Consider the following 144,179-nt stretch of genomic DNA (forward strand, 5'->3'; position numbering starts at 1 on the left):
GAAATTTCATAATTTTTTTATTTTTTTACTATTTTTTTAAGATGGGTAGAAAATCATTGTTTTTTTAACGGTCCAAAAATAATGATTTTGTACCAATTTTAAAAAATAGTAAAAAATTTGCAAAAATTCTAAAATTTCATCTCCAAGCATATTTTAGTATAAATATGATATTGAGTGCTTCGGATCAACAATTTAGCATTTGAAAACGAAGATATAAAATATGAGGTATAATGTGGTATGAAAAATATGAGGTATTGGAATCGTCCTCATGAATTTTATCTATTAATATATGAACAAATCATTTGTCGTAAGACATTTAAAAAGAAATAGATCCGTAAATAGCCGAATTCTTAATTTATAAAGAAAAACAAAAATTATGCGTAGACATTTTATTAATTAATTCACACACTAATAAAGCTTGAAATTTTCAAATTTTGCTTCGAAATTGAAAGGTTGAAAAGATTTCTAAGTTAAAGTATATTTTGCTGCTTAACTAGAAAGCAAAGTAATTAATACTAGTACAAAAGATATAATCATTGTCAGCACATTTTTTTTTTTTTTTTACACTATTGGTAGAAGCTACCAAACCGAAAAATCGAAAAAAATAATAAAAATTACATCTATTGCCTCTCCTTACAACCTCTCACATCTATCTCAATTTGCTCTTGCAAAATTTCATCCACAACATTCCCTCTTCATGAATTTGATCAAATAAATTCATTTAAGGCAACACCTTATCTCTAAAGACTTTCTCATTCCTTTGCTTCCACACAAACCACATGGTTATGCTAAACCATACAATCCAGACTCTTTCATTTTGAATTCCAGCTGCCATAGCTGAACACTTAGACCTGGACCAAGTCTGCTCAATAGAATCTCCTAACACCATTAGTCTATATCCCAAGAGATTAGACAATCGGTTCCAAACAGACCGTGCATAAGCACACTCAAAAAGTAAGTGGTTAGCTGTTTCACATTAGTACCAGTTATTGTAAAGAACATACACTGATAATCATGATGGCAAACAGGTAATTTATTGTGGACATATCAGTGTTGGTTCTTTAATAAGAAACCAACAGTCCGACACTAATAATTTAGCGATTTTTTAGTGTCGGCTATAGATAACATCATAACAATCTGATAACAATTCGAGTCCCAACCCTCCTGCGTTCCCAATATGAGATTCAGGTAGTATCAATTATCATTGGTCAGAGCTTGTTTGAAGGATTCATCTTGGCAGATATAAGGAAGAATAATAAATTTGGATACGTCTCACATTTTATTTGCTGACTATTAACATTCCTCAACTATTAATAGTAAAAAGAGAACTGAGCCCATTTCCAAGGTTCTGATAAAAACACATAAGAGTCATAGGAAAGAAATACAATAAACCAAGGCTGACAAGTGTTCCGAATTCTGAATTTTTTAAAAACTCAAGAACACATCAAAATGTTTGAATATAAATTAAGGAAACATAGACGCCGCGTAGGAATTTTCAAAGCCGCGATATGAACAGAATTAAATTATTTTTTTGCTTGGCAGATGTTTGTTGGTGTAAGTAGGACGTATGTCAATACCCGCAACGATGAGCCCTCCATTTAGGTTGTCGAGCTGGTTGGTGCATTCCTTGAGTCCTACCACAACCTCACCAGGACCATCGCAGTAAAACTGCCCCATCTCCAGCTCCATCCATCCATCTGACCTCTTTATGGGCAATCCAATGTGTTCATTGTGGAACTCGGAATACATATCTGGATCTGTGCATAAAACCTTAATCCACTGCAAGCGCATTAGATGATATTCCAAAGAAACTGATGCTTCCAGGAGATTGAATGTCGAGTCAGGCCCTATTAATTTGAAGATGAGAACTGCAGCGTAGTTTGTGTCATGTGAAAGTCTGAGCACTTGTTGGGCTCCAGCACCAGTGCGTCCCGGAAACTTATTATTCATAAACAAAAATGATTGTTTATTTAATTTGATACACGACTATGTTAGATAACTATAGGTCCCTGTGGAGTAACTAGTAACAATAATCAAGACTCAAAATTATAATGGTAGTAGTTACCGTGGGCATTCTTTAAACAGCAACTTGTTAGTATTATCGGATAGCTTTATCTCTAAATCTCCTGCCAATAGCATATGGCCTCTCTTCGGGTGTCCTCTGTTCGATTTAAAACTCTGTTCCCCCTTAAACGATAAAATAGCAAAAGAAAATATTAAATCAGAATAATTCAACCTTATCAGTTTGGGTAACTTGGAGCACTACAATTTTTTTTTTTTTTGGATGTAGTCTTCATAACTTCATATGTGATGATAACTGCCATTTTGAAAGAAAATTCGTACCCACAAATGATTGATTAGCCAGGATATTATTCGGGAAGACATTTCACCAGCAAATGCAGAAAGGAAGAGACCAGCCAGGGCAGCGGGGAGGCCAAAAATCCAACGGAGTATGTTTGACATGGCTCCTGATATATGATTTGTAAGTGCTAACAGAAAAAAGAGGAAGGAGATATATATGGATAGATTGGAACTTGATTTGTAAATGCTAACAGAAATAGGAGATGGAGATGTATATGAATAGATTGGAACTTAATTTGTAAATACTAACAGAAAGAAAAGAGGAGATATGTATAGACATAGGAACTTGGTAAGAAGAAGACTCAGCATTGAGGTCAACCGAACTCGGTCCAAGACTGAACCTGTCTGGAAGCAACTTGCTCTGTATTTTAACATTTATATTTGTTTCTTTTTTTATATAATTAATAGTATTGAAGTCAATATTAAATTATCAAAAAATTTAAGCGTCACGTTTATAAGGAGGGATGTAGACATCGGACTCAGGAGTGCGGATCCTCTAAAGTAAATCAAATGTTGAGTTTAGATCCGAACCGTCTAATCAGAATACATCAATATGGTCAAATTGGAATCTCTTTAATATTCGTGTGAAAACATATCTAACGGTCTGAATCTAAACTAAAAATTGGAATTACTTTAGGTAATATGAATCATGACTCAGGATGAGGCACTTGCCTACTCTTAGCTTAAAACATTTTGTAAAATAGGCTTCTTTTGTCTATTTTATTTAAATTAAAAAAATATGTCTGTGTTTAAAAGAATTATATAAATATTTTTACCTTGAAAATTGTGTCCCCTGTATCTTATATTCTGACTTCGCCCTGTATTTTTTTTTGTTGCCAGCAGCAAAGGAAACAATGAAAAATAGTGTTAATTAGCTGCAAAACTTATTTGAATGGAAAAACTCTTTCCTTATCTAATAATTAGGATCCTTTTTTTTTGGAAGCAGCTAACAGTCCCCCAACTCCAGTCCCCCAAAAATCCCCCAACTAATTCTGTAAATATCAATACTAAATCCTGTAAACATCAATACTAAATCCTGTAAACTAATTCAACAAATCCTGTCAACATAAAACTTTCAATTCTGTGTGGTCCCCAATAACTTTCACTTTAACTACCACTTTAACCACCACTTTAACCACTTTAACTACTTTAATTAGGACCACTTTTAAACCTTTAACCAGGACCACATCTAGAAGATCTCTAACAGCTTTTCAAAACTAAAAACTAACCATAACTACATTAAAACTTTGTAAACAAAAATATGTAAAAAATATTCAAGTTTTTTTTTCAAATTTATTTTCAAATTTTTGTTTTCAAATTTTTTTTTCAAAACTTTATATTCAAACTTTTTATTCGGAATTTTTATTTTCCAAAATTTATTTTCAAAATTTTTATTCGGAATTTTTTTCAAAAAAAATTTTCAAAATTTTTTTTCAAAACTTTTTTCAAAATTTTTTTTTGAATTTTTTCTTCGAAATTTTTTTGCCTCCTTCTAGATACTACTTTTAATTATTTTGAATTATGTAAACCTTACTACATAACTCTGTAAATAGTTTCGTTTAATCCTATAAATCGGTAAAAAAAAATTCAATTTTTAATTTTTTTTCAATATTTTATTTTATTTTTCAAATTTAATTTTTTTTAAATGTAAAAAAAAGAATTCGAGTTTTTTTTTTCAAATTTTTTTTTCCAAATTTTTTTTTTCAATTTTTTTTTCAAATCTCATTCTAGTTACACATAGTATCCTGTGAACATACACATATATTATCCTGTAAACATACACATAATATCCTATTAACATACACATATTATCCTGTAAACATACACATAGTATCCTGTGAACATACACATATTATCTTGTAAACATACACATATTATCCTGTAAACATACACATATTATCCTGTGAACATACATATTGTACTTGGAATTATGGCAGTAGAAAGCGCGTCAGAACTAAGCTAAAAAGAGAAGGCTTTTATACACGGGGATTTTCGGAGGACTGTAGCCCGGGGAACGTTACCTTTCAAAGATCCCCCAACTCCAGTCCTCCAAAAATCCCCCAGATATTTTCAAAGATCCTGTAAACTAATGGAGCAAATTCGGTAAACTTCAATACTAAATCCTGTAAACTAATAAGAATGTCATGGAATTAATGCAATATTAGAAATAGGGGTTGAACTTGTCACAATAAAAGTAAAACTTGTACCTAAAATAACAGTTAAACGAATTCTATAGACATAAGTTAGAATCCTATAAATATAATTAAAGAATCCTGTAGATATAATTCACCTTCATAAATAATATTTACTAACTTACTATGTACAAATCAAAACAAACATGAAAAAAAATCTAACATAACACTACTTATAAAAGTATAACATAATAACCAGGCCCAGTACATTTGACAACTCTGCATTGCCAAATAAGGCAGTAATTAAGGATACAATGAAGGATGATCATGTCAGGTCCTTGAACAAAAAAGTTTACATAAAGAAAAAAACAAAAGAAAGAGCAAAGGTTACTCAAAGTGTCGCCTCTCCCCTGCCTGGTTAGCACCTGACTCTCTAATCACCTGCCAAAAAATAGTAAAAAAATTTCAAAAAATATAAAATTGGGTCTCTAAGCACATTTTAATATGTAGAACAAGATGAACGGTTCGGATCAACTGTTTAAACTTTGTAAACGGAGATAGAGATGTGGGGTATGGTTGGAATACAAAACTAATAGTGCATTTTAACCCTACTCTTGATTAATATAACATATTAATAATGAAAAGAAATCTTATATAAAATCTATACGAACATGGTCACTAGTTATAAGCCAAGATTACCATTACACTTTGCACTCTTTTAGCATCTTCGCAATTGACAATTGTGACTGCTAAATGGACAAGTTAAATGAAGTGTAAGAGTTGATACCAACAGGTCCATAAACCAGGAATAATTTAATACCAGTAAGTATATGCTTGAATTGAGTACCCAACAACTATGGTATCCCATCTTGGCATGGTAGTTCACTAATCCTTGATTTGAAATTGAGCACCGAAAGAAAGTGAGAAGATGTGTTAAACAAGCAAATTGATTGAGTTGATTGGGTGTGCAATTAGTCTACAATCTACATACTTCACAGGAATATTTAGTGGCATAGAATTTCAAATTCTGAAATTCAAATGCAGTAACTTCAGCCAAAGAAAAAAGAAAACTGCAATGGAATACCCTTGAAATGCTGTCTCAGTAGCAAGCAAAGCTGCCCTAAGTCTCGAAGCAACATCAGCAACACTTTCACTGCCTTCCGGTGGCATAAAATGATTTTTTTCATAAAGGGCCCACACCTCTGCATACTGTTAAATTGAAACTAATTTTAGCTACGTGTACAAAAAGTTAAAACCAAAAAAATTATCGATAAGATACCACCAGTACACCTTGTCAATAAATCTGTTTTGATTCACGTTTAAAAGAGAGTTTCATGTCTTCTGAACTTCTCAATGTGAACAAATCATTTGCAAACTTCGTTTTTCAAAGAGAACAATCGCTCATTCAAGAAAGGCTGCTGCTGCTACTACTACACGGTGCACTATATATTGAAAGCCAACTCAATGACTCACCTTATCATGTGAAAGGAGCTCAAGTGTCCGAAAATATCATTCACGCAATTCTACAATTTCTTACAAAACATTAACCCAAATCATTACCAACTGACCTCAATTTTGTGCCATAAAAACATATAAAAAGTGAACTCCATAGTGAAATATTTTGAAAACGCATTCAGTCTACACAAATAAAACTCACTTTACAACTGGAGCTATCAATTGAAATTCCCAAAACTCTAGCAACTTCTCTAGCAGTTTCTGTCGTTCTTGAAAATGGGGAATAACAAATCCGGACTCTGTCAATTGTGAAGTTCTTTTCCTCTAACTCCTATGAACTGGGATGAAGTTGGTGCTCAATTAGCAAACAACACAGTATGGTTAAGTCTAACTGACAAACCTGATTCTTCTAGGGGCATATAATTTCTTACTTTAGATACATGAAACCTAATATGAACATACCGAGATAGGTCAGCCGATTTGCATGTGCCTGAAATTTGTACCTAAACCCCTTATACAGAGAAGGTCAGGACTTGGGAAATTAGCAGGATCTCGTGCTGCCTCGAGCAACTGTATGTGTGTCAATGCATCTTCAGGTCTCTCCACAGTAAAATCCATTGCATAACTACAGGCATTTCAACAAACAAGTTATAAGCATGATTTTTCTTCTTCTTTAATTTCACATTCTCTTTGACATTTATATAGCGAGAAGGTAATGAAACTCTAATTTAAATTTTACTGTCAAATTCAAAGGGATTGAACTAAAAAATACGAAATATCTGCGAAACATAAAAAAATCTGATGCCTCAAACATGTGAAGCAGGATTTGCCGTGGCAGAAGCAGCTGCAGCATTAAGGAAGGAGAGCAATCCACTAGCGTTGAGGAAGGATTTGCCATGGCAGAAGTCCGGGGATTTTCGGGGGATTAGTAGACGGGGGACAATACCTTTTCTCATAATTTATAAGCAGGCATTGCAGAATACGATAAGAAAATCCCGGCACGTCTGGAGTTTGCATCTGCTGCCATATTACCCAATGAAATGAAATTAGCAGCGTATAGAGCTGCATTGTGTCAGTGACCCAATAACAACTGATGCCCTTGGATTTTATGGCAGCAGTATTGATGGAGCTATGCAAACCAGCCTCTGTCATAGAAGACCTGCCACTAACAGACTACCTAGTGGTGAATTGAATCCAAAACCATGCTATATACACTCTAGCGATGAATCCTGTAAATCTAATGTAAGAATCATGTAATGAACCAGTAAAAACAGACTAAATGCATCAGATTAGAAGAGGATGATCACAAAGTCAGAAGTTAACTTCCTTTTTTGAAGTCAACAAATATCTTTCATCTATTCTCATTTTGACAGGTGATCTAGAATACAACATGCTAAATACCACTGTACAAAATTTTCCATTTATAGGGACTTTGGTGATTTTAAACTGATTTTTTAATATCAAACTGACAAAAACAAAAAAGGTGTAAAATATTGTTCGCTGGCCTATGAACTGCCCCTCACAAATCCATAGGTTTCATAGAGTTCCTAGTCTTCATAAATTTTTGATATTTTTTTAGCATACAATACATTAATTGACCATCATTTTCAGATAAAGAACTAAAAATATGGTGTAGCCAATTGCTCACAATAATTTTCTAAAGTTTAGATGTTTATAATGGGCAAAACAGTCAACATAATATACTCTATGCCAAAATTAATGAAATAAATATATAAAAATCATGAAAAAATCACAAATGTGTATGCAAAGACATCAGGGACATAACTCTAGACTCTACAGTTCATGTGTACAAAAAAAATCTGAGAACTGAACTGAAATATGAAAGATAACCCTTCAATCCCTCGTGCATGCCTCACCTTAAACATTTTTTTATTTCAATTTCAATTAGTGTACTATATGTGTGGTATGGAGTTAACTATGCTATACATGTATGTTAAGAGAATAAATGAAAATAACTTACCAGATGCAAGATTTTACAACGATGCAGAGGGTACATACCAGTGCTGGCTGTGCCTTCCATATTGTGAACAAAATAATATTTGATACCAATTGCAGTCTCCTAGTTATTGTGATACTTAAGATATATTTCATATATTTGTTGTTATAAATTTGATGCTAACTGTTGCACGTGTATGGCTTGATTCAATTAGTTTTGGAATATGATGCCATTATGGGGAAGGGGGGTCAATGATACAACCATAACAATGAATAATGAGCATAAAAGGGTAAGAAGAACACTTGCTATTCAAAGTCAAAGTTTGCCAGTAATAAGAAAGCAAGTCAAATCAAAATTGGATTAGGCTCTATCTCATTTACTTTGGAAATAAATAGAAGCTTAAACACTCTGATATTAAGAAAATTCTGGTGGAATAATTGTTACAATAAAACCAATTCTGATTGAAATAACTACCCTGATTTCTTTGTGAGACCTATATAGGATGATAAAGATGAAGTGCAAAATCAACATAGTGTTGATACTAACACATTATCAACAATCAAATGAGACCTATATAGTATGGAAATTCAGAACTGCAAGCTGTCGTATAAAAATTGTTCAACTTGAGTGATGAATCTACCTTCTGCAATTAAGCATCTCTTTGTAATTCAAAATTGAATTCAACCTCTAAACCTTGAGTTGCTCCTTGAACCGATTGATGAAATTATTGTCTCTGGCATCAACCTCTTCTTCAACCACCTCATGAAATCAGAAAATAGTACATATTAGATAAGTATATTTAAAATGTCATTTACACAAACACCTCATGTGCTCTAGTCTAAAATTGGAAATTTAGAGAGTAAATTACCGTCAACTGTAGATACCTCTTTAGCAATCTGAGCTCAGGTGACGATCTGTTGTCCACTGATCTAAGTGATCTGAGCTCATTGACACTGACAATAATTTCGGCAAGGTACCTGCAATGGAGAAGAGGCTAGGCAGCTAACACAACCTCTGCCTCCTCGGCGCACAACGCCGACACGACACTGTATATCCCACAACTACGCGTCACTTCCTGATCGACTTGGCGCTGCTGGGACCTTGCTTGAACAGGATCGGTGCCATCTGTAGAGAGATAAAGGGAGTAGCGAGACAGAGAGAGAGAGAGAGAGAGCTCCGATCAGTGGTGCCTGGTCTGATCGGTGGTGCCGCGCCCGATTGAGATCAGCGGAGTGGAGAGATTCGAAATGAAAATTTGTACGGGAGAGATCTGGAAAGAAAAGAAAAAGAGGATGGGGATCGGAGATTTTAAAAACCATTAAATCGCCTTAATGAATGAAGAAGGGAGGTTTATCCAGTCGGACCGTTAAAATCAGTTAGGGAGGTTTATCCAGCCGGACCGTTAAAATCCGTTAGAAGTACGTTGAAAGCGCGTCAGGGATTTTCCGGGGACTGATGGCCGGGGGATTATACCTTTTCTCTTTTTTTTTTCCCTTTCCTAGCTTTCTTTTTTACAATTTAAATAAATTAAAATAATTAAGGTTCTTGAATTTTCAATTAAAATATTATGAATTAAAACCATAGGGTCTACCTGATATAATTTATTAATTAATAATTATTATGTAATTATATAAGTGATTAAAACCCAGAGAAAAATCAACGACGATCGAGGAACGACAGGGGCGTACGGCAACAATTGTTCTATCAATTTTTTTATTTTGGTATTTCCTTGCTTTTGCAACCGATTAGTCGAAGGAAATTTGTCTCTAATCAAGTACGTAATCAAGAATGGGAGGAGTATTCGCGATCAATACTGTCGGTATACCATCGTGAATATTACCGTCACTAATAGAAAAAAAAAACATTTTTATGACGGTATACCCTTGCAGATAGTCACTTTTATCGTCGCTAATACTCTCCCATTCTTGTTGTATACTGAATCATGATTTTATCGTTGAATAATATAATAAAAAGTTCTTATAAATTATTCATAATTAAAGCAAATGATTCAAGGAAAATCTTATTAAGAGATATGTAAAAATAAAATCAAAATGAAATTATATACTGCTGTTATAAAATAACAGAATTAATTAACTTTAAGCATTTTTATTTTGAAAATTAATAAGAAATTACGACATTGAATTAGAAGTTATAATTGAAAGTCCAATGTAAAATTAACAATCAACGAATAAGAATTCATAATTTTTTTTTAACATTAGAATTAGAAAGGGATTTATTTTAAAGAAAGCTTGTTAATGATAAAATTCAATAGAGGAAAAAAAAAACTGCAACGTCGACGAATTAGAAATCAGAATAGCAAGTCCAATATAAAGGATGTAATATTTTAAAAGAATTACAAAAAATAATTGGATAATCTGGAAATCTCAGTTCATTGAAGTTAAAAAAATTACCAAAATTATGGTGTCATGAACTAAGATTGGGAGACACTTTAAGTTAATATTATGAGACTAGGATGATATTTTACAATTCTACATTAGTTAATATATAAAATAAGGCAATGAAATATGATTTTCAATTTTAGAAGCTTTATACGTTTTCCTTTTTGAAGGAAACTAAAGTTTAATCTGCAGTTTTATAACCAATATATATCATTAATTGAGCTATTAAAGATAAACACGTATATTAATTAGTAATCTAATAATTGGAAACACAACAAACACAAAGGTGTAAATGCATGTTAATCAAACAAAGGTGTACTGCTATTTAGCATTGTTGCAATTGACTTAGATAAACACATTTATACAATAAACTCTCTTACAAACAACGGGAGTCCTGAGTTTAGGTCCACTTTTATCAATTACATAGAGAAAATAATATTTTGATACATAGGAAGATGATGGATTTATCTATTAATATATAAACAATTCATTTCGCGGAAGACATTTAGAAATAAATAGATCCGCAAATGATGGAATTCTTAATTCATAAAGAAATAATACTAATTGCCGCAATGACCTTGCCTACTCTGGGAAAGCACCTTCACTTGCCTCTTTTCAGAAGTTTTTAAGCAGCATAGAAAATGAAACGAGTGTAGCTGCCACAGTGTCGATCAAAACAGCGGATACTGGGGTGGGGGGCGGGCGGGGGTGGAAGTCAACTTAATGAAGCAGGAATATGCTGCCACACGGATGGGCCTGGACTGCCAACTGGGAAGCAGGGGTAGGTTTTGCTTTTTTTGAAGGCGAAATTCTTTTGGCTTATAAAGCGCAACATGCCACTGCTTACTCACCCTTGCATGCAGAGGCAATCGCCATGCTACAAGCCATCAGATATTGCATTGAGAAAAGGTGGGAGTGTTGTGTTTTTGCCTCTGACTGTAGCAACCTAGTCAGGTTGGTGACGCAGCCAATGCCACCAGAGGCTGATTGGACAGCAAGTAGGGAGGTCGGGGAAAGATGGGAGATACTGAGAAGGAATGACAACTTGCGTTGTGTGCACATAAGCCGTAGTCACAATGAGTTGGCTGATAGCTTGGCAAACAAAGCCCGCAGGTGGAAAACAGACTGTTTAGGTTACACTTTCCCAATGTTATCTGATTGAATGTAATAGGATATAGGCAGAATAGAAGTTAAGGAATCTTATGTAAACTCTGATGGTCATGTAATGAAGCCTATGGGCAATTGAGCGGAAAAAAATAAATAATACTAATTATGGGTAGACGTTTTGATAATTAATTGACACACTAAAAAAGCTTGAAATTTTGAAATGTTTTTTTCGAAATTGTAAGTTTCAAAAGATCTCAATAGAAAATAGATATTGGAGAGGCTTTTTATAAAGGATAGACTTTTATTTTTCTATATAAAACTTTGACAATCAGGCATCATATGTGTCATAAGAACAATCTATCACATTGTTCATGTTTCTGTCTACCTTCATATGTGTTCAGTAGTATGTTTATTTTAACAGATATGTTTGTTTACATAAATACATCGTAATTAGCCATTAATAATAAGTTAGTTCCATTTTAATATATATTTATTTAAAATATGTGTCTGACAGTATGTTTTAACATTAAGAATATCTTTGAAGAAATTTTGAAGTCCACTGATATTAAACAGACTCCCTCTATACTTTTCTGTGTTTTTCTCCAATATTCCATCCTACGATGTTTTGTGGCCTTTAATCAATCATTGAATATTGTTTGTTCCATTGAATTTCATCACTACAGTTTTATATATATAATGACAGAGGACATTGACTCATGGCTCCAGTCTAGTGTCAAACCTCATGGAAACAATTAATAAAAATTTACAATTTACAATACATAATTCTTTTACGCAACATATGGACTAATACAAAAACGCAAAGAATAGACGGCATATTATACAAGTTTTCTTAAAATTCTCATTATATATGTGTCCAAAGCAAGAAAACACTTCCAAAAATTTGCTTCAAAAATTTATGCACATTATATATATACGGTTTTACTATTTACAGCCGTGTATAAATGTGTTTCAACATTCATACATGGTTCTTTATTAAAAACCGTGTATTTATGTTGGAGTGCATTTTAGGACGGGCGTATATGAATGCTCCAACAATTTTAAATAATTTTAATGTTTGATCCAAGTGTGATGAAAGTAATGCAAACTTTTCCATGTCATCGATATGTGCCTTATTGTTATAATGTAATGCATCTCTATCTATGTTTTTTTAAGTCATTTCTCTCATTTCTAAAGTATCTCTTCTTTTTACATGTGTTTTTCTGAGACATCTCTTGTAAACAAGCAAGGCTAGGGTGAGAGATAAGGTAACTGAGAAGGCGATTTCTGACAAATAAACTTCAAACAGACATATCTCAATGCTCGAGGGTCCAATAAAGGCATATGACCACTTTTCGAAAAGATCGCGAAGAGATCTACAAGAATTATCAATAAGTGATAATTGCATTTTTCATCCCTAAAAACACAAAGTAAAGAGCATCAAAATTTGAGTTGAAATTTCAGATTAAGATTTTTTCTTTCTAATTTTCTATTTTCTTGTTCCTTACCATACTTATTTTTCTTAGTCAATATTCATGTAAATGTACGAAGTCTCAGATTTAGGGTTTTTTTGGCCTAGTCTTCATTTTTTTTAGTTAGAATGTTATTAATATAACTAATAATATGTATTGAAATTAGTGTTTATATTGGTAAGCGTACTGTTTTTTGTATGACATGTGTTTGTTTTTGGCATTCAGATCTAGAGTTTCACTTATTTTTTTTTAAATATGAATTACACACGGTACGTTATAATAAAAAATCGTGAATAAAAAACCGTGTAGGATTAATGTTTTTATACATGGTTTTACTTTTGAAATAGTGCTTGATGTGTTTTAGAAAAAAAAAATAATGAATTATATGTGGTTTTTAATAAAAAAAATTGAGTAGGATTAGTGTTATTATACACAGTTCTAGAACTATGTACAATTTACCGACCTTATTGTACATGGTTGCAAAACCATGTATAAGCCCATTTTTCAGTCGTGTATGAAAGTGTTTTCTATAGTACGTAGTGACATTAGATTAATGAGTCAATATCGATAATTTTGAATTTTTGAAAACCCACTAGTACAGAAAACGGGACACGGTCCGAAAAGACAATGTTACACTGTTATACGACTGTGTTAGCGAGCATCGTGTATGAATAAGGGGGTACATTGTACACAGTTTCTAAACCATGTCATACTAACATATACAGTTAATAAAATCCAACCGTGTCAAGTCTTAAAAAAAAAGGCGCCGATAATGGTGATTTCTACAAGGTCGAAGTGACTGTGTACATTAACAAGGGCATATTATGTCTTGCATTTATAACTTGAATTTCTGTTGTGATTTTATATTTCCAATGTCATTGCATACATAGTTCCGTCTTATAGATTGCTAATGTATTCTACATGCCATCGATAAGACAATCATTGATCTCATGTGAGGAGATTCTTGTAAGAATTGTTGAGATCTGGGCTCAAGAATCTTAGCAACGGTTCAAAGCCTAGAGTTCAAACCCAAGGTGCTCCCTTGACAGGATTGTATGAATTGAACTTCGGTTAGGATTAATTGCCCCCTCTTTGCTAGGTTAAACAAATTTAAGTAATTAGACTAAGTAGTTAATCGCCCCCCATGTTAGATTAGGCCTTAGGATTACTTCAACCACAGAGTAGTATAGGGAACTACGTAGTTCAATACCTAAAATACTCTGAGTCTTGGTGATTCTACGGCTGATCTTTAGATCAGAAAACCCTCAAATCGCAAGTCATCAATACCTGTATACCACATGCGGATGGTGACATAGTGTTGAGAAATAAAGGCCTCAGACCCGTGAGAGTATTTTCGTCATAGGCACTTTTTAGGAAAAATAAAGAGCTCACATTTAAGGAGCTTCAATTTATTTATTCCTTTTTAGGGACTGTACCGTTAGGATTTTTTTACCGTTAAACTCTGGCTATATAAGCCGTGTACAAAGAGAAAGCAAGATAAGATATACAATATTTTCATCATAAAAAAAGGCTCTCTGATCTCAACTGTTAAAATCAACATGGTATCAGAGCACGTTTCTGATCCAAACTAAGGCTTCTGCAAAATCTCTTCAAGATACCTCAACCAAGTAAAATTCAAAAAAGGGCACTGTCAAAATGGCAGAAATTCTTCCAGATCCAAGGGAAACCACCACAATAATCAGGCATCAAGCCGATTTCAATTCATCTCAGAAATTAACCAATATCCCTTTGAATGAAAAAAACTATATACAATGGGCCAAAGCAGCCAGAGTTACTCTCAAAGCAAAAAGATTGCTCGGGTATGTCAATGGCAGCAAAATAAGACCCACACAGGGGGAGGATGATCAAGAAGAATGGGATGTGATAGATAGTCAAGCAATGACATTAATCACCAATTCAATTGATCCACAACTAACCACTTCCTTCTGGGCTTGCGAGACAGCAGCAGAGCTATGGCAAGCCATAGAGAAGCAGTTTAGTGATCCAACAAATCTTTCTCAAATCTACCAACTAAAAACCAAAATCATCAAAATTACTCAAGAATCAAGAGACATACCAGAATTAATCGGACTTGTAACAGCCAAATACGAAGAGCTCAAACTGTACAGACCACCAACCACTGACCTTAATGTGCTCCGAGAACGAGAAGAGATGGATAAAATTTACACATTTCTGGCAGCCCTTGATTCGAGCTACGAAGCCGTTAGAGCTCAGATCCTCCTCTCCAAAGAGAAATTGACATATGACGATGTGACAGCCCGTATCCGGCAAGAGGCAACAAGGCGAGTTGCAATGAAGACCTCCGACTTGAACCCGAAGCCGGAGGCTCATGCCTTCTCAGCCCAACACCTCTATGCCAAAGGAAGGGGAAAGGGGGAGATAGAGAGGTGCTCGCACTGTAAGAGGGACGGCCATACTCAAGAGAAGTGCTGGGTACTTCATCCCCACCTCCGACCTAAGAGGAACGATCGGAATCAAGAGGCGGCGAAGAAGAAAAACTTCTTCAAAAACCTAGATCCGAAAGAGGCGGAGAAGAAGGGGCTGATCTCTGCGAAAGGGGACCCGAATGGAGAAGAAGTCGTGCATTCTTCACGGGTTGAGCCAGGCTGTAGCGAAACCACAAGACTGGACAGACTAGAGTCCATGTTGTCTACATTACTGGGCCAAAAAATGGGCCAAGGTCCATTCTTATCTCAATTAAACATTAAAACCAAAACCAGCCCAGAATATTATAAAATCTGCTCCGAAAATTTGGTAGAAGGCATAAAAAAAACCAGAGCCAGTGAACACCTTCTAAATATAGATCATGAACTTAGGTGTTTAACTATAGGACTTACAACCAAAAATGCACCGCAAAATTGTACCAAATGGGTCCTTGATTCCGGTGCTACCGACCATATGACCGGGAATCAAAACTTGTTAAAAAATTATCGTCCAATTAATAATGAACAATTTTTTACTGTTGCAAATAATGAAAAAATTAGAATTAAAGGATGGGGCATGATTAGTATTTTCCCTAAAAAATTTCTTCAAGATGTCTTTTATGTTGAAAATTGCTCCGTAAATTTATTATCTATTAGTAAGCTTGCTAAAGAATTGAATTGTGAAATTGTTTTTAAAGAAAAAAATGTTATTTTTCAGGATCTTTTCACCAAGGAGAAGATTGGTGAAGGTTTCTTAGAAAATGGATTGTATTTTTTGAATAGCAACAAGATTATTTTCAACACTAGGAAAAATGAGGATTTAAGTGAACTTTGGCACAAGCAGGTGGGACATCCTTCCGACAAGATACTTAAACATATGTTTAATTTTACTAATATTGATTGTAGCAAGTGTGAAGTTTGTAAGCTTGCCAAGCATACAAAACTTCCTTTTTGTAACTCAAATTCTAAGAGTAATGAAACTTTTGAGCTAGTTCACTCCGATGTGTGGGGACCCGCTCCCGTAAATTCTTACAATGATTTTAGATATTATGTTATATTTATTGATGATTTTTCAAGAACAACTTGGATATACTTGATGAAAAATAAAAGTGAAGTTTTCTCTCATTTTCAAACATTTGTAAATTTTGTAGAAACTCAATTTAATAAAAAAATCAAAACTCTTAGAACCGACAATGGAACGGAATTTGTAAATCAAAATTTCTCAAATTTTTTAAAACAAAAAGGTATTATTCATCAAACTTCTTGCGTTTATACCCCCCAACAAAATGGTATTTCCGAGAGAAAAAACCGTCATCTACTTGAGATGACAAGAACGCTTTTATTTCAAAATAATGTTCCAAAGATTTTTTGGTCGGAAGCCGTCCTCACCGCAACCTATTTGATAAATAGGTTACCTAGTGCCATCCTAGATTTTAAATGTCCTATTGAAATACTTTATAATAAAAAACCGAATATTGATCATTTGAAAGTTTTTGGTTGCACTTGCTTTGTTCATAAAAATAAAATGGATAAATTGGATTTCACCTCAATAAAAACCTTTTTCGTTGGTTACTCTCTTGAAAAAAAGGGGTTTAAATGCTATGATCCTAAAACAAGAAAACTCTACATCTCAAGAGATGTAATTTTTTTTGAGAATGAATCATTTTATAATAAAAATGAAGAAAATCACTCTAATGAATTATTGTCAAATGAGTTTGTTGTACCTTGTGTTACTAATCTAGAAAGAAGAGAAATTTTTCTTGAAAATGTTGAGATAGGTAATCAAGAATCCGAAGAAGACGAGCAATTATCGGAAGAAACCGAAGAAAATGAGAATTATGAAGAAGTCCAAGTGGAAGAAATACCATTGAGAAGATCTAGTCGACAAATTCAACCTTCAACAAGATTGAGGGATTTCGTCACATATTCGGTACAATACCCCATACAAGATTATATTTCCTACAATAATATTTCTCATGAACATTATGCATTCTTAAACTCTTTGTCAAAAATAGAAGAACCAACTAATTATGAGATGGCAAAATTGGATCCAAATTGGTATAAAGCAATGGAAGAAGAACTACATGCCTTAATAAAAAATCAAACTTGGGAATTGTGTGAATTACCAAAAAATAAGAAACCGGTCGGGTGTAAATGGGTGTACAAAATTAAATACAATTGTGATGGGACTATTGAACGTTACAAGGCTAGACTAGTAGCCAAAGGTTATACCCAAACATACGGTATCGATTATCATGAAACTTTTGCACCCGTAGCTAAAATGAATACGGTGAGAATTCTTTTTTCCATTGCGGTTAATAAAAATTGGAATTTACACCAAATAGATGTAAAAAATGCATTTCTCCAAGGAACTCTCGAGGAAGAAGTTTATATGTCCTTACCTCCCGGTCACAAAAAAGAAGGAATTTCTAACCTTGTTTGTAGGTTAAAAAAATCAATCTACGGATTAAAACAATCTCCAAGGGCATGGTATGGTAAACTCAATCATTTCTTATTATCTTGTAATTTCAAAATGAGTCTAGCCGATTCATCCTTATTTACAAAGGATAATTCTAATGGTACCATCGTGGTTTTGGTTTATGTTGATGACATAATTATAACCGGAGATAACCAAAAAGAAATTGAAGGTATTAAAAGAAACTTAAAACAAAAATTTGAAATAAAGGATTTGGGCAAATTAAAATATTTTCTTGGGATAGAAATTGCTCATTCTACAAAAGGTCTATTTTTATCACAAAGAAAATATGTTCTTGATTTGCTCAAAGAAACTGGAAAAATAGGGTGTAAACCAGCTATCACACCAATTGACACCAATATAAAGCTCAATACCGAAGATGGTGAACCATTGAGTGATATCAACCAATTTCAAAGACTTGTAGGAAAATTAATTTATTTAACCGTAACTAGACCGGACCTTGCTTTTGCCGTGAGTCAAATTAGCAAGTTTATGCATGCACCAAGAACACCTCACTTAGATGCCATTGATAGAATATTAAGGTATCTAAAAGGTTCTCCCGGAAAGGGAATTTGGATGAGGAAAAATGGTACTAATGTAATATGTGGCTATTCCGATGCAGATTGGGCCGGTAGCTTCGATAGAAAATCGACCACCGGTTTTTGCACATTTGTAGGCGGAAATTTAGTCACATGGAAAAGCAAGAAGCAAAATGTCGTGGCGCGATCAAGTGCAGAAGCAGAATATCGAGCCATGGCATCAACCGCAAGTGAATTGACATGGATTAAGCAAGTGTTAACCGACTTGAATGTGAAGGCTAATGAACCAATGCAAATGTTCTGTGACAATCAAGCGGCAAGACACATTGCGGCAAATCCAATCTTTCACGAGCGTACCAAACACATTGAAGTGGACTGCCACTATATCCGAGAAAAAATTCAAACTCAAGAAATCGAAACTCCATTTGTCAAGAGTGAAGATCAATTAGCGGATATATTTACGAAAGGATCACTACAGCAGAAATACCCTTCTGCGACCGGCCAAATGGGTCGCAGATGGGTGAAGCGCCGGTCCCAGAAGGTGGGCGCCGGTCCCAGATGACCAAAATGGGTCGCAGATGACCCGGTCGCAGTTGCTCCGTCACTGATGACAGCCCTGCTGACGTCATCGGTCTCTGAAAGGTATAGCGCCGGTCACAGATGACCTCTTCAGCGACCGACTAAATCCGTCACGAATGCGACACGCTGACGTGGCTAGAAATCTATCAGAGACCGATTGGACGGTCACAGAAGGGTTCAAAATCGGTCGCAGAAGGTTATTTTATTTTATTTTTTTGGCATATTTTATTATTTTTCTTTTTTCCAATTGATACGAAATGTACCAAACAAATATAAATATTAAACCCATTATGGTCATGTATTTTTCTCGAGCCCCAATTTTGCTGTCAAATATAATTTTCCCAAGCAACAGAAGATGAAAAAAAAAAAAAGAACATGCATTCGCTCTTGCAACAAAGAACATGCATTCATACAGGAATAGCAAGGATTATCTAAACAAATACAATAAAAACAAAGAACATGCATTCATACAACAAAGAACAAGCATTCATGCAACAAGAAAGTTATGTTCTAATTTGCAAATACAATAAAAACTCTGCTCCTATTTGAAAAAACCCTAAACAATCCATTTGTACAGTTATAAAGGTAATACTAATATATGTACAATTTGACTCTCATTACACTTGCAACAAAGAACAGGCATTCATACAACAATAACAAGGAATAAGCAGCTCATACTAGAAACTCAATTTGCTATGCTATCAGGTATCATAATGATGATCAAACCTATATTAATGTACTATGTGAGAAGGCTTCAATGCCTAATTCCCAGAATAATCTATAGTGTATTGGAAAATGACAAAACAAAAACTTTCTTTTGTACTGACCTTCTGTTTTTTATGATTCAAGCTTAGATTGTCCTTTGGGTAGCATCAGAGACATATCCTGCCAAATGATATATTTTGATTCCATTAGAGATGTATGAAACAAACTCAATATATTTACATGTATTAATATAGCCTTTTGCTATTACTTAAAAATAAAGAATGGAAATTACTAAAACCTGTTCTAGTGCTTCTTGGAACATCTCCTTCATGGTCTTATTTTCTCTCTTCAACACCTACAGATTTATGAACTAAACTAGTTGTATTTACAAAAAAATTAAATAGATGAGAGAAAATTACAGGGGGATTCCAATTTACATCTTCAAATTCATAATTTGATTTAGTGGCATCCACATACATGCTACAAGTGACAAAGGGTGAAGTGAATTAAGATAAAGCATAATAAAATTGTACATGAAAATATAAAGGAAAAGATTGGAACTTACTATTCATAAGTGCCATATAGACGAACTAGAAGCTCATTCTTGGATTTCTTTCTCAGTTTAGCACTCACACTTCCATCATCTAAAATCTTTCGAAAGAAAAAAAAAACTCACGGTTGCCGTTTATTTGAGCGGTGGTACTACTTACAAGCATTGTGATATTTTTTTCGTGGTACAAACTATGGGGCTGGTACTGACCAGCTTTCAAATATACAAACATTTTATTATATTTGGTCAAATAGCTTTCTATCAGTAGACAGAATTAGAACCTAGCAATTAAATCTTTTCCTGTTTTTAGCTTAAACTGGATCATAGGAAAATGACGTATATAAACCAGGCAAAATAGTCAAACATTTAACAAAAAATAAGTTTTCCATTATAATAATTTAAAGGTTGTTTTAACATTTGGTAAATTAGTGGATGCTATATCTAGGGTTATTTGCAAAAATACAAAACAATCTCCATCAGATTCTGTTAACTTTCAAAACTGGGGCAATTTTACAGCATGAAAATCAACATAACAGTTGGTGACAGTATGATAAATGTAGAAAATTAGCTATCTTATTGTTACAATCATTTCCCTTGATATCCAGAAAGAATAGCCTTTTTTCAAGTGCCTAGCATTGATTAGAAATAAATAATAGTAGCTAATGATACAAATTTACATAAGTAAAAATGTAATACTACATTTATTTTCTTAACTTTGAAGAAAATATATGAGCCCCTTAGATCAGATTTTTGAGAAACAATGTAGAAACATAAAATACCTCCTTGTGCTTTACTGCTTTGGCTGCATAGGGTGCCTTCTCCTGAATTTTCCATAGAAAAAATATATTATTAAATACAACAGATCTGAAAGTTAAAATATTTCAGATAAATATTTCAAATTTCACTAAATCTTCAAGCAGCCAAACGAATGAGATGAAAACACTCACAGATTCTAACAGACTCTTCCATTTAGCTCCTCCAGCTTTGCTAATCTATATTTATTTAAGATAGAAAAAACATAAGTGCATCAATTGACCAGTAGATCAGTACAAATGTGAAGACTTACATGAAAACAAAGAAGGCAGAGGGAGGTCTCTTAGGCTTGTTTGGATCCTTTTTGACTTTCTTGGAAATTTTCTTAGGTGCAGGGCCCTTTCTCTTTTCAGCCGCCCTTCAATTAATAAACGGGAAACCATTAGAAACTCGCCTAGCCCCAAATTTCAAACCTAGCAACGAAAATACACGAGTGATAGAGGTTAACTTACGTTGATTCGGCCTTCTTAGGTCTTCCCATGGTGACAACCGCAAAATCACAGAGCGAATCAGAGAAAAATATCCAAAATTGAGGAAAATTGAAGAAAAATCAAGCTCTTATCAAATCTAATTGAAGAAAAGTTGGGGTAGAGATAAAGAGAGACACTGCTGGCGGGGTCAGAGAGAGAAGGATCGTCGACCAAATCCATGATCGGGGTTAGAGAGAGAGGCACTGCTGGCGGCGGGGATGTTTTTATTTTTTAGCTAACCCTAAATTGAGGCAGAGAGAAATGCGTGAGACAGAGAGAAAGGAGGGATTTATCAATGGGACCCTTCTGGGACCGGGCCAAATGGGTCCCAGAAGGGTGTGGGCGCCGGTCCCAGAAGGCATTGGGTCAAATCCGTCCCCGGTGCTTTTTTTATTTTTTATTTTTTTATTTTTCAGGGATCTTCTGCGTCCCTGGTCCCAAAACTCGGTCCCAAACGAGTCATTTTGCTGTAGTGGATTAAGCTCTAAGGTTTTCGAGAATATTTCATGCAAGCTAGAATTATATGATCTCTATAATCCTAGCTTGAGAGGGAGTGTTGAGAAATAAAGGCCTCAGACCCGTGAGGGTATTTTCGTCATAGGCACTTTTTAGGAAAAATAAAGAGCTCACATTTAAGGAGCTTCAATTTATTTATTCCTTTTTAGGGACTGTACCGTTAGGATTTTTTTACCGTTAAACTCTGGCTATATAAGCCGTGTACAAAGAGAAAGCAAGATCAGATATACAATATTTTCATCATAAAAAAAGGCTCTTTGATCTCAACTGTTAAAATCAACACATAGCATAGCGTCATCCGAGCTTTTGGTTGGATTTCTAAAAGGTGAAAGCACGTACCACTAAGTGAAATTTCAAGTGAAGAAACAAAATGAGAGGAATGTGGGCCTCAAATCTATTGGGCTTCTAACCCATTTTGTGTTACAATTTCCAACCGTAGGAGTGCCGGTTAGATTTCTATATATATATATATATTTTTTTTTTGTTCCTATTGGGCTTCTAATCCATTTTTTGTTCCTATTTATTATCACTTGGAATGGTCGTATAAATACACCAATTAAATTTATAGGTTATTTGATAAAAAAAATGAGTAAATTTGAATTTTACTTATATTACAATATTGACAAACAAATACAAAGACTATATAAGCATCTAAAACCCCTATAACAAAGCTTTACTAACAAAACTACAACAAATTATGTTCTTGAAAATCAACGTGGCAAGCTCAGTGATCTGAAGCGGTACTGCTACCGGTACGTAGTGATAGACATTGAGATGTATGGTGACATTTGTGGGAATGGGTCTGTAGGATCTCTAATCTCCTGCTCTCCTTCCAACATTCGCACTACATCACTCATGGTCGGCCGCCCATCAGGTCGATGTTGCACACACCACAACGCAACATTACACATCCTCTTTGCTTTCTCTCTATACATCTCCTCTATACCTGCTACGGCGAATACGGTATCTATCTGACCTGTTTCAAACTTTTGCCAGACAAATCTTGGGTACCATTGATCTTGGCTTTGGAGCTCTAGTTCGAAGTTCCGCCTCCTACCCATGATTTCAAAAAGAAGCATCCCAAAACTATAGACATCACATTTGTATGTTACCGGGAGGGCCATCCAGAGCTCCGGTGCTGCGTAGCCGGGAGTGCCTCTAGCTCCAGTGATGGTAAAATGTGTTAGTTTTCTCTGTCACATAATTTGGCCAGTCCAAAATCGGATACCTTTGGCAAAAAACCGGCAGTTAATAGCACATTGCCCGGCTTTATGTCATAGTGTACTATCCTTTGTTGGCACTCTTCATGCAAATATCTTATCCCCTTGGCCGTACCAATAGCTATCTCGTACAGCTTATCAAACCCAATTTTTTTCTCAGTGCTAAACAAATGTTGTTCAAGGGATCCGTTTTCCATGTACTCATACACAAGAGCTTTTACCTTCGGTTCGAAACAAAACCCGTAAAGTCTAACCAAGTGTAATGGAACGTTCTACCTATTGTACCAATTTCTGCCATGAATTGCTCTTTGGCTCTCTTATCCAAATTACTATTGAGGACTTTTACCGCAACCGGTACGCCATTTGGTAATTGTCCTTTGTACACCACACCAAAACCACCCGATCCAATCTTTTCAGAATAGTTCATAGTGAAACCCTTTAGATGAAAGGAAGTAAATTGTATTGGCCTCTCATTTAATATTTCGCCTAAAAACCGATCCATGCTCTGTAGCTCAACTTGGGAGAAACTAATTGCCGCACCGGCGGAGGTATCAGGATTTGCTACGCCTTCATCCATGCTGGTAGTTGTGTTCGATTGCAATTGCCATTCTCTCTTTTGCGGTCCGAATTTCTTGGCACATTTATATATGAGATATGCTGTATAGAGTGCAACTATGCCAATAACAACAATCGCTACTGCAAAAAATATTGAAATTTAACATAGGAAAATGAGAATTAATAAGAAAAATCAAGAACTCATGTTGGGTTTTATTAGTAAGGGAACCTTAAAATTTTTACTTATATGATTTCAATAAAGAAAGAGCAAGACACTCCATTGGTGATTTGAAAATTGTAGACTGATTCCATCTGAGATATCTTGTATTTAGGAAAAACAAATATGAAAATAAAAGAAAGTTATGAAATTTTAGGGGGAAGAAAAGAGAGTACCGATGGCTATAGCAGTGTAGGGGCTGATGCTCGCCATTTCCTTCGAAAGGAAGAACAATAGAGCGCGCGCGAGAGAGAAGAAGAAGAAATTCAGACCTTAGTCAATCTAAGACAATGAAATTTTAGTTCTCCTTTTCTTCTTCTAATTATTAATTAATCTGTGAAGTTAACATTGTGCACGCTTTGAATCGGGTATTTGATCTGCTGGTCTCATTATAACAATAAAGTAGGCACTTTTCGCGAGAGAAAAAACGCATTTATGATGGTACTCCCTCGCGAAAAATACCGTCGCAAATAGAAAAAACATGTTTATGACGGTATTCCGTTGCAAAAAGTCACTTTTTACCCTCGCAAAAAGTACCAGTCTTTTGTGCATCTCATGTCTTGATATTGAACTAGAAAGCTTAATTAGATCCTTGTCATTAATCCTTTACATATTTCGTCACAAAGTGTCAGTCTTAGGGGATCTTTTAAAAAGGAAAAGTCTATACAAATAACACGTGGGTGGGTTGGGGGTTGGGCCCACTCCTCACAATTAGACTTGGACTAATTACTAGGGAATTCAGAGAGTTGGTTTAGTTAAAATCAAATTAAAATTTTATTTAGTTTCTAAAAATATAACTGAACAAATCAATGGAATTAAATTTGTCAACTGAATAATACTGAACCAAACAAAATCAAAAAATTCAATTTATTTTATAGAACCAAAATAAAAAAATGTTCAAAACTCAATACATACATAAACACATTTAATAATCATAGAGACAAGTATCAAAATATATGCCAGTCAAATCAAAATAAGAAAGATTAAACGAATCAAATATTAAAAACTACAGCAATTCAAGTAAATATTGGTTTATTTAATTAGTTGAACCAAATAAAAGAGATAAGTACTTTCAAAATTTGGTTAAAATTATCGAATGACTTAAATGAAAATTTGTTGGTACCCTTTGAAAACCAAATAAACCACATCCAACGAAAACCTTTAGGGTGTGTTCGGATGTCACAGGATTACAGAATGTAAATGAAAATGAAAATAGGAATTCATTTTTGAAAAAGTGGAAACTCACGGGTACGGAATGCACGGGATTAATTATGGGAATATAAGAAAATGAGTGTTCGTTTGTATCATGGAATTAATTGTGGGAAATCTTTATTTATTTTAAAATATGTATATTTATTTAATTGTTTTAGTTTAGTTTAATTTAGTTTAGTTATAAATGATTTTTTATTTCATTATTGTTTTTGAATAGTATAATGTTCTGTTCTGTATTGATTTTAACCAATTAAGTTAAAGTTAGCTTAATATAAAAAAGTAATTAAATATAAAAGTAGAAAATATATAATTAGAAAAATTAGAAAACAAACAAACATTAAAAATATGTAATTAAAAACATTTACAAAAAAAAAAATTTATAAACATTTACAAAAAAATAAATTATAAACAAACAAACATTTAAAAATATGTAATTACAAAAATTAGAAAACAAATAAATATGTAAAATATGTATTAAAAAATTATTACTAAAATGGATACAAATAAAATAAAAAAATGTTTATAAATAAAAATAATAAACATTAAACACAAGTGGTAAGTGACATTGAAAATATATTTTAGAAAATTTTGTGTCAATATAACAACTTAACATATGCAGCAAATCTGCGGAATTAAAAATATGTGATTAAAAAGAAAAATTAAAAAGTTTGTCCGGATTGAACCATTGTATTAATCCCAGTGAAAACGACATATGAAGAATTGTTCTTATATATATCATAATGTGTGCAAGTTAGAATATAAAGAGAGAAAGGGAAAGAAACACTCTCATGTGGGTGAGAGAGAAAATATTCTCTCTGAAAAAGATGAAGTGTGGGCCCAGTCAAGAGAGAAAAATGGAAGAAAAAAAATTCAATCCCAGTTCCGGATTTTGAACCTTACAATTTACACTATTTTGAGAATTGTTTGGGAACAGAAACAAGTAAGCGCAGGAAAAATACGGAACATTCAAACAGGTCTAGAAAAAAAAAGTGGGAACTAATCCAAAATCGCATTAGTTCCTTCCAAAACCTTTACGCCTGAACAGGCCGGCCCAATCGATCATTACTACAACAAAGTAGACAATTTTTGCGAGGGAAAAAACGCTTTTATGACGGTCGTCTGTCGCAAAAAGTACCGTCGCAAAAAAAAAAAAGCTAAACAATGAGAGTAGTCCATCACAAAAAATCACTTTTTTATTCTCGCGAAAAGTGTCTCATTCTTATTGTGTGCATCATCATCATCTAATATAGATTAATTTGTTAGCCCATAGAAAGTGAAAAACACCAACAAATAATGGCGTGCACAGACCACAATTAGAAATTGACTTCAACAATTTCTTAACCTATATATATGTCTTTGTCAGTAGATAGTTCATTGTCAAGTAATTGAATTATTTGTTTATCTTATCCTTGTATTTTAGTATTGAAGTGAAGTTGTTCTTTAAAAAATTAACCTATATATATGTCTTTGTCAGTGGATGGTTTATTGTCAAGCAATTGAATTATTTCTTTATCTTATCCTTGTATTTTTTTTTTATTGAAGTGAAGTTGTTCTTTAAAAAAATAAGTATTGTGTGTGATAGGGTCATATTCGTTAAAAAAATATTAAAAAAATAAATAAATAAATAAAATAAGAGAGTTACACGGACATTTAGCCAATTATCCGTGTAGAAAGGTATTTAAACATTAAAAAATATTAAAAAAATTAATAAATAAAAAATAAGAGAGCTACACGGACATTTAGCTAATTATCCGTGTAAAAAGGTATTTAAAAATTAAAAAAATATTAATAAATAATTAATAAATAAAAAAATAAGAGAGCTACACGGACATTTAGCTAAATATCCGTGTAGAAAGGTATTTAAACATTAAAAAATATTTAAAAAAATTAATAAATAAAAAAATAAGAGAGCTATACGGACATTTAGCTAATTATCCGTATAGAAAGGTATTTAAAAATTAAAAAATATTAAAAAAATAATTAATAAAAAAAAACTAAGAGAGCTACACGAACATTTAACTAAATATCTGTGTAGAAAGGTATTTAAACATTAAAAAAATATTAAGAAAAATTAATAAATAATAAAAAATAAGAGAGCTACACGGACATTTAGGTAAATATCCGTGTAGAAAGAGTAATCGTACATGGACATTTAGCTAAATGTCCGTGTAAAATAGTAATCGTACACGGCTTTTTATGTAATAATCCGTGTAGCTCGTTATGGAGAGCACCACTGTCAAGGAATTGTACATGGCTGTTTATGTAATAATCCGTGTAGCTCTCAATAATCCCACACAGGTAAATATTCGTGTGTAAATATTCAAGGATTTGTACACCTTCGAATTCCACACGGCAGAAAATCCGTATAGCTCCCCTGTTTATGTCCATGTGCAATCACTTATTCTGTAGTAGTATTCCCATATATATTAGCATTCTTTTTTTATGTAAAGACTATAATATATAATATTTCCATAAAATAATTAATATTCTTTTCTCTATCCCCTTTAAGTTATTTAACAATTAATATAGTTATTACAAATATGCCCATTCATTTTATATGTGTTCATTTTAACAGATATGTTGTTCACATAAATACATCGTTAAATCGCCTTTAAAATAAATTTGTTCCACTTTAGTATATATATTTTAGTGAAAAATATAAGTCTGAGCTTTTAATTTGGGCTTATATATATCATGCTTTGAATCTAAATCGACAAAATCATCGAACCCGCTTTTTTTATTTTCTTTGGGCTTATTGGACTTGGATGGTCTTATTAGAAGGCCTTCTGAATACAATATGCTTTCTATAAGTTATTATTTGATTTATTAAATAAATTTAATGCCTACCAGCTGGCTTTTCACAAATGAAATGTATTTCTATCAAGATGGAAATGTATATTTATAGTTTGTTGCGTAAATATTCACAAATATGAAAACACAAACCGGTTTCTCAGACAAAACAAGTGTGAAAACACAAAATAAATAAAAAAATAAAAAATTACATCAGTTTTGTTATTAAAAAAACCAGTGCTAATCGATCGTATAATCAGCAACGATCTGCTCAGCAACGGTAGTAAAACCGATTTTGAATATAAAAAAAAGAAACAGTGCTGATAAGAAATTATGTAGTTAATTATAGTTCTGAGAAAGACACTGAGAAGAGCTTATTGGGAAAAAAGGTGGCCCTGTTAAATGGCTGTTCTATGTAGCAGAAGAGCTTCAAAAGCAATTTTATGATTGCCAGATTTTCGGAGCCTGGGTGATTTAAATAGGACGCATTTCAATACCCGCAACGATGAGCCCGCTGTTCCTGTTCCTGGCATCGGTTTCTTCGAAACTTACCTCACCTCACCCATACCACCATCGCAATAAAACTGTCCTAGCTCCAGCTCCATCCATCCATCTGTCAACCTATTTACGGGATATACGTTACATCTTCTTAGTGGCCTCAACACCGTAGGATTTACACATACATCCCTCGTCCACTCGCATTCGTCCATGTAAACCAATGCATTCTGCATAAGGTCTAAACCTTCTGAGTCTGGTGTTGTTTTGAAGATGAGATATACAGCATAGTTCGTCTCAGGCAAAAGTTCTTGAAAATATATTGTGGCCTTTACTTCCAACTGCCGGACGGCCAACAGCAGCGCTACCTCGCTGAATCTTATTATTAATAAAGAAAAAAAATACTGTTTATTTAATTTGGTACAAGGCGTATATATTTATGTATATAATTCCATTTCTATAAATGACTGAATTCAGACAAGGCCTACAATGTATGTGGAATTGTGGATATAAGAGTCCCTATGACTAATCCACAACCAGCAATTTTCATTGCTGGAATGAGATATTTCGTATTTCCAAATCTTTTGCAACAATAATAACCATATTTGTATGAGGTTGAAAACACAACCAACAGTTCTCATTGTAGTAGGTATGCTCAACTTCTATAGCACTTGCTGTAAAATTCTGTTCCGCGCAAAAAGGTCAAAAATAGCCAATTGAAACTTGGCTCTTCCCTAATTAATGACCAACCCACAAAGAACAAAATAATTAAAACTGGTCAGTAGAACTTGGTCCAAAACTGAACATGTCATAAGCAGTTTCCTATGAAATTGAATAGCGGATTAAAACTGTTTACCTGCTGAATTTTTTATAATTAATAGTATTTATTTCAAAATTAAATTGTCAAACATTGTAGAGTCATATTTACTTAAGGAGGGGTGGAGCTAGTAATGCTAAGAAAAAGCACTTCCCTATAGGAGTGTTCATCGGTTAATTTGGTTAAATCCGAAATAAAATAAGTAAATCAAAATTTTATTCGGTTTCAAAAATACAATCGAACTAAAAAAATCAATCTAAATTTCCTGTTCGGTTGACCCGAACAAGAAGATTAATCATAAAAAAAATATTATTTTTTGGTTTATTTTTTGAAGTTTTTAAGATGGATTTAAATCTTTTTGTTTGGTTCAGTCTAACTGTTTTTATACCAACCAAGCAATATACATTATGTTGTAATTTTTAAATGTTTGGTATGAATAAGAAACGGGTTTAAAAATTCCTGTTAGTTCCGTCTAAACGGTTTCGAAAAATTCTAAATCAAACCGAACCAAATAATTGAGCCGATTTCTAAAAATGAGAACTGATCCATTTAATTGAAAATACCGAACCGTTTAATCTGAATCTCTCTTTGTGTTTAAAATAATTATACAAATGTGTCATATCTTGAAATTTTTGTCTCACCATATCTTATTTTTTAAATTCACCTCCACCTATTTAATTTTGCATCAATAACATACATAAAAATGAGGCAATGGAATTTTATTTCCAATTATATAAGCTTTATACATTTTTCTTTTTGAAGAAAATTTAAGTTTAATATGTTTGACAACCAATCTATATCGTGGAGCTATTAGAGACAAACAAGTATATTACTAATCTAATTTGAAATAACAAAATACAAATTAGGTAAAGGTATATTAATTGCTATAATTGAGTTAGGTAAACACATTAATTAAACCATAAACTCTCTTAGGGTGTAGGTTCACTTTCATATATATATATATATATATATATGAGGTGGGCTACGGTGAGTTGCAAAGTAAAACGCGTTTCTACTTTACGTCGTATTTTTATTTTGAAATTCCAAATGATCGATCCGAACCATTAGATGTTTAATCCATATTGAAATGTGCTTGGAGACCAAATTTTACATTTTTTGGAATTTTTTTACTATTTATTAAGCATTTTTGAAAATTGTTGTTTTGCTGTGAACAGCAAAAAACAGTAAAATTTTCTGGACCATCAGATCAGCGACTTTCAAAATTGCTTATTAAATAGTAAAAAAATTCCAAAAAATGTAAAATTTGGTCTCCAAGTACATTTCAATATGGAGAACAAGGTGAACGGTTTGGATCGATGTTTTGAACTTTAAAATTACAAAATATGAGCGTGAAGTAAAATAGTCGCTTTACTTCGCAACTTACCGTAGCCCACCTCTATATATATATATATATAGAGAGAGAGAGAGAGAGAGAGAGAGAGAGAGAGAGAGAGAGAGTAAGGCTTGGGTGCTATGGATAGCATAGAGGGCTACGGTGTTACGGCTCAATATTCAAGTTTTCAAAATTCTAACCGTCGATCCGAACCGTTCATCTTGTTCTCCATATTAATATGTGTTTGGAGACCAAATTTTATATTTTTTGGAAATTTTTTACTATTTTTTTAGATAGAAAATCAAATATCTGAATGGTGCAGAATTTTTTAGATCAAGTGATTTTCTACCTAGCTAAAAAATTAGTAAAAAGTTTCCAAAAAATGTAAAATTTGGTCTTCAAACACATATTAATATGGAGAACAAGATGAACGGTTCGGATCGACCGTTAAAATTTTGAAAACTCGAATATTGAGCCGTAGCACCGTAACCCTCTATGCTATCCATAGCACCCAAGTCTTACTCTATATATATATATATATATTACATAATAAAATTTTCTATTCTCTAATTAATCTTATAATAATCGTAGAACTAGTACATATGAAATAAATTAGAGAATAGAAATATATGTACTCATTTATATGTGTATATGTTTATATGTTTATACGTGTATATGTGTATATGTTTATATGTGTATATGTGTATATGTATATGTATATGTATATGTGTATATGTATATGTATATGTGTATATGTATATGTATATGTGTATATTATACATATATTATAAAAACCAGAATAAAGGTCAAGTCCTTAATTAGTGTTATATTTAGACTTATGATATCCAACTAACAAATAAAATCAAAGTTCACCAAAAAAATAAAAATAAAAAAAATAAAAGTTATAAAGATTTACGACATCACTTCATAAATATATCAAATATTTTATTTTTTTGGCATACACTCTAAATAAGAAAACTTTTTTTCACAAAATTATTCAAATTAAAATACTAAGATCTCTAAAATAAAAAAATAAAAAAAATAAAAAAAGTGAACAGTGACCCGCCCGTGCCATAGGCGCCCCGCTAGTTGAAGTGACCTGCCCATGGGACGGGCGGTCCGCTTTTGTTTTGGGCCACCCGTGGGCCTAGCGGTTGGGGCATTTTTAAAAAGAAATTAAATGTAGGAGTATTTTTTTAATTAAATTTTTTTAAGGATATTAATAAAAATGGCCGCTTGATTTTGTCTTTTAATTAATATATATGGACAACTCATTTTATGGAAAACGAACAACATAATTCTTAACTCATAAATTTATAATCCTAATTATTTCTAGACATCTAATTATTTTATTTCTCACACTATAAAACTTAATTTGACAACCGTATATACAATATCAAAGGTGCATGTTGGTGTCGGTGTCAGTGCCAGTGTCAGTGTCAGGTTTAATAGAGGTATCACGGTCACGGATGATTTTTATTTATAGAAATTATAATAAAATAATGAGTAAAAGTTAGTGTATATTATATATGTTTATTAAGAGAGTTTGGTAAGTACAATTTCAAAATTTATTTGATTGAATTCAAGTAATGAATTCAAACAATTAATTGAAACTAATATATTTTATAAGTGATCTGTGTACATTTAAAATTTTGAAGTTTTAAATTTGTTTAGTGTAAACTCAAGAGCTCAAAGAAATGAAGAATTATATATATAAGTCGAAACAGACCTCTTGGGTTATGATTTGAGATTTATAAAGGTGATGTTATCATTGGATTTTTTTTAATTATTTTTTCCTATGTTATGGACTAAAATTTCAGTAGATTTGGTGCATTTTTCTCCTATTTTTACGTTGATCTCTGTGTGTTGAACTTGTACCAAAATGTTAATGGCCCATTTTTTAATGACATAATTAATATTAAATATAGTAAATAGTCAATGTCCCATTTTTTATATAAAAATTATATAAAGTAAATACATCATGAGGATGACTCAAATGTCTCATTATTTCATTCTTGAATCGTACCTCAACAGCTTTATTTTTTATTTCAACAAACAAAATATCTGAACCGCTCAACATGATATCCACGTTGAAATGTGGTTAGATATCAAATTTTTTATTTTTTTGAAAGTTTTACTTTTTTTCAAAATAGGTATAAAATTATTGTTTTTCTGAAAATTGTAGACCATCTAAAAACAATGATTTTGTACATATCTTAAAAAAAGAGTAAAACTTTCAAAAAAAATATAAAATTTGATCTCTATGCATATTTCAATGTGAAAATCATGCTGAGCGGTTTAGATTTTTTATTTGAACTTTAAAATAAAAAATAAAGATATTAAAATACGATTGGAGCACAAAACAATGAGGCATTTGAGACACCTCATGTATCATACATGAGATAGCAAATGCTTGACTTGTAGAAATAGCATGAATACTGATGGTATCAATGTCAATGCTGAAAATATATACGCTTCAATACTTAAAATCAATATTATTAGAACCGAACCGAATAACGAACTGGTAAAGTTTCGGGTTAATAGTTTGTTGGTCGGGTTAATAATTCAACTGGTTCAATTATTGATTTATTTAAATAGTCACATATGTATGAAAATATATAATAATTATTATAAAATAATAACATTTTCATATATAGTATTCATGAATTTTAACACATACATATTCAATTATATAATATAAATATATAATATAAGATTAAATTTATAGATATATTTCAAATTTAACATCTATCTAAAATCAAAATACTAATTTTATTAAAAAGCTGGGCTGAATGTTTTTGAAGAAGGTGGAAGAATATATCTAGTATTTATCAAGAAATTACTTCGTGATATCAATAAATTATGTATGTAATAAACGATAGAGTTCTTCAACAATAAATAACCACAAATAATAATAAATGTTATTTTGAAAAGAAATAAAAATTCACAAAAGATATAGTTGTTATACTGTACACAATTAGATCGTTTAGAATATCTTAAAACTTGAGGTCTCCTATGTAAATTTCATAAATAAAATTAATCATAGCTTAGCTTAGCAGCACTTTGTGGCTTCACAAGTTCACGTGTTGTATAAAACCCAAAAGTTGGATTACTTCACTAAATCTGAATTCGATTTTTCGTGTGTTCGGCACGTGCTTTAATTTGAGCTTATCTCATGCTATCAAATCTATCTAAATCGACAAAATCATTGAACCCGCTTTTAATTTTGTTTGGGCTTTTTGGGCTTGGATAGTCTTACCTTAAGGCCTTGTTTCAATTAATTAGTATTATTTTATTCCAAATAATTTCACTACTGTAAAATTAAAATAATAACGGAACAGGACATTGACTCATAGTCATCTGCCCGGTTTAGTGTCTATCCATGCTAAGTCTTTACGCTTTACTAAAAAAAATTGTATAACTATAAACAACCTCATAAAAATAGAGGAAATTTCATGTATACCCCTCACAGATTCTAAAATTATGTTTAGACCATCTGAAATTCTTATCATTATATTTATCTTTTGAAATTTTAAAAACTCGCAAATTTATCCAATTTATTAACTTTTATATTAAAAAAACATTTTATATTAATAAAGTACTCATTTTACCTTGCCTAAAAATATGATACTATCATTTTTTTGTCTAAAATTAATAAATGAATAAAGTACCCAATTTATTTGTCTAAATATGATATTTAGAATAAAATAACGTACCCAATTTATTTGTCTAAATATGATATTTAGATAAAAATAACGTACCCAATTTATCTGTTTAAATATGAAATTATGGATTTTAGAGGAGAAAATAGTAATTTCAAGTTTTATATCTCTACAAACCGACTCCAAATCGTCTGAGGTAACAGAATAATTCGTTTTATATCTGACCATCAGGACCTCTTTAATAGTCGTTCGTATCTGATCGGACAGTCCTGATCAAAACAGAAATATTCTATTACCTTATAAACTCCTTCTCGCCCTCCTCCACTCTCTTTACTTGTTTTCTTTTCGCTTGTGAAGAAAACAAACTTTTCTCCTCCTCTTTTTCTCATGGAAGAATTATCGACACCACCTGTTCCATCAGAAGCTCCTCCAATGGCGAAATTGAAGGTCGCTGGTGCATGGTCGGGGGTGCTGGAGGTTGCGCTAGACACGTGGACGGTCCAGATGCTCCGGGCAGAGGTGGCGCGCCGTTCCAACGGCTGCGATCCGACTCGGATCAACCTCATCTCTGGAGGGAAGGTGTTGAAGGATGGGGATTCTACGCTCGTGCAATTGGGACTGAAGAACAATGGTAAGGTGCTTGCTACTCTTACAGCGGATTCTGGTAAAACCAAGGAGATAGAAGAAGAGGCGATGAAGGCTAAGGATGAAGAAGAACATGCCAAGAAACTCACTAGAATTTGGTATTTTTTTGTTATTAATAGTTTTTCTAAGTAGTAAATACAGGCAATTACTGTACTTCTTTTTCAGTGAGGGTTTACATAGATTCTGGTAACAAGGACATAGATTTTATGATTCTGGTTAAACCAAGGACATAGATTTTATTATTCTGGTAAAACCATAGATTTTATGATTCTGGTAAAACAAAGGACAGATTCTGGTAAAACTAGGGACATAGATTTTATGATTCTGGTAAAACCAAGGTCATAGATTTTATGATTCTGGTAAAACCAATGACATAGATTTTATGATTTTCAACTTAATTATGCATTTGAGGGTTTTAGTAGTAAATTATACCAACGTTTGTTATTATCTGACTGAATTACTCATTACTTGTGAAACATTAAAACCTAATTGGCATGGTTCATCTGATACTGTTACAATCCTTGATTAGTACCAGGGAAATTATCTATCTGTTGAATTGTTGATTAAAAATGTTTATCAAAAATATCAGGGAGGCAGCTAAATCAATGTCAAAGAGGCATTCTGACGGGTCCTTTCCTTTGGATGATTATAACATTGAACTCGAAGATCAAAATGGCAAGAAGGTCATGTTTGCTGAATCCGATAGAAGGTAAATTTCTCTTAAAAGGAATATAATTGAACAAGTCATGAACAATTCATTATTTCTAAAAGAAAACAAGTGAAATTGTGAATATAATGGATGTTTTCAATGGTTTCAGTTAAAATAAAATAAACAGTTAACAATTACATCCAGGTCTCTTGAATAATTTTCTAACGAAGTGTGCATGAATTTGCTAATGAAATGTATGCACCAACAAAACTAGAAATATATGACCCTCTAAAATATGGGGGTATTTATGGCATTTTAATTTTTGCTGGAGGGAAGTTATTATTTTACATCAAGTCTGAATGTGAAATTCTCTTAAAACTATCATTCAATTGGAAATTCTTATTAATTAATTTAATGTCTACTATATATAGAGCACTTATGATGGGCTTGATGCTCCATGAAAATGCTAAAGGTCTAATTAGGAAGAATAATTACAAAGATGCTTTGGACGTGCTAACTATGGCAGAGGTTTGATTTTATTTAATTTATACTTTTATAATAAATAGCATCTTTTTTAGGAATGTCTAAATGAACTTTTCATTTCTTTCTCTTTTTCTTTTTTTTCACAGGAGGCTTTCTCTCTCTGTGATCAGAAAGTTCTAAAGGTAATTTGAACCCAAATGTAAAGGAAATTTTAGATCTAGCCCCTTAAAGAAAGAAGTATTTTTTTGTAAACCACTCTGTGTCGCTTTATTTAACAAATCCCTAAACTATCCTATCTTTCTACTCATTCTGGAAACAGTATTGATGCTTTGGTTTTGCTGAGTGTACAGTTCTTAAGTTTTTGCTGGAGCACTCGAGAAATTGATCAATATATAATCTATTTTCACCATTTTGTCCTTGAACATAGTTGATAGACAACGTGCCGATACTCCAATTAGACATGGTGTGGTGCTACTTCATGCTACGAGATATCTCATGCTTAACTGTTGCTGGAACCCGCCTTGAGAGGGCTCGAAAGGGATTTGAGAGCTCTCATGGCAAAGATTCTGCTCGGTTTCGCGCTCTCCAAGCTGGTCGCCAAGCCGATCTTGCCCTGTGAGTACCTTTTAATATCTCCGCTTTTAAAGTTCAAATAGTCGATTGAACTGTTCAATGTGATCTTCATATGGAAATGTACTTGCAGACCAAATTTAATATATATATATTTTTTATTTATTTTTTTGCTATTTTTTAAATAGGTAAAAATTTACTTGATAATTCTGGATCATCCAAAAACAGCGACTTTCTACCTATCTTAAAAATAGTAAAAATTCTAAAAAGTAGAGATTATGTTTAACATTTCGGATCGACTGTTTGAACTTATAAAATGGAGATATGGATCCATAGCACGGGTCGATTTGTAATATGCATATTCCCATAGCCTCATTCTTGTTTTGCCAAAATTGTTGCATGTTTTGAATTGTGACCATTCCATGGTTTACAACTCTGTTTACCTACTCATATTTGAACTAGTAATCATCAAATAGATACTCAGTTTTTATTGTTTAAACCAAAGGTGAGGTATCAAGTAAATAGATAACCATGGCCATAGTGATTTTGCATAGTTTTCTTTTTGATTTGTGAGTGTTTATTAAACAGATACCTGAGACTAGAACTGCTGGAAGGTGTTGTTTCTTATCACAATGGCAATTTCGAAAAGGCTCAACAGTCCATCAGTTCTGCACAAATTAAATTTAACCAGGTAGTTACATTGTCAGACTTGAACCTGTTTAAGTTTAGACTTCTATGTTGCCAGTTCATTCTGGTATATATTGAGTTGTACCAGTGCTTTATTTTTGTGGTATTTGACCATATCTTTTAGTAAAATTAAGGGTTACATAGCAGAAGAGAGCTGTGTAAGGAGTGTAAAAGGTGAAACATACAGAAAAATCGTACCCATATTTTGCAATTTCAAGGTCCAAACAGCCGATCCAAACTGTTCAACATGATTTCCATATGAAATTGCACTTGAAGACCAAATTTTACATATTTGGGAAACTTTTTACTATTTTTTTAGATAGGTACAAAATCGTTGTTTTTTTAAGATCAAGATGTTTCTGAATAACTGCGATTTTGTACCTTTCTAACAAAAATAGTACAAAGTTCCCCAAAAAATGTAAAATTTGGTCTCGAAACAAATTTTAATATGGAGATCTTGTTGAACAGTTCAGATCGATTTTTTGGACTTTGAAATCAGAAATAAACAGCTAGCTTTCTGATATGTTTGCAACATTTTTGGTAGCTGAAAACATAAATTATATATTGTGTTTCCATATATCAGCTTCAAGTGCCGGATGAAGCATTGGTTCTGCTAATGGGCATGGGGTACAAAGAGCGCTCAGCTAAGAGAGCACTAAGGTTAGCCGGTCAAGATGTGCCGGCAGCTGTTGACCTCTTAGTGGAGGAGAGGGACAGAAAGACTCGTCGGGTTGAGGAGAACCTTAAAAGGCGTGATGAAATCATGTAAGCATTCATTTCATTTTTTTAGTTGTAGTCATACACTTTTATTAGATAAGACAGGTACGGGTAAAGACTATTTTGTACCCCGCTACGGCGCTACTCTATACAATAATTATTAAAAAGAAAAATTATAAAATTATATATATAAATATATATTTATATGGGGATGATTCATGAAATTCATGGCCCTATTTTTTTTTTCGTTAGCTTATCGGGTACAGGTAAGAGTAAAGTTTTCTTTTCTGTTAAGTTAACTAGTAAGGGTATGAAAATGCTTCCACCAGACCCATTTCGAACCCATTGACACCCCTAACTCCAGCCCGCCCTGCTCCACTCTGATTTATCAAATAATGAAATTTGTAATCAATTTTGAAAGGAAAGGATCATTATTTTATGTTTTATAATTTATAGGGAACAAAAGCAATATGGCAAGACTCCAAATAACAAAGCAGTAGATATGGAAAAGCTGAAGGAGCTAGCTTCTATTGGGTAAATTTCTTAGCTGTTATTTACTTTTGCACAACCAGGCATAATTGACTTCGATTTATCTACATGGGAATCAATTTAAACTTTTGTTTTACTTATCTATTGACCTTTTCCAATACCAGATTTGAGAGATATCTTGCCGCTGAAGCACTTCGGATTAATGAAAATGATATCGAGATGGCTTTAGATGTTCTGACAGATCCTGAGAAAAACTGTGGATTGCAGGTTCTCTCTCTCTCTCTCTCTCTTTCTCTGCATTTATTTCATGACAAGTAACACTTATTATATTTTGAACCAGTCTCCATATATATCTCATATTTACTATTAAAACATAACTGTTAATCGAAACTAACCTTTAGTTTTTTTTCTTATGAGTATTAACCTTGTGGTTAAAAATGAACTAAATCCAAATTAAGCTGATGTAGATATTACAATTCTAATTCATGATTATAAATCAAATTATGAGGCATTGCGATTAAGTTTAGATAAAAGGATGTTAGGAACAAATTAGTCAGTTAGCCTTTAAAAAAAAGATGAAACTTTGAATTATTCACGACTGCAGTAAAATTTTGTAATATGACATGAATATTATACTGACAAATTTGTTTGTGTTTTAGAGCATTATGGAATCAAGAAGGAAAAGAAGAAACACTCAGACAACACCTGTAACCGAATTCACAGCAGCAACAACTGATGCCCTGATGCCAGCTGTCATACCAGAACCTGTCACGTCAGCTGTCAGCAATCTAGAACAAGGCGGGCCATCCAGTGGCCCCACAGCTCCTGACGTCCCAGAAGGAGAGGTGCTTTTCTCTGGAGGTGGAGAGGAGAGAGATGCTGAGATGGAGGATGAACTGGCGAATGAATTGACAGGTGACCCGTTAGCTGATTATGATATTGATGTTACTAAAGAAGGAGAGGCGCTTTCTGAGTATGTTGCCTTGTTAAATTCTGTTATGGGACAGTCTTTATAGCTTCCCTTTGGAAAAGTTTAACTCTCTCTGATGAAATTTCTGACAACTGGGGTACCCATGAGGTGTGCTTAAATGTTTATTTTTTGTATTTTTTTCGTTTAGTATAGTAGAGAAAAATGAAAAAAAGAAAGAGATGGTGTTTAAGATAATTAAGTTGGTTTCTGTTAAGTGCATGTAAATAGAATTTATCTGAAATATTGGAGTCAATTTATCTTATTAAAGGATCAGATCAGAAATGACTTACTGTTAGAGTTTAACTTTTTATAAATAAAACAGTGCTTTCGCTGCCTGTTTGAACTGTCAAATGTAACATTGTATTCCTTTTGCTATTCGAACCGAAGAATGCAAAACTGGGATCTTGAAAAGAGCTTGAATAACATAAATGCCATGAAAATTTCGAGAAATCTCAAGCATACTTTGTAGTCCTTTTTTTATTTTATAAATTGTGTTTTAATTATAAACAGAATTTTATCGAATAGCAACTTCTCTGAGATTCTCAGTAGAGCCAGAGGGATTTGCATTTGTTTTTTCTCTGATAAGTTGTTACCAGGGATTGCCAGTATAGAATTTTGCCAAGTGGCATAGTCAAATACGAAATCTCCTATCAAATACATTTTAGGAGTATATTCATTTTGTTATACCTTTGGTAGGCATTTTTGTCAACTGGTATAACATTTTTCCTGATAAAAAGGAAAAAAAATGTATACGTCTTCTCTGATTGGATAATTGATATGCTGCGGATCAATATCATCCCAATTTGATGATTATTTGGTTATCTTTTTAAGTAATCATCAAAAGCAAAACCACTCAAAATATCCAACATTTTGTCATATATCTGTTGAATTGCTCATTTGATTCTCAAACCGCTCTTACCTATATATGTTTTTGTTGGAGAAAAAGTTTATATCAAAAAATTTATTTGCAAACTTTCAATTCAGTGATGTTTGCAGCTCGTATGCTTCAATATTGAAAAAAAAAATAAAAAATATGACCGATCAGCTGCAATTTGGGGTGTTCGTCAGTTCGGTTCAAACCGAAATTGAATAGGCAAAGAAAAAAAAAATTCGGTTTTCAAAAATCAAACCGAACCAAATCAAAATAGAATAAGAACTGAACCGAACAAACTGAAGTAAATTTCGATTTGTTCGGTTGAACCGAAATAATCGGCTTTTAAAATTTTAAACCAAATCGAGCCAAACTACAGTTTATAAAAAACCAAAACAGTCCATTTAACCAAAAAAAAACCGAACCGTTTAAAACTGATTAAACATAACCCAATGAACACTCCTAGCTAAAGTACAATACACTGCAAATAAAACAATGCGTGATGACAACCATAGTGATATAGTACGTGAGATATTCGCGTATTAAATGTTTTTTTGACGTTTTCAAACCGAACTCCGTATAAAACGTAAAAAAATGTATAGTACATTTTATTCGCGAATAAAACGCGAGTCACGTATTATTCTTGAAGAAAACAAAAAAAAAACACAAAAAATGACAAAATACATTTTTTTTTGGGCTTGTTGTACCGAATTATTCCTGAATTATATCCGAATGACGAATTTTTGAACTCGCTGAACCAAATCCGAACTTTTCGTTTGTCACTATGATGACAACATCGTATTTTTTTTGATTATTTTTCTTATTATTATTTTTTTTAGAAATCTAAGCCCGAAAATAAGTTGTTCGGTTTAATGTGGTGAAATTAGGTGGAAGGGCCGATATATATATATATATATATATATATATATATATATATATATATAGGGTCTGGCTATTTTGATGCCGGCAGCATTTTAGCCGGAGGTGCTGCCACTGTTTTTTCTATTTTTTGATGTTCAAATGACAAATCTAAACCGTTAGATGTTTAATCTATATTATAATCTACTTGAAGACCAAATTTTACATTTTTTGGAATTTTTTACTATTTATTAAGCTGGTTTGAAAACCGCTGATTTCAGTCAATTTCTGCAGCATTGAAATCAGCGGTTTTCAAACCAGCTTAATAAATAGTAAAAAAATTCCAAAAAATGTAAAATTTGGTCTCCAAGTAGATTATAATATAGATTAAACATCTAATGGTTTAGATTTATCGTTTGAACATCAAAAAATAGAAAAAACAGTGGCAGCACCGCCGGCAGCAAATTAGCCACAGCCTATATATATATATATATATATATATATCTATATGAATATATATAGGACTTGGCTACGGTGCTATGGGTAGCTAAGAGGCCTCCCGTGCTACGGCTCAATATTCGACTTTTCAAAATCCTAACGGTCGATCTGAACCGTTCATCTTGTTCTCCATATTAATATGTGTTTGGAGACCAAATTTTACATTTTTTGGAAATTTTTTACTATTTTTTTAGATTTATTGAAAATCGCTGTTTTTTAGACAAATCTGGACCATAAAAATTTCCAATATTCAATAAATCTAAAAAAATAGTAAAAAATTTCCAAAAAATGTAAAATTTGGTCTCCAAACACATATTAATATGGAGAACAAGATGAACGGTTCGGATCGACCGTTAGGATTTTGAAAAGTCAAATATTGAGCCGTAGCACGGGAGGCCTCTTAGCTACCCATAGCACCGTAGCCAAGTCCTATATATATATATATATATAGAGTTAGGCTGGGGTGCTATGGATAGCATGGAGGCCTCTATGCTACGGCTCAATATTCGAGTTTTCAAAATCCAAACGGTCGATCCGAACCGTTCATCTTATTCTCCATATTAATATCTGCTTGGAGACCAAATTTTACATTTTTCTGAATTTTTTTACTATTTATTAAGCCACATTGAAAATCGCTAATCCAACGGTTTTACTGTTTTGTGCAGCCACCGTTGGATCAACAATTTTGTAAAATACTTAATAAATAGTAAAAAAATTCAGAAAAATGTAAAATTTGGTCTCCAAGCAGATATTAATATGGAGAATAAGATGAACGGTTCGGATTGACCGTTTGGATTTTGAAAACTCGAATATTGAGCCGTAGCATAGAGGCCTCTATGCTATCCATAGCACCCCAGCCTAACTATATATATATATATATATATAGCATGTCCGAACAGAATACAAAGAATTAAAAAATTGTTCCGGAAATAACCATTAGGTGAGATAAAATAGAAGCATGCATTAACTATTTTGGCTGTATATCTACAATTCTGTATGAGTTGAATTCAAATAAGCGTATTCAAACTATTAATTAATTTATTTCTCGACGTAAAAGATACATTAATATTTAAAAATGAGGGTTCAAATGCTATCACTTATGATGCCTTCATTATATATTAATTTTAAAAACTTTAATAACTAAAATCTAAAACTCAAATGTCCAAATGAAACCGTCAAATATGCATGATCTATATAAAAAGAGGAGGGTTCAAATGTCTCCATGATTTTGTGCCTCCATCATGCCTCCATCTCTCTCCATTATTTTCAAAGTTCAAACAGTCGATCCGAACCGCTCAACTTAACCTCCATACTAAAATATGTTTGGAGACCAAATTTTATATTTTTAGGAATTTTTTTACTATTTTCTTAGATAGGTACAAAATCAGTAAATCTGAACCATCTAAAAACAATATTTTTTTACCTATCTAAAAAAAATAGTAAAAAAATTCCTAAAAATATAAAATTTGGTCTCCTAACATATTTTAGTATGGAGGTTAGGTTTAGCGGTTCGGATCGACTGTTTGAACTTTGAAAATGATGGAGAGAGATGGAGGCATGATGGAGGCATTTGAACCCTCCTCATATAAAAATACTTTAATTAAGAACTTGTAAAATTCAATGATATGGATACTTTCTGAATGTGTTGATACTAAAAAAACATCAAAATATTGTTCATATAAAAAATAAATTCAAAAAATGACAATTTTATGTGCTAGAAAAAATAATATTGGTCATATTTAATGATTTAAAATTTTGAAGTTTTATTATTAAAAAAATAAAAGTAACATGAAAACAAAATAAAGATATTTTAGTCTTAGCTCCTTGTTATTTAAATTTGTCTGTACAAAATTTAGTAATTTTGTATTCTTCAATTCATCGTAGTTTATCGTTTGTGTTTTAGCTGGTGACTGCGTTTCAATTCATCGTAGATTATTGCACCTCAAGATCGATGTCTATTGAGAAAAGGGAGGTAGTATAATTAGTTAAAAAAATCTCCTAGAGTTGTTGTACCTAAAGGTTGAGAGTTTGATTCTCCCTCACGACTTCGCAGTCTCTGTGAATGTTTTCAAATTAAAAAAAAAAGAAAAAAAGATCGATGTACATTTGATTTGGAAGATTCTTTCAAAAAAATCACAAATTAGATGGGACCTAACAGAAGTAACATATGAACTAATTGTCAAAGAAGTAACATCAGAATTAATTATGGGACCTAACAGAAGTAACATCTGAACTAATTGTCAAAGAAGCACAGAACCAAGGGGTATAAAATAAGTGAAAGGAGAGAAACCTCTCAAAAATATAATTATTTAGTTCTTTCAATTTAGAACTTAAATATTTGAGCTCTTGTTCATCTTTCGTCAATTTGGTGTTTTGTAGCCTATTAAGGATCCGAATCCCGATTTTTTTTATTTATATCCAAAAAATAAATAAAGTTTTCAAAAATATCTAAATCATGACTGAATTTCAAAAATTACCCAAACCGGTTAACCATTAACCGGAATAGGCCATTCTTTCCGGTTCTCCAATTAGCGGAAATTGAGAATAGAACCGGTTAATGGTTAACCGGAAATAAGGTGTTTGGTTATTGGTGTACCGGAAGTAGGATAGATGTCCGGTCAATTGTTAACAGGATTTGTGGATTTTTATTTTTTATTTTTTGAAAACATAATTTTTTTTATTTTTTGTATTAAAATATTAGAAATGTTGAATATATTTCTTTGAAAATAGATGAAATACAATATAATTTGATTTATTAGAAAGACTGTAACAAATAACCCGGATTAATATTTTTTAGGTCGGATTTTTCGCGGCTGTAAGAAAAATTAATATATTTCTTTATGTGTTATTGGAAAAAAATAAAAATGCTTAGATTATGAGTTATTGATCCCGGTTCAAAAGTCACTTTTAGGTAATCTAGAAAATATTGTGATCTTTCTAGTACATTTAATTTATATAAAGTTATATCTATTTTTGAAAAAAAAATAAAAACTTTAATTTATTTAATGATTGTTTTTCAAAAATAATTCTCAAAATAGATACAACTTTTTATAAATTAAATGTACTAGAAAGATCACAATATTTTCTAGATTACCTAGAAGTGACTTTTGAACCGGGATCAATAACTCAGAATCTAAGCATTTTTATTTTTTTCCAATAACACATAAAGAAATATATTAATTTTTCTTACAGCCGCGAAAAATCTGACCTGAAAAATATTAATCCGGGTTATTTGTTGCTGTCTTTCTAATAAATCAAATTATATTGTATTCCATCTATTTTCAAAGAAATATATTCAACATTTGTAATATTTTAATACAAAAAAAAAATTCTGTTTAAAAAAAAAGAAAAAGGAAAATCCACAAATCCGGTTAACAATTGACCAGACATCTATCATACTTCCGGTACACCAATAACCAAACACCTTATTTCCGGTTAACCATTAACCGGTTCTATTCTCAATTTCCGGGAATTGGAGAACCGGAAAGAATGGCCTATTCCGGTTAATGGTTAACCGGTTTGGGTAGTTTTCGAAATTCAGTCAGGATTTAGATATTTTTTAAAATTTTATTTATTTTTTGGATATAAATAAAAAAATTGGATCCGAATCTGCTGAAATCCGAGGTCAGTACTGTTCACCCTGAAATCCCTGCAATCTGAATTCAGCCGTCGAACTGTTTCGAGATACGTGCAAGGAAAAACCAGCTATTTCGAGATGCGTTCTCGAAAAAATTCAATGGCTGGATTTCGGATTGCAGGAATTTCAGGGTGAATAGTACCCAATTTCAGAATTTCAGCTGATTTATTTCCGCTTATTAATTACCTCTTCCACCTAATTTCACCTAACATTTTTTTTTAATTTAAAAAACCTTCAGAGAGGCTACGACATAATGAGGAGAATCAAACTCTCGATCTTTGTTTGTACTTCCTTTTCTTAGGCTCCTTACATTTATTTTTCGCACAACTTTTTTACATTATTGTAACACATTATGATTAAGTAATGATAGTGCCTACGGGTTTTTCCTCAAAAAAAAAAACTCTCGATCTTTGAATAACTAACCGTTGGAAGACTTTTTTCCTAGCCAATTGTTGTCACACCCCAAATCCACGGGTCTGACAGCCTGCCGCGTGTATCTATCAGGCTACACGCAAGGCAGTGGATCTTTTATATACATTACCAATATCCTCATTCGCTGCGTCCGCAATATAAACCTGAAAATAATCGGGAGAGGGGGGGTGAGAATAAATTCTCAGTGCGAAATTTGCCACAGTTTAGATTATTGGACTTGCAATCAAACTCTATATTCAACAAATGAAACCCAAACAATAACAGTTCAAACAGATATATATATAATCATAAATAACAGAATGCCAATGCTCGACAACAGTTTAATCAACCTGAAACACAGTTTACGGAATTTCCAAGATGAATTTCAAACACAACATATATTTTGGCTTAACTCAATTCAATAACTCAATTCAATAGGGCTTGTAGCAATTACAGATGTTCTTTCGAGCTGAACCATTATCAAACCCACATCTGTAGGGTTACTGACACCTACAGATGGCCAACCGCTGGACCCTTTATCTGACACCCATCTGCATCGCTTGACTTAACAGTTTATTAAGGTCTGGTTTGAATCATATAAAGAAAATCCCCTCTGGAATCATTCCAATAGTCGTAATATTCAATTGACCTTTCAAATGCATTAACACGTAGGAGAATGCCACAGAGCCATAGACGTTACACATATCACCCATGATTTCCAATCACATCTCATAACATAATCACCCTCCCTCGTCCCAACCGGTACTGGGAATATTGAGGGCCGTTCACCTAAGGCCATTTAGGATCCTGGGAATCCAAGTCAGCATACAGCCCGACTTGGCAAATTCATTGGATCCAAGTGCTTAACTTCGTAAATCCATTCACATACATATCAAATCAAATCGTGGTGACTTTCAATCAAATCAGATCATAATAGATCGACACAACCTACAACCATACCAGCATGCAAATCACTCAAGTCACAGCAATTCGAGTTTAATTTGATTGGGCTATGCAAATGCTATACACAATTCAATGATGCAATCAATGATGTTCAACATGACAAACGAAAACACAGTTTAATTCCTGAAAATAAAGTATCAAACAAGTCCAAGAATCCCGCACCTGATTGACGAGCGTACCGCTTAATTTAAAGATCAGGCGTCTCGAATTGCCTCGCGAAATCTTGCTCAACCGAGCCTACACCTATATTATACGATTACTTGGTTTAGTTCGGTTACATTCTCAAAACTTAAATTCCAAAAGTCGTCTTTCAATTCGTCAATTCTCTTATACCTTTCGGCTCATTTATAATCATTTTAATTCAAGTCCAATTCCAAAATTATATATATATGGTCGGCCCTTATATAAACTTTCACCTTATTACACTTTGGTCCATTGGACGTATCAATTATTTTATTCCAATTCAATTTAATTAAAGACCCATAATTTAGTAAGGGTTTAAGCCCCTAATTAACAATTCACCATTTACTCAAAGTCCATTTATAACATTTCAATTTCAGTCCTCTTTACAATTATTTAAATTCACATATGGCTCAAATTATAATATTTCACATGCATGGCCGACCATAGCCTCAAACAATTTACATCTTACAAATTGGTCCCTTATATTTATACAACTCACATAGGCATGTATTTTGCACAAAACAACCTTCAATTTAATTTATTTACATTTTTGGTCCCTGTCAAGTCAAGGACTGATACACACACAAAATCAGCACCATACCAGTAGTATACTGGGCTGGTACCACTAGTACCAGCACTTCGCCATTCATACACACAACACAGCCATGCACCATAAAACCAGCAAAACAGAGACAAGCCACAGGTCAGATCAGAACAGGCACATCAGAAATTAATAACACGACTCAAGCCTCAAGTCAGCACCATTTACCGGGAAAATCAACAACCCGAGCAAAGGTGTAATTAACTATAATTCCCTTTACAAAATCCTAACTACAATTCCCTTTAATTCATACAAATCACTATGGTCATATATTTTACAATTCTGACCATTAATAAAATCATTTTGCAATATAACCCCTTATACTTAATTTATTCGAGCAATTCGATCGAGTCGGGAAAATCAACAACCCGTACTCGAAAACTAGCAAATTCACATCCTACGACATTAATCGGTTCATCCAGACACAATTCAAGAAGTCTATAATTTAATTTAAAAATTAACCGAAAGAGAGGATGTCGAAGGAGAACGGTCGATTTCGAGGGTTTCGTCTCGCTCCGCCTTGCAGCCGTCTCACTTGATCACGAGCAAGCACCATAGCAACCTCACGAAAGCACCCGCAAGCAATAATGACGGACCCCCAATTTCTAGGGTTTCGGGTCCTCACGAGTGTAGAGGCAATCGGTGCAAAAGAGAGATATTAAATGGGAAGAGGAGGTCCATGGGTTGGAGAGGAAAGGTTTGGTGGTGATGGTGGGGGTCAGAGAGAGAGGAGGAGGGGTGGTGCGGAGGGGCAGTGGAGGCAGAAACCGAGAGAGAGAGAGGGGTTTCTGGCGGGTCGGACCGAGAAGAGAAGGAGAGGGAGATGGGGCGGCGGGCTGGCCGTGGCAGCGGCGGAAGGGGAGGGGGCGGAGCCCCCTGTTTTTTGCGCTGCAGAGGAGAAGGGGGCGGGGGGGGGGGCTGGGGCTGTCACGGTTTGGGAAGGAGAGGAGAGAAAGAGAGAAGGGAGAGGGGTGGGATTTAAATGGGCTGCTTCAAGATTCGTGCTGGATCAAGATGAGGGGTTGATATAATTCCAGCATTTAAATTACAATATTTAAGATCCGTGTTAGATTAAATCCAAAGGTCCAAACAAATCCAGAATTTCAACAAGGTTATTTAATTGGTTTAAGAAATCTGTTTCTACTCTAATTCGAATCGAAAGTTCATAATATTTTTGTAACTATATTTGTACATAGAATTCGTATATTTATTTCTCAATTTAAGATTCGAATAATTTGATTTCCTTTTATATAATTATGTATATTCAATTAATTATCTAAAAGTTCTAAATGAACGAGCTTTATAAATTCTATATTTTATTTGTACGAATATTTTCGTATAATTATACTTTTATTTGGAATTCAATTACTTATTTATTCACACGAATCCAATTAAATCAATTTCTTCTTTTCTAAAAATTCAAAGGAATTGTAACGGATTTTCTAAGTTTCCAACTTACCGATTAATTATAATTTACTATATAGTGCTATATTTTATTTTATTTCTAAATCTCTAAATTTTATTATACATAATTTTATACATTATTTACATTACGAAATTTTTAGTTTCATTTTAGTTGGTCAGAAAATTTCTGAACGATCGTTAAATTAATTAAACTTTTTATTTAAGTCAAATGATCGATTTATCAATTTAATCAAGTTTTAAAATTTCGGAATGTAACAATTGTGCTGCCTCCCTTTCTCTTCAACCTAACAATTAATGCCTCTCTTCGACATCAGCGACTCTTTTTTATTTGTTTCTTTTTAGTATAGGGATCAACAACTATATTTATCAACAATATGCCCAATTGATCCTAAAACCCTTAAACTGGTTGTAACTCTGTGTAGAGCCAAGATTTTCATGGTCGTGTCATAGAAGATGTTTGCGTTCTCTCCTTCTACCACAGTAATCAGATTCACGAATAAAACGCGAATTATAAGCGTTTATTCGAATTTTGGTATCCAACGAATGATTCAATGTCTTATTCAGCAATTCGCGTATTAAATGAAATATTCGCAAATTTGACGAATGTTTCGTATTATACGCGTTTTTTTTTGTAAAAATTTGCCGCCAGTTTTGATTTCGCAGTGAATTTGCTTTCAATTTTGAGATATCTCAAATTATTAGTGAAAATGGTTCAGATTTTGCCGCCACTACAAATGTGAGTACAACACAAATGTCAATTTGCTTTCAATTTTACTTTCATATATTGTTTGAAGTATTATGATGTACTTTATGGTTTCTATATGTTTAATTACTAATTGGGAGTTCTTTTATTTGTAATGATTTGTAATGAAATCATCATGTTTATGATTTTTTTTTACTTTAAAAAATACAAGTCATTAATTAATTGAAGCTGTAAGATTTTGGGAACAGAAAGTCCGAGATTATATAGATAGATAGAAATTGAAAGCAATAATTCAATAAAATATGAACATTCAAAATATAATAGGTTGCGGTCTTTTGTGGGCATAGAAATTTGTGGGGAAGAAACTTTAATTTAAGGCGGCGGTCAGATGATTCTAAAAAGGCGGTAGGCTAAGTTCCAAATGTCTGAGTTAGTTGCTTCAATTTCTTCTGACATGCATTATAATTTGAGTCTTTGACATATTCTTACTTAATCCGCGCACCTAATGAATTAAAAATGATTCGGACCATTAAACTATTAAAAAAAAATTACATCCAAAATAATTGAGATATTGATAAGTACAATACAAAGTTAAAGACAGTAATTAAATAATTGAAAAAAATAGAACGAAATATTTTGTGAAGTAATATAGATGCCGAAATTTTTATTAATATTCAAGATAATTAATAAATTTCAAATTCTACCAACTTTTGCGTAGGATTTCAAAAATTCTCCAAACCGGTCAAAATCTCACCGGATTTTAACCTACTTTCCGGTTATTTTCCAACTGGTTCCAAAATTAGGACCGGTGAGATTCTTGCCGACTTCAAGAAAACAAACCGGAGAGATTATCACCGGTTTATATATATATATAGAGAGAGAGAGAGATGGGCTATGGTGCATTGCAATGCATGAACCCCCTTATGCATTGCACTATAAATCATGGATTTAAAGTCCAAATGACCGATCCGAACCGTTCATCTTGTTCTTCATATTAATATGTGCTTGGGGACCAAATTTTACATTTTTTGGAATTGTTTTACTATTTATTAAGCAATTTTGAAAGTCGCTGATCTGATGGTCCAGAAAATTTTACTGTTTTTACTGTTCACAGCAAAACAGCAATTTTAAAAAATGCTTAATAAATAGTAAAGAAATTCCAAAAAATGTAAAATTTGGTCTCCAAGCACATTTCAATATGGATTAAACATCTAACGGTTCGGATTGGTCGTTTGGACTTTAAATCCGTGATTATAGTGCAATGCATAAGGGGGTTCATGCATTACAATGCACCATAGCCCATCTCTCTCTCTCTCTCTCTATATATATAGGGTTCGGCTAATTTGCTGCCGGTGGCATTTTAGCCGGAGGTGCTGCCACTATTTTTTCTATTTTTTGATGTTCAAACAACAAATCTAAACCGTTAGATGTTTAATCTATATTATAATCTACTTGGAGACCAAATTTTACATTTTTTTGGAATTTTTGTACTATTTATTAAGCTGGTTTGAAAACCGCTGATTTCAATGCTGCAGAAATTTACTGAAATCAGCGGTTTTCAAACCAGCTTAATAAATAGTAAAAAAATTCCAAAAAATGTAAAATTTGGTCTCCAAGTAGATTATAATATATATTAAACATCTAACGGTTTAGATTTGTTGTTTGAACATCAAAAAATAGAAAAAACAGTGGCAGCACCTACCGGCAGCAAATTAGCCGGACCCTATATTTATATATATATAGGGTCCGGCTAATTTGCTGCCGGCAGTGTTTTAGCCGGAGGTGCTGCCGGGTTTTTTTTATTTTGTGATTTCCAAACAACAAATCCAAACCGTTAGATGTTTAATCTATATTATAATCTATTGGAGACCAAATTTTACATTTTTTTGAATTTTTTTACTATTTATTAAGCTAGTTTGAAAACCGCTGTTTTCAGTAAATTTTTGCAGCATTGAAATAAGCGGTTTTCAAACCACCTTAATAAATAGTACAAAGATTCCAAAAAATGTAAAATTTGGTTTCCAAGTAGATTATAGTATAGATTAAACATCTAACGGTTTGGATTTGTTGTTTGGACATCACAAAATAAATAAAACGCGGCAGCAAATTAGCCACAGCCTATATATATATATATATATATGAGGAGAGATCAAGTTACAACAAGTTATCACAACTATTTTCTACATTTTCAAAGTCCAAATCGTCGATCCAATACGTTAAATGTGATCTTTACAATAAAATGTGCTTAAAGACTAAATTTTACATTTTTTGGAATTTGTTTACTATTTATTAAGATGGGTACAAAAACTAGTCAAATTCAGACCATTGAATTTTGTACCCATCTTAATAAATAGTAAAAAATTCCAAACAAATGTAAAATTTGATATGGAAGCACATTTTATTGTGGAGATCATGTTGAATGGTTTGGATCAACGATTTGGACTTTGAAAATGCAGAAAATGGTTGTGGTAACTTTTTGTAACTCAAAAATTGTTGTAACTTGATCCCTCCTCATATATATATATATACGAGGAGGGATCAAGTTACAACAATTTTTGAGTTACAACAAGTTACCACAACCATTTTCAGCATTTTCAAAGTCCAAATCATCGATTCAAACCGTTAGATTTGATCTCTACAATGAAATGTGCTTGGAGACCAAATTTTACATTTTTTGAATTTTTTTTACTATTTATTAAGATGGGTACAAAAACTAGTCAAATTCAGACCATTGAATTTTGTACCCATCTTAATAAATAGTAAAAAAATTCAAAAAAATGTAAAATTTGGTCTCCAAGCACATTTTATTGTAGAGATCACATCTAACGGTTTGGATCGATGATTTGGACTTTGAAAATGTAGAAAATAATTGTGGTAACTTATTGTAACTTGATCCCTCCTCTCTCTCTCTCTATATATAAACACACACATACATATATTTATACACCGGTCACTGACTTTAGTACTTCAAATTAAGGTTCTAAATAGCGATTATAGCGCTATAGCTTTTAAGGTCTGAAAAACTATAGCACAATCATAACTAACTATTTAGAATCATTATAAAAGAAAAACGATTATAGCCTCTTCCTTCTCCGCCCGCTCTCTTCACGCATCAGCACACCCTTCTCCTTCTCTTTCATTTTTTTGTAAGATCTCAATTGCTAGTTTGAATTGACTAATTAAATTAATATCTTGCATAATTCATGTAGAAAATTCATAACCTTCTCAATTTCAAACCTTTCTTGCACAGTTGCACATCCTTTCTCAATTTCACACATTTCTCAAATGAATTGTTGAAGACCTTGAATTGTGAAATTAAAGTGTGCTTGAATTGAGAATTGAAATGTTGAAAATCTTGAATTGTGAATTGTATATAGTTTGGTGAAAGGGTATAGTTTGCTTGATCTAATTAATGACATTGAATTCTACATTTTAGGGTATTAAAAATGAACAAGTTCTATAAGCTTGTGCCTAAGTCTCCAATTGGTTCAACTTCACAAGAACCAAGACAAATTGAGCCTAATAGTGCCGAACAAGAACCTCCTCCTGATCCTGGTTTAAGGCCACCTATATCTCAATACAACCCCAATGAGCAAGACAGTGTACGTCGTTCTTATCTAATAAAAAAACCATTTCAACCTTACAACCATAATTTTCCCCAAAGAGATATAGGTGGTAAGATGAGAAGATTTAACAAAGATTGGTTTAACCAATACAATACTTGGTTGGAATATAGCATTGAAAAAGATGCGGCATTTTGCCTTTGTTGTTATCTATTTAGACCGAATTATGTTGGTTCAGGTGGAAGGACCGTTTTTGTTGGAGAGGGTTATAGAAATTGGAAATCAAAGAAAGGGTTTGACGAACATGTCGGTGATTCAAATAGTTTGCACAACCAAGCATATAGGATGTGTATGAATTTGATGAATCAAAATCAAAGCATTCAAACTGTGTTAGATAGACATAGTGTTAAAGAAGATATGGATTATCGAATACAACTAAATGCTACTGTAGATACAATTCGACTTCTTTTGAGGCAAGGTTTGGCATTTCGCGGGCATGACGAGTCCGAAAGCTCTAATAATCAAGGAAATTTTCTTGAGTTTATGAGATTTTTAGGAGATCATAATAAAGAAATAGATAAGGTGATTTTGGACAAGTGTCCTCAAAACCTAAAGTTGATCGCACCATCAATCCAAAAGGAGATAGTGAATGCTTGTGCAGAGGAGACAATTAAGGAGGTAATTGCAGAACTGGGAGATGAATGGTTCTCTGTTTTGGTTGACGAGTCAAGGGATGTCTCAGTCAAAGAGCAAATGGCAGTTGTGATTCGATTTGTGAATAAAGGAGGTTATGTTGTCGAACGGTTTCTAGGTATTGTTCATGTTCCCAACACTACATCTCTCCAATTGAAAACGGCACTTGAGAGTTTATTTGGTAAGTACGGTCTAACATTTTCTAGATTACGTGGCCAAGGGTATGATGGAGCTAGTAATATGCGAGGGGAGTTCAATGGGCTCAAAACATTAATCATGCGGGAAAATGGGTCCGCATACTATGTGCATTGCTTTGCACATCAACTTCAACTAACTCTTGTTGCGGTGGCCAAGAAACATAATAAGGTTTGGCGTTTATTTCAAATTGTTTCTACTATTCTTAATGTTGTTTGTGCATCTTGTAAAAAGCGTGATCAATTACGTGAGAAACAATTAGAGAAAATTGTGGAAGCTCTTTCAAATGATGAGATTGTAACTGGAAAAGGTTTGAACCAAGAAATGAGTCTTGCACGTCCATGTGACACTCGATGGAGTTCTCATTACAAAACTTTAAATAGTTTGATTATATTATTTTCAGCCACAATAGATGTAATTGAGGAAGTAGAATTGGAGGGGGTAAAAGATGAACATCGAGGAGAGGCAATTGGACTATTGGAAACGATGCGCTCTTTTGATTTTGTGTTTAATTGTCATCTCATGAGAAATTTATTAGGCATCACCAATGATTTATCCCAAGCCTTGCAACGTAAAAATCAAGATGTGGTTAATGCTATGTGTTTGGTGAGAACCGCTAAATTTCGGTTGCAACAAATGAGGGATAGGGAATGGGGATTGTTATTCCAAGAAGTGTGTGCATTTTGTGAGAAACACGGTATTGAAATTTCGGACATGGAGGGTATCCGTCCCGGTATATCACGGCGTCGGCCAACGGGATTTAATAATTTGCATTACTATCGTGTTGAAATGTTTAACACGGTTATTGATATGCAATTACAAGAGCTTAATGATAGATTCACGGAAACAACTACCGAACTTCTTATGTGTATGTCATGTTTTTACCCAAATGATTCTTTTTCTTCATTTAAAAAAGACAAGTTGCTTAAACTTGCTCAATTCTATCCCTCGGATTTCAACCAATGGGAGCTTGGTACACTAGAAAATCAATTGGAGAATTATCATTTGGATTTGAAAAGCAATAGTGATTTTTTGGAGTTAAGGGGATTAGTTGAACTTTCTCAAAAACTTGTGGAAAAGAAAAAACATATTGTTTATCCCTTGGTTTATAAATTAGTGAAATTGACATTGATATTGCCGGTGGCTACCGCTAGTGTCGAAAGGGTATTTTCGGCAATGAATGTGGTGAAAAACGACTCAAGAAATAGCATGGGAGATCAATGGTTGAATGATTGTTTGGTTACTTATATTGAGAGGGATTTGTTCAAGGGTGTTAATAATGAAAGAATTATGCAAAGATTTCAACATATGAAGAACCGTAGAGGCAACCTTGGTTCATCGTCATCGACTTGATTTGACTAGATAGGTATTATTATATATTTTTTATATGTAAAACAATACTATTTTTTTTGTTTTATAGTCTTGTTAGCATTTTGTACTTTAGCTCATGAGATTATATGATAAATTTTTTTTTGAGCTCTTATTAGTGTTTTGTGCCTACCCCTGACTAAAATCCTGGATCCGCCCCTGGCTATAGCTTTTTTGGACCTCAAAAACTATAGAGGACAACATAACATGAAGCAGCCCATTCAACAGTAGTAAGAAGAGTTATAAGTGCATACAAATTTATTGATAACATAAGTAAGCTTGGTAATATATAGTCAAGTGACAACAATTTTCCATGAGAAGCATATATTAATAAAAGTATATCTTAAAAGGACGACATAAAATTGAGGAGCTTGCCGAAGTTGATAAAAGAAGATCCTCCACTGTTGATGCTTACAGAAGCTTTATGTTTCATCTCTCTCATTCTTTGCCTAATCTCAGCACCTTCATCCTCTTTCATCAACCGTTTGATTGCCCTTTCAATTTTCCCTCTCTCTAGTTTCCCCTCTAACCTGATACCAATGTTCCAAACATCCACGATATATCGAGCATTCCCCATTTGATCAGAAAAGTGGGGCCAACAGATCATGGGGACCCCTTCACTGATAGCCTCAATTGTCGAATTCCAGCCATTATGTGTCCAAAAGGAGCCGACTGCGGGATGTGCCAAGATCTCCTTTTGTGGGGCCCAACTGACTATCTTCCCTTGGCTACTTATCGCCTTGATGAAACCATCAGGGAAATCAACCTCATCCTTCACAAGTATTGAACCCGGTCGAACAACCCAAATAAAAGGCTGGCCACTATTAGCCAAACCCCACGCAATCTCGATGAGTTCCTCAAACTTTATGCAAGCGAGGCTACCAAAGCTCACATAAAGCACAGAGCCGACAGTTTGCGTGTCTAACCACTCTAAGCAACTACGATCTTCATCTAGCAAACTGCTTCTAGTCAGTGGAGTGAACTTATGTAGAGGACCGATACAAAACACAGGAATTGGTATTGCTTTTTGGAACTTCTCTACCTCTGTACTTTCAATGACATCGAAAGTGTTTACAATGACCCCATTTGATGCTCTTATAGCATTCGTAAAGTCTGTGAATAACTTACTTAACACTTCATAGCTGCAATCACCAACACACGGCAAGTCCCTCATTCGGAGAGGCGCAAGTTCGATCACTGGCATGTCCAATTCTGACTCTGCATGTTTCAATTTGAAGTGAACAAGATGAAGTTAATTCATTACAATAATGGACATGTTAGAGCTAGTCTATAGTGTTGTTAATGATGAGCAGGAAAGTAATCTAATTAATTAACCTTGAACTGGTATATCGCCTTTCTGGACCAACTGAGGATATGTCATGTGCACATTAAGAGTGGCCGCATTATTGGTCCGAAGTACCAGAGTTGGAACTCGAAGCTTTTTCGCGATATATTGCAAGTTGTACCAATATGTGTCCCTGATCAAGCACGCGATGGGCTCGTCATTTTTTTCAGAAAGAACGCTTGTCAAACAATCATAAAATAGGTGCTCACAACTATTGTTCCAAGCTATTAATCGATCCACCATGCCACCAACCAAGGATCTGAACTGGCTTGATATTTCTTCATCATCAACCAAGATGAAGCGATATGAAGGATATTTGGTGGAATCAATGGTGTTGTAGGTGGTGTGAAAGATGGTGATGGAGAAACCGTGAGAATGGAGAAGTGCAGCGACTTCTAACATAGGAGTGATGTGGCCTTGATAAGGCAGTGGAAACAATAGCACTCTTTTTCCCATGAGTATCTGTAATGCTGCAAGTTTGAATTGTTGTGTGAAGTGGCCTTGATATGAAGAAACTACGCATTCAAATGGAGAGGGAATAATTCAACCACTTTTGTATTGAATTGATTAATCAAACTCAATGCTCAGGTCTCGAGGTCGACTCCATTTGTTTAATTCAGTTGATTCCTTCCAGCTCGGATTGCATATCGGGAGAATGACTTGGCAACCTGAGTTGCAGGATGGGGAAATAATCTTCCTCTCTTTATCAATTAAACTACTTAAATAAGTTCTATTTGAAAACTGCCCAAGCAAGAATCATTGACTTTGTCTTTGCCACATCTAGACTCATAAATGCGCTCTTCAATTTGAGTTCTTTTTTTTTTTGAAACAATCCGAAGATGTATAAGCATGATGCTTTCAGATGGTATGTGATCTCTTTTCCAAAAAAGAAAAAATCTACAGTTTTCTCCTTTAGTGAATTAAAAATAATAATGAATAGTTAAAGAAATATTTACTATTATGTATTTATAAGATAAATTAGTTATTTTCTTTGTTTTTGTATACGTAATAAGGTAATTAATAGGAACAATTTCAAGAGAATTTGTTCTGTATTTTGACTATTTTATCTTTTATCAAATCAATGGAATGTTTCTGATGTAAAAAATCAGCAAATATTGTGGTGAAGAACATTAGAAGAAAATCTAAAATTGAAATACAAATTATTACAAATAAGCCACTTTGAAAATCGTTGATCCAACGGTAACAGTAAAATCAAAAGGCACCGTTGGATCAGCGATTTTCAATGTGGCTTAATAAATAGTAAACAAATTCCAAAAAATGTAAAATTTGGTCTCCAAGCGCATATTAATATGGAGAATGAGATGAACAGTTTGGATCGGTTATTTGGACTCTGAATCCGGTGATTTATAGTCCAATGCACAAAGATGCCTATGCATTTAAATATATGGTAGCCTTACTCTCTCTATATATATAGAGAGGAGAGATCCACTTACAACATCTTACAACAATTTGGTTTTGCAATTTTAAAAGTCTAAACAGTCGATCCAAACCGTTCAACATGATATCTATATTAAAATATGCTTGCAGATAGAATTTTACTTTTTTTTGAATTTTTTTACTATTTATTAACTATTTTACAAAATTGTTGTTTTTCAGTGGTCCAGAATTGTCTAAACATAACATTTTTGTAAAATAGTTAATAAATAGTAAAAAAAATTCAAAAAAATGTAAAATTTTATCAGCAAGCATATTTTAATATAGATATCATGTTGAACGGTTTGGATCGAATGTTTGAACTTTCAAAATCGCAAAATCGAATTGTTGTAATATGTTGTAACTTATAAATGTTGTAAGTGGATCCCTCTCCTCATATATATATATATATATATATAGAGGTTGGCTAAGATCAAAGTGGTAGTTCCTGAGCTTTGGTGCTACCAATTTGTTTTTCAATTTTCAAAGTTCAAAACGTCGATCCGAACCGTTTAAGTTGTTCTCCATATTAAATTGTGCTTGGAGACCAAATTTTACATTTTTCTGAATTTTTTTGCTATTTATTAAGCCACTTTGAAAACAGCTGATCCAACGGTGGCTTCTGATTTTACTGTTTTGTTAAGCCACCGTTGGATCAGCGATTTTCAAAGTGGCTTAATAAATAGTAAAAAAATTCAGAAAAATGTAAAATTTGGTCTCCAAACACAATTTAATATGGAGAACAACTTGAACGGTTCGGATCGACGTTTTGAACTTTGAAAATTGAAAAACGAATTGGTAGCACCAAAGCTAAGGAACTACCACTTTGATCTTAGCCAACCTCTATATATATATATATATATATATATAGAGAGAGAGAGAGAGAAATGCTACGCTACTTCGCGAATTAAAAGAGCTGTTTTAATTCGCGCTCATATGTCTAGTTTTGAAGGCCAAATAGCCGATCCAAACCGTTAGATGTTTAATATATATTAAAATGTGGTTGGAGACCAAATTTTACATTTTTTGGAATTTTTTTACTATTTATTAAGATGGTTTGGATCGGCTATTTGGACTTCGAAACTAGAGATATGAGCGCGAATTAAAACAACCCGTTTAATTCGCGAAGTAGCGTAGCCTTACTCTCTCTCTCTCTCTCTGTATGTATATATATATATATATATATACAGGACTTGGCTACGGTGCTATGAGTTGCATAGAGGCCTCTCGTGCTACGGCTCAATATTTGAGGTTTCAAAATCTTAACGGTCGATCCAAACCGTTCATCTTGTTCTCCATATTAATATGTGTTTGGAGACCAAATTTTACATTATTTGGAAATTTTTTACTATTTTTTTAGATTTATTGAAAATCGTTATTTTTCAGACAAATCTGGACCATAAAAGCCAGTGATATTCAATAAATCTAAAAAAATAGTAACAAATTTCCAAAAAATGTAAAATTTGCTCTCCAAGCACATATTAATATGGAGAATATGCTTTCGGTAGCATATGGGCCGAAGTGCTACCGGTCCAAATTTGAAATTTCAAAACCCAAAAAGTCGATCTGAACCGTTCATCTTGTTCTCCATATTAACATGTGCTTGGAGACCAAATTTTACATTTTTCTGAATTTTTTTACTATTTATTAAGCCACTTTGAAAATCGCTGATTCAACGGTAGCACTGTTTCGTTAAGCCACCGTTGGATCAGCGATTTTCAAAGTGACTTAATATATAGTAAAAAAAATCAGAAAAATATAAAATTTGGTCTCCAAGCACATATTAATATGGAGAACAAGATGAACGGTTCAGATCGACTTTTTGGATTTTAAAATTTTAAATTTGGACCGGTAGCACTTCGGCCGAAGTGCTACTGAAAGCATATTAGTCAATCTCTCTCTCTCTCTCTCTCTCTCTCTCTATATATATAGTATGGCTAAATTGCTACCGGTAGCACTTCGACCTAAGTGCTTATGGGGTCATATCTTTGTATTTGATGTTCAATCTATATTAAAATGTGCTTGGAGACCAAAATTTACATTTTTTGGAATTTTTTTACTATTTATTAAGATGGTTTGAAATCGCTATTTTTTAATGGTGCAGAATTTTAATAAAAACAACGATTTTCAAACCACCTTAATAAATAGTAAAAAAATTCAAAATTTGGTCTCCAAGAACATTTTAATATAGATTGAACATCTAACGGTTTGGATTTGTTGTTTGAACATCAAATACTAAGATATGACCCCGTAAGCACTTAGGTCGAAGTGCTACCAGTAGCAATTTAGCCATACTCTATATATATATCGTTAGATGTTCAATCTATATTAAAATGTGCTTGGAGACCAAATTTTACATTTTTGGAATTTTTTTACTATTTATTAAGCTGGTTTGAAAACCATTGTTTTTCAATGTTGCAAAAATTTAATAAAAATAGCGATTTTCAAACCAGCTTAATAAATAGTAAAAAATTTCAAAAAATGTAAAATTTGGTCTCCAAGCACATTTTAATATAGATTGAACATCTAATGATTTGGATTTGTTGTTTGAACATCAAATACTAAAATTTGATCCCCTAAGCACTTAGGTCGAAGTGTTACCGGTAGCAATTAAGCCATACTCTATATATATGTGTATATATATATATAGAGAGAGAGAGAGTAAGGCTTGGGTGCTATGGATAGCATAGAGGCCTACGGTGCTACGGCTCAATATTCGAGTTTTTAAAATCCTAACGGTCGATCCGAACCGTTCATCTTGTTCTCCATATTAATGTGTTTGGATGCCAAATTTTACATTTTTTGAAATTTTTTTACTATTTTTTTAGCTAGGTAGAAAATCACTTGATCTAAAAAATTCTGCACCATTCAGATATTTGATTTTCTACCTATCTAAAAAAATAGTAAAAAATTTCCAAAAAATGTAAAATTTGGTCTCCAAGCACTTATTAATATGGAGAACAAGATGAACGGTTCGGATCGACCGTTAGGATTTTAAAAACTCGAATATTAAGCCGTAGCACCGTAGGTCGCTATGCTATCCATAGCACCCAAGCCTTACTATATATATATATATATATATATATATATATATAGGAATATGCTAGCATGCTATGCATAGCATAGAGCCCCTCCATGCAACGGCTCGGATTTTGAGTTTTCAAAATCCTAACGGTCGATCCGAACCGTTCATCTTGTTCTTCATATTAATATGTGTTTGGAGACCAAATTCTATATTTTTTGGAATTTTTTTACTATTTCTTTAGATTTATTGAAAATACCTGTTTTCAGCAAATCTGGACCATAAAAAACAGCGATTTTCAATAAATCTAAAGAAATAGTAAAAAAATTCCAAAAAATGTAAATTTTGGTCTTCAAACACATATTAATATGGAGAACAAGATGAACGGTTCGGATCGACCGTTAGGATTTTGAAAACTCGAAATCCGAGCCGTTGCATGGAGGAGCTCTATGCTATGCATAGCATGCTAGCATATTCCTATATATATATATATATATATGAGTACGACTAACGCGCTTCCTCTAGCATATGGGCCGAAATGCTTTCGGTGGAAATTTGAAATCTCAAAATCTAAAAAGTTGATCTGAACCGTTCATCTTCTTCTCCATATTAATATCTGCTTGGAGACCAAATTTTACATTTTTCTGAAATTTTTTACTATTTATTAAGCCACTTTGAAAATTGCTGATCCAACGGTGGCTTACCAAACAGTAAAAATCAGAAGCTACCGTTGGATCAGCGATTTTCAAAATGGCTTAATAAATAGTAAAAAATTTCAGAAAAATGTAAAATTTGGTCTCCAAGCAGATATTAATATGGAGAAGAAGATGAACGGTTCAGATCGACTTTTTGGATTTTGAAATTTCAACTTTCCACCGGAAACATTTCGGCCCATATGCTAGAGGAAGCGCGTTAGCCGTACTCATATATATATATATATATATATATATATATATATATATATATAGAGGTTGGCTACTTTACTTCCATAAGCATATGAGGGTATATGCTTATAAGTTATTTTTTCGTTTTCAAAATCCAAAAAGTCGATCTGAACCGTTAGATGTGATATCTATATTGAAATGTGCTTGGAGACCAAATTTTACATTTTTCTGAATTTTTTTACTATTTATTAAGCCACTTTGAAAATCGTTGATCTAACTGTGGCTTAACAAAACAGTAAAATCAGAAGCCACTTTTGGATCAGCGATTTTCAAAGTGACTTAATAAATAGTAAAAAAAATTAGAAAAATGTAAAATTTGGTCTTCAATCACATTTCAATATAGATATCACATCTAACGGTTCAGGTCGACTTTTTGGATTTTGAAAACGAAAAAAATGACTTATAAGCATATACCCTCATATGCTTATGTAAGTAGAGTAGCCAACCTCTCTCTCTCTCTCTCTCTCTCTCTCTATATATATATATATATATATATATGAGGTCGACTTGGGTGAGTCATGGAGTAAAACACGTTTGTACTTCATGTCATATTTTCATTTTGAAAATCCAAACAACCGATTCGAACCTTCCAACATGTTCTCTATATTGAAATGTACTTGGAGACTAAATTTTACATTTTTTGGATTTTTTTTACTATTTATTAAGCCACTTTGAAAATTGTTATTTTACTGTGAACAGTAAAAATTTCTGGACCACCAGATCAGCGATTTTCAATGTGTCTTAATAAATAGTAAAAAAATTCCAAAAATGTAAAATTTAGTCTCCAAGCACATTTCAATATGGAGATCATGTTGAACGGTTCGGATCGGTTGTTTGAATTTTCAAAATGCAAATATAGTGCCATGGAGCACAAACTTGGAAATAAGAATCGATTTGACAGTGGCAAAGGGGGTCATGCCAAAGCTTACATACGTTGAAACAACATACAACACGAAGATAGCCCTGCCTCTGGAGCTACAACACGTGACCGTTAATTTTAAATATTATTCTTATCATGAATAAAGTTGGGGACCAAGCCACTCAACTGTTTTAAAGTCTATAAGGGATCCCCAATTTAGATTTTGAACGTGTAATCACTTACACTAAAAATATTGTTTTTGTCACTAGACCAATGATTATCAATTTTAAAAAAAAAAAACATTGATTTGGTCAAGTGGAATATCTAGATACCACTTACTTTTTTCCTTTTCACTTTTTTTGTTGTTGTTTTGTTTTGGAGAAATGTTATTTGTAATATGGTGTAGAATATATACATGCCTTATGAATTCTTTGGTTGTGCACATATGGAAAGTAAACCACAAATACTTAGATGTTCCATCGTCCTTCTTTGATTTAATTTTCCTTTTGTTTTATGCACTGTTATTCTTTTGACAGACGAACTATGCGAAAATTTGATAGCTTTTATAATTGCTTGGTTTATCTTCATCGTTTAATTTTTGTATATATTATCCATGCTTTTGTTATCAGGGTACATGCAATATAATAATTGATGCATCTAGATTGTAAAATGAGTGCAAGTGCATGTTGTACGTTCTTTTTCTTTTTTATATTTATTTTTATGTTTATATTTTACTTTTGAAACTTCAGATTTGATTCTCTGAGCTAGGTAACTCAACTACTCGCACTTGTATATATAATCAAAAGTGGCACTTGTTAGCATGTGAGATTGACCGGACATTGTGCTGAGAAATCATTAATTGGCATCATAGATATAGATGCTATTGCTTAATCACAAGTGAGATTTTGACAAAAATATATAAATTTGCATCTGAAATTAAGATATGATCCTGTAGTAAATAAGTGGACTGAATTGACAGAAATATGCACCTTCATATGATCATGCATATATACAAAAAGATGCAAACTATGGTTTATTCTATCTTGAATTAGTATATCGGACCTATACCGGTGCTGAATGGAACCTAATTACTAACTATATTTGAAAGTAAAAGGTCAATTATTATTCCAAATGCTTTGAGATAAATCCTAATATGCCTTTTAGTTATGTAATAACTTTCTCAAGACTTAATATAAAAAAAGAAAATAATGTTTCACTTTAGTTGAACTAATGTGGTATGCACAGATCTTAAAACAGAACGAACCATCTTGGAGCTCATCATACCTAAAGTAGGTCCAATGCCCATCAGACCTACCCGATCTTAATAAACCCAATATATTGTTTTACAAACCAACCAATCCCTCTTTTTTTTATTCTTTAAATACCAAAACAACCACAACTTCCCCAAAATATTAACTCAGTTAAAGAGTTTTCAGTGCTATGACTTGCTGCAAGTAAAGATTGAACAGGGCCTCAAGGCCCATAAAAGGCCCATAACGATAACCTAGGAGGGATGGAAACAAAAGCACCATCAAATCAAGCATCTGAAACATGACAAAAAACCAAAAACAAAAAAGAGAAGAAAATTACAGCTCCAAGCCTATAAATGCTCGTACATGGTTTCCCCCATCTTAATTTTATTAGAGTAAAAATGCATTATCCTTTTTTCAATGCAGATTATCTCAAGTCAGAAATGAAACTAAACAAACGAAAAAAGAAAAGAAAAGGAAAATGAGGCCAAATTGCCTTAAATTCTTCACATGAACTGACGGATGTCTATAGTCCTGACATCTGGCATCTCTTCACCCTTGAACTCCTCTCTGTGTCAAATTACAGAAAAACCATTAGAAAGAGTGGTCAACACATAAACCCTAAACCCTAGGGGTGTTCATTGAGTCTGGTTTAATCAGTTTTAAACCAAACCAAGATAGTTCCGTTTAAACAGATCGGTTCATCATTAAAACCAGTTTAATAGTTCAGTTTTGTTTAGAAATTATAAATCAAGTTTTAGACCGAACCGACCGAAATTTTTAAACCCATCCCCTGTGCAAACCAAACATTTAAAAGAAATTAAAAATTACGACATAATGTATATTGCTTGATTCCGATAAAACTGGCTAAATCGAGCCAAACAAAATTTTGAATTCATCTTTACAAAAATTAAAATATTGACAAAAAAATGTTTATTTTTATGATTAATATCATATTTCGGTTCAACCAATTTCGGTTTGTTTGATTCAGTTCTTATACTATTTCAGTTTGGTTCGATTCTTACTAAACCCAACAGTCCCATATATTCCTAGAAACCTCGAAACAAAAAAATGGTTTTCCACAGAAGAACTAAAAGAATATTTTGGTTTATAATAAAAAGAAGAATTCATTATTTCCTTCAGTAATAGGTGTTCAGCGGAGACTGTTGGTTATTTTGCCTCATAATCCAAATGGCGAAAGAGAGAGAGAGAGTAGCTACCTTTTGAGTTGGGTTTCCATGGCTTCGATAGCATCTTTCTTCATTTCTGCGAGTTCAACCTTGGCAATTTTAAGCTCCAACTCTTCTTCCATCTTTGGCAAGTCTTCCATCTTGATACCAAGCCTGTTATATGCTAGTAAACTTCATACAATTCTAGTAATAAAAAAGTTTTCTTCATACCACCAAATGTTCTTTTCCTTGTTTCCTTTTAGAGTGAGGCTATGGTACCATGCATAGCACAGATTGGTCTGTACTATGGATCAATATTTTCTATTTGAAAGTTTAAATAGTCGATCGGAACCATTCAACATGATCTCCATATAAAAATGTACATGTAAATCAAATTTTACATTTTTTAGAATCTTTTTACTATTATTTTAGATATAGGTAGAGAATCACTTGAACTAAAGATTCCAGACCATTGAAAAATAGTTACTTTCTACATATCCAAAAAAATAGTAAAAAAATGTACATTTTCATATGGAAATGATATTGAACGGTTCAGATCAACTATTTAAACTTTAGAAACAAAAAATATTGATCCGTAGTACAGACCAATCCATGCTATGCATAGTACCATTGCATCATATACCACGTGTCAGAAGAATAACATACGGCAGCATTAAAATGTTGCAAATAACACCACCCGTTCCCCTTTTTTTCAAGAAAATACACAAAATATCCCTTCCACATCTTACATATACTGAAACAGCAATAAAAAGAGGGTTAATATTGAGATTTCCAGGGGTATATAAAAAGAAAATGTAAAGAGCCTTACTTTTTGTTGACTTTGTCAAACTCGGCCAAAAGAAGAGGCATGTTTTTCTTGTCATTGCGAAGGAGGGGTTTCTTGATATCCTTCTCCACCTTATCTAGGGCTTGAAACATCATTTTCTCAGCACCAATTTCATCAACAAGTTTATTCCTAATAAAAATGAAATATTACCAAACAGTTATTACTAGGAAAAAGTATATCCATGGCTTTGGTTGCCCCCTTTGTCGCCATTTCTCTTTACTCAAATGAGACCAGTAAGGGCAATTTGAATATTTCTTATAGAAATTAGGAGAGGATTGGACATGGATTAAAATTTCTCAAGTTTTAATTAATATATCAGCTCATAGCTTCTAGGTTACATAGAAGCCCACATGAATGTTTTCTATTCTAAATTAAAGCACAAGGGGAAATTTCATGTATACCCCTCAAAAACCTTGAAATTAAGTATTCGTTCTCAAAATACAAATAGTCAATCTGAACCATTCAACATAATTTTCATATGAAAATGTACTTGCAAACTATATTTATATTTTTTAGAATTTTTTTAATGTTTTTTTAGATAGGTAGACAATCACTACTTTTGAAAGTCTCAAATCTTTAAATCAAGCGATTTTCTACCCATCTCAAAAAAATAGTAAAAAAAATTATGAAAAATATAAATTTTCATCTGCAAGTATATTTTCATATGTAGATCATGATGAACAGTTCAGATCAGACTATTTGAAATTTGTAAACGAAGATATTGATCCATAGTATGGACCAATATGCGCTATCCATAGTATCATAGCCTCACTTAAAAAGTAGAAAAGAGAAGAGAACTACTTGATTCTAATCTCTTGAAGCTTCAAGAGATATGTTCTTGCATCAGGGATATCTTTGGTGTTAATCTCAATGGTGTTTTTAATCCTCTCAGAATCAGACAGCAACCCAGCTCTGAAATTAAAAAAGAAAAAAAAAGAATTTACTTAAAGATCATTCAAAAATCGAAGCTAATTATGAAATCAACCTGGAGTAATACTATAACAGTGCGGATATAACTTTTTGAATCACCCAAAAGCATATATAAGTTCATAGGGTTTCTCTCAACTTATTGGAGAAATATGTATTTTCTTATTAAAAATGTCTTTTTAATATATTTGCACATAGGTACCTATTTCTAAGTTTCAAATTCATTCAGGAAAACAAACAATTTAAACCGTAAAGTTGAAATATAACTTGAATCTTACTCTTTTCTAGCAGTCTTCCACATTTTTGCATAGTGAGACACAGCAGCCGGGTCATCAGGATCAATTGTGATTTTTTCCCTCTTAAAAACAGAATAGACAGTGTCGTATACTTTCTTCACATCAAGGAAAATTCCCTTCAAGGTTTCTGATTTATACAGAGATATTATTATTTATAGATTTTGGCTATCACAAGTATGGTTTAATGAAATCAACACTCAAAACAGTTTGATATTGATATTGAATTGTATATAATGATGTCTAGGTCAAATCTTAAAGCTAAAATGATCAATTCAACATGATCTCCTTGTGAAAATGTACTTGTATATCAAATTTTACATTTTTTAGAATTTCTTTTACTATTTTTTTAGATAGGTAGAAGATCACTAGATAAATTCTAGACCATTCAAATATAGTGATTTTCTAGCTATCTAAAAAAACAGTAAAAAAATTCCGAAAAATGTAAAATGTAAATTTTACCAGTAACTACATTTGCATATGGAGATCATGTTGAGTGGTTTAGATCGACTATTTGAACTTTAAAATATCGACAGATTAGCTAATAGCACATACCATCTAACTCATTAGGAGGGCGTCGTGGGCCTTTTGGCTCAGCACTGCGAGCAGTTTCCTTTGCATAGGTACGAACTGAGAATGCATTGTCTCTGCCGAATACAGCTTGAGCAGAATAAATCTACAAAACCAGGTCACGAAATCAGGTGAAACCGATCTAATTCAGAAAAAAAACCTAACTTAGATTCCGATAGATCAAATCATCGATCAGATCTGGAGAGACATAGAATGAGGATAAAGAGAGAGAGAGAGATGATACTTGACGAGATCTAGAGAGGATACGAGAAGCCAACGCCATGGCCGCCTGAGCGAATCACGCACTTCCTTCGATCAGGGTTTCTTTGTGTAGAGAGCTGAGAAATGAGAGGATTGCGATTTGACGGGAGGAAAAGGAAAAGAGAAGAAAAAATAAATAATATAAAGCACAGTTATAAGTTCTACTTACCGTCAGATTGCTATTTGACGGTATAGATCTCCGGGAAGAAACTGGTAATACGGTCCCTACAGTAACATGTATACTGACCGTCCATAATGGCTCAGATTCTGATCGGACGGTGATGATCTAAATTCAAAATTTGGGTTGCTGTAGGGATTGGGACGCGCGAGGAAACGGGAGCCCAAGAAATAGGATTTTCGTTGGATGTTTGTAATGGGCTTAAAAGCCCAGATCAATTAATGGGCTGTATTAGATTTTATGTAATGTGGGATCACCTTTTCACAATATTGCACTTTAGACTGCCAACGGCCTTTTCACCAAAAAAAAAAAAATATATATATTGCACTTTAGACATAACAGCCCCAAATTTGTAATAATTGTTGCTAAATTGGCATATGATATGAGTCGTTGATGTTTTTAATTTTTTTAATGTTTAATAATTAAAGTTTGGTTACCTATATGGATAGTTCATGTTTAAAATTAGAAACAAATTGAGTGAGCTAATGATTACTGGTGTTGTTTTCTCTCTAGCTTGAATATATTCTTGTGTCAAAGAAGTGATTTATGTTGCATTGATGACTTCAAAAGGCATAATAATAATGGCAGGAATTCTTAATTTGAGAAATGAAGAATTATGATTTGAAATGAAAATATTTAACACATCTTTTGATACATTCGGTTCTTTTTCTAAAAGTACTTAATTTATAAAAAATCTGACTTTTGTCATATCAGCTAGGTAGGATGCATCCTCCACGGGAGATTCAGAGCATTCTAAACAGTTCAGCCGCACAAGGACGAGTCCGAATCTGCTGAATTATGAGAGGAATTACAGGATCCCAAAATCCAGATATCAACCATTCAAATTTTTTTGTGCACGAATCTCGAAAATATTCTCAAGAAATTAAGTTTTCACACACGTATCTCGAGAAATACTAACGGTTGGGATCGGAATTATAGGGTCCTGTAGTTCCCGAGAATTACAGCAGATTTATTTTCCACAAGGAGCATTCTAGATGATAGATGCGTCGGTGCTATTGTTAGTAGTTTCATCTTATGTCTCTGATATTATTTTTAGCATATCTTTTTAAAACATATATTTCCAAGCTATTTTGAGGTATTAATTTTAGATTATTTAGTGGGCTATTCAGTTGCAACATCTTTCTCCATTCTTCTACTTGTAAACTTTTGGGTGATGATTGGGCAATTTCCTCCATATAAAGGTTTGTCCGTGTAATTTACCACTTCCCCACCACCCCAATTTCACAATTTTTTCTTATGATAAAAATGTTTGACGATTAGAGGTAGATTGCTCTCTTATCTTGTGCTGTCATTGTGGAGCAAAAATAACATTCCTATACTGTTCAACTGATACAATTTTTAGTAAGTCATATTTTATTACTAGATCCCTTCTTTAAATAATTGCCTTAAAGGTTGACGATGATTAATTTGGGGTACATGAGTAATATGAGCTATTTGCCAAAATCTACTTCTTGTTAGAGATGTGCTTATTATTACACAACCAAAGATCTCGAGGTACCCTAATGGCATCATGGATAAATTAAGTCCAGACATAGAGCTTTCATGTCAATCATGTATAAATTAAGACAACATGCATGAAATATCTGAGAAATCAATCGCAAAATACATACGACTCAACTATGGTTAATCAAATTTTAGACAAAAATTATACCGGAAAAATATGTGTCGCTCTACCTTACCCCTTGTAGTTAGCCAATGGATCTTGGACAAATTTTTCCTGTAGAGCAAGTAGATACAATTTTCTTCTAGGAATGTCCAAATCCAAATTCATGACTTTGTTCATGATATTTAAAATCTTGTGCATTTTGTCTATTTGAAAACAGGAATTGAGCTCGCTGAGTTGTTTGAAGATAACAAATACCAACAAACGTTGTTGTAGGAGAAACATTGTGGCCATAGACAGAATAAGCACTTTGCCAGATGATCTTCTAATACACGTGCTCTCCTTCCTAAGTACCAGAGAGGTTGTACAAACTTGTATTTTGGCCAAAAGATGGAGAAACACATGGGCATCAGTGTGTGTTCTTAAATTAAAACTTCGCGAATTCTTTACAGATAATGATCTAGAAAATGATGAAAGGAGTAAATTATGCAAGGATAAGTTTGAGCAATTTATACATGGGGTTTTGAAAAATAGAGAGCGATGCTTGGATAAGTTTCAATATGAATGGCGTATCAATATTGAAAACGACTATTCTATGGAATGGCTCAATCGGGTAGTCACTCTATTGCCTCGGGTCATCAATATCTTATATTATGGAATGAATAAGATGGAAATGCCTAATTTAGTTTTCTCTTGTCCAAGCCTACAAAAACTCAAGCTGATTCTCTCCGCTTGTAATCAGATAACTATCATTAGACCGAAATTAATAAACATACCTTCTCTGAAAGTTTTGAACCTACAACGTGTAGATCTTGATGATGATTTTGCACGCAAGCTTTTTTCGGGCTGCCCTGCCCTTGAAAGCCTGTATCTACGTTCTTGTCATTTGGGTTTCTCTGACATTTCCTCCAATGTGTTGAAGACATTAGCTCTTAAAAACTGTCGTTATCTCAACCAAATGAAAATTTGTTGTCCCAGTCTTATTTCTTTGGACATTAGTTATCTTCATTGAACGAGATGTGTTTCACTGATTAATAGTACTACTTCCCTAGCAAATACGGACATCACATTAAATATAGAAGAACTTTTATTTGAAGATTATCTGAACATTCTCAGAGTTCTTTCAAATGTTTCAACTATGAAGTTTGATTTGTGGTATTGTCATCTCAAGGTACACTTTCTCTCTATTTATGAGATCAAAAGTACAGTTTTTTTTTTTTTTTGGGTATGCACTCTTATGAACCAGAGCATGTAGTGTTCTGTAACAGATACATTGTTTTTTCATCAGGTCTACAAAAATCAAAGAAAGTTTGGTATTTGTAGATGAGTGAGTCTATGGTACTATGCATATCACAGGTTGGTCCGTAATACGAATCAATACTTTTATTTTTAAAATTGTAACAATCGATCCGAACCGTTCAACTTGATCCCCATATGAATATGTACATGCAAACCAAATTTTATATTTTTTTACAATTCTTTTTACTATTTTTTAAGATGGATACAAAATCACTTGATTTGAAAATTCTGGACCATCCAAAAATAGTGATTTTCTACATATCTTAAAAAATAGTAAAAAAAATTCTAAAAAATATAAAATTTGGTTTGCAAGTACATATTCATATAAAATCATGTTGAATAGTTCGGATCGACTAATAAGATTTTGAAAACATAAATATTGATCTGTATTACAGATCATATCGTAATATTCATAGTAATCATAGGCTCACTCTTTGTAGATTATGGTTACACAATAACTTTTGTTAAAGTTGTTTTGTTTCATATAATATTTAATTCCTACATGTAGAATCTAGATGTTTTAATACCATGCATTGTTTGTCACCATAGCAGATCAAGTTATGTTGCTAGATTGATTTACTTTCTAAGATTTGTATGTTATAATTGACAATGTTAGATGGCTAATTATTATGTAGTAAAATTTTATCATTTGTATTGTAATGTGAAGGAAAAGTTCGAGAAAAATATTCCCGACCGCATAAATTTCAACAACTTGAAGACTTTGGATTTAGGAATATTGAATTTATTCAATTTGACCAAGGGCAAAAATTTAGTTGCTTTCTTCCTACGGCATTCTCCTCAATTACAGAAGCTCACTTTGAGGCTAGTTAAAGTACTTTCTCTCTCTCCCTCTCCTCACACACACACTCTCTTTCTGAACAATAATCTGATAATTGTTAAGTTGTGTTCTTTTTTTTCATTTAATAAAGTTGAATAAATCTAAGTACGGGGGTTTGTATGCTCAAGTTAAATGAGTTTATCAGTCAGTGGAGGGAAAAATCAAGGTTGCCTTGCCTAAATAATTTATTTTGTACCATCAGGCAAAAATAGCACCAGTATAAACTAACTGGCAAGATTTAAACCAGAGGTGCTATCGGAACGGCAACAATTTTGGTATTATTAGATTCATTTCTTTTCTGAATCTGCCACTATCCGCGAGGGTAAAACTTTTTTTTACAGTTGGTATCATCGCCGATACTCCTGTGTGTAATGGAAATTTATGTCGTCTTATATATCCTCTGCAATAGTCACTTTTTACCCTCACGGATAGTAACAGAATATTGTAGTATATACATTGCCCTTAAAAAGTTTGTTCCAAATTTTGTTAAAAATATTGTAGTATATACATTGCCCTTGCGGATAGTAACCGAGTCTGCGGATACTATGTATTATAATTCACCTTTCGGCTTTAGTATTTCGAGTTCATATATATATGAGTAGAACTAGGGTGTTCTTAAGTTCATCAAGCCCGTCTATTAACTCAACTCTAAAATCTATCAGATTTGCTTCAAGCAACAAATTCAAACCATTGAAATCCATTTACCTTATAAGTGATGCATCTACATGCGAAAATTTTAATCTTTTGAAATAATTTTGTATAGAGTCAAGTGGTAAAAAAAAAATGCATTAAAATTAATTTATAAACCTTCTAATTTTGACCTCTTGACTCTATCCAACGGTTTGGATTTGTTGTTTGAAGCCCGATTCGATAGGTTTTAGTTGAATCCAGTAGATTTTGGTTGGATCTGGATTGCAATCAGATCTGAACTGGGAAATCCGGGTTAAGTAACAAGTCTACAGTAAACTAAGCTTATTATGCTAAATACATTTATGAGAATATAATGATCATTGAATAGCTATTTCCTTACACTAACATATATGGAACATTTTTAACATCAAAGATATCTAAACATGATCCAAAAGAGCCAAGCAAGGAGGAATCAATAGAAGTTTTCCAGAGGGCTTACCTTGACACTGTCCGAATCACAATTTATCAGGCACCATATTGTGGCATTGTTAAATGGAAAATGAATGATCCATGGTTTCGTCCGATTATCAAGTATTTGCATGACCTTATCAAGAAAATTGGAAATATTATTACTAGCTGAGTATGTGTTCAATACTTATTCTTCTTCGGAGTACGTGCTTAATGCTTTCATTAGGATCAGATGCATTGTGGAGATGTTGTTAGTTATATTGGATGTCCTGAGAGCTGCATGTCAGTGTCTATATCCTTCACTTTTTGTTATTATTTGCTATGTGTTGTCCTTGAATTTCTGATGCAAATTGTAATAACACTTATGTTTTTCCAAAACTTTGTGATCTTAGATGCTTTGGATGATTTAGGAATGAGTTTAAGGTCTAGATGCTGTGATCTAGAAGTTGCTTTGTGCAATCAATTTCTTGGAGACAATTTATAATTGAAATAAAGTAGCAGGTATCATTTCCTTATTTATTTTGAATAACTGCACGGGTGCATGCAAATAACGGTCATTACTCAATACGCTTTGTCCTGATATCAAATAGTTTTGACTTTGGCACAAGTCGGAGATGGTTTTCTCGTCTTCTTCTGTAGTTAGGTTCATGTAGGATCCTCCAGCGGTTGAGTCTATTGCTTGTCTTGCATAGGCTTGCAATCCGTCGTAAAAGGATTGAAGCGTAAGTAGGGCCGGTTCTGAAGATTTTGGTGTCCGGGACGGGAGATAAGTTTGAGTCCTTTATATAGAGGTGTAAATGAATAAGATACTATCCGATTTCTTTCGGATCTGAATCCAAAAAATTACTTAAATTATCTGATCTGTATTTGTATCCAAGACTATTGGTATTTGTATCCATATTCGAAAAGTTATAACGGATAAGGATACAGGTTAATAATTAACTATTTGTATCCGCATCCGTATTCGTATCCGAAAAGTTACTACGGATAAGGATACGGTTTAATAATTAACTATCCGTAACTATCTGTATCTGACCATTTACACCTCTACTCCACAAGAAATGAGTTGTTAAATACCAATAATTTATTACTTATATTTTAGCTGCATGGTATTGATATATGATCGTTAATGTAGCTGGTTCAAGACTTTTTATTTTTGTCCTACGTGCTTAGAAAAAAACACTATTGATCTTGAATTGATATATTCTGATTAACAATATAACATTATGAGATGAATAGTGACTAATATTTTGGTAATATGATGTATGTTTTGTATCCAACAAATTTATTATGAAAAATATTAGATCTAATTAATGAATGAAAAAAAAAACTATATTTAGATATTATACTTTACTAGAATGTATATTAGTAATTTTTTTAATTATCCGAATTATATTCATATCCGTCTGATATATAATTCATATTCGTATACATTTAATATCCGATCTGTATACGTATCCGAGACTATCCATATTCGCATCCGTATTTGAAAAATTACAACGGATAAAGATACGGTTTGATCACTATCCGATCCGTATCCGACCGATTACACCCTTACCTTTATATATATATTATTTTATTAATATGCCAATAGATCATTTTTATTTATAGAAAAGTTAGAGCTTCTATATATAAAAAGTTTGATTTTTAATATATACAAATAATTTTTTTTAATATATACATACTAAAAAAATTTTGGGGCCTTTTGAATCCTGGGGCCCGGGGCCATCGCCCTGGGTGCCCTGCCCCAGGACCGGCCATGAGTGTAAGCCACTTCTCCAGTCCATGGTGAGGACATTCCTTCTCAAAATTTCTAAAGCGGTCCCATGCGTCGCTTAGATTTTAGACTTTAGGGTTTAGGGTGAGCATTTTTTTGTTACAAATTCTAGTAGTGTCATAGTTATCATTTCCTTATTAAACTTTAGAATTTACATAGTTATCATTTCCTTTAGTAGGAGCCGATGGATTAGGAGCTTCACTGTTTTTTTCGTCATTTTTGCGTATTTTGGGAATTAAAAATATCTAGTCATTGCTAGCTCTTTTGATCTAGAATTACAACTTTTCAATATTGCATAGTTTTTATAATATTTGAACAGCTTTATCACGAACTGAGAAAGCATTCTCTCTGCCAAAAATAGCTTGAATAGAATAAATCTACAAAATCAAATTAGTTGCTTTCAGTTCAATAATGCCTTATATTCACCAAAACCATACTAAGACAAATATATATATATATATATGTCTATACACAATTACATATTTTAAATTTTAGAACCATATTGTCAAAACCATCAAAGAAAACCGATCTAATTCAGACAAACCTAACTCGTAAATCAAAAGGAGACACAATCGTGAGCAAATAAACTGCTACATCTCTATCTTTTCATCAATCGCACCTTTCATTTCTCTCCTTTTAATGATCAGAACAGATTTTTCAGGGGAAAACACAATGAAATTATGATAGATCAAATCATATATCAGATCTAGAGAGACATAGAATGAGAAGAGAGAGAGAGAGAGTGCTTTCTCAGTTCGTAATAAGCTGTTGAAATATAATAAAAACTATGCAATATTGAAATTATAAAATTTCATATGTGCTTGCTGGCACATGTTGAAAAGAAGAAACGAGTCTATTTTCTCAGGAAAAACCACTCCAACACACTTATTGGCAGACCGTATTATCCAAGATGGAAGACTATAGCTGAAATTTTGCAACACTGGCACGCGCCGATTGATGGGCACTAACCTACTGCCGGACCCAGACTGATGCTGAGTATTATCATAGCTATCATAGCTACTGTGCAATGATATCATAGCACTGATGCTGGTGTGCTATGGATGTCTTTCTGTCAGATTGTGCTTATGGATGTTTCTGTGTGGTTTTTTTTGGTTGTTTTTTTGTCTCAATTTAAGGTTTCATTAAGAAACCTGCTACTTTGTTGTTTTGTAAGATGTAAAATCCTATGATAGCTGTATAGGAGGTATAGAAGTGCGGCTGTAATGGGAGTCTGCTGATGTCTGTAAGGATGTTTTATAATTTTTAATACATTTAAATTGGCAGCTGCTGCCAATCTTTCAAAAAAAAAAAAAAAACAGAGAGAGAGAGAGAGAGATAGTGAGATGATACTTGGCGAGATTTGGAGAGGATACGAGAAGCCAACGCCATGGCTGCCTGAGCTAATCACAGACTTCTTTTGATCAGGGTTTCTTTGAGTAAATAAAGATAAGAAAGGATTGCAATTTGACAGGAGGAAAAGGAAAAGAGAAGAAAAATTAATAATATAAAGCTGAGTTACAAGTTCTCCTCATCGTTATATTACAATTTTGCAGTACGGATCTGCATGCATAAGTAACTCAAATTTGTAATCATTAATTCATTATTGTTAAATTGGCAGGTAATAATTAAAGTTTGGTTACCAATATCGATAGTTCATGTTTAGAAATTTGGACAAAGAAGTGAGGTAGTGATTATTGGTGTTGTTTTCTCTGTCTTGAATTGGTTTATATTTATTCTTGTGACAACGATGTGATTTATGTTGCATTGATTACTTCATTTTTGCGCAGATCCTTTTGGCATTTTTGTTTCAATATTTAGGGGAACATTAACATAGAAAGTTTTCAATCTTTAGATAAGATAATGGAACCGAATTTATAATAAATAGAAAGTTTTCAAGTCTCTTTAGAGAAAAAAATATTATACATCAAACAACTTGTATATATACTCCCGAACAAAATGGTGTATCAGAAATGAAAAATAGACATTTAGTATAAATGACACGATCTTTATTATTTCAAAATAATGTTCTTAAAATTGATTGGTTGGATGCCATACTTTGTGCCACTCATTTAATCAATAGATTACCTACTGTTAATTTAGAAAACAAAAGTTCATTAGAAATTTTTTATCAATAAAAAATCACTTATGACCATATGAGAGTATTTGGTTGTACAAGTTTCATACATATCAAAAGAAATGACAAGCTTGATTTTGTATCACAAAAAACTATTTTCTTAGGATACTCATCTTATAAAAAATCTATAAATGCTATGATTTAATTAATAAAAAATTATATCTTTCTAGAAACGTTTTATTTTTTAAAAATGAATCATATTTCAAAGAAAAAGAAATATTTCATCAAACATATTTAAATAATCAAAATGACAATATAGTTTTGCCTTAGATGATTTGAATTTTGTTTCTAGAAATAATCATCAAGTTGAAATTAACAATCAAGAAAATGAAACTAATAATGACATAAATAAAAATGAAACAGAAGAAAATTTATAGGATAGAAGAATATCATCTAGGGAACGATAACCATCAACTAGACTTAGAGATTTGATGTGATTTCTATGTAAGTAATAAATTCTAGTTTATACTCAATTCGGTTGCAAGTGTACAACCTTGTCAAGTAGTACTTAGGGATCGTCTCCACAGGGACAAGTTGGAATATCAACTCTAACCTAACAATTTAATTTAGTAAAAGCGAAATAAAAATATTTTTGTTTGTTCAAGTGGTTTGTTTGATAGTGATCAAACTGAATTAAACTAAAGTCTTAAGGCGAAATTCGGTTTTTAACAAGAATGAGAAATTAGGGTTTCTTAGGGTCCCTATCCACTAATGTCATGATTAATTGGTTTATTGAATTTGTTCTTATAATTATGAAGGCACAGTTGGATGTTATAAGTACAAAGTGATATCTCTATATTAATACCATCTTTAAATTAGAATAAACGTCATCTCTCGGTACTTGGCTATACTAATCTAAAGTCATTAAGTTCTTTACTGTCCCAATTGATCTAGAAAGCTATTCTTCACCTCTCGGTACGTGGTACAATTTTCTAACCTATTGGGTAAAGCCCGTATAAAACAAGCGTCGCCTCTCGGTACTTAGCCTATCAAATACCCTATTCCTTATGGTCTGGATCTAATATTCAATTTCTCAATTGCAAATACCAAATCCTAAGATTTCATGCGATTTCGATTAAGTCTTCATAATCAATTAAAATAAAGAATATATCATAACAAAGAACAACAATATATGAAACAAAACCAACTAAATCATAACAAAAGTTTCAAGTACAACCCTAATCAACCCTAGAAAGGTCCTTAGCCGATCATGGCTAAAGCACAAATGAGAATAAAAGAGTAAAAGAGTTCCAAAAGAAAGAAATTAATATAACCAATCGATGAATTTGATATCTTCTTCTCTCTTCTTTTTCTCTCCTTTTTTTCTCTCTATTTTCTCTCTCTAAAATGTCTAAATTCGTCTCTAAAAACCGTTCACTTCCTCCAGAAATAAAAATGACTAATAATAACAAAACAGAGTTATGAAACCGCCTTATTGCGGGCCGCAACGAATGGAGCAGTTAAGCTTTTTTTCATCTTCATAAAATATGAACTTCATTCCGGGCCGCAACCAATTTCCTTGCGGGCCGTAATAAAAGTGCAGGAAATGCTGTCTGAAAGCTGGCTCTGTCTGATAATGTTGCGGCCCGCAATAACTTCATTTTGGTCCGCAATAAATGTGAAAGCTGCTCCAAATTTCGTGCTGACTTGCTACAGATCACCCGTTTTGCTCCGTTAAGCTCCAAGCACTTGATTACCTGCAAAATAAACATAACTAGAGCGGTAACTCAAACTTTTGGATATTTCTAACCTAATTAAATCTAATTTCAACAAAACTCGGCTTAATTTACATAACAAACCCTAGGTTTCAATAAATATAATTTTGGCTTATCAAGATTATGTGACCTATTCGGTACAATACCCAATTGAAAATTTTGTTTCATATGATAACATCTCAACCGAATACTATACATTTATCACTAGTATTGAAAAAGAATTAGAACAAAAAAATTACCAAGAAGCAATTAGAAGTCCAATTTGGTGTAAGTCTATGGATGAGGAATTAAAAGCCTTAGAACAAAATCAAACTTGGAAAATTGTCTCCCTACTAAAAAAATAAAAAGCCGGTTGGTTGTAAATGGATGTATAAAACCAAATATAGTAGTGATGGTACCATAGAAAGGTATAAAGCGATACTTGTAGCTAAAGGATTTACCTGAACCTATGGCATAGACTATAATGAAACTTTTGCACTGATTGCAAAAATGAATACTGTAAGAATTTTATTTTCTATAGCCGTAAACAATGGTTGAGACCTCTACCAAATGGATGTCAAAAATGCATTCCTTCAAATAACACTTGAAGAAGAGGTGTATATGACATTACCACATAGTCATAGATTGGAAACAAATTCTAACTTGGCTTGTAGGCTTAATAAATCAATTTATATATTGAAGCAATTTCCACGGGCATGGTATGGCAAGCTTAGCTCTTATTTAATTTCTTGCAATTTTCAAATTAGTAATGCCGATCATTCTTTATTCACTAAATGTGACGGTATCAATACTACTCTCATTTTAGTATATGTAGATGATATCATAATCACCGGAAATTATTTCGAGCAAATTCAAAAAATTAAGAAACAACTAAAAAAAAATTTGACATAAAAGATTTATGATATCTTAAATGTTTTTTAGGAATAGAGCTAGCCATTTTGGATAAAGGACTTTTTATTTCTCAAAGAAAATATACACTTGATTTGTTAAAAGAAACCGGTAAGTTAGGATGTAAACCGGCCTCTACCCCAATTGATAACAAATATAAATTAAATAATGAAAATGGTGAACCTTTAAAAGACATAAATCAATTTCAAAGACTTGTAGAAAAATTGATATATCTAACGGTTACACGTCGGGATATTTCTTTTTTTCATAAGCCAAATTAGTAAATTCATGCACTCACCAAGAACACCACATTTAAAAGTCATAAATAGAATTGTGAGATTTTTAAAAAATAATCCTGGCAAAGATATTTAGATGAAAAAATAATAATTCTAATGATAGAAAATCAACAACCGGTTTTTTCACATTTGTAGGTGGAAATCTAGTCACGTGAAAAAACAAGAAACAAAATGTTGTAGCACGATCAAGCACCGAAGCCGAATATCGTGCCATGGCATCAACCACAAGTGAATTAACTTGGATCAAACAACTTCTATTAGACATGAGATTTAAAACTCAAGCTCCGATGAAAATGTATTGCGACAATAATTCGGCACGACACATAGTTTCCAATCCTGTGTTTCATGAGTGCACAAAGCATATAGAAGTAGATTGTCACTTTATTAGAGAAAATGTTCAAGAAAAAAAAATTGAAATACCATATGTAAAAAGTGAAGATCACATCTTCACTAAAGGCTTGGATCCGGGTCCATTTGAGAAAATTACAAGCAAGCTATGATTGTACGATATATATATTCTTAGCTTGAGGGGGAGTGTTAAAAATAACGGCTAGTTTTAATATTTGAATTGTAACGGCTAGTTTAGAGAGTAGTGTATTATAATTAATAAGTTAGGAGATAGTGGTTAGTAGTTAGTAGTTGGTAGTTGTAATTAATAGTACAACAGCTAGTTTTTAAATTTGTTCTATAAATAGAGATACATGTAAAGCTTAAAATAAGAATGCAATAATAAGTTATTTTATTTAATCTCTTCTCTTGTCTTATAAAAAATAACAGTTTTGATTGTTGATATGTCTATTAGAGGCTAAACAACCCTTCTCTAGGGTTATAGCTTTGTAAACCTGAATTCTTATAAGTTTAATAAAGTTTAAGTTTTTTTTTATGATTACTCCTTAACCTTAATTTAATTCCTTGTGTATTTTATCAATTGTGTTTTGAGCACTGTCCACTTGATAATGGCCATACCATGTGTCTTTGTAGTATTTCGTAGCTAATGAATAATGACCCTTGTTTACATGGGCTCATGCAGTTATTCAAAATAAATAAGTAAATAATTCCTGCAACATGTTTTTAATTGTAAATTGTCTCCAAGAAATTGATTGCACAAAGTAACTTCTAGACCATAGTAACTAAAGCTTGAAGTCAATATTCCTAAAATAGTCCAAAACACATAAGATCACAAAGTTTAGGAACGACAAGAATGTGTTTAAAATTTGCATAAAATATTCAATGACAATACATAACAAATGAAAATAAAAAAGAAGGATAGAGAGATTGACATGATGCTCTCACTCTCTCACTACATCCAAAAGAACTGATAACATCTCCACAATACATCCCACGGTAATGAAAGCATTAAGCACACACTCCAAAGAAGAATTAGTACAGAAAACTGACCAACTAGGTAGTAATAATGTGTCCAATTTTCTTGATATGGTCATTCAAATACTTAATCATCTGACGAAGCAATGGATCATTCATTTTCCATATTACAATGTCACAATCTGTCCATATTATGATTCTAACAGTGTCAAGGTAATCCCTATGGAAAGCTTGTACTGTTTCCACCTCACTTGGCTCTTCTTGAGCATCTTGTAATGGCTTTCATGTTGAAAATGTGTCATATATGTTAGTGTAAGTAGATACCTAATTAATTATCATAATATTATGATAAAAGTATTTAACAAAAAAACTTAGTTTAAATTAGAGTTGTTACTTTCTCCGATTACCCGGTTCAAATCTTGTCTCGACCCATATCCAAACTGAAACCTACTGCTACTAGTTCCAACTAAATTGTGTAGGGTATGTTTTAATCTACCTACATAACCCAAATCAGATATGATAGCAGTATAAAAACATGATATCAAACTAATATGTTAAAAGTTATGATATAGTATATATGATAATTAATGTTCATGAATACAACTGTAGGATGATATTTGGGAATGTCAGGAACTAAAATGTCTTAGTAAAAAAGGTTTATCACATGCTTAGTCATGAGATAAACCCGACCATTCACAAAAAAAGTTATGGGTATCGACATCTGGACTCGACTCGGTTTAAAAATAAAATAGTGCTTCAAAATTTTGAAAAAAACAATTTAAGTGCACCAAAATAAATTATTTGTACCGGTTTTATCTTTGCCAGTTGGTAAAAAATAAATTATTTGGGCAAGTCACCCTTGATTTTTCCCTCACATTGACTCATAAACTCAAATAAAGTACAAAAATGTATACTTGTCAATACAAACCTCTGTATTTAGATTTATTTGACTTTATTAAATGATAAACAAGAACACAATTTAATACTTTAACAGATTATTGTTAAGAAAGAGAGTGTGTGTGTGTGTGTCTGTGTGAGAGAGAGTGAGAGAAAGTACTTTAAGTAGCCTCAAAGTGAGCTTATGTAATTGGGGAGAGTGCCGTAGGATTAAAGCAACTAAATTTTTTCCCTTGGTCAAATTCAACAAATTCAATCTTCCTAAATCCAAAGTCTTCAAGTTGTTGAAATTTATGCGGTCCGGAATATTTTTCTCGAAATTTTCCTGCACATTACAAAACAAATGTTAATTTCACTACAGAAATAGCCATCTGAAATTGTCAATTATATCTAATAAAATCTTAAATGTAAATCAATATATAGGATATAGCAGCATCATATTTAGAAATTGTAACTTTATTTTCTATTGATGCTTATCCATCATCATGATCAGGTAAGGTGACAAACCATGTATCGTAATCCCAGTATTAAAACAAATAGATTTTACAAGTACCATTAAATATTTTATGCAACAAAACAACTTTGAAAAAGGTATTGTGGAACCATAATCTACATACACCAAACTTTCTTTAAATTTTTCATATATTTAATTAAGAAACAATGTAATATGTTACAGAACATTGCTCTGGTTCATAAGAGTGCATTATAATAATTAAAAAAAAAACTTTTGATTTCATAAACAGAGAGAAAGTGTACCTTCTGATTCCACAATTCAAGCTTCATAGTTGAAACATTTGAAAGACCTCTGAGAATGTTCACAGCATCATCAAATAAAACTTCATTTATATCTAATGTCATGTCCGCATTTACTACGGATATAGTATTCTTTAGTGAAATGCAGCTTTTTCCAAAACGAGAATCAATGTCCAAAGAAATAAGACTGGGACAACAAATTTTCATTTGGTTGAGATAACAACAGTTCTCAAGAGCTAATGTCTTCAATACCTTTGAGGAAATGTTGGAAAAACCTAAATCACAAGAAAATAGATACAGGCTTTCAAGAGCAGGGCACCTCAAAAAAAGCTGTCGTCCAAAATTATCATCAAGATCTACATGCTCCAGGTTCAAAACTCTTAGAGAAGGTAGGTTTATTAATTTCGGTCCAATGAAAGTTATCGGATTATTTGTGAAGAGAGACAACTCGATTTCTTGTAGACTTGGACAAGAGAAAAATAAATCGGACATATCCAACATATTTTTTCCACAAATGAAGACACTGATGACTCTAGGCATTAGAGTGGCTACCCGGTCGAGCCATTCCCTAGAAACTTTAGACCAGTTTTCATTGATACACCTTACATATTGAAACTTATCCAAGTATAATCGCCCTCTATTTTTCAAGACCCCATGCACAAATTGATCAAACTTATCCCTTCCTAGTTTAATCTTTTCGTCATTCATTACATCACAACTCAAGAATTCGCCAAGTTCAAATTTAAGAACGGGCACAAATTTCCAAGTGTGTCTCCATCTTTTGGCCAAAATACATGTTTGTACAGCCTCTCTTGTACTTAGGAAGGAGAGAACATGTATTAGAAGATCATCTGGCAATGTGCTTATTCTGTCTACTTCTACATTGTTTCTCCTACAACGTCTCTTGGTATTTGTCATCTTCAAACTACTTGCTCATGCAACTTAGCGTGCACAAATCCTGTTTTTAAATACACAAAATGTACAAGATTTTAAATATCATGAACAAAGTCATGCAACTTAGCGTGCACAAATTAGATTTTAAGTATCATGTACAAGATTACAAATCCTGGAAAAATTTGCCCAACGACTCATATTACTGTACCCTAAATCATTGTCGATCGTAAGGCACTTATTTAAAAAAAGGGATCTGGTAATAGAATATGACTTACAAATAATTGTATTAGTTCAACAGTATAAGAATGTTATTTCTGGTACACAGTCTGAAGACAACACAAGATAAGATAAGAGAGCAATCTACCTCTAATCTTCTAAATCAACTAAAATTGTTTTCAAGTCGTCAAACACTTTTATCATAAGTAAAAATTGTAAAATTGGGGTGGTGGGCGGTATCTAGGGGTTTAATTAGTATGTAACAGGAAGTGGTAAATTATAAAATACCCGGACATACCTTTATATGAAGGACATTGCCAAATTATCAACCAAAGTTTTCAAGTAAAAGAAAGGAGAAAAGATGTTCCAACTGAATAGCCCACTAAATAATCTAAAAATAATACCTTAAAATAGGTTGACATCCTAAAAAAAATAATTGCAATATATATATATATATATATATATATGTTCCGAAAAAAAATATGCTAAAAATAATATCAGAGGCATAAAATGAATCTACCAACAATAGCACCCACACGTCTATCCAATAAGATGAACGCTATGACCATCCATCTAGGACGAATCCTAGGTAAATGATCTTATTTAATTCAGATTTTTGATAAATTAAGTAATTTTAGAATAAGAATTAAATGTATCAAAAAAATTATTAAATATTTTTAATTCAAGTCATAATTTTTCATTTCTCGAAATTAAGAATACCAGCTATTATTATGTCTTTTGATCAAGCCTATGTTAATGTTCTGCTAAATATTGAAAAAGAAAATGCAAAAATCATCCGCACAAAAATGAAGTCATCAATTCAATGCCACATAAATCATGCCGCTGACATAAGAATAAATAAACCAATTCAAGCTAGACTGCTAGAGACAGACACTACAGCAGGAAAGACTTTCAGAGACCGGTTTTCCGGTCTCTGATAGTCACGTCGCCGGTCGCTGATAGTCATTCCGGTCTCAGAAAGCCGATTCCGGTCTCTGATACTCCGGTCGCTGAAAGCATTGTCGCAGATACTCTTCTGATGACGTCACCGATCGCTGAATGACGTCATCCGGTCGCTGATACTTTTTCTGCGACCAATTTTTTTGTCGCTGTTGTTTTTTGCTGACGTCAGGAAAAAGATATCGGCGACCGTGAATCGACGGTCGCTGATAGTTAAATCCGGTCGCTGATACTATTCTGTCAATTTTTTTTTGTTATTTACTTTTCTGTCAATTTTTTGAGTTTTTTTAATTTTACTTTTCTCAAAACATACACAATAGGTCGATTCAATTGTAACGTCAAATATCATACAAAATTACAATTTTGATTTGAGATGCAACAGTAATAATATCAACACAACAATTCTAATTTTGCCAAAGTATCAATTACAATTTCCTCAAAATTCTCAAGTCATGAAATAAAAAAAAAGCACATATTCCTCAAAATTCTCAATTCTAATTTTCTCAAATTAAGCTAGCTTATTGATATTTTGCACAATATCAAACACCCACATTTAACAAAACAACACATATCAATGAATTTAATAAAGCCAGGAAAATCAACAACCCGCACTCAATCGATCAATACCCCAATTCATCACAAGAACTCACAATTTATCACATCTCGAGCAACAATCAATCAAGAAAAAGGGCTTGAAATTACCCAAAAAAGGCTCCAAATGCAAAAAAAGGCAGCAACAGTCGCTTCTCTATCATCAACATATGGTGCTGTTAAATCCCTCTGCACATAACCAATTTTCAATAGCAAATATTAATCTCACCAACAATTAACCAACAAATTGTTTGACACAGGGACAGAAGTGGAAATAACAACATAAAATGCTGATTTTGCATTTCAAAAAAGCTAACTTTGAAAATGCCTAATAAATAGCAGAAAAATGCTAAAAATATGAAATCAAGTTCTAGTGTATTTGTTTTTGAGCCCTTTATTTAGCTGTGTTTTATGTTCTTAATTTGGTCCCTCGATTTTTCTCTACTGGCTGACCAGTCAGAGGTCATGTGAAGCACTTTGAGTGCCAGTGGTACCAGTTATAATTTATATCAATAAAAATCATAAATGCGTTATTCTTGCATAATTAAGCTTTAGTACAGATAGCTATACAAAACCCTAATTGTGCATAATTAAGCTTTAGTACCAGTTTTATACAGGAAAACCCTAATTGTACTAAAGCTTCATTATTAAGTAAACAAAACTTTAGTACCATAATTGTTTGTCTCATGCAAATTCTATAAACAAAACTACCATTGATTCAAATAATTTCATAAAGAAAAATAAAAGAAAAACAATTTCATATAAAATGAAGAAGAGAAATACCTGGAAGTGCTCAAGTTCGCCATTTCTTATGTCACATGCATGAGATACTGTACTGGTAAAAAGATGAAAATCAAGTTGTTACCAATGTATGTACTGGTAAAAAGATGAAATAGACATTAAAGAAAAGAAAGAATAACCTGAGATGGTGCAAGCTTGATTTTGTGATGGTGCAAGCTCTGAATTGTTAACTATTGGAGGCAAGCTTGACAATTCTGGACGGTAAGCTTGACGGTGACATGGAGACCTTTCCAGTCCTTAGCTTGTCTTTATGCTCTACATATTTATTTTGACAAAACTCAAGTTTCTAGTCTTCAAGTATTGAGAAACTTGATTGAATTGGTTTAAATAAATCAATGAATTGAATTGGTTTTCTGAAAGTATTTAATATATAATTAATAAGGTTACATATAACATTCTCATAAAAATTATCATAAAACATTATCCAAACACTAAATAAATCATCAAATTAAGTTAAAATGCTGTCAAATGTTATATCCTAGACATTAAATTGTGTTCACAAAACAAATGGAAGAGAATTACCTTTTTGAGAAAGGGGACGACAAATTCCAGCCTTTTAGCCAGACTGAAAGAGTTGCAATGTAATGCTTAAGTGCTGATCATGGATCAGGTGTTATGGAATTCAGATTGGGAGAGAGGAGAAGAGGGGAGAACAAACCGGATCTGTTAGCGCTGACGAGGAGACAGCGAGAGGCGGGAGAGACGCAGAAATATTAGCCTTTTATTGTTTGATTGAATAGAGCACATAAAATATCTCACAAAAACATAAAAAAAGCACAATTAAGCTTCAGTCTCAGCAAATATCGTATAGGTTAGTTCAATTTCACAGATACCAACTCTCAGTTGAAATGGTGAATGCCTTAATTTGGATTTGCCCTTTACTTAATTTACTCAATATTCCTCCTATTCACTAAAATTGACAAAAACAAACAATTAACCAAACACAATTACAGACTGATACTGGTAATCACCTGTTCTTTTACTTGCAGGAATAATACAAGAAACTAGTACTCAGATCCTTGAGAAAAGCACTTCTTAGAGGTTGTGCCGAGAATCAAGTTGTGAAATTGAAAGAAATATAAGAGTAAAAAAACAAAGATCGTGTACCGACAGAAGAAGAAGTGATGGCCGATCCACAACCGAATGTCTTGAAACACGCATTGACGATCTTTCCAGACTGTTCATTGACCTTAATCTGAAGTTTCATCACATCGCCGCAAGCCGGTGCTCCGACCAGCCCCGTCCCAACTGTCGGATCGTCTTTATCAAACGATGGTTGGCCGTCGTAGGAGACGGGTGACGCGGGAAGAGAGCGCGGGAGGAGAGGGGTGGCACGGGAAGAGAGGGGTGGCGCGGGGGAGAGGGGTGGGGCGCGCGGGAGGAGAGCAGTGGCGTCGGTTTTGATTTTGGGGAAGGGTTTTGATCGGGGCTGTTTTGATTTTGGCGGAGGAGAGGGTTTTGATACTGGCGCGCGTTTTATTTTTTCAGAAGCCGCGTTTTTTTTCAGCGACACTACAAAAAAAAAAAAAAATTTCAGAGACCGTTTTTGGCGCCGGTCGCTGATACGGTCGCAGAAAATTCTGGTCGCATCCGATTTTTATTATATTTTTTTTTTTTGGAAAAAATATATTTTTTGCGACCGGTATTGGCGCCGGTCGCTGATACCGGTCGCAAAAAATCCGTTTTGCTGTAGTGAGAATAGCACCATGAATCATAATTAGCTCACTCCGTTTCTATTTTCTAAACATGAACTATAATTAAACAACATGCTTTATAAAAAAAATATTACATTCCAATTTAACAATAATGATTAGGATTTAACAATAATTATTAGGTGATCCGACATTGCATAGAAGCTAATGTCGGATGTTTGTAATAAAGCCCATTACAAACATCCGACGAAAATCCCATTTCTTGGGCTCCCGTCTCCTCCCGAAGATTCTGTTACAACCACTTAAGTAACTCATATTTTGAATTTAGATCAAGAATGTTCGACCAGAATCTGAGCCAATCCGGCCCGAGATGGAATGACCCGAGCCCCATCAATATTCGTGTCCTAACAGATCGGACGGTCCTGATCCAGACACAACATTTGTGTTACAGTAGGACTGTATTTCAGTATTTCTTGTTTCCGTAGATCCTTGGTGTAAAATTGCAATCTGACGGTGAAGAAAACTTGTAACTCTATTTTTTCTTTTCCTCGCATCAAATTGCAATCCATTCCTTTCTCAGCTTTGTATCAACACAAAGAAACCCTAATCGAAAGAAGTCTGTGATTAGCTAAGGCAGCCATGTAGTTTGGCTTCTCATATCCTCTCCAGATCTCGCCAAGTAGCATCTCTATCTCTCTCCTCATTCTGTCTCCTAGATATGATAGATGATTTGATCTGATTGTGTCTCCTTTTGTTTAACGAGTTAGGGTTTGTCTGAATTAGATTGGTTTTACCTGATATCGTGACCTGGTTCTTATATTGAAGTTATTGTTTTACTTGAGTTAGTGTTTACGAACTTTTACTGTAAATATAAATAAATTCGATAAGCTACATGTAAGGTTTGAGAAACAAAGATTTAATAGTAATGGTGTTGATATAGTGAAGTCTTTCTTTCCATTGTAAAATTTCTCCATTACTCTAAAAATGGAGGTCTCCATTATCTTGTTAATGTTCTATTTCATACAAACAGGATGTAATCAATTGGTAAATGTAAAATTGAAAATAACATATTTTAATATAAATAAATAACATGCTTCAAAAAGAATATACGTAAATAACAATTTTAGTATCATGTGTTCATGAATTTTGTATACGATATTACAAATTTCTTCTATGATAAATAAATCTAGTTGTTATTAATACTAATAATTATGAATTACAGAGATTGTGAAACAAATTATTGTGCCAATATTAAGTGTTTTTCTCAATATAATATCAATAATAGGAACAGTAGTTTGTTCTACGGTGTCTGTAATTCATAATTATGATTATTAATTATTAACTTTATATATAATAGAAGAAATCTTTATCGTTATATGGCAAATTTATTAATCACGAAATTAAATTGTAATATACTAGCCGCCTATCAGAAATAGAACAATGGATGCCTCCATTTGTAGGATAATGGAGACTTCAAATAACATGTTGTATGTTGAATTTAGATTTCAGAAAAAACCAATTGAACTCCTTGTTTGTGTAAAACATTTTGTGAAAATAGAAAGACTTTATTATTTGAACTCCTTATAATATTTTGGATCTTATTCTTCTACTTTGAAAACTTTTATAAATGTTCATTTAATAACTCTACATAAGCCGCCTCTCTTTATTCTACTTCCATAACTTTTGTAATTAGATTCATTTCATAAGTCTGCATCAGCAGCCACTCTTTATTTCATTTACGAGAAAATGAACCTCTCTTTATTTAATCAGCAGCCTCTTTTTTTTTTCCATCTAAATGAGCCGCCTCTCTTCTGTTTCATTTACGATAAAAGAAAAATGGCACCCATCTCCAGTACATGCTCATCTTTTGCTCTCCTCTATGATATCCATTGATGACAAAAGGAAGAAAAATAAAAAGAAGCCTCAGCTCCTCTTTGTTTTGCTCTTGATTGTTGAATTGTTATTAGAAATGAGAAAAATGATTGTTGAATTCTTCTTGATCGATCCATTGATTTAAACAATTATTGTTCTTGATAAGGCTCTTAATTTGATGGCATGATATAAAGATGACCACCTCAACATGTTAGTTAAAGTTTAGCAGAATGTGTCCCCTAATTAGAAAATTGTATTATGTTTTTTTTTTTATGTGTGAGTCCAAAACATGACATATCTTAATTTTATTGATTTCCTCCATCATTGTATATTTAAGTATTACCAAGATGTGTGAAATTATAATCTAACAACGGAATTGTCAATATGGATGAATAGAGTATTAAAGCGATTAAACTATTATCATGGATAAATTAAGAATACATATGTCTTACAAACAATTTTTTTTACTTAGAAATGCCGATATCCAAATTGATAACTTTGTACATCATATTTAAAAGTTTGTACATTTTTTTTTATTTGAAAATAGGATTTGTTCATGTTGAGTTCTTTGAGCAAGTAATTTAAAAATAAATAATAGCGACAACCATTGTAGAAGAAACAGTGTTTATTGCTTAGTCATTGATTGAATAAACACTTTTTTCCGACAATTTTTCCAATACACGTGCTCTTCTTCCTATAAATTGTACAAACTTGTATTTTGGATTTTGGAAAAACACTTGGACATTAGTATACCTGTTCTTAGATTTAAACTTGATTTATTCTTGATACTTAGTTATAATAAAAAAATTATGATAAAGAAGGAAACAATGTAATGATAAGTTTAAAAAATTTATGAAAGTATTTATTTTATGGCATTCTCCTACCTTTTCTTCAACTGTGCGCACACCTTAATTAATTAATATAGCACTCACTTATAAATTAAATCAAATACTTGGTTTGCAAATTATTCAATCTAAATCTATTATGAATATTTTTTTGTCATATAACTGAGAGTTTCTAAATTACATAGCAGCGAAATATTTCGTTAAAACTAATTTAATCAATTGATTTTATTGTCATAATGTTTGGTAACGAACCTAACTTGTTGCATATTATTTTTTTTTACAAATATAGAATTCTGAATTAAATTGAAGATTTATCATGTAATTCATCAAACTCATTTATGATTTTTTCGAGTATCTTACCACTTCTTATAAATATATTTTTTCATATAGTTAATGTTTATTGGTCATAGTCCATTGTCATATAATTTGATATATTTTTTTATTAAATTTTATAGGAAGATTTAGTGTACAAAATGTCACGCCTAAATTCTCCACCAACACAAAATAAGCTCTAACCACTAGACTAAGAGTAGATATGTGTTATTTTATAACATTTTTCTGGACTCTCAAATGATTTATATGAATTTTTCTAACTTTCTGATATTCTATATCAATTGTTTTAATACTGAGATAATTTTTATGAATTTTTCGAGTATCATTGTTTTCTAGACACTCGGACAATTTATGAAATTATTTTTTTTCTGGAATTTATTTGAATGTTTCTGTGATATCAGATATTTCAAGAGTTTTGTACTTATTTCGGGTCTTGGGTAAGTTTCAGGATTTTTGAAGGTGGATTTGGCAATTTTCATGCTCAAAGTCAAAGGATTTGTTTGGGAGTTTGGAAAACCACAAAGGACTCAAATATTGACGTGCAAACATTTAGGGTCCTTTCTGCAAAATCTGTGACCAAGATTTAATATATATATATGGTCGATTTTGGTTCTCATTTCATATCTAATTTGAGTTTTTCACCAAATTGATCGTCCTATATATTAAAATTCATTAAATGTTATTGTTTACCACATGTTTTTTTTTATTCAGGACATATTCATACCATAAAACTCAATTTATATTTTTTATTGATCTTTATTATAAGAAAATTATGCTTGATTTACATTATTTTTATGTTTATATATAATATATTTAGACATTTTATTCAAATAAAGAAATACCATTATTTTGCTTAGAATTTAAGATATTTTTCCAAACTTATAAAATGATAAAACATATCTTATTTAAGAAATTACCTGTTTTATAATTAAACAATTTTTTTAATTAGTTATTTCTTAATGTTTTAATAACATTTCCACCTTTGAAAATGTTTCAGATTACATAAGAAATGTTTTTTTAGAGTAAGTTGGCAACTTGCTGTCTTACGATTTCCATTGATAAAATAATAATTACATAGCTCAAGTGAGTTTAGATTGTCTGAATTATCTACTCTATACATATATTATTTATATTATAGTATATTTCTAAACTATCTACTATGTACAGATGATATAAGAACTGTTTTCACACATATATTTCTAAACTAATCTACAAATCTCTGTATATACAATTATTGTAAGTGAAATAGCGTAGTTTTCTTATTTGTATTAAAAATCTCAATTTTGAGATACGTGTTATATAGCAAACTACAAGTTTAAATAAAAATTTAAAATTAATTATCACCAATTTTGTACACATATTTATGGTTTTTTCCAATATCTTAGCACTTTTCGGAAATATAATTCTTATGTGTTTGAATGTTAATGCCCATTCACAATAGTTTTTTACAATGCAGATCATATCATATTTTATTGTATTATTTTACTCTACCTTTTATTAAATTCTAGGGAGATGCGGTATATGAAATATCACGCCTAAATTACCTCAAGTTACAAAAATAATATGACCATGTCATGCCTCCCACATGTAGCAGGAAAATTTACTAATTAGGTACAGCAAAATATACATCTGACTGGAATTACTAGTCTTTTGCCTGGTTGTTACGACCTTGAAATGTCGCTCTACGCCATAAGTTAGCAACATCCTGTCATGTAGCCATAGGCTAACAATACGTACATTTTAGACCCATGAACTATTTATATAAGCTTAGCCCAACTAAGCCCATCTAAGCCCAAATGGCATATGCTGGTCTGATGCAATATTCTCCAATATATGGGTTTGAAACATGAGAAGCAATTTAAACTCATATCCTGACTAATTTTACTAATTCAGGATTTAATTACAAAATCTGATTTTTAGTTAATTGAAAGCATAATCACCCCAATCCCCTCCTCCACACAAAAAATAAATGAATTTAAAAATCGTTTAAATTAATTCTTATAAATATTTGTCTTGAATCATCATAATAATGCAACATCCTCTTCTTTTCTAATGGAATGAGGATAAACTATCTTGATAAATGAAAATCCAATATTTTTTATGTTAGAGTCGAACTTGTGAATTCTAAATGTTTTTAGTATATAAATTTGAAATGGCTTTAATTAATTAATTTCTTACTTTAGGCATGGTACATGACTATTGTTTCCTCCATAGTTGATCTACTCTTGCTAAGAGTAGATATACATGGCTTCTATAATAAATTAATTCTTACAAAAAGTTGTAAGAACAAAATGAGCACAAACATGAATAAGATGATCAGTACCGGTTTAAAAGTTTTTTTTTTTTTTTTTTGGGTTACAAAAGCTGGAAATTTGGTGGAGAAATTGAAGTATTGTGTGGGCTGATATGCATCTTCAATTGTGCATATTTATGGAACTTCATCTAGACTTTAATAAATTAAATATATAATTGGCATTATGGGTGTTGATAACCCGTCCATTTAAATTGACAAAATATCAACTAAAATAACCCAAATTTTGAGTTTGAATCTTGACTGTCTGATCTGCTCTGGCACAAATATTAAAGAAGCTCTGCACCAGATCCAAACTCAAAATTTGGATCACTTTTGGGGATCCAGACCCACAATTTAACATCTTGTATGGGTCCAAACCGAATTTCAAAATTCATGGTTGAGATTTGAGATTGTATAAAACAGAAAAAGGAAATTATAAACCGAAAATTTAGAACTTCTCGTGTTTTTTTCACTCAAAATGACAAGGTAAAACATCTTATTAATTATATATGCTGGAAAATGGCTGCTATGCATGGAGTATTTCTGATCTGTCTTCCATGAATAAAAAGTCCAGCTCATTTTGGCAAAAATAGATTAAATCCTTAATTTGCTTGAATAGGATTAAAATGTTTCACTGTTTTCGTGTTATAATCATATGTCACATTCTTATTTTCGTGTTCAAAATCAAAACAATTGATCCGAACCGTTCAATATAATATCTCTATTAAATATGCTTAGAGAAAAAATATTAAATTTCTCGAGAACTTTTTGCTATATTTTTATCTTATTAAGATTACCATGGTATTGGCCCACTGTTCAATGAACACATCTAGGCCTGCTATTTGAGTAAATGGGCTGAGCAAGAACTAAGCTGTTATTTGACCGAGTAGAGAGAATCAAAATTATCTTTTCTTTTAAACCATGACAGAAGCTGTCACGGAGAGAGATTTGGGTCACTTGAAGCTGTCTTGGATAAGCTATGACGACCTATTTTAGGGGTGCAAACGAATTGGATAGTGGTAAAATCTTATCCGTATCTGCTTTTATTTTTTCGATACGGATACGAATCAAATATTAGATGGATACATATACAGATATCCACTATTTACAATGGTTAATAATATATTTTTTTTTCAAAATATATATTAAATTATATGTTATATATATACTATTAAAATACAAATAATCAAAATTTGAAACCATATCCGCATGGATATTCAGATATATTAGATATCCATATTTGATTTTCGAATACAAATTCAGATACAGACGGATAATATCCAACCTATTTGCACCCCTAGCCAATACCATAGTTTGTTTTGAAAATTTTACACTAAGATGACAATTCGCACGGGAGAAAAAATATAAAATTTTGAAAATTTTGAGCCGTCCAAATGGACTTCAGGAATTAAATTTCATTTTATTTCAAATTCCATCCATTTCCACTTAGAAGCTGCCGAACAGGTTCTTAAAGAATGAATGACATTTAACTCAAATCTTTGAACCAAGTATTGGTCCAAAATTTTTCAAAATAACTAACAACATTTCCACAATGCATCTGACACTAATGAAAGCATCAAACATGTACTCCCAAGAAGAATTAGTATAAAACACTGCTCAGCTAGCTAGTAATAATGTGTCCAATTTTCTTGATAAGGTCGTGCAAATACTTGATCATCAGACGAAGCAACGGATCATTAATTTTCCATTTTACAATGCAACCATATTTTGATTTTATGATTCTAACAGTGTTAAGGTAATCCCTCTGGAAAACTTCTACTGATTCATCCTCGCTTGGCTCTTCTGGAGCATCTTCTTGTGGCTTTCATGTTAAAAATGTGTCATATATGTTAGTGTAAACAGATATCTAATCAATGATCATAATATTATGATAAAAGTATTTAGCATAAAAGGCTTAGTTTAAATTATAATTGTTACTTTTCTCCGATTACCCAGTTCAAATCTGGTCTCGACCCATATCCAAACCGAAACCTACTGCTACGAGATCCAACTAAATTGGGTAGGGTATGTCTCAGTAAATATAACCTATTAACTTATTAGTAAAATTATAGAACTAAAATTTCTATCTATGATCTGAATTTTATCCAGTCCCGACTCTATAATGGGTAGCGCTTGGTTTTAATCTACCTACATAACCCAAATCAGATCAGATGGCAGTATATACAAAATTGATATCATACTAATATGTTAACAATTGTGATAGAATATATATGATAATTAATATGTTCATGAATCCAACTGTAGGATGTATTTTAGAATGTCAGGGACTAAAATGTCTTAGAAAAAAAAAGGTTTATCAGATGCTTAGTGACCCGTCCTCGACTGTTTACAAACAAGTTATGGGTATCGACATGTGGACCCGACTCGGTTCAAAAATAAAAAATAAAAATCTACTGGGCAAGAGGGAGACTTGATTTTTCCCTCACATTGACTCATAAACTCAAATAAAGTACAAACCTTTGTATTTTTATTTATTCGACTTCATTAAATGGAAAACAGAACACAATTTAATACTTTAACAGATTATTATTAAAAAAAAGTGTGTGTGTGTGAGAGAGAGAGAGAGAGTACTTTAAATAGCCACAAAGTGAGCTTCTGTAATTGAGGAGAATGCCGTAGGAAGAAAGCAACTAAATTTTTGCCGTTGGTCAAATTCAATCTTCCTAAATCCAAAGTCTTCAAGTTGTGAAATTTATGCGGTCCGGAATATTTTTCTCGAAATTTTCCTTCACAATACAAAACAAATGTTAATTTTATTACAAAAATAGCCACCTGAAATTGTCATTTATAACATACAAAATCTTAAAAATTAAATCAATACATACGTTATAGCAACATCATATTGAGAAATTGTAACTATAAACCACACCTATATATCTACACCATATGCAACTATTTCATCGTTCGTAAATTTATTTTCTATTGATGCTTATCCAACGTCATAATCTGGTAAGGTGACAAACCATGCATGGTAATCCCAATATTAAAACAAATGGATTCTACAAACACAAAATAAATATTATATGTAACTAAACAACTTTGACAAAAGGTATTTTGTAAACATAATCTACAAACACCAAACTAAACCCTAAAAGCCTAAACAATGTATTATGTTACAGAACATTGCTCTGGTTCATAAGAGTGCATATGAAAAAAAAAACAGAGAACTTTTGATTTCATATGCAGAGAGAAAGTGTACCTTGGGATTCCACAATTCAAGCTTCATAGTTGAAACATTTGAAAGAACTCTGAGAATGTTCCGATCATCATCAAATAAAACTTCATTTATATCTAATGCCATGTCCGCATTTGCAAGGGATGTAGTATTCGTTAGTGAAATGCATCTTGATCGAAAACGAGAATCAATGTCCAAACAAATAAGACTGGGACAACAAATTTGCATTTGTTTGAGATAACGACAGTTTTTTAGAGCTAATGTCTCCATCACCTTTGAGGAAATGTCGGAGAAACCCAAAACACAAGAAGATAGATACAGGCTTTCAAGGGCAGGGCACCTCAAAAAAAGTTGTCGTCCAAAATCATCATCAAGATCTACACGCTCCAGGTTCAAAACTTTCAGAGAAGGTAGATTTATTAATTTCGGTCTAATGAAAGTTATCTGACTATGTGCGAAGAGAGACAGCTCGATTTCTTGTAGGCTTGGACAAGAGAAAAATAAATCGGACATATCCAACATATTTTTTCCACAAATGAAGACTCTGATGACTCTAGGCATTAGAGTGGCTACCCGGTCGAGCCATTCCCTAGAAACTTCAGACCAGTTTTCATTGATACCCCTTACATATTGAAACTTATCCCAAGTATGAATGTCCTCTATTTTCCAAGACCCCATGCACAAATTGATCAAACTTATCCCTGCATAGGTTAATCTTTTCTTCATCTGTTTCAGCATAACTACTCAAGAATTCTCTAAATTTGAAGTTAAGAACAGGCACTGATTTCCATGTGTTTCTCCATCTTTTGGCCAAAATACATGTTTGTACAGCCTCTTTGGTACTTAGGAAGGAGAGCACGTCTATTAGCAGATCATCTGGTAAAGTGCTTATTCTATCTATTGCGACATTGTCTCTTCTACAACGTCTCCTGGTATTGGTCTCTATGTGGAAGGTCATGAGTTTGAAACTCAAATGGAGGAAATCCTTTGTTATATTAACAAGGGTATTAAATAGTTGGGTGGTTTGACCTTCAACTTTCCTCAAAAAAAATGTCTCCTGGTATTTGTCATCTTCAAACTACTTGTTCATGCAACTTAGCGTGCACAAATCCTGTTTTAATTACACAAAATGTACATGATTTTAAGTATCATGAACAAAGTCATGAATTTGGATTTGGACATCCCTAGAAGAAAAATGTTTGTACATGCTCTACTGGAAAAATTCGCCGAACGACTCATATTACTATTACCCCAAATCATTGTCAATCGTTAAGGCAATTATTTAAAGAAGGGATCTAGTAATAGAATATGTTCCTAATAATTGTATCAGTTCAACAGTATAAGAATATTTTTTCTGCTCCACAGTCAGAAGACAACACACGATAAAATAGAAAGCAATCTACCTCAAACCTTCGAAAAAGCCTGAAATTGTTTTCAAGCTAGTCGTCAAACAATTTTATCGTAAGTAAAAGTTGTGAAATTGGGGTGGTGGGCGGTATGTAGGGGTTTAATTAGTATGTAACTGGAAGTGGTACATTATAAAATACACGGACAAACCTTTATATGAAGGAAATTGCCAAATCATCACCAAAAGTTTTAGAGTAGAAGAAAGGAGAAAGATGTTGCAACTGAATAGCCCACTAAATAATCTAAAAATAATACCTCAAAATAGGTAGACATCCTAAAAAAAATATTGCAATATATATATGTTCTAAAAAAAATATGCTAAAAATAATATCAGAGACATAAAATGAATCTACCAATAATAGCACCCACGCATCTATCAGAGACATAAGATGAACGCTATGACCATCCATCTAGAACAATTCCTAAATGATCTTACATAATTCAGATTTTTGATAAATTAAGTTATTTTAGAATAAGAATTAAATGTATCAAAAAATGTATTAAATATTTTTAATTCAAGATATAATTCTTCATTTATTAACAGTGTTGGTACACACGGATACTTCTACGAGCCCATCTGTTATCCGGATGGACCAGCAACTCCTCAAGGCATGCACCAAAGGTGATTTCAGCCTTTGTATCGACTTCATTGATGCAAACCCTGATATCCTGCTCGCTACCACTCCTTACTCAAACAATTATCTTCACATTGCCGCCATGCTTGGCCATTAGGAGTTCGCAAAAGAGGTCTGGTCAAGAGCCACTTCCCTCTTCTATGGCATCAACGATGATGGCAAGACCCCCACTAATAGCTGCTCTAATGGCGGCTAACCTTTTATTGGCTTGACATTATCACTGCTGCAACACAATATATGCAACATGATGATTTGGAGGAAGGGAGGCCATTAAACCGCATGCTCTTGAAGGTCGATAGACTTGGAGAAGCAATGCAGAATGGCTATGAAATTTTGGCACTACAGCTCTTGGAAATAGAGGCACGACTGTCAGAGCAAGTTATCAACACAGGTGAGTCCGATGTTTATGGCGGCCCGCAGATGATTTTATGAAGTTGTAGAGCGATTGCTAGATATCCCGTCTTCAACAAATTGTGGTCCCAAAGATTAGTCAGCTATGCATGTTGCTGTGAAATATGATGCATCAAACCAATTTATAGTTTTTTCCAGTATCTTACCACTTCTTAAAAATATAATTTTTTCTAACCGTTAATGTTTATTGGCCATAGTCCATAAATATTAAGTATGCATATCATATATGCCATATAATTTGATACAATTTTTTATTAAATCCTACAGGAAGATTCAGTGTACAAACTGTCACGCCTAAATTACCCTTGAGTAGCAAAACTTGTATGAACATGTCATGGTTCCCACATGTAGTTTGCATATTTACTAAGTTATAGAAAAATATACATATGAATTGGATTACTTGGCAATTGTAAGAATTCATTCCATTGGCTAAAAGAAAGTGTAAATTTGAAGCCTATGAATTATATATATGGGTTTAAGCCCAAATAAGCCCAATAAGTCTGTTAATTCCAAGTCCTTTTCTTGGGCTATTGCCTTGTATTCTGTTTTAGTTTAGTTAGTAGCTGAGGTGAATTTAGGGTTTGTTGAGTCATTCTTTATAAATAGAGAGATCCGAGTTGTAACTGTAAAGCTTGATGAATGAGTTATCTAATTTATATACATTTTTATTTTTTTCCTCTATTACCTAAAGTTTTCCTATCGAGTTATTAATTAGTTTGATGAACTTCTCTGAGTCATTACTGTAGTTGTTAAATATTAATTTAGACCATTGTTTACCCCAGTTTAGTTGAATTTACAAAGCTTAGAAGAGATGATGAGACTTTTATTATAAATATATAATGTATCAAGCTCAACTAGCATAAAAAACCAGGAAAACTAAGAAACAACGAGGCAGAAGCATTAAAATGCAATCAAAGTTGCAGTGATATACAAAGGGGGGCAGAGCAAACTTTTTATTTACAACACACATAAAAAAAAAAAAAAACTTAAAAGAGAAAGCCAATATATACATGCAAATAACAGTAATGAGGAAATAAAAACCAAATATAGTGCAGATTGCACAAAATTAGAAATAAATAATTACCAATAATATACACAAAATCCAAGTCAAGTATCTAATATATTAACGATGTAGATGATAACTAGCAATAGTATAGTGAGTCTGTATTGCTGAGAGAGAACAAGCAATGTTGCACCAGCCAACAACGAGATGACTGCGCACCCATGGACTATTAAAATATTTGTGCCACAATATCGCAAATTGATGGTTCCAATTGGAATTATAGTAACTATTAAGATCATCAAACTGCTTTTGACAGTAATGATTGTTATAATCAACCAAACAAACATTACCGATATCATTGAAGTAAGTACAAGCCATTTGCCTGCTGGATAATGTGTTAGTGATTACGCCATGTCGCTCAAGTAACTCTACATCCTTTTCTGAATTGATTAGTTCATCCAGAAGTAAAACATAGCTTGTCAGGAATCGCTTATTTGAAGGCATGCAGTCCTCAAAAGCAACGAGGTGCAGATGCGGCATCTGCATGATACCATGTTGGAAAGTTACATCAAAGCCATCCTTGTGTTCTCTCTTCTGAAAATTCACATCGGCCCTTTGGTAAAGCTCATATGCATTTTTTATTCTTTTGTGTGCATTACTGCGGAGGTGAATTTTCCCCCAGCTGCTTGCACTCCCCTTATAATTGTGGGGCCATTCTAAAGGAATACTTCGACCTTCTGAAGGAGATAGTATGCACCATTTCCAGTAAAGGTCGAGCAAATGTTTTGGGTCAGTAGGCACGGCTTGTTCATCGAATTTCCATGGCATATCTAACCATATAAATGGTTTGAGCTCTATGAGGAATTCATCGATGAAGATTGTGCTTTGGTTTTTCTCTTGAGAGAGAGTGGATTGTGATAACTGGCTTTCGCTTTGCTCACAAGAGAGAGTGGATTTTGAATTAGAACTAGATAATGAATATTCTGAAGGTGTTACTGGTGGGATCAAGTTATGGTTGCTAAGGAAGTAATAAACTTTCTCCAGAAAAAATAAGGGAATTTGGTTTTCCAGGAGCAGCAAGTCAAACCTTATCGTTTTAAGGTCAACTCCTGGATAGAACATACACTCCTCTCCATCTCTAGAGAAAGCAAGGATTGTTCAGATAATAAAACAACTGTCACGAACCAACATTTGGAAAAATTCATCCTCTGTAAGGCCAAAGTTCTTACCATACCATTTATCAATGTGAACCTTCATCTCAGGAACATAAATCTGCTGAACAAGATAATTAAACTCCAGAACAAGATCATTGATATTAAGATTGCTGGTACCAGTCTGGAGTTTACTCGCAAAGTATGAAATGCACTCTTCCTTCACTTTTCTAATGACATTTCGGTCCTTTAATTTCTCATAGTACGGGCCAATGGACACAAATTTCGGCTCAAAATAAGATTCTCTACTGTACCTCATATGTAATGAGGCACAAGAAAAAATTGGCTCAGACATGTTGAATTGTTAATAAGAAATATATGTATATATGTAGATTAATTGGAGGTGTTTTCTTCTTTTTGTTTAGATTGGGGGGGGGTATATATATATATATATATATAAGCAATTATACGTCGAGAGATTCTACTTCTGCAAATAATTGAAGTCCACATATACAACATTGTGTTTTAATATATTGGAATAGTTTGCTGGTACGCAATTACAAATTATTATCATCATCATGATGTAGTATATATAATTTTAGAGGTACTGGAAAGGAATTATTTAGTCCAAAATTTGAAAATAAAGGTTGAAAAGAGAGTATATTAATATTATCGTGCCATTGTTCCAACATAAATTGAAATGAACAAAGCTCACACGCTAGTAATTGCAAAAGGAAAAAAGAAATCATAAGAAAAAGAAAAAAGAGAGTACTTAATTTAAAAGCTCACACGCTACTAAATTTGAGTCAGTTGCATTATCTTATATATGCAACGAAAGAGGAAATATCTCTAGTTAATTTAATATTGTCAAATAATTATTAAAGAATTGTAATAGTGGACTATATCATACTAGTGATTTCTCTTTGTTGATCTCATTCAACTCGGCAAGCATCTCAAAAGTAAGAAATTATAACATTAAAAATTAAAAAAAAAATACATTAGTATTAGAAAATCTATGAAAATGGGAATTGGGATCCCATTTGGACGAATGACTATTGTCTTCATATTATAAAGAAATTTTTTCTTTCTTTTATCTAGATATTGAGAAATATGATTAACAAAGAATAAATGAATAATCTCAGTTGAGATATTTGACCATTAGGCTCAACTTACAGTATATTTAGAGTTTGTTGACACTGGCCACATTGATTTGAGGGGCAAATTCATGTATATACCTCTTAAAAAGTTCCAAATTACATATTTTCCCCAAGTTCATATTATCATATTTACCCTTCTAAATTTCAAAAAACTCACAAATTTACCCATTTTCTTGCCTTTTCTTTTCAAACTCATTTGAAATTTATAAAATACCTATGTTACTCTTTATTAAAAAAATAAAAAATATGCAGCATCTTTAAGAAAAATATAAGTCTTCTAATTGGTCGGTTCCTAAGGACAAATTATTTTATTTCTTTACTTTTGGTATATACTTGTGTGTGCGTCAGAAGTAGCAAAATGAATCATTTGCAAATGATAGTATGAAGTTTAAACTTTAACGAGGGGATAAGTATTTTAAAGTTTTTGAGGGGTATACGTGACATTCCACCTTGATTTGATTAAGGTAATTATATATTTTAGAATTTAGATACATTTCAGTATTATCTTTTTTTTTAATCTTTTCAAGAAATCAAACTCATTTTTATTTATATTTAGTTTATTCATGTATGTTGTTTGTTTATATTTGGGCTTGGTTGAATTTATTTGATTTCTATTTGGTTTGGTTTTGGTTCAGCTTGGTGTGAATTTGATTTCAGCTTGGTTTGAATTTGTTGATTTCAATTGACTTGGATTTGGGTTTGATTTGGAATTCATTTAGGTTTGATTTGGAATTCATTTATGTTTGACTTGGATTAGTTTGGGTTTATTTGGATTTATTTGAGTTTGATTTTTATGTGATTCGGGTTGTTTTTAGTTATTTGAATTTAACTTGACTTGGTTTGAACTTGAGGATACGTAAAGATTATGTGGCTTTTTAGTATATTTTGAGATTTTTCAAGACATTCAAATAATTTCTAGAATCTTTTTTTTTTTAGTTCGGATATATTTTATAGTATTTTTCTCGACTCTCAGATATTGATTTCATTTGAATGTTTCTAACTTTGGGATATTTTGTATGATTTTTTTTAATAGTCAGATAATTTATATGAATTTTCTGAGTGTCGTTGTTTTCTGGACACTCGGACAATTTATGAAATTAATTTTTGTTTTCTGGAATTTATTTGGATGTTTCTGTGATTTTTAGAGATTTCAAGAGTTTTGTACAGATTTCGGGTCTTGGGTAAGTTTCAGGGTTTTTAAAGGTGGATTTGGCAATTTTCAAGCTCAAAGTCAAAGGATTTGTTTAAGAGTTTGGAAAACCGCAAAGGACTCAAATATTGAAGTGCAAACTTTCAGGATCTTTTCTGCAAAATCTCTGACCAAGTCTCAAGATTTAATATATATTTGGTCGGTTTTGGTTTTTATTTCATATCTACTTGAGTTTTTCACCAAATTGATCGTGCTATATATATATCAAAATTAATCAAATGTTATTGTTTAAACATGCATGCATGGTTTTTATATTCAGGACATGTTCATACCATAAAACTATATTTATAATTTTTTTATTAATCTTAATACTATAAGAAAATTATTCTTGATTAATTGACATTCTTTAATGTTTATATATAATCTATTTAGACCATTTATTCAAAATAATTAATTACCATTATTTTTTATCAGAATTTAAGATATTTTTCCAAACTTTTAAAATGCACATGGATACCTTTTCTAGGTGCTGTATGAAAGCCAAGTCTAAATTCAAATCACACAAATGTTTATCATCTCATAAAAAAACTAAGATAACAACATTTTTCAAATTTTGGAGTATACTTGATTATTTTAAAATATTTTGAAAATTTTGTTATGCTAAAACATATAATAAAGTGATAAAGCAGCTCCTAAGAATCTTTGCAATGGTGTAAAATGAAACTAGAGAAATGAGGAAAACGTAAAAATCAATTAAGTTATAAAAATAAACAAATATAATGCATTTATAAGTAGAAAATTATAACTTTAATAGCTTTATTTCTTCAAATTTCTTTAACAATTATGATAACAATTTTTTTTCTGTTTTTTGCATGTTTTTCGTTTAACAAAAAATTAAAAACTTAGCCACAATGTCTAAGTATGGATGTTTCCTAATCTATTAATTATTCATTGCAAGCTTCTTTTTGCTAATTTATTCACCACTTTCTTCTGTTTATTAATTCCCTTATATTTTTCTTTTCTTTTGTTGTGATATATATTTGTCTTATATGCACAAAGTATCTCTAAATTTATTTATAGTTTTTTTCAATATCTGAGCAATTTTCCCAAATATAATTTATATGAGTTTGAAAGTTAAATTACATTCGCAATAGATTTTAAGTAATGCATATATATCATCCTATCATCTCATCTCATTTCATTCAATCTTTTATAAATCCTAGAAGATGCATGCAGTGTATGACATGTCATGCCTAAATTAATCCAAGTTACAAAAATAATATGATCATGTCATGCTTTCCACATGTAGTCTGAATATTTACTCTGAATATTTACTATTGTTGATGATTCTAGCAACCACTACTTTGCGAACAGTACTTTTGCATGTTTTTTAGCTACTACTTTGAAATGTTGCTCTTAAGCCATTAGTAGACAACATCCTGCCATTTTGCCATATGCTTAAAAAAAAGTAAATTTGAAACCCATAAACTATATGTGGATCTAGCCCAATGAAACCCAAATAAGCCTATTCTGATCTGATACAATATTCGATAATTTATGGGCTCCAATCATGAGAAGCAAATCCTTGCAGGCCTAGTTTGACTAATTCAGGATTCAATTACAAAATAGATATATATATTTTTTTCTAATTGAAATTTTTAAACTTTATTGTTACATCAGTAATTAAAGTATTTAGGTTGATAGTTAAAAACATATGAAAATCTACCTTTAATTATATTTCTTGAGAAATTTTTATCTTGAATCACCATAAAGAAGGCCATATATTGAAAATCCTTCTTTTTTTTTAATTAGAGGAGAAAATATATTTATGAATGAAAATCCAATATTTTTGTAATATTGTCGAACCTGTGATAGGGATATATGCATCAGGGACAATCTTGTAAAGTTTTTTGTAGCATATAATTTGAAATTTGTTTAATTGGTTTGTTACTTTTGGCACAGTACCTGACTGTTTCCTCCATTGTTGATCACTTGCGCTAAAGGTAGATTTGCATGGCTTCTTTCATAATTTAGGTAAAAAAAGTCTAAATTTATCAAATTTGACCAATATTAATTAGCATTTTTCATACTCTTATTTGACTTCAGTTGACTTTTTAAATCATGTGCATGCAAAGTACAAATTTAGAATTCCAGATTGTTTGCACACCTCTGTGATGTGGGTCACTGGAGAGTGGACCTCAAATAAGGTTGTAAGAACAAAATGAGCACAAACAAAATAAGGGGATATTGAAAACATGTCTACAGTGACCCTTATATTCCATATTGAAAACAAAATCAGCACAAACAGAATATTTACTAAAAGCACTCTAATGGCATATTCCACCGTGGATCCTGAAAACATGTCTACAGTGAACCCTTGAAAATGGTCAACAAGTGGCAGTGAAAAGACTGTCCGGAAGTTCACTACAAGGGCTGAGAGAGCTGAAAAATGCGGTTGAATTCCTTGCAAAGCTTAAGGATAAGAATCTTGTGCAACTTCTGGGGTGTTGTATACAAAAGAAGGAAAATATTCTTTGCTATGAGTTCCTTCCAAATGGGAGCCTCGACAAGATTCTCTTTGGTATTTTTAACTAAATCAACTGTAACTCTTCAAAATTTTACTTCAATTTATTTTTATCTAATCCAGAGCTATCTATTAACTGACTGTGTGATTAATGCAACAAAGGATCCACCGAAACAGTTAGAACTTGGCTGGAAGATCCGCTACAAAATAATTGAAGGCATTGGTCGTGGGTTACATAACATTATCTCTACGAGGAATCACGAGTAAAAATTATACACAGAGATCTTAAAGCAAGTAATATATTACTTGACAAAGACATTATCCCCAAAATTTCTGATTTCGGTCTTGCAAGGTTCTTTGCGGAAGATCAAACTCATATAGACACCTCAAATATTGCTGGAACATTGTAAGCCCATAATTGCTACTTTTTGGACAATCATCTTATTTTTTTCTTGAATTCTGTAAATTTAGGAAAATGATTCTTAATAATATACATGCAGTGGATACATGGCACCAGAGTATGCTCAGCATGGAAATTTCTCTGCAAAATCAGATGTTTACAGTTTCGGTGTTTTACTTCTGGAAACTGTTACGGGTCAGAGAAATGGTTCCTTTGCAAACTCAGGCCGTGCTTCAAACCTCGTTAGCTATGTAAGTTATAAGAAATTTAAACAATTTAATTTCCATGCAATGTTATAACTAAATTCGGACCTAATAAGTTATAAATTAAGCAATCAAGAGGATTAGATATAAATAAGCAAATATTAGATGCAATTCATGAGATTTATGAATTCCTTCATGTAGGCATGGAACCATTGGAAAAACAATACAATGGATGAACTAAAAGATCCAATAATAGAGGATTTGTATTTTGAAGAGGTCACCAAATGTGTTCATATAGCATTACTTTGTGTGCAAGAAGAGCCGAGCGTCAGGCCCTATATGGAGGCCGTGAACCACATGCTTGCTGGCGGTGCCATTCCAGATCTTCCTTGAACATGGAAGGCTTATATGGATATTTCCATGAGCAAGGAGAGTTCCATGGCAATGCTAAATAAATTTTCGGAGAGGAGTTCAGACAGCAATACCACGAGAAGAAGTTTGGCTCGAGAAGAACAATAACAAAGTTCAAAGTTGAGTGCCTAATACCATCCATATGTTTGAAAGAGCAGGTCAAAGGCATAAAAGGCCCATATCAGGGTATCTATACTATTTAATTCATAGCCCAAAATTATCACAGCTAAATTTAAAATAGTTAATTAGTTTATTATGTTTTTATGATAAATTGTGTTTACACTTTGTCTGAACTCTGAATTACCACTGTTAGAATTCGTTAATAATTATTTGAATATTAAATTAACTAGAGATACTTCCTCTTCGTTGCATAAGATGATACGACCAATTCATATTTTGTACGTAGTGTGTGGGCTTTTAAATTAAGTACTCTCTTTTTCCTTTTTCTTATTGTTTCTTTTTTGCTTTTGCAATCAGTAGCGTGAAAGCTTTTTTTTTTATTTCAATTTATGTTCGAACAGTGGCATGATAAAATTAATATACTGCATCATGATGATAATAATTTATTTACGTACGAGCAAACTATTCTAATATATTAAAACACAATGATATATATGTGGATTTCAATTATTTGCATAAGCAGAATGCATCTCTGAAATTACATAAGTTGCAAATTTTTATCAATTTTAAAATACGTGTTAATTAACTTATCAGAAGTTTAAATATAAATATATAAATTAGTATATTCAATTAATTAAAAAACATACATATTTATGATTTTTTTGAAATTTCTTAACATTTTTCGGATAATTCTTATGTGTTTGAAAGTTAATAGCCATTCGCAATAGATTTTAAGAAATGTTCATATCATATCATATCATATATCATTTGACTCGCACCTTTTATTTTGGAAGACATGAAATGTCACACCTAAATTAACCTTAGTTACAAAAATAGTATGACCATTTCATGCTTCTCACATGTAGTTTGAATATTTACTAAAATATATAAAATAATACATATGATGGATTTATTTCGTATGAATTCCTACTTGCCAATGGACAATTCAGTCCAAGCCATAAGTAGATCACTACATCCTGCAATATTGCATTAGGGTTTTTAAAACATAAATATGAAGCCCATAATAAGCCCAAATTATAAACTCTAATGAGCTTATGCTGGTCTGATACAATATCTTACATATATGGGCTTCAATCATGCAAAGCAAATTTGACCCATATCCAAGCAAGTTTAATTTTACTAATTCGGAATTCAATTACAAAATCTGATTTTTTTTTTTTTTTTTTTCCTAACTGAAAAGTGAGAGTATATCTTGTTAAATATAAACCATTGACACACCTACATCACCATTTTGCAAACATAAAGATATACAATATGAACATAATAATTAAATCTAGGCATTGTCCTGATTAGTATATATATACACTGATTTTCAGCCTTTCAGAAAAATTAGTTTGCAGAAGATGAGACAGGATGGGACCTGGACAGGTCAAGAGGCAGAGATAGCAATTACCTGATCCCATGGAATAATATTGATGTGTGTATTGCAAGTTTACATGCTACCGGTACCCATTCGATGTGAATTTATTAACTCGAGAAATGGAGTTTACAGTGAAGGGTTAAATTATTCAAATGCTGGAAAGAGGGGAACATTGTCTTTAACAAGGCTTATTCCTATCTCAAGGAACATTGTCTTTAACAACAAGATTAAAAGGTCCCGAGGATAGATTAATATTGTTTTCTTCTCTACATTTGGTATATGCTTGTGTTATTCAAATAATTTTTCTTACATTTTATATACTTTTTTTCTGTTTCCATTTTTCCATCATATCATGCTTTTTGTTCCTAAAAAAGTTCATATTGATTGATTAGAATAACAGTAGATCCTATGTTTCATTGTAACCAGAGGATGATTGTCTGTCCAGTAGTTATCTACAAGAAAATCTCGACACAAATCTTGAGCTCATTCTTAACCCAAGTGCAGAATACCAAGTTTTTGACTTGGATACCTTGAGAAATGCTACTCATAACTTCTCAGAAAAGAATAAGCTTGGACAAGGCGGTTTTGGTCCCGTCTATGAGGTAAATACATATTAACAACAGAATATTTACTAAAAGCACTCTAATGGCATATTCCGCTGTGGATCCTGAAAACATGTCTACAGTGACCCTCATAAAAATGTCGTTTCAATCTGAGATAGTGATGCATGCTAACGATTGCCTTATCTCAGGTCAACTAGTATAAGCAAAATCATTATTCTTGAAAATTTACTATTAGAGTGTGCTTATAACTACTTTGTTTAGGAAAGGGATAGAAGCGGATGAGAGAAGGCAGTGAGTTCACTTTCTGTACATCCCAAATCAGGATTTACAGAAAGTCAGAAATCACTAAATTTGCATGCAAAGCTCACCATGTCTCCCCTTTGCTTTCCTCTGAAATTTTTGCGGTTTTGGAGCAAGTAACCCGGTACAATCAGATCTGGTCATGCCTTCTCTCCCCTCCCTTCTCTCTCCTAGATGCTTTCTGGAGCACACCCTTAGAGTTAAATCAACCGTAGAGAAATTTTGATCATTGGTCAACAACCATCTATAAAAGCTCAAAGTAAATAGAGTCCATAATTTATATTCAAACATGAAAAATTTGCAGGGAACCCTTCCAAATGGTCAACAAGTGGCAGTGAAAAGACTGTCCGGAAGTTCACTACAAGGGCTGAGAGAGCTGAAAAATGAGGTTGAATTCCTTGCAAAGCTTAAGCATAAGAATCTTGTGCATCTGGTGGGGTGTTGTATACAAAAGAAGGAAAATATTCTTTGCTACGAGTTCCTTCCAAATGGGAGCCTCGACAAGATTCTCTTTGGTATTTTTAACTAAATCAACTGTAACTCTTCAAAATTTTGCTTCAATTTATTTTTATCTAATCCAGAGCTATATATTAACTGACTGTGTGATTAATGCAGCAAAGGATGCACCGAAACGGTTAGAACTTGGCTGGAAGATCCGCTACAAAATAATTGAAGGCATTGGTCGTGGGTTGCATTATCTCCACGAGGAATCACAACTAAAAATTATACACAGAGATCTGAAGGCAAGTAATATATTGCTTGACAAAGACATGATCCCCAAAATTTCTGATTTCGGTCTTGCAAGGTTCTTTTCGGAAGATCAAACTCATATAGACACCTCAATTATTGCTGGAACTTTGTAAGCCCATAATTGCTACCAATCATCTTATTTTTTCTTGAATTCTGTAAATTTAGGAAAATGATTCTTAATAATATACATGCAGTGGATACATGGCCCCAGAGTATGTTATGCATGGAAATTTCTCTGCAAAATCAGATGTTTACAGTTTCGGTGTTTTACTTCTGGAAATTGTTACGGGCCAGAGAAATAGTTCCTTTGCAATCTCAGGCCGTGCTTCAAACCTCGTTAGCTATGTAAGTCATAAGAAATTTAAACAATTTAATTTCCATGCAATGCTATAACTAATTTCGGACCTAATAAGTTATAAATTAAGCGATCAAGTTTAGATATAAATAAGCAAATATTAGATGCAATTCATGAGATTTATGAATTCCTTCATGTAGGCATGGAACCATTGGAAAAACAATACAATAGATGAACTAAAAGATCCAATGATAGAGGATTTGTATTTTGAAGATGTCACCAAATGTGTTCATATAGCATTACTTTGTGTGCAAGAAGAGCCAAGCGTCAGGCCCCATATGGAGGCCGTGAACCGCATGCTCGCTGGCAGTGCCATTCCAAATCTTCCTTCAACATGGAAGGCTTTTATAGATATTTCCATGAGCAAGGAGAATTCCATGGCAATGCTAAGTAAATTTTCGGAGAGGAGTTCAGACAGCAATACCACGAGAAGCAATACCACGAGAAACAATACCACGGGTAGTAGTTTGGCTCAAGAAGAACAATAACAAAGTTCAAAGTTTAGTGCCTAAAACCATCCATATGTTTGAAAGAGCAGGTCAAAGGCATAAAAGGCCCATATCTGGGTATCTATACTGCTTAATTCATGGCCCAAATTAGCACAGCTAAATTTAAAATAGTTAGTTTATTATGTTTTTATGATAAATCGTGTGTGCACTTTGTCTGAACTCTGAATTACCACTGTTAGAATTCTTTAATAATTATTTGAATATTAAATTAACTAGAGATACTTCATCTTCGTTGCATGAGATGATACAACCAACTCAAATTTTGTAGTTTGTGAACTTTTAAATTAAGTACTCTCTTTTTCCTTTTTCTTATTATTTCTTTTTTGCTTTTGCAATTAGTAGCGTGTATGCTTTGTTCATTTTAATTAATGTTCGAACAGTAGCACCATAAAATTAATATACTCTCTTTTCAATCTTTATTTTCAAATTTTGGACTAAATAGTTACAACCTTCCCTGTACCTCTAAAATTATATATACTACATCATGATGATGATAATAATTTTTAATTACGTACCAGCAAACTATTCCAATATATTAAAACACAATGCTGTATGTGTGGACTATACACACACACCCTTTTATGTAAACAATAAGAAGAAAACACCTACAATTAAGTTACATATATACATATATATATCTTATTAACAATTCAACACGTCTGAGCCAATTTTTTTATTGTGCCCCATTGCATATGAGGTACAGTAGAGAATCTTATTTTGAGCCAAAATTTGTGTCCATATATTGGCCCGTACTATGAGAAACTAAAGGACCGAAATGTCTCCTCAACCGAATTTCCCAAACGTACCCGTACCATAAATACTTGTGGGGAACCACTTAATTACATGGAGGGAACCATGTACGTTTTTAGAAGTAGATTTTTTTTTTCCCTCAGTTCAATTTTAGATTGGCAACATTTGCCTTGACAACAACACACATTTTTTGTTGATTTTTTATTGATAACCCGGTGGATTTGGTGAATTTGATTAAGTATTAATTAGAATTATCAATTTAACATAAAAAAATTCTGTTGACAAAAAATACATAGCAACATACAAAATTTTCTGATTTGCATCATTTGAATTTGCATATATTTTAGTTACATTACAAATTGTTTTCTTATATCAATTGTTTTCTTATATCATTACTATCAGAATCAGACTTTCATACAGCCGACCCTAATTTTTGAATTTCTATTTTGACTGGGTAATTAAGTATCGGGTCCATATCGGTATTGGATACGTGTCCAATACAGGTACGATGTCCATACAGAAGTATTGGAGTAACATAGGCATAGGCTAAAGGGTGAAATAAGAGATTTAGTCCTCGTTATTCCATCAAATGAATATTAATTGAGCTGGACTAAGATAATATAAGTCAATCTTTAAATCGGTCTAAATTAAACCATCTCATATGATGGTTTAATTTTATTGTACGTCATGACCTAACTCGAATGAATATAATAATCTAGTATTAGTATATAATTAGTATATTATTATTAATATTTATTATTAATATATAATTATATAATTAACATCTTATATTGCTAATATATTAAATGAGGAGGGTTCCAATGCCTCATTTTTTTTCATACCTCATATTTTATATTTTCGTTTTCTTCATATTCAAAGTCTAAATTGTCGATCCGAACCGTTCAACATGATATCCATACTACAATATGGTATATAATTAGTATCTTATTATTAATCATTATTATTAATATAAAATTATATAATTAATATCTTATGTTGTTAATATATTAAATAATTATTACAATAATATTATAATATATACAGTTATTATTAATATATTAATATTACATAATTAGAATCTTATTATTAATAATTATTATTAATATATAATTATATAATTAATATATTATGTTGTTAATATGTTACATAATTATTATAATAATGGTATAATATATTATAGTTATTAACTTATTATTAATATATTAACAACATAAGATATTAATTATATAATTATATATTAATATCTTATGTTGTTAATATATTAAATAATTATTATAATATATGATAAGTTATTATGCATTTTTTAATATTATATCTTATTATTAATAATTATTATTAATATATAATTAATATCATTTCAAACTCAAGCATGGATGTTTTACTAATCTATTAGTCATTTCAAACTCCTTTTTTCTAGAATGCACAAATTAAGTATCTCAATATGTCTATATGTGTTAAGTAACTGGCCCGAAGTTTAAACAAAATATAAATCTCAAATTCTCCAATTCTTCAAACTTATTTAAGGTTTTTTCCAATATTTTAGCAATTTTCCTAAATATAATTATGATGTGTTTGAAAGTTAATTTACATTCACAATAGATTTTAAGTAATGAATATATATCATCATATCATCTCATTTCATTCAATCTTTTATAAATTCTAGAAGATGCATGCAGTGTATGACATGTCACGCTTAAATTATTCCAAATTACAAAAATAATATGACCATGTCATGCTTCCCACATGTAGTCCGAATATTTACTATTGTTGATAATTCTAGCAACCACCACTTACTTTTTTTGCATGTTTTTTGCTACTACGTACTTTGAAATGTTGCTCCAAGACATAAGTAAACAACATCCTGCCAAGTAAACAATAATAAAAAAATTGATAAGTGTAAAATTAAATCTTTGTTTGAATGTTTAATTTTGACTAATTATAATAAAATTTATTTTATTTAATTATTAATACGAAACACTAATCTTGTGCAAAAGATATCCGATTAATGGTAATATTGTTTTTCATTGGTTTTTTCCAATATCTTAGCATCTTTCGAATATACAATTGTTATGTGTTTGGAAGTTAATGTCCATTCAAAATAAATTTTAGTAATGCATATATATCATATCATTTGATTCAAAACTTTTTATTAAATCCTAGCAAGATCCAGAGTATGAAATGTCACGACTAAATTACCTTTAATAACAAACATAGTATGACCATTTCATGTTTCCCACATGTAGCTTGAAATTTTACTGAATTATAGCAAAATATACATAAGATGGGCTTACTAGGCTATTAATTGTTTATCGTATGAATATACATGTAGTTTGAATATTTACTACTTGCCAAGAGACGATTCATTCCAAGCCATAATAGACAACATCATGCCATTTTGACATAGGCTTAAAGAAACGTAAACTTGAAGCCCGTGACTAGTCCAAATAAGCCCATGAATCCATGCTGTTTTGATACAATATGCGACAATATAATGGCTTCAATCATGCGAAGCAAATTTGACCCACATCCTAACAAGCCTAATTTTACTAATTTGGGATTCAATTATAAAATCTGATTTCATTTTGAATTGCAAAGTATAAAAAATAGGAGAGGAGGGTTCCAATGCACCCAATCTAAAGAAACTAAATTTGTAAAATTTCTGTCAATAAAAAATATATTACTAGTATATATACTTCTATTTTAACATTATATTTCGGAAGTAAGGTAGAACATATGTAATAATTTATTGTGTCAATTTGAGTTGATATTTATTTGTTATTGTGTAATTTCTCTTCAATAGTACAACGTTGTACTTAACAATGAGACATAATCTTGTAGTACCATAATAACCAAAATATTGCTTCTGATCTAAATGAAAAGACTGGTTCTGACAGGTGGGGTCCCACCTCTCCAAATTTGGATTGATTCCAGATCTAGCTGTGATACCGTAATCAACCAAGAATGCCAACCAAAAGGAATCTATTAATAATAAGGAGACTCACAGATGGGGCACGGCTTTTCATCTAACTGGCCCTGATGCTCGTGGTTTGAAGAGGTATGTATATTATTGTTCCATATAGGTAAACTGAACAAGTAATTATTTGAGCTAGTTGTACTAGTACTGAAGAACTTTATAAATCAATGGTTGAGTTTTTTTTTTTTTTTTTTTTTTTCCTTTTTTAGTATTGTCATTGTCCTAATAATTAGTATACACACTGATTTTCAGTCATTCAGAAAAAATAGTTTGCAGAAGAGAGGGATAGGAACCATGAGACAAAAATTGTTCGCTGGCACAAACATGTAGAAGAACTGGATGGGACCTGACAGGTCAAGAGGTAAAGACAGCAATTACCTTATCTCATGGAATAATTATATTGATGTGTGTATTGCAAGTTTACATTCTACCAGTACCCATTCGATGTGAATATATTAACTGAGAAATCGAATTTACAATGAAGGATTAAATTATTCAAATGCTGGAAAGACTATATATATTTTGTTATATTTGGTTTGTTAATTTATATAAAAGTTATCTGCAAAATCGAGAAAAAATTAAACGAGGTAACTAGTTTCATGAACTTACAGTATATATGTTGAGTTTGTTGACATTCGCCACTTTGATTTGAGGGGCAACTTCATGTATACTTCTCAAAAACTTTCAAATTACATATTTTTCTAAAGTTCAATTATGATATTTACACTTCTAAATTTCAAAAACTCACATATTTACCCATTTTATTGCATTTTCTTTTCAAACTAATTTGAAATTTATAAAATACCCATTTTACTCTTTATTAAAAAAATAAAAAAAATATGTCATTCTAATTAGTCGGTTTCCGAAGACAGGTTAATATTTTTTTCTGCTCTACTTTTAGTATATGCTTGTTTGTGTGTCAGAACTAAGAAGTAGAGAAATTAACCATTTCGAAATATGATATTATGAAGTTTTGAGAGGAGATAAGTATTTTAAAGTTTTTGAGGGGTATGCGTGACATTCCACCTTGATTGTTTTAAGGTAACAATATATTTTACAATTTAGACACTTTTGTGTATTATCTCTTCTTCCCCCTCTGAAATGTTTAGATGATAAAAGAAGTGTTTTCAAACATAATTTATATTTTAATCTTATTTATTACATGTTTTTTATCTATATTTATTATATTTTTGTTCATTTTCAAATCATAGTCAAGTAGCCGTTTTTGTAAATTTTATTTCTCCATGTAGACTTCATAAAATGAGCAATAAATCTGCAGCAAAGCACATGAGTATCTTTTCTAAGTATTGTATATAATCCAAACTGAAATCACATAAATGTTTATAAGCTAATAAAAAAACTTAAGATAATAACATTTTTTTCAAATATATTTGATTATTTTAAAAGATTTTGAAAAAAAATTTATGATAATAACATATAATAAAGTTTTTCATTAAAAGGAAAGTTAAACCCTGGCCACAATAACCAAGGTGGGATGTTTTCCTAACTATTAGTCACTGTAAGCTCCTTATTTCTAATTTATTGCATCACTTTATTTTGTTTATTCTCTTTTACATTTTTTTTTCTTTTGTAAATGTCTTATATGCATAAATTATCTCAATATTTATATATGTACATGTTAAGTAACTGAAAAAATATATAATTTTTCAAATATCCAATTCTCTAAACTTATTTATGGTTTTTTCCAATATCTTAGCAATTTTTCTAAATGTCTTATGTGTTTGAAAGTTAATTTACATTCGCAATAGATTTTAAGTAATGAATATATATCATCATATCATCTCATTTCATTCAATCTTTTATAAATCCTAGAAGTTGCATGCAGTGTACGACATGTCACGCTTAAATTAATCCAAATTACAAAAATAATGTGACCATGTCATGCTTCCCACATGTAGTCTGAATATTTACTATTGTTGATAATTCTAGCAACCACTACTTTTGCATGCGAAGCAAATTTAAATTTTGGACTAAATAGTTGCAACCTTCCCAGTACCTCTAAAATTATATATACTACATCATGATGATGATAATAATTTTGTATTACGATGATGATGATAATAATTTTGTATTACGTACCAGCAAACTATTCCATTATATTAAAACACAATGTTGTGTGGACTTCATTATTTGCAGAAGCAGAAACTCTCGACATATAAGTGCTTTTACACATAGACACCCTTTTATGTAAACAATAAGAAGAAAACAACTACAATTAAGTTATATATATACATATCTATCCTATTAACAATTCAACATGTCTAAGCCATTTTTTTATTGTGCCCCATTGCATATGAGGTACAGTAGAGAATCTTATTTTGAGCCGAAATTTGTGTCCATATATTGGTCCGTACTATGAGAAACTAAAGGACCGAAATGTCTCCTCAACCGAATCTCCCAAACGTACCCGTACTATAAATACCTATGGGGAACCACTTAATTACATGGAGGGAACCATGCATGTTTTTAAAATTGGATTTTACTTTTCCTCAATTCAATTTTAGATTAGCAACATTTGACTTGACAACAACACACATTTTTTTGTGATTTTTTATTGATAACCCGGTTGATTTGGTGAATTTGATTAAGTATTAATAAAATAAGAGAAATTTAGATATATACCCATCATAACTTCATCAATTAGATATTTCCCCACCAACATTTCAAAAATAGTTATTTACCCATCTAAACTTACCTAATTTATTAATATCCCCATTTTTTGATTTAATTACTTAAAAATAAAAATTAATATTAATAAAACATTAAAAAGACTGTTTTGTCCTTGCTGACAAAAGTAGGAAGCAAAAAATATCATCTACGTTCGTCAATGGATCTCAAAACGAAGGCTCTCAAGCCCACTTGCGATTATGACAGTAATATGATTTCAACTTCTCATCCCCCACCAGACATGCAAACAACACATGAGATAGTTAATAGAGAAGTTTTCGTTTAGTTAGACAAAAAGTGGTAGCATGTCAAATAAGTCGTTCCCTTTTTGGTTGAAAGATAAGTAGAAAACTCATCCAAGTAGTAAAAAGTGTGTACAGTGCTACGCCTTCTCTCCATCGTAAAAAAGAAAGTAAACAAATGCTCAGAAAGTGATTAAAATACAGAGAGTTTGTAATTTTGTATCATTCGAACCAAATAAGACAACGCTATAAACCCCCCTCACACTCTCCAAATAAAGCACAACAAATGAATAACGCAAAAGTCTAGCATGTCAATTTCCAAGTTATACTTGATCAGTTGATTGTTCTCCTTGGCGCTCTCGTTTACACCGCAACCGCAATTCCTGCAACTAATGACAAGCATGTGAATGTGAAAGGAGTCTCCACTGGTGGAGATGCTGCAGACTCAAAAATTCTAGGTCTAGATATTCCTGCAATTCCTGCAGACTCAAAATTGATGCAAGTGTTGGAACTCTAGATCGAGGTACTCAGGGAACTCGGGGAACTCCAGGTACTCGGACTGGTCCAGGTGCTCTGGCTGCTCCGTGTCCTCGGGGTAGACGGACTGCTCCAACTACTACGACTGCTCCGACTATTCCGGGTAGGGGTACTCCGGGAACTCCAGGTACTCCGGGTACTCCGGGTACTCCGGGTACTGGGTGCTCCTCCGGATAGGTGCATCTGTGGGACCCACTGCAGTGCTACCTCCCGTATTGGGCTAAATGTTTGAGATGGCATCAAATCTAGATGGTTCAGTATAATTAATTAGCTAGTTAGTGTAACTGTGATATGATGCCAGCTAGTATGTTTTATTTTGTCGCAATAAGGTGATTCCGATTCATCATCTGTATTGAATCATGTCTATCGCTGGTAGTCTGCCTAATTAATTGAGTTTACAGAGTTGTTACTGCTGATTCTATAAATCAGTTGCAATTCTATATGTTATATGACAACTATGCAATTTTCTAATTCATGTCAAAATAAATGAATACCAAATTGCCAATAAATTTAAGCACTGAAAGTTTCTCTCAAAACCTAAGATAAGCTATGACTGGTATTGGTAAAGAACCAGCAGAAAGAAATTTCCAGCTATTGAAAAGTCCTATATAGAGTATATGTGTACCTCCTCAGACATGCATGCATGAATATTTCCTTCTCCTTGGATCTTGTATACATACTGCACAAAAGATTAGTAAATAAGAACTCTCTGAACAATAACAAGTTAAAATCACGGTATTCTTTTTTTTGTATATGTGCCACTATAATGAAGCAGTACATTCCTTGATACACAAATGATCAACTAACCAGATGACAAGGTGCTTGTGTTATATGCAATATTTACTAAGTACGTACCTACCTACTTTTAATTTATTATTTCCTAACAGAATTTAAAAACTGGTAGATACCTATTAGGTAATTAGATTAACACTTGCATCAATTTTTGAGTCTGCAGGAATTCCCGGAATTGCAGGAATTGCAGGAATATCTAGACCTAGAATTTTTTAGTCTGCAGCATCTCCACCATTGGAGACTCCTTTCAATTAGTTGTAGAGAGATCTCTTGCGGTTGCGGTGCAAACGAGAGCACCAAGGAGAACAATCAAGTATAACTTGGAAATTGGAAATTTTGCAGGAATATCTAGACCTAGAATTTTTTAGTCTGCAGCATCTCCACCGGTGGAGACTCCTTTCAATTAGTTGTAGAGAGATCTCTTGCGGTTGCGGTGCAAACGAGAGCACCAAGGAGAACAATCAAGTATAACTTGGAAATTGGAAATTGGCATGCTAGACTTTTGTGTTATTCATTTGTTGTGCTTTATTTGGAGAGTGTGAGGGGGTTTATAAAATAAGACAACGCTACTGTGAAATGATTATTCAAAAATTACTTTTTATAAAATATAATTTACTCATTTTCTGTTTTTTATTTGTCCCTATATCTAGGCTAGGCCAATTTGGGATTCCTGTAGCTTTGAATTAGATTGCAAAGTTTAGGAAATAAATCTGCTACAGTTCTAAGGAATCGTAGGAACCTGCTTTTCCAAATACAACCACTCATTTATTTAGAGATTCGTGCATAAAAATCAACTGTTTTTGGAATTCATGCATTCTAAAATATTGATAGTTAGATTTGGAAAAGGAGGGTCCTACAATTCTTGTTGGAATCGTATTTTCCAAAGTTTATAGAAAATGACATCTATGAATTTGAGAGGCATGGCTGAGAGCTGTTAGAAAAGGCTATTGTTTTCTAAAGAGGCCATCGGAGTAACAATCAACCTCAATGCCTAGAAAATATGAAGCTTAAAGCATATCTCAGTTAATGGGAAGTGACAAATTATTTGAGGTCGGAGAAAGAGAAGAGGGAGAGGCTAGTAACACTGTATTTTTAAGCAAGGATAAAACAGTCATTTTAATGTTTTATTAATATTAATTTTTATTTTTAGTGATTAAATTAAAAAAATGGGGATATTAATAAATTAGCTAAGTTTAGATGGGTAAATAACTAATATTAAAATGTTGATGGTGAAATATCTAATTGATAAAATTATGATGGGTATATATCTAAATTTCTCATTAAAAGAATTATCAATTTAACATAAAAAAATTCTGTTGACAAAAAATATATAGCAACATATATACAAAATCTTCTTATTTGCATCATTTGAATTTGCATATATTTTAGTTACATTACAAATTGTTTTCTTATATCAATTGTTTTCAAATTGAGTGTGCTTGATTTGAATTTACTAATTTGAGAAAACGAGTATACAATAAATAATAAAATTATCAACGTTCTGGAAATACTATATTTTGTTACATTTGGTTTGTTAATTGAATTAAAAAGACAATTCTGCCTGTTCAATATTATTAAAATAATATATTTTGGACATATTTGTTTCTCTTTCCTTTATCTTTTCAAAAAAAATTAACACATTGTTAATTTTATTTTCTGTGTACTTAATTTACGTTGTTATATATGTTATTTTACAAAAACATAATATGTCTGATCAGAATCGGACATTAATAAAGCAATAAGGATCTGATTCATCACTATCAAGATCAGAGATTCATACAGCCGACACTGATTTTCATCACTATCAGAATCAGACTTTTATACAGCCGACCTAATTTTTGAATTTCTATTTTGGCTGGGTAATTAAGTATCGGGTCCATATCGGTATTGGATACGCGTCTGATATGGGTATGATGCCCATACAGAAGTATTGGAGTAACATAGGTATAGGCTAAAGGGTGAAATAAGAGATTTAGTCATCATTATTCCATCAAATGAATATTAATTGAGCTAGACTAAGATAATATAAGTCAATCTTTAAATCGGCCTAAATTAAACCATCTCATATGATGGTTTAATTTTATTGTACATCATGACCTAACTCGAATGAATATAATAATCTAGTATTAGAATATAATTAGTATATTATTATTAATAATTATTATTGAGGAGGGTTCAAATGCCTCCATGTTTTTGTGCCTCCATCATGCCTCCATCTCTCTCCATTATTTTCAAAGTTCAAACAGTCGATCCGAACCGTTCAATCTAACCTCCATACTAAAATATGTTTGGAGACCAAATTTTATATTTTTAGGAATTTTTTTACTATTTTTTTAGATAGGTACAAAAATACTGCTTTTAGATGGTTCAGATTTATTGATTTTGTACCTATCTAAAAAAATAGTAAAAAAATTCCTAAAAATATAAAATTTGGTCTCCAAACATATTTTAGTATGGAGGTTAGATTGAACGGTTCGGATCGACTGTTTGAACTTTGAAAATGATGGAGAGAGATGGAGGCATGATGGAGGCACAAAAACATGGAGGCATTTGAACCCTCCTCATTATTATTATATAATTATATAATTAACATCTTATATTGCTAATATATTAAATAATTATTATAATAATATTATAATATATTATAGTTATTATTAATAAATTAATATTATATAATTAGTATCTTACTATTAATAATTAATTATTTAGACTTCTAAAACTTCAGTCCTTCAACAACTCTTACCAAACAAGAAATATCTTAAGCCATGATCTAACTTTAGACCGATCTAAGTTGAAATAAGTAATTTAGACCTTCTTAACTTTAATCTGCAATCAAACACCACCTTCATTAATAACCTCGTAGCTAATGTAGGAATCTATTATAGCTTGTACATACATATCGAGCAGGGATTATTTAGAGCGTGTTCGGCAGATGGACGGGAATAGGAATAGGAATGGGATTGCAAAAATTTTGAACTAAATTTTACTGTTCGCGTGGGAAAAAAAAAATTCAGTCTGAGTGAATTTTTTTTTCTCACGGGAACAGTAAAATCCGAACACGCCCTATATGTTTGTTCACATGGGTGTTTGCAGTGGATCTGATTTTTTATTATAGTTTGTACATATGGAACAGGGACTATATATGTTTGTTCACATGGGTGTTTGCGGTGGGTCTGATTTTTTAAATTCTTGGTATCTTATACGGAGAAGCTTCCCCGAAGTTTCCTTCAAGATTTCGGGGCCGTCCACTATAATTATATAACTGAAATTTTACTATTAACAAATCTATGGTTCAAAGGATTTTTGTTTTACGTTGTTTGGACAAGTAGAAGACCCAAGGCTAGGGGTGCCAATGAACCCGTTTACCCAATTTCCATTTACTTCATCCATTTCGTTTTTGATAAGACAGATATGGGTAAAAAAAAAAAAATGTTAACTTATTGGGTATAAGTATGAATAAAAAAAAAATTCGTTAGATAAACAAATATATATATAGTTATGGAGTGAGTCTATGGTACTATGCATATCACGGGTTGGTCCGTAATACGGCTCAATATTCGACTTTCAAAATTCTAACGGTCGATCCGAACCATTCATCTTGTTCTCCATATATATTAATATGTGTTTGGAGACCAAATTTTATATTTTTTGAAATTTTTTTACTATTTTTTTAGATTTATTGAAAATCATTGTTTTTGGATGATCCAGAATTTTCAAATCAAGTGATTTTCTAAATATCTAAAAAAATAGTAAAAAAATTTCAAAAAATGTAAAATTTGGTCTCCAAATACATATTAATATGGAGAACAAGATGAACGGTTCGGATCGACCGTTAGAATTTTGAAAAGTCAAATATTAAGCCGTATTATGGACCAAATCGTAATATGCATAGTACCATAGACTCACTCATAGTTATGGATAAAAGTTATTTCGTACCCTATGGATAATGAATAATTATATAAAAATTTAAAAGCATTATATTCAATTTATTCCTTTTTAAAGTTTTTCATATTGTTGTATCCACTCTAATCAAACTGATGATAATTGTTTTTCCTTTTTCATTACAAAAACAACAAATCCAAACTGTTAGATGTTCAATCTATATTAAAATGTGTTTGGAGACCAAATTTTACATTTTTTGGATTTTTTTTTACTATTTATTAAGATGGTTTGAAATTGTTGTTTTTAAATGGTGCAAAATTTTAATAAAAACAGCGATTTTCAAACCATCTTAATAAATAGTAAAAACAATTTAAAAAATGTAAAATTTGGTCTGCAAGCACATTTTAATATAGATTGAACATCTAATAATTTGAATTTGTTGTTTGAACATCAAATACTAAGATATGACCCCGTAAGCACTTAGGTCGAAGTGCTACCGGTAGCAATTTAGTCATATTCATTATGTTATTAAGATAATATATTTTGTGTTTTGTAATTTTTGTTATATGAAGTGAGCTATAAGTATGTGCATCTATTGTGTCTAATTTAGAGAATATTAAAGACCTTAAATATAATATTTTTACTATTTTTTATGATTTATGAAAGATGACAAAAGAGACCTAAAATATTGACAATTTTCTTTTATTTTTGGACCATTTTTTGTGATCTTTCATAAATCATAAAAATAGTAAAAATTGGTATTCTACGAGTTCAATATATAACCAATTTACTGAACTACTTAGTTCGAAGTTTTGAATTGGTTTCTTGAAATTTGGATCAGTAGCATTTCGGCTGAAATGCTACCGAAAGTATATTAGTCAATCTCTCTCTCTCTATATATATATATATAGAGAGAGAGAGAGTAAGACTACCATGCTTTGCAAATTAAAGTATGTGTTTTAATTTGCGCTCATATCTCTAGTTTCAAAATTCAAAACGTCGATCCGAACCGTTCAAGTTGATATCCATATTAAATTGTGCTTGGAGATCAAATTTTATATTTTTTGAAAATTTGTTTATTATTTTTTTAGAATTATTCAAAATCACTGTTTCTGATCTTGATTTCTTGATGGATGATCCTTTTTTTATGCTTTTTGTGCCAAAATAGTGGCTTGCTAGTCTCAAAGTCTGTTCCACTGACAACCATCCCTTAAACTTTGCTGTCTCGACCTCTAACCAGCCCTCTGGACTCAACCAAACGTGTGTACCAGCAGAAAACCATAAGAAAAGCCTATTAATACTCAACTGGTACTGTTCAGCCCCAAAATAACCCCTTAAATAGAAATAAATGAAAAAACATAGCTCCGATCCAAATCAGAAAAACTGTTGTATATGCATGTAGTAGACACTCACGTGGACATAACAAAAAATGAATTTCTCAATTTGGAATTTTCTACAATTTATAATTAGTGTTTGAAGTTCAGACTTTGAAAATGGAACTGGTTCAGAAAAAATCAGCATCTTAACCTGAATCTGTCAGTCAGAAAATACCCTTCTCACCCCAGTTACTGGAGTTGTACAAATTTGAAATTGAATTTGTATGTAGTTTGAGTTTTTCTGGTTCCATTAATATAAAGAACACTCAAATTGGTTTAGCCAATTAATTATAATGAAAATAATAAAACAGGATCTCAGAAAGGGCAAACTGGTCAAATACCAGTCAGATTTCAGGTTGAAAAATGGATGACATATATGTGTATAAAATTGTGTAAAAATTGTAAATAAGATGGACATGCATCCCAGGAATTTGATCCTATAATTTAATCCCCATGTCATGAGTTAAAAAGATTGGGAAATGAATTGAAAAGGTGAAAAACCCAGCTGCAATACACAACACATCCCATCAACAAAAAATGAACTCTCTTCGGAACACCTTGATCTAAAGAAATGAACTTCAAGTGAAAAAATTGAAATTAATTAAGAAAAATACCGACACTGACCAAGTACATACCTTCCTTGAATAAAAAGAAAAAAAAAACATAATTGTATATGACATCAGTCTTAGGACGTATTTTTGTGTTGCAATTAATTAAATTCGTAATGTTATGTTAGATTTTTATGTGTTGGTGCTCATACCATTTTTCATTGTTTTTTTTTTCCAATATTTTAGCACATTTCGATAATACAATTCTTATGTGTTTGAAAGTTAATGCTCATTCGCTGTACATTTGAAGTACGTAATGCATATCATTTAACGCACCTTTTATTTAGGAAGATGCAGAACCATGAAATGTGCCATAGGCTTAAAAATGGATGACATATATGTGTATAAAATTGTGTTCCATGTATATGACATCAGTCTTAGGACGTATTTTTGTGTTCCATGTATCATTTAAATTACCCTTAGTTACCAAAATAGTATGACCATGTCACGCTTCCCACATGTAATTTGAATATTTACTAAAGTATAGAAAAATATACATGTGATTAATTGGTTTATCGTATGAATTACTACTTGCCAAGGGACAGTTCAATCCAATACATTTAGTAGGCAACATCCTGCTATTTTGCCATAGGCTTAAAAAAAGGTAAATTTGAAGCCCATGATAAGCCCAAATAAGATCCAATGAGCTTATGTTGGTTTGATACAATATGCTACAATACATGGGCTTCAATCATGCGAAGCCCAAATAAGGCCTAATTAGCCATTCAATTAACTTTGTTTTTTAATTAAATAGTCTAACAATTTCCTGTTAAATATTAAACCATTTATACAGTTGACACACCTGCATGCATCAGAATAAATTTACAATATTAAGAAAACAAAATATAAGCATAATAATTGAAGTATCTAGGCACCTCAACCAAAAAATAAATTCAGGTTTAATTTTAATTATTGTGAAATTTTTATCTTCTATCTTGGTGATGAAAGATTGTGCCATAATCACCAATGGTGGCAACATCCTTTTCTAATTAATGGAACAGTCTTACAAATGAAATGAGGAGAAAATATATTGATCAATGAAAGTCTAATTAAACATATAAGCAACATGGGCAATCTGTAGAAGTTTTGAGCATATAAATTTGAAATGGGGTTTACTTGATTTCTTACTTTAGGCAGAGTACAAAACTGTTTCCTCCATGATTGATTCTTGCTAAAGGTGGATTTACATGGCTTATGTCTAAATTTGACCAATATTAGCCTTTTTCATACCCTCAAGGCCTCATTTGACTTCAGTTGACTTTTCAAATTTGCATTCAAACTATAGAATTCAATATTTCTTTTGTGTGGACCTCTTTTCTATGTGGCTCGCTCACTGATTATGGACCCCACAAAAGGTTGTTTTGCCCAGACATAAATATGCTGACAATCAGGTAATTTATGTGCCAACTCTTCTGACAGGAGAAATTCAAAATAAAAAATTGAGATGTGTCCCGTGAGATTTATCTTCTTTTTCTATATATAGATATAGATGTTTTTTTTTTCATTTTGTTTATATTCATTTCATTTAAATTATTTTCTTTATTTTCTGATTTGTTTAATGACACAGGAGTATTTGTTTATTAAAAAACATAACATATATTTATGCAAAAATTTGAAAATATTAAGTAAATCAATGACTTCATATTCTTGTGTAATTCATTTACAATTCATCTCCATTTATAAAATAGTTAAAAAAAAAAAAAACTAAACAATGTATTAACACTGAAATATCAATATGACAGTGAATTATTAAAAGTTTTACTAAAAAAATTAATAACAAAAATAAAATATAAAATAATATAACGCAATTTCATAATTAGTTGAGGAGATTTACATTACTCTTATGTAGATGTGTATGTATTATTCTAATATTATTGAATCGAACTATTTCAAAATAAATCATTCAAATAAACTAAATAATAATGTAATTAAATTGAATAATGCACACTATTAATATTAATTTTAAATACGTGTTATTTTTTGTGTTTCAGCTAAATCGGTTTAAAATATTTTTCTTGCTAAATTTTTTTATTTTTTTATTTATTCAAAATAACTACTATTTTATATTATAAATAATAATATAACATTATAAAATTTATTATCTCTAATTCTCAAAACTTATTTATGGTTTTCTCCAGCATCTTAGCACATTTTGTTAAGTATAAATTATAAGTAATTGAAAATTAATGTCCATTAAAAATGAATCTTTAAGCAATGCATATATATCATATCATGTCATTTCATTCAATCTTTCATATATCCTAAAAGATGCATGCAGTGTATATATATATATGAAATGTCACGCTCAAATTACTGCGTATTACGAAAATAGTATGACCATCTCATGCTTCCCACATGTAGGTCAAATATTGTTGAAAGTCCATATGCAATGTTTTCATGCATCAAGAGCTAGAGCTCAAATGAACTTATAGAATATATTCAAAAATTATTTGAAAACTACTAATAAAATACGAGTAGCGATCCACTTATAATATTTTACAACATGATTTCTCAAATTTCAAACCGTTGATCTCTATAATAAAATGTACTTAGAGATCAAAGTTTACATTTTTTATTTACTATTTATTATAATGGATACAAAACTATTGATATATATATATATATATATATATATATATAGTAAGGCTACACTACTTCGCGAATTAAACGGACTGTTTTAATTCGCGCTCATATCTCTAGTTTCGAAGTCCAAATAGCCGATCCAAACCATTAGATGTTTAATCTATATTAAAATCTGCTTGGAGACCAAATTTTACATTTTTTTTGAATTTTTATACTATTTATTAAGATGGTTTGAAAATCGCTGTTTTTAATGGTGCAGAATTTTAATAAAAACAGCAATTTTCAAACCATCTTAATAAATAGTAAAAAAATTTCAAAAAATATAAAATCTGGTCTCCAAGCACATTTTAATGTAGAATAAATATCTAACGGTTTAGATCAGCTATTTGGATTTCAAAACTAGAGATATGAGCACGAATTAAAACATCAAGTTTAATTCGCGAAGTAGCGTAGCCTTACTCTATATATATATATATATATGGAATATGCTAGCATGCTATGCATAGCATAGAAGCCCTCCATGCAACGGCTCGGATTTCGAGTTTTCAAAATCCTAACAGTCGATCTGAACCGTTCATCTTGTTCTCCATATTAATATGTGTTTGGAGACCAAATTTTACATTTTTTGGAATTTTTTTACTATTTCTTTAGATTTATTTAAAATCGCTGTTTTCAGCCAATCTGGACCATAAAAAAACAGCGATTTTCAATTAATCTAAAGAAATAGTAAAAAAATTCCAAAAAATGTAAAATTTGGTCTCCAAACACATATTAATATGGAGAACAAGATGAACGGTTCGGATCGACGTTAGGATTTTGAAAACTCAAAATCCGAGCCGTTGCATGGAGGGGTTCTATGCTATGCATAACATGCTAGCATATTCCATATATATATATACTAGTTAAGTGTGGGATTGAAATATTATTTTGATTACTTTCTTTAGATGTGATTAATATTTATTTGATTTTGTCATAATGTATTAATCAATAATGAGAGACAAAAATCAATGAATTCAATCGAGGAGTTAATAGATGGAAACACAAACAACCACATCAAACAGGGCCACGGAAGATCCGGAAATGTATCCTTTGAGATATCCCAACTTTTGCGTATTCTCTGAGATATCCCAACTTTTGCGTGACGCGTGTCCAGTGCCTATTCGGGGTGCTACAGGGGGTCAGTATTATGTATGTTTTGAGATTCGTGTGGAGCGTATTTAAACGGTTGGGATTTTCCATTATGTCACGCAAAGTTTGAGATATCTCAAAGGATACGAATTCGTGGAGAGAAGGGAAAATCCGTTGAGTGCGTGGAAAGAAGGAAAATGCGTGGAGACTTTGTTGAATTACTATGCGGCTTTTCATGTGATGGATACATCTTTAATTAAATTTAGAGTTTTACACGCTTGGCAACATGAAACAGGTATATAAAATCAAAATTATTTATTAAAGGCTGAGATTGAGATATGTTTTGATGAGTGGCTGAGATTTATAGAATGAATGGTTCAGATTTCCTCTTGACAGATAGAAGGTTGGATTCCAAAAAAATATACATGCTATTATAGTAATTAGGATATATACGAGGGTTTTTTATGTCACTCCATATATTTTTTCTAATTTATCACTAAAAATAAATTGATAGAAGCCACCAAGTAGGAGATAACAGATGCCAGATGGCATGCTGAGTCAAAGCCAAACATATTTTATCGAGTTATAGACTCAAAGCCTTCTAGCTCAAAATTAGAGGCACTATTCCAAGTCTAATTAAATACCAGATTCAGTTCACCACAAATAATAAATTGTAAAAAAAAATTAATTGGTGTTAGTCACTCTTACCTAGGGGTGAGTAAATTGCTCATAACTCATGAGCCGCTCATAACTCGCTCACTAAATGCTCACTTGAACTCGCTCATTTATCCGCTCACTTAAACTCGCTTATTTATTAAATGAGCGAGCATGAGCATGCCCCAACTCGCTCATAACTCGCTCATTTAAAATTTGTCACATCTAATCCCGCCGCCACATTCAATCCCAAATATTCATAGTTTATACATTTATTTATTTTTTTAAACAGACGCCTCAAAACAGTGTGCTGTTGTTAGTTTATGTTTTTGGATTTATGTTGGATTTTTATTAGTACTGCTTTAGTTTTTGTTGATTGTTGTTTGTTGATGCTATTGTTAGTTTATGTTGTTATTATTTTATTTTTGTAATACCGTTGATTTTTTTGTTATTATTCTATTTAATTGAATTATGATAATTTATTAAATTTTAGTACTCATAACTCGTGGGCCGCTCATAACTTGCTCATTTAAAACTCGCTCATTTTCGACTCGCTCATTTATTCGCTCGCTTGAAATCGCTCATTTAACAACTCGCTCATTTATTAAATGAGCGAGCACGAGCATACCCTAACTCGCTCATGCTCGCTCATTACTCACCCCTACTCTTACCTCATGATGCTTCTAGTAATTAATATTTCTTATCTAATTATCTCTCTTTATAGAAACCAAAAGGAATGTTCCAAACTTCCAAGAACTTCTCAAAGAAAAGTACAGTAAATATATTGTCATTTTTTACTCTTCTTTTTTTATATTTTTAACATGTCATGTACATATGGAGTACAATATATGAAGGGTTACAATAAGCATCAGATTAAATTCAGTTCCATATTAGCTTTATGAATAAAGCGGATGGATTCCGGACATAATTAAACAACCCAAAATGATAAACATTTATGTTTGTAATAATTATCATTTTTCATAATATATCAGATATTTGGAATAAAGGAAAATACATGTTCTTTAAACAAAAAAAAACTTAAAAATTCATTACCAAAATTTATTCCAACCTCAGAATTTCTAGATAACCAAGGAAAGTAGTTGATTCAGATACACTTTGTCTTATGGTTGACACACACTGATCTTTATTTAGAACTTTCCAATGCTCACACGTGTCAAAGTCTCAAAGCTAAGAGAAAGAACCCAACAATAATTAATGATTATTTAATTAATTAATAATTATTAACGCGGAGAAGGAAGTTCTTAGAAAAAAAATATTCAGTTCTCACCTCACATGGAATTCTGGAACCAAACGGTTGGTTCTTCAAAGGATAATTCCAGTTGTAATATATATCTAAATCTTTATCTTATTTAGTGTAACACTGTGAACTTTAAAATTCAGATTTAATTATAATAATAAGTGGTTAAATCGAATAATATATATATACGTATATACGAAATTAGTGACGTGGATGGTGAACAATAATTATACGATTAATTGTGTTAAGAAAGATGAGCAATAGGTGTTATATAAATCATTTAATCAATATCGAACAAGTGGAGGGTTTATTTTGCAAAAAGACCACTTACAAGTGGGGGCCCTTGTCATTCCTTCCTCTTTCCCCTCCTTCCTTTCCTTTCCTGCACCCCCACCCCTTCTCTCTTTTCCTTTGTTTCCGCCAAGAGAGAAAGACAACGAGAGAGTGAGAGAGAGACAACCCCCGGTGACCGTATTGCCCGAAAACGGAGAATTAGGAAGAGGAGCTCAAACCTCGCACATCCATCCGTTCCATTGGTAATTCCCATTCCTATTTCTCTCTCATTTCTTGATTCCGTATTTTTAGGGTTTCGGTGAAAACCCGTAGAATCGTACCAAACTGATTATTTCGTGCCTTTGTTGTTTCTATAGTGTAAATTGATTGATTCCGTGTTCCAAAGTGCAACTAAATTTCCAATTTACGAATTTTCCCAAAAATTGATTAGGGTTTAAATTGTAAAAGTGCCGGAATTTAATAAATTGACCTATGTATAGATCCTAACGAGCACGGCTAGCGGGATTGACGAGCTTGCCGAGTCGCGAGATCGCGGACCCTCTACGTGCCCTACGTAACCAGGTGCGGGGGTTCACGGGATCTATTTTGGGGTTTATTCGTAGAACTAAATAACGGTGCATATTATTATATTTATGTTGATTGCTTGATTTAAATAAACTGTGCATAGCATGTTGAATCTCTGATTGAAAGCATTTGTTGCCGCATTGCATTAATTGTGATATTAGTGTAATTGAATTGTATAACTGTTATGATTCTCATGTTGGTACGGTTTATCGATTGTTGATCTGTCATTTTGAATAAGTGAGTGGAACCACAGTATGACTTGGATTGATTGTGTGAAGTGAACAGTGTATCATAGTGGAAAGTCTAGCTAGCTACTAGACTTTCATCCAGGACCCTTATGCGCATCTGGAGAATGGCCCTAGTGAACCCAGTACCGGTTGGGTAAGGGAAGTGCAGTGTAATTTTAGGTAGAACTGTGGTTCAGTGATTCAGTGAAAGTGTCAGTGATTTCTTTTTGAGAAAAGTGATATTCTGTTGCATATTCGCGGAATATGCCCGTGTATATTTTAAGTGATGAATTGATGAAATTGTATGACTTGAAACCAGAAAATAGAACTGTTAAGCCGGAGGTGATCGATAGTTGATATCTGTACCTCATAACCAGACTTATATATATTATATCTGTGAAACCAAATCTTTCTGGAAATTCGTTGATTGATGTTGATGAGATGTGAATTGAAATCCGTTTGAATCTATTCCCGGTACATGTGCATTTATTATTATTGGTGAATAAATAAATAGATACCCTTTTGCTAGTGTATTTAGTTCTGGTGATGGATTTCTCACAAATCCAGTAACCCTATAAATTCCGCACTGAGAAAACGGATGACAGGTTTTTCTCACCCCCTCCCCTCGGGGAATATTTCCCTTTGAATTGATATGTGCAGGTAAACGCGAGTGAAGTGGGACTCGGGCTCGACACGTGAGTATAGGCCGAGCTAATAGGTTATGCCAAACCCTTTTTGCCCATTTTGAATGTGTAGTTGAACCCGTAGTCGGTTATTTTGATGTATAGGTTATTATCGAACCGTATTATGTTATAAAACCCTAACGGTACGTTTTAAATTGTTGTTATGACTTAAATGTTGAAATTGCATATTAAATGTCATTAAAATTTCTAGTGAATGGGGAATAATTGTTTAATTATACGGGGATTTGATCGGGTTTGAAAACGGGGTGAAATTTCACGAAAAAGGGCAAAGGAATAAACAACAGTACCCTTATTGCGGGCCGCAATAACCCTATTGCGGGCCGCAATGAGAGTAGACAGAGGGAAATTCGCAGATTAAAATCCAACCAGGTCATTGCGGGCCGCAATAAATTCATTGCGGGCCGCAATGAATGGATGCAGAGGCCAACCAGGTCATTGCGGGCCGTAATAAATTCATTGCGGGCCGCAATGAATGGAGGCAGAGACGATTTGCAGAGGCTGGAAATTTTGGAACTTGTTGCGGGCCGCAACAGCCCTATTGCGAGCCGCAATGGGGATTCTGAAAAATGCTGTTTTGGGTATAACTTAGCCAAATTAAATCGGATTTGAACCAAACTTGTTTTAAATCAAATCATATGATAATTTGACTAATCTGGGCCGTCGGTTAAAGGATTTTAATGCAATTTGACTTCTCCGAAATAAAATTCTCCGGGCTCTATTGAGCGGTGCTTCGTAACCTCAGACAACGCTCGCAGGGGGCTGCCGCCCCCCTGCCACCCCCCGCATACTCCTAGAATCAGGCCCACATACAAAAACATAACAATATATATATAAATACCGCATGAACAAAACCGCATTTTAAAACAAAACTGCGCGACCCCCTGTTCCGGGGTGTGACATTTATTGTCGAGGAATGTTCCATGTATGATTCCATATGGAAAAATACTCCCATATAATATTAGAGGTACCGACATAAATTGGCCCCAGAAAAATTTAAAAGCCAATACCCACCCCCAATTCAAAGACAGTTGATTTAGCAGCTTCTTGTTTCAATCTTTTTTATTTCACTGGTTAGTCAAAATATAATATATATATATATATAGATGAGGTGGACTACGGTGAGTTGCGAAGTAAAACACGTTTCTACTTCACGCCGTATTTTTATTTTGAAAGTCCAAACGACCGATCCGAACCGTTAGATGTTTAATCCATATTGAATATTAAAATCGCAAAATATGAGCGTAAAGTAAAATAGTCGCTTTACTTTGCAACTCACCGTAGCCCATCTCTCTCTCTCTATATATATATATATATGAGGTGGGCTACGGTGAGTTGCGAAGTAAAACGCGTTTTTACTTCATGCCGTATTTTTATTTTGAAAGTCCAAACGACCGATCCGAACCGTTAGATGTTTAATCTATATTGAAATGTGCTTGGAGACCAAATTTTACATTTTTTGGAATTTTTTTACTATTTATTAAGCATTTTTGAAAATTGCTGTTTTGCTGTGATTAAAAAGCAGGTTTTTATTTATTTTTTTATGTTTAAATACATTTCTACACGGACTTTAGTTAAATGTCCGTGTAGAATTGTCCTTTTTTTCCCTTTTTTTTATGGCTAGCCTCCAATTTTGCTAGCCATTTAAAATTAGAATTTCAAAACAGAGAAACCTTAAAGAGAGGCCTTTTAAACTCAAAATTCCAAAATTATACAACATTATAAATAATTTATGTACACTAAATTATAAAAAATTATACAAATCCATATTGAGCATTACAAAATTTAAATTGAAACCACCTTGCCCACATACATCTGACGTCGTCGATCTGCTCCTTGGTGTAACACTTTTGCTTTGGTACATACTACAATTATAATTTGGTATTAGTTAGTAATAAGAAAATGTAGAAGATTACAATTCATGCAACATATATATATACAAAGCCTTTTGTACATGCAATCTCATGTGATAAAACATAACATATACTCCTCAGGATCCAATATAATGTTTGTATAAAAGTATATCCTTACCACTTAGTAACCACATGATCAAGCTTTGGCCCAAAATTCGATAAGCTCAAATTGCCAAAACGCTTGGTTATGATCTAGTTTGGACCGAAATTTCATACAAACTAAGACGTATTAGATCCAACATATCAAAAAAGAGTATGCATGTGATCCATGACATGATGTCTCTTGGTTAAAGATATCCAACATATTGCATCTCCAAATAACATTCATCAACATATATGTGCATACATAATAGAGAATAAAAATTCTCAGTTAAAATTTTCGTTCAAAATTATAAGAAAATATTTATACATAAAATTAATTGAATCTGTATAGCTTTTATACGAACCACTGAAAATCAATTTCGTAAAAAAAAAATTATTGCATATTATATGAATTTATGATTGCTCTAATATCAGATGATAGTCTTAATAATTCATGACATGTTTTGCAATTAAAAAATACAAGCAATCCAGAATCCGTAAATCCAAAATAAAATAGCAAAGTAATTTAAATCTTACAGTTCTGAAGTGCAAATATCTTTAGGCGGAAGCGTTAGTACTGATCTTCAATGGTTTTCCTCAGATCTGATGATGGAGGCCGTAGGTGTTTTCTTTACTTCTCACTTTCAAAGATCTCAGATCCGTCATCCTTATGCGCAGAAATCATACCAACATTCAATACAGAGAGAGAGAGTATTAATTGATTAAAATGACGCTGGAAGGAGAAAGCATTTTATATAACCAAAACCTTAAAATAACATTTCTACACGGCTCTTTATTAAACGTCCGTGTAGCTCTCTCAAGGCTTTCTACACTGTTATTTAAACATAAAACCGTGTACAATTTCTACATTTCTACACGGCTCTTGTAACATTATAAGAAAAAGTATAATAAAAATAAGTATGAGGGGTTTAAGTGCAAAATATGCATGTTTTGTGATATTCAAAATTTTGAGGGACTTATGTGCAAAAATATCAAAGACCTATTAATTTTCTTTTCCTTCTTCACCGTCCCATTCCATTTCTCTCCCGATTTTATGTGTGCATGCGTGAGTGTGGGTGTGTGTGGCGAACCAAAGAGAGAAAGAGGGAAGCTAGGGTTTGTGTACGCGAATCGCTCGGAAACTCGAGATCTGAACCGAATCGACGACAATTAATCCTTCTACTACTTCCAATTGGTAAAATTCTATTGATTTCCTCTCTTGAGAAACCCTAGATTTTGATTCGTTGGGTTATTATTCGAAAATCGAAACGAAAGTTTGAATTGAACGGTTATAACTCGATAATCTCTTGAAATTTGCTAATTGAATTTAAATTCTTTTGTGAAACATTGATTTGTGATTGAGGGTTTGTATCGAGATTTGGGATTTGTCGATTTGGTATATGTTGATGTGAAACTCAAATTTGGTCGGAATTAATCGAGTTATAACTTGGTATTCGTTTCGATTCGTGTTATCGGAATAAACCGAACATTTGAACCGTTGAATTTTGAATTAGGGTTTTGATATAAAGAAACTTAGAAATTGAGAATGGCCATGTATATATATATATATACTTTGAACTTGATGCAATGCGTAACACCGATTAACCGTAATCGAGCCTCGATCGAACCGATTAAAACCAAAGGAATTAGGATTTCTGTACAAGTATTGCGGGCCGCAAGGGATTCATTACGGGCCGTAACCAGTGCACAGTTTTGCCCTAATTGAGTATTTTAAATCTGTTTAAACTCTAATCCTTTGTACCATGAAATAAATCAATTAATATGTTACGTCAGGCACTGAATCGGTAAGGCAAAGGATTTCAGGATCCTTCGGAACGTCTGAACCTTAGGCGAACACGTGATTCACTCAGGTGCGAGGTTTCTGGACTTGTTTGATATTTTATATTCATAATTAAACTATGTTTCGATTGACATGTTGATTATTGATTGAATTGCATTATCGGATTGTGTTGCATATGCATTGCATTGCCCAAATAAAGTGAAACTTGAATTGTTTTATCTGATTGATTTGCATGCTGGTATGGTTATTAATTGTGTTGATCTGAATGATCTGATTTTGGAATTAAAGTCACCGTGCTTCATATCACCATTGGTTGGTGGATATGGTATTATTGTTATCCACCGTGATGACGTTACCCAGGGGGTGAAATCGGATTTGTCAAAGTCTCTGCAGAGACTTTGATGCCCAGTGTTCTAAAGCTTTAGATCGTCTGGCCCTCGGCAGTTCCCAGTACCGGTTGGGACGAGGGGTAAGTGACTTTGTATTATGATTGTGGTTATATGTGACTTGTGCATCAGAGGCATTACCCAGGGGGTAATGCATTTGGATGGTCAATTTGCTTTATATGGATTTTCTGGATGTGAATTGAAACCAGACTTTTAATTAAACGGTTAGGCCTGTAACTACAGATGAGTGTCATGAGAAAAGGTTTTACCTGGCGCAGCCGTCTGTAGGTGTCTGTAACCCTACAGATGAGAGGGAACGAATTGGGGTCCAGATTGGTGGAACATTTGTAGTTACTACCAGATATTCTGAAACCGAGTTAAACCAAATATTGTGTGATTGAATTTCATCTTGACAATTCTGAATTGTGATTTCATTTGGATGTATGTTGTTGGATTTATGCATTCTTGTTTATATATGGTTATAAACTGATAGGAGCTTTATTTGTGTTTTATTTTTGAATATAATCTGTGATTGCAAGTCCAGGAATGATTTGTGGCAATTTATCGCACTGAGAATTTATTTCTCATCCCCTCTTTTGGGTAAATTTTTCAGGTGCTGGTTCGGCTGATCCGGTAGAGGCACGAGGTCGGTAGGCCCTGGTTTCACCACTGCCTAGCTTGTCTGGTATTGTGACATTAGAGATTATGTATATAGTTATGTTTTGGTTATATATATATATATATATTCTCTATGTCATTTTGTGATGCCTATCCATCGAGATACGGGTTTTGTATACTGTAACCTGACCAGCTGGGATTTGTGATCTGTTTATGTTATTTATTGGTTTTGTTTGCGCGTTATGTTTTACTTTCTATCATATCGTAATTGCCTAGTAGGTATACGGGCAACCGTATGCCTACGGCAGGAGCATCTGTCATGCCTCGTGGGCCTCGGGGTGTGACAGCTCTTTATATAAAGGTCCGTGTAGCTCTATCAAGCGTTCTACATTGTTATTTAAAAAAACATCCGTGTACAATTCCTACCTTTCTACACGGCTCTTTAATAAATATCTGTGTAGCTCTCTCAAGGCTTTCTACACTGTTATTTAAACAATAATCCGTGTACAATTCCTAATAAACGTCCGTGTAGCTCTCTCAAGGCTTTCTACACTGATTCTTTAATAAATATCCGTGTAAAGATCCCATAGATATTTTGGGCTTCTAAATAATTACAATTTCTATACGGTTTTTATATAAAATTGTCAAATTCGTGTACAATATGCAGTGTACAATGACCATTTTTGTAGTAGTGATTGTGTGAGAACGGTTACAGTAACAAATGATCGTAGCCCATCAAGTAAGAGTTTATCTTGCTTGCAACATCAATGAATTTTGGGACAGTAACAAATTCATGCATCAAAATAATCATAGAAACCAAATCCGATCACAATAGGCTCATATGGAACTTTCGGTTAAAAAATTGTTACGATCTAATTTACAAGAAATCGTAATTTTGATTTGGATAAACTAATAATTTGGAGGGATTGGAAAGGTAGAATCGAAGAAACTTGAGAGCTGATAGTGCTAATGGTGTATGAAATCAAGAACTAGCAAGAAAATAGATCAGGTAATATTCTGATATCTTTAATTATGTCAAAGTCTATACATTTTGAATTTAATTTTATTATGTCCTCTCTACAATATACAATTATATATTTATAGGTAACAACTCTATATATTTACTAGTTAATTGAACTGAAATTAACAATTGTTTACAATTATTAATTATGATTATGTTATAGTTTTAATTTAGTGTTGTTAATTATATTTGTAATTATGTTATATCATCTGATATTAACTAATTACAAGTTTAACTACCTTGATTTGTTTGTTCACTGTTGAATCATAAGGATGGAGAAAAATATAGTCAAGAGTGAAGTCACTAAGTTATATGTTACTCCAAAAATTAATGTCATAACATGTATCCACTAACATTTTAGAACCAAGGGCCACAAATTGTTCAGTTGGAGAAACATTTTTCAGAAGTGAGAATGGGTAAATATGCAATTTATTATCTCTAATTCTTTAAGAATGAATATTTATAGTTTTTCCATGTAAATATGCAATTTATTATCTCTAATTCTTTAAGAATGAATATTTATAGTTTTTTCCAATATCTCAGAGCTACTCAAAAATATAATTTTTTATTTGTTTGAAAGTTAACGCATGTTATCAATAGATTTGAAGTAATGCATATTATATCATATTATATCATTTGGCTCGAACCTTTTATTTAGGAACTTGCATAGTATGAAATGTCACGCTCAAATTATCCTCAGTTACAAAAATAGCATGACCATTTCATGCTTCCCACATGTAATTTGAATATTTACTGAAGTCTATAAAAAAAAAAAAAAATAAATAAATACACATGTGATGGATTTGCCATGAAACCCATTATAAGCCTAAATTAATAAGCAAAGTAAATTTGACCCATATCCTAGCAAGCCTTCTACTAATTCGGATTTCAATTACAAAATCTGATTTCTTTTTTTTTTCCTAATTGGAAAGTGTAAGAATTTCTTGTTAAATATAATCTATTTATACAGTTGACACACCTACATCAGCATAACTTTGGAAAAATAAAATAATAAATTAAAACATAATAATTAAAACTATCTAATTAAGCATCTTTACTCAATAAATTTAGGTTTTAATTTTAATTGTTGTGAATGACAAAATCCTTTTCTAATTAATGGAACATTCTTACAAATAATGATATGAGGAGAAATCCACATTGATCACTAGCTAGCTAGTTCACTACTTAAAAGTCTAATATTTTTATATTCATCATCGGCAATCTCCGCAAGTTTTGAGCATATAAATTTGAAATGGGTTTACTTAATTTCTTACTTTAGGCATAAATACAAAACAGTTTCCTCAATGGATGACTCTTGATAAAGGTAGATTTACATGTCTTATATGATAATTTAGGGGAGCTGATATTAACACTATAAAATATGTTATTAATACAACACATTTTCAAATTTCTATTAGATAGACAAAATTGCCCTCCACAATCAATTACTTATGTTACTTCCTTAATTTGAAAACTTTTTAATTGTCACACCCCGGAACAGGGGGTCGCGCAGTTTTGTTTTAAAATGCGGTTTTGTTCATGCAGATCTATATATATATATATAAAAACGTTATGTTTATGTGTGTGAGCCTGATTCTATTAGTATGCGGGGGGTGGCAGGGGGGCGGCAGCCCCCTGCGAGCGTTGTCTGAGGTTACGAAGCACCGCTCAATAGAGCCCGGAAAATTTTATTTTGGAGAAGTCAAATTGCATGAAAATCCTTTAACCGACGGTCCAGATTAGTCAAATTATCATATGATTTGATTTAAAACAAGTTTGGTTCAAATCCGATTTAATTTGGCTAAGTTATACTCAAAACAGCATTTTTCAGAATCCCCATTGCGGCCCGCAATAGGGCTGTTGCGGCCCGCAACACTTCCCAAAATTTCCAGCCTTTGAAATTTTCCTCTGTCTCCATTCATTGCGGCCCGCAATGAATTTATTGCGGCCCGCAACAAATTCCAAAATTCCCAGCCTCTGCACAGCACTTCTGCCTCCATTCATTGCGGCCCGCAATGAATTTATTGCGGCCCGCAATGACCTGGTTGGCTTGTTAAGCTGCGAATTTTTCTGTCTACTCTCATTGCGGCCCGCAATAGGGTTATTGCGGCCCGCAATAAGGGTACTGTTTTTCATTCCTTTGCCCATTTTCGTGAAATTTCACCCCGTTTTCAAACCCGATCAAATCCCCGTATAACTAAACAATTATTCCCCATTCACTAGAAATTTTAATGACATTAAAAATGCAATTTCAACATTTAAATCATAACAACTATTTAAAACATACCGTTAGGGTTTTATAACATAATACGGTTCGATAATAACCTATACATCAAAATAACCGACTACGGGTTCAACTACACATTCAAAATGGACATAAAAGGGTTTGGCATAACCTATTAGCTCGGCCTATACTCACGAGTCGAGCCCGAGTCCCACTTCACTCGCGTTTACCTGCACATATCAGTTTAAAGGGAAAAATTCCCCGAGGGGAGGGGGTGAGAAAACCTGTCATCCGTTTTCTCAGTGCGGAATTTAAAGGGCTACTGGATTTGTGAGAAATCCATCACCAGAACTAAATACACTAGCAATAGGACATCTATTTACTTATTCACCAATAATAATAAATGCACATGTACCGGGAATAGATTCAAACGGGTTTTAATTCACAAAAATCAACATCAATCAACGAATTTCCAGAAAGATTTGGTTTCACAGATATAATATATATAAGTCTGGTTATGAGGTACAGATATCAACTATCGATCACCTCCGGCTTAACAGTTCTATTTTCTGGTTTCAAGTCATACAATCTCATCAATTCATCACTTAAAATATACACGGCATATTCCGCGAATATGCAACAGAATATCACTTTTCTCAAAAGAAATCACTGACACTGTCACTGAGTCACTGAATCACTGAACCACTGAACCACAGTTCTACCTAAAATTACACTGCACTTCCCTTACCCAACCGGTACTGGGTTCACTAGGGCCATTCTCCAGATGCGCATAAGGGTCCTGGATGAAAGTCTAGTAGCTAGCTAGACTTTCCACTATGATACACTGTTCACTTCACACAATCAATCCAAGTCATACTGTGGTTCCACTCACTTATTCAGAACGACAGATCAACAATCGATAAACCGTACCAACATGAGAATCAAAACAGTTATACAATTCAATTTCACTAATATCACAATTCATGCAATGCGGCAACAAATGCTTTCAATCAGAGATTCAACATGCTATGCACAGTTTATTTAAATCAAGCAATCAACATAAATATAATAATATGCACCGTTATTTAGTTCTACGAATAAACCCCAAAACAGATCCCGTGAACCCCCGCACCTGGTTATGTAGGGCACGTAGAGGGTCCGCGATCTCGCGACTCGGTAAGCTCGTCAATCCCGCTAGCCGTGCTCGTTAGGATCTATCCATAGGTCAATTTATTAAATTCCGGCACTTTTACAATTTAAACCCTAATCAATTTTTGGGAAAATCCGTAATTTGGAAATTTGGTTGCACTTTGGAACACGAAATCAATCAATTTACACTTTAGAAACAACAAAGGCACGGAATAATCAATTTGGTACGATTCTACGGGTTTTCACCGAAACCCTAAAAACAAGGAATCACGAAACGAGAGAGAAATAGAAACGAGAATTACCAATGGAACGGATGGATGTGCGAGATTTGAGCTCCTCTTCCTAGATCTCGGTTTTCGGGCAAAATGGTCACCGGGGTGTCTCTCTCTCACTCTCTCTCTCTCTCGTTCTTTCTCTCTTGGCGGAAACAAAGGAAAAAAAAAGAAAAGAGATGGGGGCAGGAAAGGAAAGGAAGGAGGGGAAGAGGAGGGAATGACAAGGGGCCCCCCACTTGTAAGTGGTATTTTTACAAAATAAACCCTCCACTTGTTCGATATTGTTTAAATGATTTATATAACCCCAATTGCTCCTCTCTCTTAACACAATTAATCGTATAATTATTTTTCACCATCCACGTCACTAATTTCGTATATACGTATATATATATTATTTGATTTAACCACTTATTATTTTAATTAAATCTGAATTTTAAAAGTTCACGGTGTTACATTAATGCTAATATATTTTTAATGTACTTTCTTAATATGTCTATCTTCTTCATAGAGAAAAAATAAATAAATTGGAGCTTTCAATAATTCTATTGTTATTTATCAAGTTATTAAAAGGTTCCTTTTTGGTTTTCTACTATTTTCTTTTAAAACAAGCTGGTTTTTATGGATCGTCTTCTATTATCTGAATTGAAATCTTGTTTATCTAAAAAGCACAAAAAATACTTATACTCCCTTTCCACCATCTCATAAAATTTTTCCACCTTCTCCCCATTCAAAAATAATAATAAAATTAAAAACTTGTCTGTATATCTCTTTTCTCAACAGCAAAAAAAATTTTTGACAATTAATAAATTTAATTATAACACAAATATTCAAAATATTACAACATAGATCATGGAATCTTCATTTAAAAGATATATAAATTTTTCATTTTGAAAAACTCTTTTTCTAACATGTTTTTTCTTGATTTCTTCATTTAAATGAGTCTGAAAAAAGTATTGTTGGTGAAAGTTATACATATTAGTATCCATAGATTTTTCCTCAACAAAAAATATTTTGCCAATTTTTTTTATTTGTGGAGTTGGGTAAAATAAACGAATATAATGATAGATTTTCAATAATATAATAAAATATTTCATTTTTGTAATATATTTAAAAATCTTTTAAGTATGATGAAATATATAAATAACGAATATGATGAAATATTTATTTAATTTATTAATTTAACTTTTAAAGAAATAAAAATATGTAATAATGTATGAGAGTTAAGGAATATTATTATTTTCTAAGAAACTTTTAAGGAATGAAAATCCTATAATAGTGAATGAGAGATACGGTTTTTTAAGGAAATAGTTAATAAAGGGTAAATTTGTCTATATATTAAAATATTTAGATAGTGTTGTGTTAATAAAAAAAATTAGTAGTGTTGATATCATGACCCTAATTTAGGTAGAAAAGTCTAAATTTATCAAAGTTGACCAATCTTAGCATTTTTCATACCCTGCTTTGACTTCAGTTAACTTTTCAAATCTGAATTCAAACTATATATGAATTCCAGATTTCTTTTTAGTGAACCTCTTTGCTTTGCTATGTGACTCGCTCATTAACTAGTGGACCCCACAAAAAGTTGTAAGAATAAAATGAGCACAAACATAAATAAGCTGCACAGAACCTGTCTAAAGGAAATTGAACTCTTTGCCTGTTTAACTCAATTAGGTAATTAATATGTGTGCCACTGCCAACTCTTCTAGCAGGAGAAATTAAAAAGAACAAAAAAATAATAATAATTGAGGATGTGTTCCGGGAGATCATTTTTTTTTTAAAAAAAAAAAAAAAGAGTTTCTTCTTTCCTCTGTTTTGTTTTATTTTTGGTTAAAAAAACATAAATTTGGTAGCCAAACTCTCTATTTATTTTGGCAATGCGTCGAGACTATTTTGTTATCTTGTTAATTTCTAATGAAATTTGAGTATGAGCTAGATGGATTTTTTTTTTTTTTCTTACTCAAATATTTATTACTGTTTTTTCAAAATCAATTGTTATTTACTCAAATACTTTCAAACCGTGAACTATTTGTCAAATCTGTATACAAAGTTTAAGAATATATATATATATAGGGATCGACTAACAGTCCCCTATCTGTCCCCCGCACTAAAAGACAAAAAAATAGTTAAAACGTGCTAACTACCACCAAAGAGCAAGATTAATACTATTTTATTAATAG

The 144,179-nt window shown here is 32.3% G+C and overlaps 10 protein-coding genes, 1 long non-coding RNA gene and 2 pseudogenes across 12 annotated transcripts; 5 read left to right on the plus strand and 8 right to left on the minus strand.

Annotated features, from left to right (window-relative positions):
* Nucleotides 1-5,424: 5,424 nt before the first annotated feature.
* Nucleotides 5,425-6,904, minus strand: LOC144546113 (uncharacterized; annotated as a pseudogene).
* Nucleotides 6,905-19,341: 12,437 nt separating this feature from the next.
* LOC144546114 (uncharacterized) lies at nucleotides 19,342-21,159 on the minus strand (the record flags this gene model as incomplete). The annotated part of the gene is made up of 6 exons (XM_078294645.1): nucleotides 19,342-19,803; nucleotides 19,922-19,978; nucleotides 20,061-20,103; nucleotides 20,189-20,274; nucleotides 20,953-20,994; nucleotides 21,121-21,159. Coding segments are annotated over 6 exons (315 nt in total), but the record flags the coding sequence as incomplete, so codon positions are not given.
* Nucleotides 21,160-22,718: 1,559 nt separating this feature from the next.
* LOC144546115 (rust resistance kinase Lr10 pseudogene) lies at nucleotides 22,719-23,806 on the minus strand (annotated as a pseudogene).
* A 4,708-nt stretch (nucleotides 23,807-28,514) lies between these two features.
* Nucleotides 28,515-29,011, minus strand: LOC144546116 (F-box protein PP2-B10-like). Its single transcript, XM_078294646.1, has 2 exons — nucleotides 28,950-29,011; nucleotides 28,515-28,839 (listed from the first exon to the last, which is right to left on the minus strand). Exons 1-2 carry the CDS (start codon nucleotides 29,009-29,011, stop codon nucleotides 28,515-28,517), a joined length of 387 nt encoding a protein of 128 aa, XP_078150772.1.
* A 5,611-nt stretch (nucleotides 29,012-34,622) lies between these two features.
* Nucleotides 34,623-39,765, plus strand: NUB1 (ubiquitin-associated (UBA)/TS-N domain-containing protein). The gene is made up of 10 exons (XM_078294880.1): nucleotides 34,623-35,016; nucleotides 35,508-35,627; nucleotides 35,999-36,095; nucleotides 36,197-36,232; nucleotides 36,478-36,665; nucleotides 37,209-37,311; nucleotides 37,891-38,072; nucleotides 38,481-38,558; nucleotides 38,678-38,780; nucleotides 39,173-39,765. Exons 1-10 carry the CDS (start codon nucleotides 34,661-34,663, stop codon nucleotides 39,527-39,529), a joined length of 1,620 nt encoding a protein of 539 aa, XP_078151006.1. The 5' UTR covers nucleotides 34,623-34,660; the 3' UTR covers nucleotides 39,530-39,765.
* Nucleotides 39,766-53,049: 13,284 nt separating this feature from the next.
* Nucleotides 53,050-55,543, plus strand: LOC144546400 (uncharacterized). Its single transcript, XM_078294935.1, has one exon. The coding sequence runs from the start codon at nucleotides 53,080-53,082 to the stop codon at nucleotides 55,435-55,437; it is 2,358 nt and encodes a 785-aa protein (XP_078151061.1). The 5' UTR covers nucleotides 53,050-53,079; the 3' UTR covers nucleotides 55,438-55,543.
* Nucleotides 55,544-55,660: 117 nt separating this feature from the next.
* On the minus strand, nucleotides 55,661-57,285 carry LOC144546300 (UDP-glycosyltransferase 76B1-like). Its single transcript, XM_078294860.1, has 2 exons — nucleotides 56,788-57,285; nucleotides 55,661-56,670 (listed from the first exon to the last, which is right to left on the minus strand). Exons 1-2 carry the CDS (start codon nucleotides 57,251-57,253, stop codon nucleotides 55,796-55,798), a joined length of 1,341 nt encoding a protein of 446 aa, XP_078150986.1. The 5' UTR covers nucleotides 57,254-57,285; the 3' UTR covers nucleotides 55,661-55,795.
* Nucleotides 57,286-64,642: 7,357 nt separating this feature from the next.
* On the minus strand, nucleotides 64,643-76,711 carry MGP1 (MALE GAMETOPHYTE DEFECTIVE 1). 2 transcript variants are annotated; one of them, XM_078294721.1, is made up of 7 exons: nucleotides 76,538-76,711; nucleotides 68,098-68,218; nucleotides 67,528-67,672; nucleotides 67,124-67,234; nucleotides 66,305-66,451; nucleotides 65,527-65,649; nucleotides 64,643-64,876 (listed from the first exon to the last, which is right to left on the minus strand). In XM_078294721.1, the coding sequence occupies exons 1-7, from the start codon at nucleotides 76,574-76,576 to the stop codon at nucleotides 64,813-64,815; spliced, it is 750 nt and encodes a 249-aa protein (XP_078150847.1). In that variant the 5' UTR covers nucleotides 76,577-76,711; the 3' UTR covers nucleotides 64,643-64,812. The 2 variants fall into 2 exon arrangements, with proteins under 2 accessions (XP_078150847.1, XP_078150846.1); XM_078294720.1 differs by lacking the exon at nucleotides 76,538-76,711 and adding an exon at nucleotides 68,357-68,499.
* LOC144546080 (FBD-associated F-box protein At4g13985-like) lies at nucleotides 70,268-71,187 on the plus strand. The gene is made up of 2 exons (XM_078294617.1): nucleotides 70,268-70,300; nucleotides 70,396-71,187. The coding sequence occupies exons 1-2, from the start codon at nucleotides 70,268-70,270 to the stop codon at nucleotides 71,185-71,187; spliced, it is 825 nt and encodes a 274-aa protein (XP_078150743.1).
* Nucleotides 76,712-85,859: 9,148 nt separating the features above from the next.
* Nucleotides 85,860-88,109, minus strand: LOC144546510 (uncharacterized). The gene is made up of 5 exons (XR_013508812.1): nucleotides 87,314-88,109; nucleotides 87,178-87,220; nucleotides 86,775-86,910; nucleotides 86,638-86,689; nucleotides 85,860-86,043 (listed from the first exon to the last, which is right to left on the minus strand). It is a non-coding gene; the product is annotated as an uncharacterized LOC144546510 (long non-coding RNA).
* Nucleotides 88,110-100,422: 12,313 nt separating this feature from the next.
* Nucleotides 100,423-101,772, minus strand: LOC144546117 (UPF0481 protein At3g47200-like). Its single transcript, XM_078294647.1, has 2 exons — nucleotides 101,492-101,772; nucleotides 100,423-101,440 (listed from the first exon to the last, which is right to left on the minus strand). The coding sequence occupies exons 1-2, from the start codon at nucleotides 101,770-101,772 to the stop codon at nucleotides 100,423-100,425; spliced, it is 1,299 nt and encodes a 432-aa protein (XP_078150773.1).
* A 4,802-nt stretch (nucleotides 101,773-106,574) lies between these two features.
* LOC144546063 (cysteine-rich receptor-like protein kinase 15) lies at nucleotides 106,575-107,383 on the plus strand. Its single transcript, XM_078294605.1, has 3 exons — nucleotides 106,575-106,690; nucleotides 106,785-106,935; nucleotides 107,089-107,383. The coding sequence occupies exons 2-3, from the start codon at nucleotides 106,792-106,794 to the stop codon at nucleotides 107,278-107,280; spliced, it is 336 nt and encodes a 111-aa protein (XP_078150731.1). The 5' UTR covers nucleotides 106,575-106,690; nucleotides 106,785-106,791; the 3' UTR covers nucleotides 107,281-107,383.
* Nucleotides 107,384-108,782: 1,399 nt separating this feature from the next.
* Nucleotides 108,783-111,382, plus strand: LOC144546118 (cysteine-rich receptor-like protein kinase 6). Its single transcript, XM_078294648.1, has 6 exons — nucleotides 108,783-108,807; nucleotides 109,226-109,401; nucleotides 109,967-110,177; nucleotides 110,278-110,521; nucleotides 110,607-110,757; nucleotides 110,908-111,382. The coding sequence occupies exons 1-6, from the start codon at nucleotides 108,783-108,785 to the stop codon at nucleotides 111,253-111,255; spliced, it is 1,155 nt and encodes a 384-aa protein (XP_078150774.1). The 3' UTR covers nucleotides 111,256-111,382.
* The last annotated feature ends 32,797 nt before the right edge of the window (nucleotides 111,383-144,179 follow it).

Source organism: Carex rostrata, chromosome 29, assembly GCF_964058835.1.
Source record: "Carex rostrata chromosome 29, lpCarRost1.2, whole genome shotgun sequence".
Lineage (NCBI taxonomy): Eukaryota > Viridiplantae > Streptophyta > Magnoliopsida > Poales > Cyperaceae > Carex > Carex rostrata.

Coding starts and splice junctions, on each gene's coding strand:
- LOC144546116 (XM_078294646.1), bottom strand. CDS start 29,011: ATGAAAATTGCTGGTTGTGGATTAGTCATAGGGACTCTTATATCCACA. Junction 28,840..28,949: donor TCCACAATTCCACATACATT/GTAGGCCTTGTC, acceptor ATTAATAATAAG/ATTCAGCGAGGTAGCGCTGC.
- LOC144546080 (XM_078294617.1), top strand. CDS start 70,268: ATGGATCTTGGACAAATTTTTCCTGTAGAGCAA. Junction 70,301..70,395: donor AAATTTTTCCTGTAGAGCAA/GTAGATACAATT, acceptor ATTTGAAAACAG/GAATTGAGCTCGCTGAGTTG.
- NUB1 (XM_078294880.1), top strand. CDS start 34,661: ATGGAAGAATTATCGACACCACCTGTTCCATCAGAAGCTCCTCCAATG. Junction 36,096..36,196: donor ACGTGCTAACTATGGCAGAG/GTTTGATTTTAT, acceptor TTTTTTTCACAG/GAGGCTTTCTCTCTCTGTGA. Junction 38,559..38,677: donor AAGGAGCTAGCTTCTATTGG/GTAAATTTCTTA, acceptor TTCCAATACCAG/ATTTGAGAGATATCTTGCCG.
- LOC144546300 (XM_078294860.1), bottom strand. CDS start 57,253: ATGGGAAAAAGAGTGCTATTGTTTCCACTGCCTTATCAAGGCCACATC. Junction 56,671..56,787: donor AGGCGATATACCAGTTCAAG/GTTAATTAATTA, acceptor TGAAACATGCAG/AGTCAGAATTGGACATGCCA.
- LOC144546063 (XM_078294605.1), top strand. CDS start 106,792: ATGGCACCAGAGTATGCTCAGCATGGAAATTTCTCTGCAAAATCAGAT. Junction 106,936..107,088: donor CTTCAAACCTCGTTAGCTAT/GTAAGTTATAAG, acceptor TCCTTCATGTAG/GCATGGAACCATTGGAAAAA.
- LOC144546400 (XM_078294935.1), top strand. CDS start 53,080: ATGAACAAGTTCTATAAGCTTGTGCCTAAGTCTCCAATTGGTTCAACT.
- MGP1 (XM_078294721.1), bottom strand. CDS start 76,576: ATGGCGTTGGCTTCTCGTATCCTCTCCAAATCTCGCCAA. Junction 68,219..76,537: donor TCCTCTCCAAATCTCGCCAA/GTATCATCTCAC, acceptor CTGGTTTTGTAG/ATTTATTCTGCTCAAGCTGT. Junction 67,235..67,527: donor TGGAAGACTGCTAGAAAAGA/GTAAGATTCAAG, acceptor TTTTAATTTCAG/AGCTGGGTTGCTGTCTGATT.
- LOC144546118 (XM_078294648.1), top strand. CDS start 108,783: ATGAGACAGGATGGGACCTGGACAG. Junction 110,178..110,277: donor CCTCGACAAGATTCTCTTTG/GTATTTTTAACT, acceptor TGATTAATGCAG/CAAAGGATGCACCGAAACGG. Junction 110,758..110,907: donor CTTCAAACCTCGTTAGCTAT/GTAAGTCATAAG, acceptor TCCTTCATGTAG/GCATGGAACCATTGGAAAAA.
- LOC144546117 (XM_078294647.1), bottom strand. CDS start 101,772: ATGAGGTACAGTAGAGAATCTTATTTTGAGCCGAAATTTGTGTCCATT. Junction 101,441..101,491: donor GAGGATGAATTTTTCCAAAT/GTTGGTTCGTGA, acceptor TGCTTTCTCTAG/AGATGGAGAGGAGTGTATGT.